The 142,917-nt window shown below is 46.8% G+C and overlaps 5 protein-coding genes, 1 long non-coding RNA gene and 1 pseudogene across 8 annotated transcripts in view; 5 read left to right on the forward strand and 2 right to left on the reverse strand.

Annotated features, from left to right (window-relative positions):
- The first annotated feature begins 29,179 nt into the window (after nt 1–29,179).
- klf17 (Kruppel like factor 17) lies at nt 29,180–31,361 on the forward strand. Its single transcript, XM_084707309.1, has 3 exons — nt 29,180–29,406; nt 29,601–30,636; nt 30,765–31,361. Exons 1-3 carry the CDS (start codon nt 29,320–29,322, stop codon nt 30,938–30,940), a joined length of 1,299 nt encoding a protein of 432 aa, XP_084563435.1. The 5' UTR covers nt 29,180–29,319; the 3' UTR covers nt 30,941–31,361.
- A 7,395-nt stretch (nt 31,362–38,756) lies between these two features.
- slc6a9 (solute carrier family 6 member 9) lies at nt 38,757–77,554 on the forward strand. 2 transcript variants are annotated; one of them, XM_084706835.1, is made up of 14 exons: nt 38,757–39,026; nt 39,934–40,196; nt 63,826–63,982; nt 65,151–65,282; nt 65,858–66,134; nt 68,721–68,853; nt 68,960–69,094; nt 69,407–69,510; nt 70,854–71,091; nt 71,452–71,586; nt 71,724–71,823; nt 71,953–72,053; nt 72,363–72,533; nt 72,686–77,554. In XM_084706835.1, the coding sequence occupies exons 2-14, from the start codon at nt 40,167–40,169 to the stop codon at nt 72,914–72,916; spliced, it is 1,944 nt and encodes a 647-aa protein (XP_084562961.1). In that variant the 5' UTR covers nt 38,757–39,026; nt 39,934–40,166; the 3' UTR covers nt 72,917–77,554. The 2 variants fall into 2 exon arrangements, with proteins under 2 accessions (XP_084562961.1, XP_084562960.1); XM_084706834.1 differs by lacking the exons at nt 38,757–39,026; nt 39,934–40,196 and adding an exon at nt 50,257–50,418.
- ccdc24 (coiled-coil domain containing 24) lies at nt 76,735–89,344 on the reverse strand. The gene is made up of 9 exons (XM_084707624.1): nt 89,305–89,344; nt 88,805–88,940; nt 87,670–87,836; nt 84,435–84,566; nt 83,851–83,952; nt 82,100–82,154; nt 79,779–79,842; nt 79,369–79,477; nt 76,735–79,031 (listed from the first exon to the last, which is right to left on the reverse strand). The coding sequence occupies exons 2-9, from the start codon at nt 88,934–88,936 to the stop codon at nt 78,200–78,202; spliced, it is 1,593 nt and encodes a 530-aa protein (XP_084563750.1). The 5' UTR covers nt 88,937–88,940; nt 89,305–89,344; the 3' UTR covers nt 76,735–78,199.
- A 589-nt stretch (nt 89,345–89,933) lies between these two features.
- LOC146271829 (von Willebrand factor C domain-containing protein 2-like) lies at nt 89,934–92,594 on the forward strand. The gene is made up of 3 exons (XM_084707844.1): nt 89,934–90,461; nt 90,802–90,931; nt 91,095–92,594. The coding sequence occupies exons 1-3, from the start codon at nt 90,120–90,122 to the stop codon at nt 91,280–91,282; spliced, it is 660 nt and encodes a 219-aa protein (XP_084563970.1). The 5' UTR covers nt 89,934–90,119; the 3' UTR covers nt 91,283–92,594.
- Nucleotides 92,595–96,127: 3,533 nt separating this feature from the next.
- Nucleotides 96,128–142,917, reverse strand: part of b4galt2 (UDP-Gal:betaGlcNAc beta 1,4- galactosyltransferase, polypeptide 2) — a 55,865-nt gene continuing 9,075 nt past the window's right edge. Inside the window, exons 3-7 of one of the 2 annotated variants that reach the window (XM_084707139.1) lie at nt 126,738–126,973; nt 112,004–112,191; nt 111,165–111,287; nt 105,293–105,397; nt 96,128–96,325 (exon numbers count right to left, since the gene is read on the reverse strand). In XM_084707139.1, coding sequence (XP_084563265.1) covers nt 96,175–96,325; nt 105,293–105,397; nt 111,165–111,287; nt 112,004–112,191; nt 126,738–126,973 — 803 coding nt within the window. In that variant the 3' untranslated portion in view covers nt 96,128–96,174. Of the gene's footprint in view, nt 96,326–101,864; nt 102,110–105,292; nt 105,398–111,164; nt 111,288–112,003; nt 112,192–126,737; nt 126,974–142,917 lie in introns of those variants that run through there. The other variant, XM_084707140.1, reaches the window with a different exon arrangement.
- Nucleotides 98,497–99,702, forward strand: LOC146271831 (uncharacterized; annotated as a pseudogene).
- Nucleotides 101,359–102,965, forward strand: LOC146271832 (uncharacterized). Its single transcript, XR_014767122.1, has 2 exons — nt 101,359–101,935; nt 102,422–102,965. It is a non-coding gene; the product is annotated as an uncharacterized LOC146271832 (long non-coding RNA).

Genomic DNA, 142,917 nt, shown 5'->3' on the forward strand with positions numbered 1-142,917 from the left:
CATCAAGACACAGAGATGCTCCCACAATTATTAGAGTCATTTCATCTTCCCCTCCACCTCCGCTCTGCATCTCTCGGCCCTTCAACACGCTGCCTTTCATCTCTGCCAAACCCCGAGGGGAACACTGGGCGTTTTGTGTGTCTGTGTGTGTGTGTGTGTGCGTGCGCGTGTGTGTGTGTGTGCACTAGTCGGCGAGGGAGAATGGGGACAGTGGGGAAAGGGTCGTCGAGGTTGCTCAAGGCAGCAACTCATCTAAGTAGTTAGACTGTCTGAACATCTGAGTGTGTGAAGATGTGTGTGTGTGTTTGTGTGTGCGTGTCTATGAGTGAGTGTACATGCATGTGTGTATGTGTGTGTGCTTGCCAGTGTGTGTGTGTGTTTGTGTGTGTGTGTCGGGGGACCTACAACAGGATCTACCTTCTCTACCTTGAAAGGAGGGGATGACAAATGGAGATATGGAGGAAGGAGGAGGTGGGAAGGTGGGCCCCAGTGGTAATGAATCTCACTTCTACTCATTCACTTCTTTGATGTTCCCAAGATCCTTGAGGAAATAATATGGCAACATTAACATGTGCGTTGCACAGCACTACAAACAGTAAATTCAACAGTGTTGAACAAGCCTGTTTATTTTCTGTCTAATGTCAACCTGGTAAAGCTAGTTTGAGACTGTTTGTGTAAAAGATTGCTCCACTCCACATGTGTCTACAGCTGACATGTTTGCCCCACACTAATCCTGCTAGGCCTTTTATTCCAGAACAGAGGGTGGAACCACAACCCAACAGCAGCTCTGGCTGGAGGAGGTTGTATGCTGGATTAGCTTCCTGTAATTGGATGATAATTCCACTAATTGAGACAACTGATATATGTGTTGAGCTTGTAGGAGCAACGCTGAGTGTGTTTAAGGGGAAGAGTCACACAAGACGGCTATTGTGTCTGTGTCTTCGTATACTTGAGTAAACGTAACCCTTGTGCTCGAACAACAGCAACACAATGGCTGGTCAATATGGTTTAAGAGGCAAAACCTCCACTGTGTTGTTTAACCGGAGAACAGAGCGCTGTGCAAGCTCAACGCTAGTGTCAGTTTATACTTGGTTCTTAGTAAACAAACATCCTGTTTTAGCTTAAGATTCATGTTAGTTATGTTGTGTGTGTGCGTGTGTGTGTGTGTGTTGGTGAATGTCAATAAGAGTATCAGCAAGTTAATATTGACACAGTCTCTTCAGAGGAGTTTGTCTCTCTCTCCGGACCTTTCTCATCCAACACCGGGCCATAACAGGAGGAACCAGGCGAAACCAGGAGGACTGGTGACACTCCCACCTGCACACAAGGACAACGTCTTAATTATGGAGAGTAGTAGAACTGCTGTAATAACATAACTTTTAAACTTCTGAAGTGAGTTACATGCAGGATTAGGTTTCAACCACCGGAGGTCAGTAGAAACAGATGACTGAGGGGAAGGCAAATGAAGTCAAAATAAAACTGTCTGTTTTTATGAAGTGAAAACATTTGTATCCAAGGTCCCACTTGTATGCACATAAGAAGATATTTTCCATGAGGAGCATTGAAATGCAAATGTTCTGATTACAGCGCAATGATGGACAATCTCTTTCACCAGCTGTCATTGCTTTCAACAACAAGAAATGTCAGGAGTTTGCTTGGCAAATATTTGTTGTTATCTTAAGTCCCGTATCATACAACGCTATGCTTTTCATGCCAACGGACTTCTTACTTCAAACTTTCCATAACAGGTAAATGCTAATCATGATCTTTATTGATGCATGGATATGATCATATTTACATAATCTATTACACACAATAGAGTTTGTACTAGATTTAACTGTTTTGACTTTAACCCACACGTGGCACTAACAATTTCTAATTTTAGAGCTGGAATCCTACACCCCCACCCCACCACCCAACTCAGCAGTGCCTTTGTGGGGGGGGGGGGGGAGTTGATGGAAGGGGGGGGTCGGTGTATCTGGACAATGGAGGATTTAGAGATTTCCTGTTTGCCAGTGTCATATGATTAGTCCTCGGGCCATACTGTTCCAGAAAGCTTCGTGTTCCTTTAGGAACACTGGAACCTATACTTCCCACAGGTTCATCATGTCACCTGCTGAATATGAGCCTGGAAGGTCTTTGTGCTGTGATTTATACAGCCAGGACGGTCTCCTGTGACCCTGCTTGACGTGTGCACTGTCTAACAGCCCATTTCATGTGTGTGTGTGTGGGTGTGTGGGTGTGTGTGTGTGTGTGCGTGTGGGTGTGTGTGTGCCCATTTGATACGGCTCTCCTGTCTTCTACTGGATCCTTGGAAAGTGCACATTGTCACGGAGGGACAATGGCTTTTGTTGCGTTTGACAATGGAGGAGTTTCAAACGTTTCCATTCAGGATTTTTGTGGAAGGAGATTTTAAAAGGTATTAATGTATTGAAGTCAGGCCAAAGCTTTAATAGACACATTGATTACCCATTATGGAGTGGCATTGACTCTACTCTGCCTCTTGTCTGCTTCTGAACAGTGAATGGAGCAACCAGGACATCGAAACTGCCATGAGTCATGAACTTCATCTAAGCTAGCATGGTTTCTGTCAAGCAGCCAGTTCTTAAGAAAGATCAGTGCACTGTGTGTTTAGCCTGCGTGGAGCTTGCAGGGGACATGTGTACTGTGTTGCGGATGCGAGGAGTCGAGGACACTTCCTCCCTGTCATGAAGGAGTGCTCTGCATGAGATGATCAGACATGGAGCCATGCGAACCGTGGTGACAGGCTGCAGTCACAGCCAGGGCACATCAGGAGTGGAGTCTGCCCACTTTCCAGTCCCAGCATGCCCACACTTAGCCATCGAGGAATGCCTGTTCGCTCACCTGCATGGGAAACTTTGCAAAGTGCGTTTGCGTGAGGCGCGTGCTGCGTAATTGCTGGAGCACGCGTGTGCACGCTCGAGCTATGGCCGTGTGGCTGCTTGCACATAATGTGTGTGTACACGTGTGTGTGTGTCAAAAGCAAAGGTCTTCAACCACTGCAGTGTCAACTCACTCAACCAGCAGGACAGGTCAGCTGTAGTGTGTCACGTGATCATGTCAATACCAGGGACAGTGAAGGAGAAGGAGGGCATTGGGGGAACGTTCTCTGATCAAACAACTCAGACATCTCCAGCCCCTGGCTCCTGATTGGTTGCCCTCAGAGCTACAACGCCAGCCTGAGACGCGAGGGGGGTTTCTCTTCTCTGTCAACCACCATCCCCCCACCCCATGGTCCTCCTCCACAATCCCCCCTTCAAGCCTGTCACAACCAGCAGGTATGATCACAACATTTCAGTCAGGCACATTCATGGCATGCTGAGGTTCGGGTTACATCCCACTATGCTGAGGCTCTGTTCCAGAGAAGGGGAGGCTTTGTAGAAGAGACCCCCGATAAGGACAGCCTTTCAGGGGGGTCGGCACCAGCCGTGGCCCCTTATAGACCAGGCCTGGAGAACAAGCTGAAGATCAAAGACCACCAGGCAGAGCAGCCTGGAGGACAGAGGGATACACAGGGACGGGAACATGACCTCTGTTGAAGAGTTGAGCCACTGTGGGGGCTTCAGTGATCTCTTGTCCAGAAGGTTAAATGCATGTAGAAGAAGTGTGTGTGTGTGTGTGCGTGTGCGTGTGTGTGTGACCATGTGGTGGCTTTATTGTCTCATGGCTCATATATTCATTGTTTGACTGGTACTGTCTCTCTGCGTGTGAATGATGTTCTGTGGAAGATCAACAATTTTCCACATTTCTGTGGAACTGTTGTGTAAATGTTGTGGAAGGCATGGCTTCCTGTGACATTGTGTGTGTGATCCACGTAGAAAACGTGGATGTGGTTGCCTGTGCAGTACACGTCGAACCTTGTGTGTGTGTGTGTGTGTGTTCCAGGTTGAACCAGTCAAGCAAGGTCTGCGATTCGGGAGCCTTGTTTCTTTTTGATGTGTGTTTGATAATAGTGTTCCTCTTTTTGATGTAGCCTGTGTGAACGGCAGGGAGAGCAAAGAGAGGGAACCCTAACAGACCATTAATCATTGTAGAATTGACACGTACAGTTTGATATCTTTGATGTAGGAGTAGTGCTTGCCAGAAGGCATAATACAGTGCTGAGCCTTTAGAGGATCATCACAACCACAACGGATGTGTGGTGTGAGAATACCGTGCTCAGGTGTGGAGGTTTCTCTCTCACGCACACACACGCATTTTCACACAAACATGCATGGACACAGAATATGCACACACAGGCATATCGAATAAATATTGAGTACACACACACACACGCACACACACATGCATGCTAGAAGCAAAGGTTAATACCCCGTCAAGATGCAAATATGTTTGACTGTGTAGCGTGCTGCTACCTGTCAGAGGAAAGAGGACCCAGCTGCGTGGTCTGGATCCAGACACTGGACCTCATCAGTCTCCTTCTCCAGCTCTCCTCCTCCCTCTCTCTCTCTCTCTCTCCTTCCTCTCCTCCATCCGTTTCTATCGCCACACGTGCATACTCTGTTCCTCTCCTTCCTTTTTTTTCTTTCCCCCCCTTCAGTCCTTTCTCCACACTGCCCCTCGGCATGTTCCAAAAGCCCTGGCTATCAAACAATCCCCACATGATCTGTTCATCTCTCTCAAACAGAAAACCCTGTCTGGTGACTGATCCTACCTTCTCAGCATGTTCTACAACCACCTAACTCCTGTTACATAACAAGCTTATGTACAGTAGGAAGACATGCACACTTGGTAGGTCATTGATAAGCCAGTTGAACATAACCTTTGAGAACCCCTTTCAGGAGTGTATGGTTGAAGGCAGGTCTGGCTAGCAGCACAGAAGTAGGTTCTGGGTGTCCTGATGTCATTAATCAGCTGTTGTTTCTTTTTGACATGGTTGTTGTGTGTAGATTCACTAACTTCCCTAAATAAATGCATCGCACGAGGTTTGAAACTTTAAAGATATACCCTTAATTTGGCCCCCCTACCAAGCCCACCTCCTTTTCTCTCTTTATCTTACACACAAACATACACAGACATACACACACACACACACACACACACACACACACACACACACACACACACACACAGGTGAACAGTTTGTGCTGTTGACTGACAGATGTGTAAAACCACTTGCCAGTGATTCGTGTTAAGCTCATGTAGACGGTAGACCTGCTGAGTGACTACCATGCACAGCCACACTCGCACGCACACAAACAGCTAATCCTGTCCTGACTTTTATTGACAACAAGTATTTCTTTGGTTATTGTTCTTCTTTATTAGATTGTGTCCGTTGGTGACAAACGCTATTGCAGTTTTCTTTGCTTGAGGACAGCAGGACCTTTTGCCGGAAACGCATACAGGCCTATTTCTCGCAAACCGCTCTGATTAACAACTTCCCACACAACACTGCACGTCCTTGGGTCCAGAGCAAAAACCTGTCGCATTTCAACGTCATACAATGCCCACATTGCGAAACAATTTACCATTGACACATACTCGCACTGGCAGACACACAACGATATAATTAAGATATTTTAGATTCACGTTTTATTCCAAGCTACCACTCGGGGGCAGTATATTGCAGTGTTTTTGACCTTTTATTGTAAACACTTCACTCATATTTTATGGTAGGAAGGTACGACTATGCACTTATTACGAAACAATTCTAACTAAGCAGTAAAGTGTGGACAAACAAAGGATTACGCAAACATCTCAATTGACTTTACTGATCATGGAATTGATGTTGTAATATTCCTACCTAGGAAATCCGAGGTACATCCTGTTCAACAGTGCCATTTGTGCAATAGCGATCTAAATGGAAAACAAGCACTGTGAATTGCGTCCCAACTCAGTTCTTTGAACTCTTGCAGGAGCGAAACCCTTGAATTTCCTTTTTTCATTTTGAAAGCAGCTCATTGCTGTGTCCCGAGGGGACTCGTGATACGTGCTGTAGCCCATGCCCAGGCCTGCTCGGGAGAAGAGCCATATACCTCTGTGCCCTCTGGCTCCCGAAGCCCCAAAGTTCTCCCGTCTCTCAACCTGTCTCTCTCGCTTACATTCACGCACATGCACATGTGCAACACAAAACGCAAACGCAGCCATGCACACATTTGAACTGATGCGTAGAGAACAGCACCACTTTTGCCGTTAGTTCTTCCGAGAACAAACTAAATGATTAGCTCCAACCTAGACAGTTCGGTGGTGATCGTTTACGTAAACAAACTTAAGACAAATCATATCTTGTTTTACCAGATGAGTCAAGTCAAAGGAGTAACAGGTGGCTGCTTGTTCTGTTGGTTCTATGGTGTGATCTGGTGACATTAACGGTTTTCCTTAAACATTAGCGTACCTGGTCCTCTTCTTCCCTCTCTGAATCTAAATAACTCTACATATAGTTACTAAAAATACATGTAGTCATCATGCTTAATGCCAGGGTCTGTATATTTATATATATTAAATGGAAAACATCAGTTTGAGAAGGCTTTTGATTTCCATGTGGTGACAAGCAAAGGTGACTCCACGCTATGGCCATCAATACAATGACAAAGGAAACCTTTAAAAGGGTACGCCTACATTTGGAACATTCGGTTGTTTTTTCAATTACTGGGGGGTGTAGAAGAAGGATGCAGGTGTTAGTTAGCCTACTGTTTCCCAGGAACTGTGGAGAATTTGTGCAATATACGTAGTTTGCAGTAGCTAATATTCTCCGAAGTGTGACTGCATCCATCTGTGTTAAACTAACCACATGTTCAAAATCTTGGGTTTCCCCTTTAAGAAGTTTCAAAAAACGACTTCTGGACAAATGCAAACCATATCAAATCTCTAATCTTTTCTAGATTGTTAAAATAAATATGATCATTTACATTTAATCTGTAATAGAGTTGTATCAGTGTCAGATCGCACCATCCATCGTTGTTTGAGCCAAAGTGGACTACATGGGAGACGACCAAGGAAACACCGTTGTCGAAAACAAATCATAAAAAAGCTTGACTGTAATATGCTAAACTACATGTTGACAAGCCACAAAGCTTCTGGGAGAATGTCCTATAGACAGATGAGACAACTGTTTTTGGAACAACTGGAGCAGTTTGCTCATGAGGAGTGGGCCAAAATACCTGCTGAGAGGTGCAGAGGTCTCATTGACAGTTACATGAATCGTCTGATTGCAGTGACTGCCTCAAAAGGTTGTGCAACAAAATATTAAGTTAGGGGTACCATCAGGGGGATCATTTGTCTAGGCCTGTTCCATGAGTTTATTTTTTAATTCCGTTGAAGCATGGTTGAAAAGCAATGTCCGACTTTCATTGGTTAACATTCATAGAATTTGTATTTATTACTTTTGTCAGATTAAAGTTTTCTGTGACCATTGAGTTTTTCTTTCATTGACCGGGGGGTACCAACAAATGTCCACATGTGTAACAGCGTGTCGAAGTTTAACAGAGGCTATGCTGATGTGGCGAGTTTACGAGCACAGGCCTTTTGAGCAGGCCTCTCCAGTGGCCTACTATTGTGAGTCACAGCAGCGGTGATACACTGACACAATCCACACCCCAGTCACCTTACCCTCTGCTGGGACTGATTGACATTTTATTGTGTGACTAAGTGCTGGGTGTCTTTCCCCTGCTGTTCACAGTCCAAGCGCAGTGTGTCAAGACGGAATGGAGTGGTGATTCAAGGGCCTGACAGAAGCAGCTTTACACAGCTGGCTAGGTGTGCTTGTTTGGAGTGTTGCATGATGCAGGTGGAGTATGAACACGATGGTGTTATCGTTCGCGCTGTTCACACAGAGCAGCGGCTGCATGCGAGCCGATTGTAGAAGTAGTCTACGACCAGGTAAGCTGCTTTCAGAGTGGAAATATGTGCGATTGGCTAAAACTGCAAACAACCACCTTCGACGTCTCCTTCTTTTGTTATGCTGACAACGTGACTTGCTGTCAATCTGTCACCGTGGAGCTAAGAGATGGACTGATAGCCGAGGTCCGCGTGGGTTCAGAGGAAGTGACATGCGGGTCTGACTCATTACAGCAAGGCGAAGAGAGTTTAGGTATAGGGGCGTGTGTGTGTGTGTGCGTGAGAGTGAGTGAGTGAGAGTGGACGTGTGTTAATCTGTATGGGTGGGGATCCTGGCTGGCTTTCACTTCAGAGTGAGTCATCGTTGTGATGATAAGGTTGGCCTCGGAGGTCCTAAGGTGTAGGTCTGGTAGATCCACTGTAGGTCTTCAACAAATCAAAAAGACTGCTTTGTTTGTCACACATTATCAGTGTCGTTATGAATTGACCTGGCTGCAAAGGTCGATCTGTTCTGTTGCATCATATTGAATGAAGTGCACTGGGTCAGCTGCTTCGACTACTCACTGCAGTTTATCTTGATGTGAGTGGGCTTGGTACAACATGCCGAAAGGCGACTGTTCAGAAGGTTGAAAACCTCTGTGCTCTGATTGGTTCTCCCTTTTGAATATGTTTTTTTCACAGAAGCTAAAATACAGACTAAAAGGTACTTGAGGTGGTGATTTATTGAAATGCACCTCGCGGCCCATAAAACAATGTTGGATTGAGAAAGCAGTGTTGGGCATCTCATTGTACAATGATTGACAGACTCTTAAAAGGTTCCACCCTAATTGTGTGCACAAACAGCCCATGAGTTTCTACTGCGTGAATGCTGTGCCCCCCCCCCCCCCACACACACACACACACACACACTCTCTCCACGGTGTCAGTGTCTCTCGGCCCTCTCTCTCCTCCTGGATACAGCAACAGTGGAACATGGGTTCTTTCATCAAGAAGATTTGTATTATTTGTGGTGAACTGATGATCCCTTTGGCCGGAGTGCTGAGTATGGGTTTATAATGGCTCACCCTGTATGTACTGCACACATCAAGAAACATGATCTCTCTGTCTCTCTCTTAGGCCCGCTAATATCAGTTTGCACAGTATAAACTAGCATGGTACCCTTGTTTAATTAGCTGTAGCATTGTTGTCCAGACAAGAGGTTTCATGTTTCATGATAGCCCTACTCTGTTGGTCTGGGTTAGGGTCCTCAGGCTAAAATCTCCACATTACACAGCAGTTCCAGGATGAGCAGAATTAAGTTGTTTGAGTAGCATGGATACTCTTCGTTACCACGCTTGAGGCATATCAGAAGGCTTGGAAGATTCAGGCCTAAGATGGGGAATTCTGCATGGAGTTGAATGATATAGGGACTGAATTGGTTCCAAAGTTTAGAGTTGAACCCAGCCCTGCTGGCCACACATGGCAGCAGTCTGGCCTTCCTAATGGACCCTCATAACCAGCTAATGGCCCCCAGCAGACAGCCGTTTCCTCCCCGGGCCGAAGGCTGGTCGCTGGGGGACCCGGTCCTCTTCCTCTGGCTACCGTGGGCCCTCCAGTCCCCGTCAGAACACCCCCGGGCCGTAACACTGGTACAACATTGGGGTTGTTAAGAGTCTAGCCTGGTCTAGACTGGCCTGGCATGGTCTGCCACCCAGGGCTTGTAGGCCAGACAGTGGGAAAGGGACCAGGGTTTTCCCCTTCTTCCACCTCCACGTCCTACAGGGATCAGAACGCTTGATCTCCATCAGAGTTGGGTAATGGACCCCAGACAAGGGGCTTCCCCCACTTTCCCACCTACCACATTCTGGTGAGGTGTCACGGCTGGGCACCTTTAGTTAGGTTTCATTGTCTCCACCCAGTTTAACACGTGAAATCAGTGTGTTCAAGCTGATGAATCTCCAAACAGCATGGCTGGAATCGCGGCGAGAGTTGCGTTTGCAGCTCTCGACAGTCTGTGCCATGCTGCGTGCAGTAGGTCTCAGAGGAGGGAAAAGGGAGAGGTTCTAGCTGACAAAGTTCAAGTGTGGAAACCGCGACGCCAGACACACATTTCCTCTCACAGTAGACCTATGGACCTCATCCGCTCTACAACAATAACTCATCAGGCCTTGTCCTTCTCTGTCTCCTCCCCTCTCGTAACCCCTCTCTCCCTCTCCACCTTCCTCTGCCCTGTCCTCCCCCCACCACCCCACCCCCGGCGACCCTCCCTCCTCACCCATCTCCTCCTCTTCCTCCTCGTCGCTGACCTCCTCCCAGCTCCCTCTCTCTCCCGGCCTCTCCCCTGCCCCCCTCTCCTTCTCGCTCATCCTGCTTGGAGTCCATAATCAGATGGAGTGCTGGCAAGATCACTGCCAAATTAACTACAGGCGCTGTTCATGACATCAAAGCACAACGTTTGTCTTGGTGCACGTTCAAGAACAAGTGCCCTAACGGTCAAAAAATATGGCTGGAGGCTCAAGGATATCAGAGGAATGTAGTATCCGCACACGCCGCACTCCTCCACCACAGTAAACAAAGGCCTCGTTACGCACATGCAGCTGTTTTGCACGACAAGGAAAGGAACGTTTGACAGGAAGGGGCCATGTCATCGATGCGAACCCTTCACCTCTCTGAGGTGGTCTGTCACAAGCCGTGGCCTGCGGCTACGTTCACTGACACCGAGGAGGATGGACAAGACAAAACGCAGAGAGCAGCCAGGGGTCACGGATCAGGTCGAGGCAGATACCTGAGGTGTGTGGAAGTGTGTAGGGGCCAGGCCTCACCTCCCCTCCTCTGGGTCAACGTTGTAATTACCTGTCAGGGCGTGAGGGACGTGCGTTGGGTGGCTCGGGAACTGAGGTAAGCAAGAATGCAGTGTGTCCCACCAGGAGGGCTGCTGGCCCAGATGCTGTGGGGGTGGTGGTGGTGGGGACAGGTGGGGGCTGTAGTGTAGGGTGGTGTAGGGTGTTCTGAGTTAGCTGTATAGCTATGTCGATGTAATTTGCTTAGCCATGCCATACATGCTATATATTACATACTATACCACGTGCATGTAACCGTTTGGAATACTGTACGTAAAGCACTTTCTGCTCTGCACAACAAATATCTGAGGATCCATACATTGGTAAAGGAGAAGAATAGTAAGGCTGGCCATGCTCTCCACAAGCTCCACATGTCACAACGTCTGTTGGTGGGTGACTCCTGCTCGTGACAGCCCGTGCACTGGAGCATTCCTCCATGCTAACTCTGACAGGGATCTACAACCAGACGCTTAAACACCAAGCTTCTTCTGCAGGCTTCATGTGTGAGAGCTTAAAGAACAGCCCCAGAAGAATGCTGCAGGACCAGTCTTTGGCTGCTTTAAGAGTTTCTCCCCCATCAGACCATCATGGGCCCCCAAGGCTTAGAGGCCTTCCTCAGACTACTAGACAGGTGATGTGCCCAAACCTGGCACAATCCTTATCTAGTCAGAAAGGGGGCCTCTTCACAGTCGCCTTCAGGGAACACACACACATACAAGATATACGTACGCCGTATATTCATATCTATAAATCAATGAATACCTAAGCTTCTCTACTTCATGAAATAGCAATTCAACAAAAAAAAAGATAATTGCCTTTTCCAAAAGTTAACAACAAAATGACACTCACATATGAATAAAGGGTTGTTAAGAGCCTGTATTCAAATACATCCCGTGCACAGGATTTAGCTTGACAAGTCGATGCAGGTCTTTGGAGACACCAGCATTTCGTTTACAGCCTATGTCTTATTCAAGCTTATGTAAGAACTGACACTGGTTTGGTCTGGTCTGGGTGATCGTTGCCTCCACAGTTGGCCTGTGCCTGAAACAACTTTCACTGGCGGACAGCTGTGAAAACACAGGAAGAGTCAAGACAGGAACATGATGCTGCTGCTCTCATCACCTGTAAGGCAACTGTACTGAGAATGAAGTCCAATACAGACTGCATACCATACCTTTGGAGTCTCCATGTCATTCCCTACTGTTTTTGCTGCCACATGACCAGGCTGTGTGTCACTTTCTGTAGTGGCAGGACTGCTGGGAACAGCCCTAACCCTGTTGAAGACTTCTTAACCTGTTGAAGACTTCTTTAAGTTGTCCTTTTCACCCTCGTCAAATATTTTTTTGACAGTCCCTCCTACCTCCAGCTTGCACGACATGGCCCCTGACAGCTGAAAGATGCACTGTTGTGTTGCTAAGCCTTAATGTTAAACGGGATTCATGTCAATGGTGCAAACATCTAAAACTTCCAGATACAAGCTGCATTCGTTCATGGCTACATGAGACAGCAGCCTCTCATGCTGAGGTGAACTGTGAAACTGAAAATGTCAGCACAAAAAAATTACGCAGCAGCTGTTCCAAGTATCTAGTTCACAGGTTTTGCTTATTTTGTCGCGATTGTGCAAGAAATGAAGGTTTATGTCTGACTAAGTTGCGATGAACCCGCCCTGACAGCCATATAGCTAGCGTGACAGTGAGTGAGTGAGTAAGTCATTCAAGTGTGGGAGGCTCCTGCTGGGTATGTTTGAGGTAGCTCATGCAAGCTGAGGCTGTTTGATATGGACCCCTGTGGTGCCCTCTTTAGCTTCTGGCTGGGCAGCCCAAAGGCTAGGGCAGGCCTGTGATTGTAGCCCCCCAGCGAGAGGGAATGAGGGGCCTGTCTTCCTCCAATTACACACTGGGCCCTGCCCCGTGAAACACAAGGCTTTACGGCTTCAATCCAATTGGATCCCCAGGCAAAAGAGGCCCGGGAGAAAGACAGCCAGCAGGTAGTAATGGTCTCTTAAATAGCAACAACATTCCTCAGTTGGCTAGCTAGCTGGCTCCAATCACCCCCCCCCCACCTACCACCCTGCCCCTTCACACACACACACACACACACACACACTCCCTCGGCCCTCCATCCTGGCCTGTTCCAGATCCAGACCCAGCAGCCCTGTGGAGCAGACACGTTTCTTTACACCCCAGCACGGCATCCTACACATCAAGGTGCGAAGAGACACCTGTCTCTGGAGCTCCACAAATATACACACCATCAATACATCAATCCTCAATTAGGCCTAAATAACGTGTTGTGATTTATTGCAGAGGCAAAAGGACGATAAAGAGTCTGAGTCGATACGAAAGTGTCACATTCATTATGCAATGTTAAAAATACAGTAATTATCTTGGTTGAAACTAAATGAATCTGAGCCACACAACACCCAAACAGCCACCGTTCTAAACAGTGTAGCTGGGCCTCACCATGGTGACTCAGCCTCCAGCCAGACTACATGCAGACAGCCTGCCACACCCAGGGAGCGGGCTGTTCAGGGCCACCTCAGGTCGCTCTGTGAGATCTCAGCTGGAGCTCCAACTGCACCTGAACATGTACAGACCCACAGGCCAGCATGGCAAGCTTGTTAGTCAGCGACGAGCAGCGCGTTCTCTTCTTCTCCATTTCCCACTCGTTTGCAGCGATCAGCCTGGTAAGAGTTGCAGCATTGAGATGACACTGCATTTCAGAATGGTCGGGTAAAAATGTGCTTGGTCCTGTCTTAACTGCTGAGTGGCCCTCTCCAGCTCCCACTGGCACAGCAGTGAGGGACCAGGGTGACCAACCACAGGGCCAGTATAACCCCTTATGCCATATCTGAAACAACGGGCTTGGCTTATCCCATGTTTGCAGTGGGGCAGGTACTGTGTTCCAGGCACCTGATACATATTCCACACGTGGCCACGCTTGCGTCAGACGCCGGTCCCCCAAGAGCAGAGTGCTGGAAGCAGCATTCACGGAAATGAGGCGTACTGCTGCTCCGAGGCCATAAAGCCTGTGTTGCTTTTGGCCCGCAACCTCTTTATTTGATCCTCTGGAACATCAGCAGTTATTTTCGTTCTTTAAACACTGGACTGTTGCATTTGAAGAGTAGTCATGGAAACACTTCCTCTTTGCCAGGAACCCAACAGGAACTCAAGCCGTAATTAACAAATTATCCTCTGAAGTCTTATCACAAGCATAAGCCATGTACCAGTGTGTAGCTGCCAAAGGGTTCTTTATAAAAGGACTACTGACAGTTATTTCAGATTCTCTTGGGGAATGTGTAGATTTGTATGTGGGGTTATGCTGTAATTATAAGAGTCAACTGAACGGTTCCACAGTTAAAGTTGACTAGTGAGACAACATCAGTTTGTTGCTGTACAATGGCAGAACTGATGGTATGCTGTGATAACATAATGGCTTTTCATCCTAATGCACAAATCAACAAAATCTGCAAAGGAATTTATCGACAAGAAGAAAAAAACAATTAAAACCCTTACAAACAGTTATCAAATGCACTTCCAGCAATATTCATTCCCCGAAAACCTTACTCTGTACGTGTCCAAAGACATGTTTTACAATAATAGCATGAAGTTTCCCTTTTTACTGCAAGTATAAAAGAACCCAGGTTGGGTTCAGAGCACCTGGAGAGAGACCCTTACCTGTGTCTCTGAGTGCGTGTGTGGGTGTGAGTACTGGGGCATCCAGGGCCTTCTGAGGGCAGTCTGCGGGGGGCCAGGGGAGAGACAAAAGGAGCCTGTGGAGAGGGGAGGGGGTCTACTCACAACCCCCAGCAGGGTAGCTCCCTCCCCAGTCTGGCTCTGGGCCCAAGGCCCATGTCTGCTCCACAGGGGCCACGTCCATTACACACCCTCACACGCATACGCACCTGTGGGCAGGTAGGACCGGGGCCACGCCAAAACACTGGGGCCTGTAATTTAATACTCAGACCCTAAATTACTAAGCTGCCAGTGCTGCTGGCCGTGGACTAAAGTGATCACTCAAGAATACATTCTCCTTGCATTCATTCGGTTCATTAACTGAATGGTATGTAATGTAAGACTACACACAGGATCCAACAGCATCCATAATAATGCAAGCAAATAATGCAATCTTCTTAAATCGTGCATGACGAAAGATGCGAAATGATGGAAATGAGCATGTGGATATCCTTCTTCAATGGCACTTTGGTTCGAGAGTTTAAAAGAGAGGAGCTGTCAACCACACATGGACATCAGGGTCCCAACCCCCCGGACGAGGCTCCGTCCTTGGGTCAGGAGGGTGGGAACAGGGCAGGTCTCGGCCAGCTCTGTGGGGGGTGAACCAGTCGGGGAGATGTGGAGCCCAGTGTGGGGCGGCCTCGCCCCTGAAGGAGGGCAGTTGGAGAGGGAGGTCACACCAAGACGCCAGGCTGTCATTCCTCCCTGCTCCCCCTACAACGCAACTCCCTCTGTGGGGCCCGAGAGCTGCCTGGGAGCTGCCCGACAAGATGCTCCTGTGAGGTGGGCGTTGGCTGGTAGCTCCACTGATTCATTGGAGAAAAATGTAAGTGGAATGATACATGTAGGCAGGGTTCAAGGAACGATAATGAGGATGCATTTCAGAGATCAGCAAAGCGGGCACGACAAGTAAAGAGAACAATCCTACTTATGACTAACGCACACACCCAAGCACAGTGAGGCCAGTGCACGCTGTCTCATTTAAACAGTGTGGCAGTTGGCTTTGATATAAATCTGTGTTCTTCACATGGTGGTTCTATGGGCTCCTGTTCATAATCCCATATTCAGAGAACTGCTTCAATCTCTCTTATCACACCCCTTGCACCTCAATACTCAAAGCCACAATATTCCAAACTACCCAAAATAAACTTTTTGTTTTGTATTGTGTCAGGTGAGCATGTGAGAGTGGAAACAGGCCTGTTTGTCACTAGTTCCTGATAACCCACAGCAGGGAATACGTGTCTAATCTGGTCCTCACTGAGCGCGTGCAGACTGACCCATGACCCCCTGGGCACCTCCACTTATGATGACAGTTCAGATGGATAAATGGAAAGGTGGGATGACTCCTTCCATGACCTCACTTCCTGTTTCCATCGGGTACTGTTGAAGTGGAGGGGAGGTTTATCTCTCTGAGCCATTTGCTTTCCACTGTGGTGCTCTCAAGAACAGACTGTACATAGGCATATCAAACACACACATACACATTCACACACACACACACACACACACACACACACACGCAAACACGTGCATTCTCAAAGCACACTGCAAATTAAACTGTGTTTTGGAACAAAAATATGATGTACTTTCATATTCAGTTGAGTGCAACCAACAACGGTGTCTGTGAATAACTACAACTTGAAGTTTAATCAATGTCCATTGTAATACAGTATAATTTTGGTTATATTTGCAACAGTAGGGTTCACTATAGCATGAGAGCATGCACTGAATGGAGCCCATTATCTTTGTCGATGGAGCAATCACTGATCATTAAACTTAATCATGACCGTCCAAGTGGTGTGTGTGTTTGTCTGTGTGTGTGTGTGCGCGTTTGTGCGTGTGTCTGCATCTGTTGCCCATCGAAACCTCAAGAGTTGCAGAAATTGCCAGCCAGAAGAGCAGATCCAGGCTTGTATTTGCACTTGGCGTGATACATCGGGGAATAAAGATCATTCATGTTCTGACATTTTCCTCTCCCATGTGCTCTTTAACAAATGCACTGAAAGGGCTTTCACAAGTGATGGGTTTTATCATTTGATGGGCTGGATTGTGAAGTGAGAATCTAAACCGAAATGGTCTCACACAAAGAGTTGAAAAACGAAAAACCTAAACACACACACAAACACACTGTCATCATTATTTTGCGAGATCAATTTAAGGCTGTTGTATGGTCCATCTCTCAGCTGATGGACACTGTTGATACATGACTGATGATGCTGCTGTCTAGGAATGTTTTCCAGGGGTTTTTTCGGTGCAAAATTATTTGCAATCACGCAAACTTTGGGACTTCCATCTGATAAGATGCCATTAGAGTGGAGCAACTTTGACTCACAGCGAGCCTGGGAAGCCACAGAATGTTCCTCTCCTCTGCCTTCAAAGCCAAACTCTGACTAGCTGTCCTGAGCTTTAGAATTACACCACTTCCGCACATGAACCCATCCACTAGAGTCCATCTGTTTGATCTTCTGTTGGAGCTCCCCAGGGAACGTGTGTTTCAATGACACTGAAGACGGACAGAGGGAGAGATAGAGAGAGAGAGAGAGAGAGAGAGAGAGAGAGAGAGAGAGAGAGAGAGAGAGAGAGAGAGAGAGAGAGAGAGAGAGAGAGAGAGAGAGAGAGAGAGAGAGAGAGAGAGAGAGCATAGGTGGAATGGAACAGACGGAATGAGAGGTAAGGAGAGAAAAAGAGAGAGGGAGAATGAGCGTCTGATGAGGCTTATATTACAGAGAACACAATGTGTGAAACAATGCTGGAGGAGAGTCTTCAGATCCCACTTACTCTGCTGAGGTGATGATGGTAGGTGACAGGTGAGAGAGAGAGAGAGAGAGAGAGAGAGAGAGAGAGAGAGAGAGAGAGAGAGAGAGAGAGAGAAAGAGAGAGAGAGAGAGGTCAAAGTTTAAAGGAGGTGTACAGATATGTTAAGTTAAAAGAAGACACCTTCAAGAAGTGGCATACAAATTGCTCCTGTCCTCTCGAGGCTCCAGGGCCCTCTGGTAGTGGAGAAGTCAGGGGTTAAAGCTGTCTGTCAAGGTTGGGTTATGGAAACCTCCTGCCAACAGTTTATGTAGTTACACATGCAAATTAGGTTTGCGCTGGTTTTGCCTTTGGACATCTACATATGATGATTTTATTGGTAAGCGATACAGAGAGACCAGCAGGCCTACACACAGTAGTGCAGATGCACAGTGCAAACACAGGGCCACACCAGTGTTATTTTAAGATGGTAAGTCCATAGACATGGTGCTTGAGTGATAGCTCTCATTTCAGAAACACAAGTTGATTCAAACTAATGGGCATAGCGTTCACGTAAGACTCATAACTGTTCACCTGTTCAGGAAGAGAGGGTCCTTTTGAACAAACAAATATATAATCCTAGCCTAAGAAGGATTTAGAAGGATATTGATATACCTTCTCTAGCTACATTGAAGCATATTCCACAAGGGGACAAAAAAACCCATCCTCAAGCTTGTGCTATTGTAACACAAGGTGGAGAAGAAAAATACTTTCTCACAGACCTGGATAGAAAACCAACCATACCTGGTTATCCAGTCCCAGTCCCCTCCAGCTACTCACGATCACCTCTCCTCCTTCCACCCGGCCCCAAGAACCACCCAAATCCGCTCAGATCCCGTTACAGTTGGACAGAGTTACAAAACGGGAAGGTGAAAGAAGAGGGTCTTCTGTTACAGGTTGCGTGTGTGTCCAATGTGTGTGTTTGCTTTTAATGATGGTCGGTCTGCTGGGGCGGCATGGTTTCAGTGTCCTGAAGCTGTGCCACAGAGAAGGTGTCAAGGTGTCTGGGGAGGCCCGGGGCGTCAGAGACAACGGCTTTCCCTGCTGCTGCCTGACCTGTGGGGACAGCACAAGGGGCGGGACTAACCTTTGGGAGATACTTCCTGGTATCCCTGTCCAAAAAGAAAAGAAGAGAGAGGGTGTGTGTGTGTCTGTGCGTGTGTGCACGTGCGTGTGCGCGCATGTGTGTGTGCGTATGCACACTTGTATGAGTGTTTGCTGAAGGATTGATCCCATATATTCAGATCCCACTCTGGCTATGTGCCATGGTAATGACAGTATCTTAGCACTCCATCAACAAACACATAAAAATGCTTACATCTTACTGGTGTATAATCTCACTGGCAAGCTTTTCAAAGCCATAACATTCTTGACATTACCAGCCTTGCAAACAGGACAGCCCTTGCTTGTATATCATTAATTCAGACAAGTTGTGCAGATGGCTGTACAACATTCCATTGATTACTTCTGATGAGATGACTGGTGATTCTATGCAAAGCAACGGATCGTGGAGGCGGTAGTGACACGTTATACAACACTTCCCCCAATTGTGGAATCAACTCCCCACCTCCATCAGAGACAATGACTGTCTCCCCACCTTCAAGAAAATGCTTAAGACGCACGTGTTCTGGGAGTACAGCGGTACTTAGGAATGATTTGCTGGACCTGATGTTAGTTTCCTCCAGGATCACAATGACTGTTATTGAGATACTTGTTGCTCTTTTTGGTTAGTTGTAACTGATTCAACTTATTGTACTCGCTGTAAATGATATTCTTGTTGCTTGTTTTTCTACAGGTACACTGGTCTTATGGTTCTTCCCATTGGCATTTATTTGGTTCTCACAATGTATGCTTCATGTTTTGGCTACCCGCAATGTTTTTGGGGCTATCTCGTTGTTATGATCAGTGACCTATGCACTTTTGTAAAGCTCTCTCTTGGAAGTTGCTTTGGATACAAGTGTCTGCTAAATGAATGAATGTAAATGTAGTAAAGATAAGTCATCAACAGAGAAGGAGAAATACATAAGAGATGCCTGACTGAGGATAAATTGCAGGTGTTTTATCTGAATTCACTTTTTAAATGTAACACATAAACTTGAGTGAAAAAGTGTAATTAACTTTGATACTTCAATTTGTATTTCTTTTGAAACATGAGTGCCTGTACTGGTGAGTGAAGTGTGTACTTTTGATATCTCTGAAGGAAGAAAAAGATCATCCTGAGCTGTTAAGGTTTGGGAATGTTTACACCTCAGTATGAAACTTGATGCAAAGCTATTTTAGGAAGATCAAATATGAAATTATTTACATTGTTTGTGAACAAAACCTGACAAGATGACTCAACCTGCATGCCAGTTCAGGGAGGATTTTTTTCTCTTGTTTGTTTGTGTCTGACATGTTTTTTCAACACCCAAGATTATCTTTAGCGCTGCTTGTTCAGCCCATTCTCCATGTCTGACTGTATAAATGGAGTTAGGTATGAATGAGGTCTGGGATGAAAAGGTCACCAAACAACCTCCAACACACCCGATCCTCATCTGCTCATCACCTCATCCACCTGAGACCAGGCCGTGGATGACCATAGAAATGCATTCCCATTCTGCTTGTCACTTTGTGTGTGTACCATCTACCCACTTCTCACATCCACCCTCTTCTCTTTCTACTGTCTGTACTCCTTGTGGTGATCTTCTGAGCTCCAGGAATCCCAGGACTCCATCACACCAGTCATCCTTCACATACTGACTGACTGTTTTATTAATTCCTTCATTCATTCACTCATTCATTCACTTACATTATTCCTTTGAGTCCAATTATCAAGTAATGTTCAGTTGTTGTCGGTAAAGTCTTTGAACATGAGGTTCCATTTTTTTACAACCCCTTCACTTATTCACAGCAACTCACAGCAACAAATCTCCACAGATCACAAGAGAGAACTTGACAGGAAGTTGTCCATATTTGGCAGAGGTCCCATGTTTGCCAGGCAGAAACACAACATTCTTATCCAAAGGCTGTGAACATTGACATGTTCACTTTATCTGGCCCCCAGACCTAGAAGCACTAATGGTATAATTGACTGTTGTTTTTTCTCTTCATGTGGTTGCGTGGTGATGGTATCTCAGGCGCCACTGCTGCCGGACCTGCGAGGAAACATGACGTTCCGAGTTCTGCCCTGCTTCATCGGGATCGGCCAATGTGTGTGTGGTCCGCTTGGGGAGCCCACATCATTGTTGGATGTTGTGGTTCCTCGCTTACGGAGTTCTATGGGGTCCCAGTTGTGCCGTAATGCTGTCAAATCTCATTTCAGGACCACTGGGGAACGTAGGGGAGAACATGGTGGTCTGGCAGCAGACGGTCTGGTGAAGGCCACAGCTCTCGGTCTAACTCTGCTTCCTCATCTAATAATGTCGGACCTTCAACAGGACGCAGGCTCCTCAGGTTTCTGATAGGTGGCAGATCAAAGTTGGCTGCTCTGGCGTGGAACCACAAACTATTTCCATCATAACAAACCACATCACAAGATAATGGTGGAGTTTGGTAGACAGACTGCAGATCTGGTTGGCTTAGCAGAATTGTAGGAGTCCATTACGAGTCCAGAATGTGGATATAGAACTAACATTAAAGGGATGGGTTCATGATCAAAAGCCTGTGGGCATTGGTTTTCGGCATCAAACCCACTCTTCAGGTTTGCTTTCCCAGGGTAGCATCATTCTCTGAGCACCTCTCTGACCACATGCTCCTCTGTTCATCTGGGTTGAAAAGGTTAAGCCAGGATTGATCTCCCCTGCCTGTTTAACAGACAGACAGGCAGGCAGGCAGGCAGGCAGGCAGGCAGGCAGGCAGGCAGGCAGGCAGGCAGGCAGGCAGGCAGGCAGGCAGGCAGGCAGGCAGGCAGGCAGGCAGGCAGGCAGGCAGGCAGGCAGGCAGGCAGGCAGGCAGGCAGGCAGGCAGGCAGGCAGGCAGGCAGGCACTCTCATCATGTTGGTTTGGCGTTTTTGTTTGAGGTGGTTGTTTGTTTGTTTCACAGGCAATTATGGGGTTTGTTCCGCTGATGATATTGAGAGGCAACACCAAATGCCTGAATCAACAAGTTGCATTACGTAATATGAATAAGCCACATGTCTGATGTTAACCGGTATGTTCCCTTTTCATGGAAGGCAATGTTCCCATCAATTATCCATAAAATTAGCCCTGATGTTTTAAAATCAATTATGTAGAATGTGTAGATGGGCAGCGTTGTGCACAGGTAGCACATTTTAATTGTAATTCCCGGACCACTGACCCTATAATAGACCACCACGAGTGAATGTTTCATATACTATCTCACAATCACTATATCTGACAACCTATAGCTATTTTATATTCCCTGCAAGTGGAAGTTCCAGTCATAACTGTCATAACTAAAAGCCTCTCTTCCCCTAACCCTGGAAATGAGTCTTCCTAGTAACACAAAGTAGGCCAACCAAACCACTAGTCTGGTGACAACAGCAGGACACCTAGCATCAGAGACGGTGAGTGGACTGTGAGCAGTCTCCCGTAATCGCTGCTTGACAGGCTGGTAGGGACGCAGGCAGGTGGAGATAGCGCCCAGCACCAACGGATGAGCCAGAGGGGTGCTGTTGATAAGAGGTCTGGACCCCTTCTCCCCCTTGCTCCATGGCCTGCAGCTGAGATGAGATAGTCGCACACTGTCAGATTCTCAGAAATGAGGACACGGCACCACGAAAGCCTTTGTCCTGTCACGAGACCTTCTGTACTGTAGCTGGTAATACAGTGAGGAAGGTTTGATCCAGGAGACGGCAGTTGAGAGTTGGCGAGTTTCATTTGTATGATTGGTTTGATCCTGGTAGTTGAGACGTTATCTTATTCAATGGCATTTTTCATATGCGGTTACTCTACTCAAACTACATTCCTGAGAAACCATCTTCCTGAAAATGTGAGATATTTCACCAAAACATTTTGGATGACTGATCTCCAGATGGCACAGCATGCATGCTCTGGCCGGCCTCTCTTCTGTCATCTCTGGCAACACGACGATACAGAGTGATCGTAGGACATGTTGGGCCTGTTTCATGGAGAGAGAGATAAGAGCAGAGATGAGCTCTATTCCTCTCGAGGGATGCTCCTACCAATCAGAGCCTCCATGACGTCACCCTGATGAAGACTCCTCAGCTCCCAGCTTCAGTGTTAACACCATCACACCTGGGAATGACACGGATTGGCCCGAAAGACAGTCAGAGTTGGCCATTTTTTTTCTTACTGAGAAGTTATTGGTGAGCAAACTAACCTAAAATTAAGAGACAACATTTTGTGACCGTAGCCCTAGGACATAGATTATGAGTATTAGGTTCCCAGCAGTAATTTCTGGTTATGCGTGCAGGTGGGTGTACTTTTGACGTGTGACAGGTTGCACTGAGCACTTCTGCTCTCACTAAAGCCTGGAGGCATGCCTCATAATCACTTAAAACCCCTATTCATCTTGTTGTCAGCTCGAGACAGAGGTTGCTGAATGAATGAATGTTATTGAGAGTGTGTGAAGAGGGAGACGGTAGGTAACGAGGTTGTGAAACAGCTTAATAAGCAAAATCCCAGGCAGAAATGCATAATAGCACCACACAGATCATGTGGGATTGAAGGTAAGGATGGTAGGAAGGTAATAATGTGAGGGACCAGATCATTCTTTGGTCTAAATGAATAACTGACAGTTATTCTCTCTCTCTCTCTCTCTCTCTCTCTCTCTCTCTCTCTCTCTCTCTCTCTCTCTCTCTCTCTCTCTCTCTCTCTCTCTCTCTCTCTCTCTCTCTCTCTCTCTCTCTCTGTCTCTCTCTCTCTCTCTCTCTCTCTCTCTCTCTCTCTCTCTCTCTCTCTCTCTCTCTCTCTCTCTCTCCACACTGAGTCAATGACACACACACACACACAAGCTGTTGAACAGATTTTAATATCAAAAGACAGCTGTGACTGTGCTGTTCCAGGTAGGTATTTCCCACAGGGGCATGATGTTACATCAGCTTAAAGAGATAAATCACAAGTGAAGGAGCTTCTCAGTAAGGTGAGTTGTGTAAGTAAAGATTTGTCAGCAGATAACGTAACAGAACAGATCTTTCTGGTCATTCTATGACAGCCACACACACAAGCATACACACACACACACATACACACACACACACTCACACACACAAACTCTTTCGGGGATGCTCCTCTCAGGGATAGAAAACACATAAAAACTAGTTTATCAAAAACAGGCTATTAACAATTCTGATGTTAAAAGCCCTCTCAGAAGTTGAATGGTCTCTCCCTGAGAGATTCACATAGATAATAGAAGCTAACAGAACATGACACTAATAAAGAAATAGACCAATCAGCTCTCTGAGAGTCCGGGGTCTGGACAAGGGTCTGGCTTTGTCCTGCGACACTCAGCATGACAATAGCAGGCTTCCTCATATCCCCGGATCGCTGGTTTCAGGGAGAACTGTTGAGAACTGAGAGTGTTCCTGACAAAAGCATCAGGAGTGGGTATACTTACACCTGGCTGGCCATCATTTAAATGTATGTGATTATAATTGGCAGAGGGAAGGTGTGTGTGTGTGTGTGCAGTACAAACTGGCCAAGCTGTGTGCATGGTCCGTCTCAATTTTCGTCTCAACACAGACCAAGGCCATGTTCAAGCAGCCTGCTTGTAAAAAATAAAGCTTTCACAGATCAAAAGAAGATAGACTTCACTGTCTCTGTCTTGGACGCATGTAGTATCTTCTTTTAAAATGCACATACACTAATGAAGTAACTGTACCTGTCTCTCCAGTTCAGAAGGAGCCTCTCTGAGGGTCTGTCCAGACCCCTGGTTACCATGACAACCAGAAGGATCACCTGCGTACCTGTTCCACCTGTTTGTCTCATACTGTAGGTGATCCACTATTGGAAAATGACAGTGAGAGCTCAAATTAGAACTGTTGCATTTCAGTGGATGCAACAAGAATAGAAATGATGCTTGATGACTTATGTCAGTTTAGCAACTGTATACAAAAGGCCTGCTCTGTAAACCTCCCAAAGTTCTTCTTCAAATAGAAAATAAACAAAAATAAATAAACGTATCATATGAATGGCTTCACGTTTCAGGTAAAGTGAATGCATGTGGGGCTGTGGGGGCTGTGGGGGCGCAGTCCTGGTCTCAGAGCCACAGACAACCCCACCCAGCCATCCACTCTTCTTCTCCAGTTGGGTCACCTTTCAAGGCCGAACTGTGCACTTTTTAGTAAACATGCTAAGAAAAAAATGTATATGCTAGAGCTCTGCATGACAATACCTGCGATTGGGTCCGTTGTTGTTTGTCTTTTCCACTGTGGAAACGATGCTCTGTGCAATGTGTTTTGTTACGTAACACACAAGCTGGTGGTTTTATGTTTGTTGCCCTCGGCTACAAACACACCTGTCACCACACAACACAACACACCTGAGATTCAAGCACACTCGAATATGGGATGGATGTAAAATGACGTGCCGTTTGTGAAATCGCTCATGTGTTAGCCTTTTGACACTGGTGACAAAAGATCTTTGGAGAACCACTGAAGGCGTGTGCGCCTCCCACTTCAGTCCTCAACTGATATGACTTCATTAGTTATGTCATCTGAACGGTTGAGAAAAATCACTGTAGACTATCAGACTGACTTGTGCAATGACTTCATTATTCATATCAAGCAAGCGGCTGTACACGTCCTTACAATGGCAGTGACTTACTGGTTAACTGCTCTTGAAAGGACAAAGACACACTCAAGTGTAAACAGACAATAACCTCAGTCACGTCGTAAGTCTCTTTGATTTCTTGAGTGTTTATCTAATTAGCCGTTATTTATCCAACCAGGTCATGTACAAAAACATTTAAATTAAGCATTCTTGTCATGCCTCCCTCCTCAATAGAGAATAATCCTTAATTTATATGTTTTCGCACATGACCTGGTTGGATAAATACACATCCATGTTAGAAGGTCATGCTGTTTGTATGACCTATGTTCTTTTTCAGGTGCAGGTCCCAGGTGTTATGCTGTAAGAGTGTGCTCCAGGTGGACTCTAAGGAGAGTTCAATGCCATTGTATCAGTCTTGTCTTTCAGTACATCTCAAAAAAAAAACGGAGTTTAGCCAAAGGACACAGGTTGTGGTTTTCAAAGCAGTGCTTTAACGTTAATTGAAGTGGATCGGATCATGTTTGGTAAACTGCAAAAAGATGTTGAAGATGAAAAAATGAACATGAGAACATACAGTTTAACATGCAGCTATTCAAACAGAAAGAGTAGTCATCCCACCACAAAAAGTGAATTTACATTCACTCACTTTTAATGGAAATCATTAAGAAAAAGGGGGGGGGGGGGGGGTAAACACATTAGATTGGAGATGAGGAAAACATGTTAGGTGACTGAACATTGAGAGGCCAAAAGAAAAGGCCTGGGCCATTTGAGCTAAATCTCCATAGGAGTTTTAGCAGGTGAAAACTTTCTTCAGGGCAAAGTTCTGCAGAGGAAACATCATATGAAAAGCTGGAAGACAGATATGAGAGCAAATAATTGCTTTTCCCAGGTATTTCCCCATTGTTGGGTTAGAGGATGGGTGAGGAGAGCTGAAATAGCTCCTCTTGAAGTGTCCTTTTGACCCCAGAGCTCTGCAGACACACTGAGAGACGGGTTTTGTGCCCTCAGACAAGGGTTACTCCAGAGTCTGCAAGGGCAATTACACCCAGGGACAAAGGGGCCAGGTGGGGGATGAGTGACTGAAAACAGGAGCCGAGGCTGGGGCAGGGGCCACCAGGAGCCAGGGGCAGAGAAGATCATCCAACCTTGCAAACTCTGTGGAAAGTAATAGATGGATTAGGACATCACCAGAGCACTCAGGAAAACAACCCCATTTAGGGTAGATGCACCTCTCTCTCTCTCTCTCTCTCTCTCTCACACACACACCATGCTGTCTCAGTCATGGAGTGAGGCAGTGCATTAAGCTCCCCAGTGATTCATCAAGACAATAGTAGACTGGCGCTAGGAACTGCTAAGCATCTGTGATCCTGATCTCATTACCTATGAGCTAATGAGTTCATTAGCACTGAATGCTACCCAGCCACTCACTCCCACTAGGGAGCTGGGCATAGGAACACACAGGGCAGCTACACCGCAGGGAGGAAACAATTAGGCTTACAGATGAAAACATAAATATATACAAATCCTGAATGTGATCTAACTATTGAGCTTCCACACAGTATTGTTTTGTCACCGGCCCATCGGCCACTCAGGAAGAGCTGACTGACTGATTAGAACCCTCAGACGGAACATGTTCGTGGTGTTCTTTTCCCGTGAGGACTCCAGGCCACAGTATACATTCCTACTTCCTCCCCCTGTCCTCCCGCCGACGCTCAGCTCCTTTGATGCAGGCGTCTAAGGTGCCGTCTCTCTGCTGTGTTGCTTTTTCATGTCATGCAAGGCAGCGTATTTATCCAAGATAGCACTGGGTTTCCCCCGCTCTGCTCCTGGGATGGGGGTTAATGGTTATTCTGGAGTCTCAAGATTAGACTGTAATTGATTCCTTTAAATGGCTAAGGGGGGAGGGGTATGTGGGGGGTAAATAGAGGTTTGATGAGAATTAATCCTGAGACTAAGTCTGGGCTATCGTACATTTAGTATGGACAGGAAATGAGAGAAGGGGAGCAGTTGTATAAATGAAAATGACTTAATACTATTTTCAAATGTTTTAACCCAAAAAGTGAAAGTTATTTTCTTGCCGATATTGTCATATTCCTATGTGAGACATATCTACATCACAACTCTGGTCACTATAATGCAGAGTATGACTGGAGTGTATACAGGACAGTAAAAAATCTGAATTAATTTACTGAAAAATAAGTCATCAATCTAGGGAAAGAGGTGGACACTCTACGAACTACGAAACTTGATACAAGATAGCGAGACACACAGTTAACAACAAATCTATGATGTGGTTGGTTTTTGGTTGGGTTTACTCAGATTGTTAATTTTGGCATCTCTTTGTTGACATTTATAGGCTCTTTACGCAACATAAGTGACATTTGTTCAAATTAAAGAAAGCAAATATGACCAGCACACATCATGAATGAACGATTTATATATATATATATATATATATATATATATATATATATATATATAAAAGGTTAGTCGAAAAACGAGTTCCTCAGAGTTTTCATGGATTAATTATGCATTTCCAAAAATGTTGGCCTATCAAGGAAAACGTAGAGTATGCCAAACTGTAATCTTCTTTAATTGTGTTTAGCAAACAAGAGGAGACTTCCTCTCTTTGAACACAGATAAACACAAAAGGAGAAACGTGACCCCACTGGCGAGTCTCTGTTTATCTCTGCTATGCGCACTACTTGGTTTAACATGTCTAGGGCTGATATTACGTTTGATTACAAGATAGGAAATAGCTTTCACCTCCGTGCATCCTTCCTCACCATCCTGTCTCAGTTACACATTTTCATTTGGGCTAGCCTTGGTTAGTTGCAAGCATGTGCACTATTTCAAATATAGCTTACACAATTTCTCAACAGATATGGAAACGTGAAAATGTAGGCCTAATTGTCGGGCCGCTAGTCCGTTTGGAAAGTGTCTGCGCACTGAGATGAGAAAGCGAAGGAAGTTTTTTTTTTCCTCAGGAAACTAACTCCATTTCCACTTGGCAACAGACAACCGGAATCTGATTTGCGTAGGGGGTTTAAAAATAACAGAGTATAAAGGCAGAGAACAGTTGTGAAGAGTCACTCCGGCAGACTCTGCCTATAGGATTAGAGAGCGCTGCCAAACTTGTGATAGGCGGTCAAAACGTTATGATTCAGATGACAGTGGGATCTCTAGGCAAGCTAGGCGATCAGTCAAAAATGTCTAAAGGCAACATGACCACTGCTGAAAGTAAATAGAAAAGAGATTTACAGTTTAAAATATGTTTTATTAACTATAGGCCTATAATAAATTTGGCTATAATTAGGCCAGAGAATATTTGGTTTATTTTTAAATAAAGCAGGCTGGACTAGAAAACCCGTATTTGCGGTTGTTCTAAGCAGCTTGTTAAGTCGTAGATTTGCCTAATGACATAAAGAATCGGTCTGTCTGCATAAAAACATTAACGAGTTTGTACCTGCTTTGTTTACATCGAGATTAAATAGGCTTGTTTCGGTAGTTCGCTGACAGAAATAGTGCGCATTCACACATGTATTGTTTAGATGTTAATTATTTTGAAGTGAACCTACAAATACCCAGACTGTTTATCTGTTTCTGTGCCTGCTTTAGAAGAGCTTGAAACTACTATCCAGTATCTTCAAGTGTTTTCTAAGCATAATGCAATTACCAGTGTGGGGCATTGGTGATAATTGTAATATTTGGATCATTTTATTTAATTTGATGTAGGCCTACAATTATTTTATACCTTACCTGCATTAGGCTACATTAGAGGTGGAGAGTCGCCCCCTATCTAGGCTTATATTAACAAGACCTACATGTCATATATTAACATGAACTCAATCACAGAAGAAAATACTTGAACGCAAACTTCTTTACCTAAAATAAGGATATGCCCTAATAATTGTGACAACAAAACATGAATATATTCTGTCTACATACAAAAATATATTTTTATTCTCATAAATGTTTTTGGTTTAAGTATTATAGGGGGTACAATGTGTTGTAATTGTTTTACAATTAATTGTAGCCTATGAGAAAACAATAACCATAATTGGCAATTATTCAAATGATAACATCATCGAACTAAAGTCTTCTTCAGTGTATAGAATTCAGTTTGTTGAAGGACAATATATGCACACACTGTTACACTTGTAATTTGTATCGTAATGCCTAAATTAATTATAGAAAGCCTACAATATACATGCATTGTTGATGAGACATAGAAACGCAATAGTTTCGCGACCTCATCCTATTGGTCGATCAGGTGCAGAAGGTAAGACACACCCCCAGCACAAAGCAGGACTGCTGGGGAGTTATAAGCAGACTTAAAGGTCACATTTGCAGTAGTGACTGTAGAGTTGATGCTGTACTGAGTAAACCATACGGTCTCATATATATGGCTCAAACTTTCAGCTTCACTTACCCATTATTTTAATTGAACAAGCGTCAAACTGCAGAAGTAGCCTAAGCTAACTTTTTTGTTTTGTAAGTTTGCGATGGCCCTCGTTGATGCCATACTGCCGTCGTTAACTTCGTTTACCGACCCTCGAACTATGGACGAGAAGCAGTCTGAAATCGTTCAGGTGAGTGTCATATCTAATTGTTATTAACTATGTAGGCTAGTAACGTGCATGCTGTGATATTTTTTTAAATATACATTTAGTTCCGATATAGCCCACTCCATTATTTCCTACCAGTGGTACTTTTTTTTTAAAGCTTGTAAAACACCATATGCATGCACATATGCGAGTCTAACGCTGTCTCATTTCACTTTTAGCTCTGGAAAGTCGATGATTTCGAAACCAGGGCAACAGGTCTGAAACCTCACATTGAAGTGGCGTTCAGCATTGTTGAATCACCTACTTTTCCTAGCAAAGACGAAGATGATCTTGCGAAATTCTTGGATCTAGAATTCATTCTGTCCAATACTACCGGAACCATGAACGAAGAAGGCAACAATTTATCTCACCAACCGTGTTCCTACTCTCTACCGGAGTCACCAGAGAGCTGCAGCACTGTGGGTGACAGCGACGGTCTACACACACCCAGTTACGGTGATGGTAACTTCAGCACCAGCCCTGGACATAGCCTTGTAGCTGAACTGCTCACTCCTGAGCTAAACTTCCAGGGTGAGCCACTGCCAGAATATTGTGCCAAGCCTGTGACTGACAGACACGAGTACACCGAACTGTGCGCCCTAAACACAACCACTCCTGCCCACTTCCCTGTGGCCAGCTCTCACTCAATGGGATTTAAAATTAAGAAAGAGGCCGCTGAGCAGTCGTGCATGATGGCGGGGGACTACATGGGACAAATGTATGACCATAAACACACGCACTGTGCTATGCATGGCGCCTTCACGCATCCACAGTCAGCAGCCGTCCAGGGGTTCGAACCTCATGGCATGCAGCAGAATGTGTCTCCAGACGGGGTGATAAACAAAGACAGCCACCTGGGTGACATGAACACACATCAACATCCACCCCAAATGGCACATCCTCATCAGTATATGAACACGACTTATCCAGCCCCACCACAATACACGCATCACCAGAGTGTGCCACATTTTCATGGACAGTACGGCCTGTATCGAGAGCCACTGCGGTCACACCATCCCACTATGCATGGAATGTTACTCACTCCGCCGTCATCGCCACTTTTGGAGTTTTATGCGCCGGAAGATAGCAAGCCAAAAAGGGGTCGCCGGTCCTGGGCCAGAAAACGAACTGCGACCCATAGCTGTGAGTTTCCTGGATGTGGGAAAACCTACACTAAGAGCTCTCATCTGAAGGCCCATATGAGAACTCATACAGGTAATTTGGAGTCATGTCAGTCTGATATGGTTGATGTTATTTTAGCCCTGCATGCGCTTCAATTTGGACACGCTTGGATTAAAATGATCTGCGCACAAATCTAAATGTTTATTTTTTCTTGTCTACAGGTGAAAAACCATACCATTGCAACTGGGAGGGCTGTGGATGGAAGTTTGCAAGGTCCGACGAGCTGACTCGTCACTACAGGAAGCACACCGGCCACAGGCCATTCCAGTGCCACCTGTGTGAACGAGCCTTTTCCCGCTCTGACCACCTCGCGCTGCACATGAAGAGGCATATGTGAATTATTACAGACACTTGGATCTGGACCTCGTTATTGTCATATGCTGTGGGGTTTCAAAAGACACTTTTTTTGTAAATTATTGTACATGTTGTAATTTCTAAATTATGGTAGTTCAGTTTAGGCTATTTTAGAGAATGAGCATTAGCTCTGCCCTCCATATAAATTATTAAATGTTGGTGCCTGCTTTGGTTACATGCATTCTCAAACAAACTAACACTGAATGTGGGCAGGACCCTGTTTTTTGTGGGGGGGCGTTTACAAAAAATGTCTAAAACTTTTTGTAGGCCTAGGCTAATGGTATTTATGTAGGCCTACTATTATTAGTATATTATTTCATGTGTTGTTAAAGTTCAGAACTTGAGACATTAAGTGTATTTTTTTTTATAGAATTGTAAAATAAAATTATTACAAGTTACAAAAACGTGCCTTTGAGACTTTAAATGGTGTTGGAGGGAAGTAGCGGGACTCTTTAATTGAAACTGAATCAATTCCTATTGCCAGAGGTTCAGGCACAAATTTGAAGATGAAGATTTTGTAGGCTACCAAGAGTATCAACATAATAAATCTTCAAGCCGGGAATTTTAAATGAAGCAGCAGAAAATAAAGTCCATATATTACCACTCAACATCGATGTTTGTTTAAATGTAAAACTAGTGTACATAGCTCTGTTTAAAGTGTTTAAATAAAAAAACGGGAATTTAAATGAAATTGTGTGAATCAAACGTATCCCTTCTCAGTTGAAAAATCATTAAATTAGCCTCTTGAAACAATAAAGATGCCAGATACCTACCGGTGGAGAAAATACAAGTAGTCTAGTCTATAGAGAACGCTGCTTTCCAATATTGTGATGTATGTTAAACAATGAATGACACCACAATTAAGATTAAATAGGCTAAATAATAAACAGTTCACATATTTCAAAGATTTTACTAAAACCTACCTGAACAAATAGGCTATTAAAAAATACATTACTACATTTTAAGTGTTTATTGTCTCTCCGATTTACATTGCCTAGAGCTGGCATGAATAGATAGGGCCCCCTATCCTATGATACGTTGCGTGTCAAATCTCACACGATCTCAGGTTTACGACGGAGGATTGAACGTCTGTGAGTAGGCCACTTTAAAACTAGGTAAATGGCGCCATCTATTGTGAAAATAAATACATGTATTAGTATTTTTTTTTTACATGTAGTTGTCGGACCTTACCACACGACGGCGGTGGTAGCATATGTACCAAACTAACTGGTCTAGGCATCGGACATAAATCCTATTATTTGCCAAATTATGCATTACCTAAGCTTTCTAGAGCCCCTTCTGTCCCTTAATGATGCATGGTTCAGTAGGCTTTGCAATTAAACGTATATGTAAAATAAAACAACAGGCTTATAGTTTCCAAACGTGGCCAACTAACGTTTAAAGTAACTGTGAACTTGGGTCTCAAATGGATCCCGCTGATCATTCTTCAGTGTAGGCGTAGGCTAATTCACATTTTCGATGCTTTCATATGTTCAAAATAAAATGTAAACTTTGTCTCTGGTTGCGTTTTGCCCATCACCCTCCCTCCTTCCCCAAACCCAACCCCTCTTCCCCTGCACCTTGTGCACAATCCGCAGTGCTGTATCCATAAGGCTGCATATTGTCAACCCTACCGCCTGTCTGTAAAAAAGGTAAAAGCTCACTGAACAAAGGCATTTCATCCGGTTATCTTACCGTCTCTTGATCATTCCATCTCTACATACTTATGTAGTCTATAATATATCACACCTGTCTGCACATGCTTTGTTTATGTGATCACCATCTTTCAGTCATTACAATCGTAGGCTACTTAATTTAGTAATTAGTCTAACCTGTTGTGTCAAACATGTAAACAAATCATTCCATTACACGTTACCTTTGAGCATTCTGTGTTAGATATTTTGTTACTATTCGTGCATGATTCGACTACACAGACAATGGAAACGTTGCACGTGGAAACTCGATTTAGAAAGGCATGTATTGTGGACATAAACTACAATGTAACCCATTTGAAGCTTACTAATAATACATATGTGCTATGAGATACGATACTTTTATAACATTAGCTCATCAAATTCATTTAGGCTACTGTTCGGTTACTTCACAACACGCTAAAAGACAATGGGCGAAAGCATGATCAAATGTGTAGGGCAATGTTTCCAATTTCAAACAGGTTATCGGTGATCATCAAAATAGCCGCGGACAAGACAGAAGACTTTATAGACCACACGTTAAAGTCAAGAAGCTGTAGGCCTACTGCGTAGCAGATGGAAGTAAGTTGCATATACCACCGCATCTCATCACCTTTCATACAAAGATTCCACAAGAAGGGGAGGAGTCAGAGATGGAAATTCGTGTATTTTACTAGAAAGGCGGGGTTTACTTTGAAGGAGGCGGTGCCGTATTCAACTGAGCCGAGGAGGAGGAAGCCTGTGGCTGCTGAAAGTGATGCAACTTCTAAAATGTAACATAGCCATGAACTTAACCCGATGAACGAAGTTATTCAGAAGTCAAGACCTTGCCATGGTAAGCGATAGACAAGTCATAAAAATAATCAAGGGCATAAATTGTCATTTTTCTTTAGCCTATGGCTTTGTCCACTTGAGACATTAAATATTATAAATATCAAATTAGGTTATAATAACAATGCCATCGTTTTGTTTTGTTGTCAAGCATGTTAAAGCTGTGTGCTAATAGCGTTTTGGCAATATGCCTGGAATTTCACGTATTTACCTATAGTAAGGCTACATGGCCCTATAAAGGTTTTTAGTGTCTCAACGCCGAATTCACTGTCTTTATCATTTACAACCTCATCGACTAATATAAACCAACAACTAAAAGTAGCCTTTATTTTTAAGTATCGTAACACATGTAGTTTATTTTCTTCAAGTTGGCCCTGTAATGAGCAGTTGGCTAGTTCCTCGTAGCGAAACGAAAGGTTACATTATCACATACCAATTTTCTTAAAGACAAATACGTGGCACTGTCAGTGGCTGTGTTGGGCTCGAGACAGACCTTTTAATTATCTCAAGAGATTAGTTAATTAATACCAGATTAAGTTGACAGCATTGAATATGTCTAAACTTCAGTTACATAACTATTTTAACATAGAAACAAGAAGCTTAACTAATTAACATTAACACATTTGATGGGGATAAAATGTGAAGCTCACACAGGTGAAAACGTCCTTCCCTTTAATGCCAGGGTAGTAGTCGTAGTACTAGAAGTCTGAGCTACATCACAACCACTCAAATGCTCTACTAAAAGCTAGATATTTGGGCCATGTCAATAGTAGCTTTACATGCATGAATGCAATCCAGACCCCCCCCCCCCCCTCCTTCCCCATATATATACACACACGGAGATGGGCCTCACACACACCCAATCCTTGAGCCAGCTCCTTCCCCCACCTCTGAGTTGTGAACACACCTTTTAACCAGAAAAATCACTCCTATGTGATCATTTTTGTATATGATTTGTTTATCCTTGTCTAATTAATTTTCTTGAATTGTTCTTGGGCATTTGTTCCTAGTCTTGGCTGCTGTGTTGTGGCTCAACCCCCAGAGGTCAATGTTGTCATTGTGATTTTTGGGGGCCAATGTGATTTGTCTTACATTCCTCCTAACTGAGGAAAGAGAGGCGCTTGTCTGTTGAATGATCTTCCCTGCTCATTGTCAACACACCTTTTGCACCACGACGGTGGGTCACAACTATTTGTGTTCAGACTAGCTGAAGTATGATTATGTTTGCTGATGTGTATGGTAAGGATGGATTCTAAAACCATCTTGAATCGATATGGGACAACATGTAGACATCAGTAGTCTTCTCTGCATCACAGACTATATGCCGGTGAGAAACTTGCCGACACAATCACTTCCAATGTAACTTTGTAGACACTGTAACTCTAGACACTTGTAGCTGGAGAGCCGTTTTGTTGTGGTCTGAGGTCATTAGATCGTTTCCTCTAACAAAAAGTGTGTCTAAATGAAAGCCATAAATCTGAGAGTGAGTGACTGGATCCCAGATGCTTTGCAGGGTGCTGTTGAGAAGTTGAGTTTGTGGTTACGCTGTACAGCTGAATCAAGGCTAACCTAATCTGTCTCACAGCTTGAAGCAACTAAACCTAACAGCTCACTGTGGCATAGCTATGATTTGTGATGGTCAGGAAGGAAAGTGAAGGAAAGTGAACCCTGCTTTATGTATGTATTAGTTATCTAGTTCTGGGATCTAAATTGTCTAGCCTGGCTGCCAGCCCAATTTAGGCCCACCCACAAAACATTTGGTTGGGAAGTTGGGTCTGGGGTTGCTAGTTTTGGGGGAAAGTATGTCCGAACAGTAGCTGTTCGGACCAATCAAATTGTCAGGGCGGGCTTTATACGATGATGGACAGATAATCAACAGTAACGTAATCAACCACGTCTCCAAAGAGCGCTTGGGTTGAATTCGTTTTCAACAAACAACATATTACATTGCTCTGATTGGTTGTAAGTCTATCCAATTGAGCGAAGAGGCATTTTTTTCCGGGTTCGGTTGAAACAAGCCCCATCCTCACAGCCCAACGGAGCGGTTTCAGACTCATATGCTGACTAGAATTATGAGCATGACAACGTCAGGCTATAAAGGGTCAGTGTGAGCTGCCAAACTAGGACAGACTTTGAACGGGGTCTTCGGTCATTCCCACTGTACTCGGTTTTCAGGACCCAGGCCTCTGACTGGGTTCAGTCTTTCAGGACCCAGGCCTCCAATTTCCACCTCTGGAAACAGCCTCAACCACTAAGGGAGAGCCATAGATGCCACCTTTTCTTCAAACCAACCAGGACCCTGGTCCGGATCCTGCTGTTGAAGCAGATCACCAGTTCCAGCTCTGAAGTCTGCCTGACCAAACAAAGAAAATAAACAGAGTTCCATGTGTGACATCTAACATCTCATGCAGAGTAAGGATACTCTGAAATTCCATCTTTAAGCCTTCCACAAGTTGGAATGGACTTCTGACTTCACCTGGCCTGATCAGTCAGTGTTGCCCAATTGGAACAAGACCCTTACCAATGGTGCAACTATTCACACAATCCTCGCTGTTACTTTTGACTCATATTTCAGATTTTGTCCTTTTATTTACTCCTTTCTATAGACAAATATTATTTTAGCTTCAGCATAAGATTCCTGTTTCTCTTCCTTTAAAATCAGTTGATTTGTTGACATATCCAGATTAGGCTAGTACATGATTTGAATAATCTCCTACCTTTTGGTCAGTGTAATCAATGTTGTTGTATTACAATCCACTTTAGTAATTATGCAACAGTAATCAAAGGGTACATTTCTTGGTAATATTATCACACAACCCATCACTACACAACAGGCATCATAGGCTCAGTTTACCAAAAGGTGGAGTGGGAGAGAAAACAGCACAGACAACACACTGTACTGTTGTATTACACTGGGCTGTGTACAGTGACCTAGCGTTGAAGTCTTTTTAGGAAGGAACTCATTTTGAGTCCCCCGAAAATAATTGCCCCCAAGGATTGTTATTTTACTCTTATCATTGTCGTTCTTCCTGGCAGTAAAGGGGCTCTCTGATTAGACAATCGGTAGAATTCCATTCCAGCCTGGCCCTCTCTATGGCGGGTATTGATTGGGATTAGGCTTTATTATGGCAATATCAGCCTGCTGTCTTCTGGTTGAGTGAACATCTGGAATGTTTTCCTTTCGGGAAGCCGGTTGTCTGTCCTTTACAAAAATATTTTGAAGCGAGCAAAGCAACGGTCACCTGTCGAGTTATATTACGTTGATTTACTGAATACACGGGTTCAGTTATGCCTCACAGTTCCACATAAACAAGTAATACTCTCTAGCTTCACTTTCATTTTTTGACTTTCAGCAATACGAAAGGAGATGGAAAGAAAGAGAGGTGATCTTCTGCTGTCGCCTGCCTGTACAATCTTCTACAATGTTATTTAGAAGTGAATGTATTCAAGCGGAGCTCCTCCTCATCTAGCTCGTTTGACGAGGTCCAAATCAAGATGCAGGTTGTTCCATCGGTGCCAGACCCTTGTCAAATACTATTTGAAAATACTACCCGATAATTGGTGTGCCTCTTTTGATTTTGAGCCTATTGTACAGTTCCACCTGGGCTGTCCAATCCTGCGCCTGAAAATCGACCCTCCTGTAGGTTTCAGTCTCATCCCAGTTGTAACTAACATGATTTAGCTGGTCAACCAGGTCATATTAGGATCAGTGTACAGGGTTGGGCAGCCCTGAGTTGAACCAGTGAAAAGTCATGTCTCCTGAACTCAGGGCAGGTTGGTGGTGGTGGAGGTTGTGGTTGTGGTGTAGGCTAAGTCTGCACCTGCTACTCACATCAGTGGTTCTCAGTCAATACAGTGACTGGGCCTCACCGGGCCAAGGCTCCCCTTCACTAATCCAGTTAGAAGATTATCAGTGTCAGTGGCTTCACTCTGGTGTGTGTGTGTGTGTGTGTGTGTGTGAGGGGGGGGGTAGTGTTCTTTCAAATGAACACTATTATAACCAGTCCAAATGACTGATATTCACAGCTAAACCACTAGAACGCAAGTTGAAAAGCTCTTTGTTCATTTAAACAGTACAATAACTCATAATCACAGAAAAATAAATTGTTCTAGGAACTGAACGCTCTCCAAGACAAAGTAGGCCTGCCCAACCCAGGTTCTGGATGAATAGGTTGGTGGTTATTGGGCAATAAGTGCATGGGTAAGCTACATCACTGTCTGTTGTTGCCGGGCAAGTCCAGCTCAACCCTGTTCCTGGTCTTGTTGTCATGTGTGAGGAGACACTGTCAAGGGAATTAAGGCCTATTTTGTTCTACAGGGTAATGAGTCAGTTCCCTTATGCTTGATACCTTACAGCAGTCATGAGTTAGGACTTTGTGTTGATGTACAGTCACACTCACCTGCTTTAGTCACTCATGTTGTGTAGTGGTGAAACCCAAGCTTTGTGTCTTGGCTAGTTGGCTACTGCCACTTTCCTCTGGGTGTATCTATGTATAGTAGGAGTCTAGTTGAGGGTCCAACCAGTAATAGGGCTCAGTGTGTTCCAGAGCTATCTGTTTATCTGTAGTGGGTGGAGGTGTAGTATCACAGTGCAACAGAAGGTTCTGTGTAAACACTCCACACACTTGGGAGATTAACAGAACCCTTTTAAACTTTACTTACAACCTTATTTATTGTTACCAACTTGGGGGGGATGGGAACCCTATTCAAATGCAAGAGTCAATATATTTTTCAGGTATAAATACAATCAGTTTTGTAACTTACTGCTTATATGCGATGTTTAGTAGTGAAACATGTAAAAAAAAGAAAACATATATATTATATATCCAAATATATAATATTCCACTTACGAACCTCTCTTCTCATTGTTACAGCAATTACTTAAATGTTGAAAGACGTCATAGCTGAAATTGAATATAACTGTAGTTTTGGATGATTTGACCATGAGAATGTTAATATTGACATAAGAAAGCATTGAAAATGAATGTCCACTGTCAACCATGTCCCAGAGTTGCTAGCTGTCACTAGCCGACTGCTGTGAAGTTTTATTTTCCCAGGCGTGTGAGCGCACATGTACAATACAAGTGTCAGTGGACCAATGGGTAACTTTTCAGTGACAGACATTGATCAAGGGCAGGTCAAACATGTTAGACGCACCACAACCATCTGAACACACTGGGGTGGTGGAGGTGGAGGTGGTGGAGGTGGGAAGGTAAGGTTACGCAAGTATAAACAGGTCCCCACGCCCCCTCACACTCTGTCTCTCTCTCTGCTTGAGAGCCAGAGTTAGACCTGCTGTAGTTTTCCACCAACAAACTCCTTTTCTCTCTTCTCAGAGACTGGCCAATGGTAGTGAAGCAGCTGTGATCAAGACTGTACATGCAGGAGTGGGGCAGGGAGGACAGAGCTTACAGAGGACATTGACTCCTACTGGTTCCATCCTAGCTTACCATATGTAACCTAACCACTATAGTTCTCATCTAAACCCAAGTTTTAACAGTTTGTTTTAAGTCTGAGAGGTTATTGGTTATTGGTTCTTCCGTTGTGGTAAGTCTTCTTTTATAATCGTTGTATAATGTTGGATTATGTGTCAGTGGGTTGCATTAGGTTGGCTGGGGCATGGTGTGTGTGTGTGTGTGTGTGTGTCAATATTTTGGTAACTATATTTGGCCAACTTCTTTTTGCAACAGGCTTTTAATCGTGAGCTTATTGAGATGCAATGCTGTCAGCAGAGTAGACAACAGTAGGATGCTTGAGTTACCATGGCCACGTTAACTGTCTGTCTTTAAGAAATGTTCTGCCTATTAGGTGAAACAGTGGGTCACCTTTTAAAATACAGACTCTCATAAATAAGATGACAAATAAGATGTTTTGTTGTTGAAAAAGACACTGACTGGAGTGCACAACTTAAGTCTAACTTTAAAAAGCAATATGTCTACCGAGTTTTGTGTGTGTGAGACAGAGAGAGTATGCATGAATGTCAGAAGTAAGAAGTGTAAGGCATGCATGTCAATGGCAATCAACCTAAAGTGAAATTAAGTTGACTTTGTCTGTGTTTTTGTAAAGACTGTATATCAAGAAATCCTATCCTCAGCTGCTTTATCAGATCTGATCAGACACTGTGTTACTATGGGAATTCCCTGCAACAACCACAAAGGGCAGCCATAGGAACAAGTTGAACAGCAAAGCAAACATTTTTGTGTCATGAGTTGTATTTTTGCAATAAGTTACAACAGTTTGTTGTAACAACAGCACATTATGCATTGTTTCCAAATGTAGTAAGACAGGTCAAACAACATAAAAGTTTCTGAAAGTGTTTAGCTCATGTTCTACAAAGATTTTGTTTTTCATTGATCAAAACCTTTGGTGTTTTGAACATTTTGAAAGAAGCTAACAAGTGTTGCCCCTCCCTCCCCCCCCCCCCCCCCCCCCCCGTCACATGTCTCCCTCACAGCATAGAAAAGTGCCGGGATTAGAGAAGAATTAACACAAAGCAGCAACGCCACTCCAGCCTCCATCCGAGCCAGGCGTTGGAGAGGGAGAGAAGAGAGAGAGACTCACAGAGACGAAGACACACGCAAGGCGCTCAACACACACAAACACACAGGAGAAGAGTCCCTTGAAGAGAGAGAGAGAGCTACGGAGATACACACTCACAGAAGAAGTCTTCGCTAGACAGAGCTGACTATGGAGGAGAAGCAGTTTGCTGGGATCCTGGTAAGTCCCAGTTTGTTAGCTGTGGTGTTCCTATGCAGCCCCCTCTCCCTCCTGACTCCCAAAGCAGCTCTCCTCACACAGAAGACGCGCCACAAGTCTGCTAAGCGTGTTTCGATTGTCGTGTTTAGTTTTAAAAGTAGGGTGTGGTGCTATAGCCACCCTAGAAAGTCAGCACATTTGACCAGAGGTGTCCTGTTGGCCTCAGCCCCATGGCCAGTTCACCAGTCAAGACCTGAGGAGCGTTCCTACAGGAAGAGCCCAATATGGAAGGGATTGGAGATTTAATTTACTACACCTCAAACTGCCATTGGTTGTTGTTTAAAGATTTCGGAATAATGTCACCACTGAACCTTTGACATTGTGTAGTACTTCTTTGAGTAGTTCCGAGAAACATTTCTGATTTCCTCCTGGATTGACGAGTCAGATTTTTAGAAATAGTAAGTATAGCTGGATATTGCAAAAGTTAAGACTTGTCTTTTAGCTATCAGGCCTTTTACGGAGTTGACATGCTGATGTCACAGAAGTCATCATTCAGGTGGTGTGTCACTAGGTCACATTGTGATTCTATGCACCATGAAGTATCTCTGCACATGTTCACTCATTTTGAGTCTTTTAATTTCTGATATCTGCCATATCTTTGTTATGTTGTTCTCCCATTGGGTTCATTTAAACTGATAATAACACATTACACTGTAACCCTCTCTCTCTCTTGCTGCTTGCTGTCTCGTTCCTGATGAATTTAAATGCTATTCGGCTCTTTATCATGTCAGCGGGTGTCAATCAAACCACTTGTCAGTGACAGTTTTTTTCTTTTTCTGTGGAGTTTTGGCGAAAGGGTGTGTACTTTCATTTGGACTCGGTGAAGGACTAGCAGCCCCTTAAGCGTGCCTTGGTGAGCAAGTGTTGCCAGGTCGGGATAAGCTGCCTGAGTCTGTCTGTTGGACCTGCTTTGCTCTGCAATGCTCTGTTGGCTGGTTTCTTCTACTGTGGACTCCAGGTTTCAATGTAGTCGTTCAGGGCATGTGCTGACAAATGTGTGTTGTGTGCAGAGTGATAAGGTGGATACAGGGAGCAAAGAAAGGCTGTGTTGCAAGGAGAAAGTGACTTGATAAATGGTTAACACAAAGGTGACATCAATCAGTCAAACCGTGTTTGCCTAATACATTGTTGTACTAGATGTAATAGCATTCAGTTCTTTCAAACCATGTGCACCATTCAGCACTACCGACACGACCAATCGTGTTCAAATGACGTGGCCCGATCACATTTTTGAACCAGGTTCAGGGCCAAGGCCAGGGGGGCCGAGAAACAAACAGTTTGTTATCGTAGCTGGAAAACAAGCATTGAGAGGTTTAAGGTTAACCTTGGGAGTCCAGTGGAGAAGACTGAAGAAGAGAACAACAAACCCACTCTGCCTCCCCTTCTGTGATTGGTCGATTTGCGTCCGGGTTCTGATCCCTGGCCCTGTTGTGTTGGGCAGACAGACGGCCGTGTCAGTCATGATGGAGGGAGAGAAAGACGGGAAGAGAGGCAAGGATGAGAAAGGGGGAAGGTGACGAAGAATGGGGAGAATAAGGAGCGGGTGAAGGAGAAACCGAGTGAAGGAGGATGGAAGAGGAGAGACGGGGTGAAGGAGGGAGGGGGGTGAGAGACAGAGAAGAAGGGCTGGCAGGGAGTGAGGGAGAAGGGGGTGATTGTCCCATCACCAACTGTCACACTTTCATTAACATCCCTCTCTCCTGCAGACACATGCAGCCCAGTCCTTCTGTCCACTCTCTTTCTTACGTGATCGATTGCATGACACCTCTACCTGGTTTTCAGTTGAATTACTCATATAAAGGACATTAGTCTGCCTGAGTTACTGCTTGGCCAGGTGTCTACAGTTATTCCCACTGCTATACAGCGGTAGCCATCTGTTCAAGCTGTAAATCAGGTTTTGATTTGGCTCCAAATCTCATCCATCTAAAGTCAACACTGACCCATCGGAACTTTTCTAAGAGGTTAAATCTCCTGCATCTTTGTTCAGTGTTCTGTCTTCTAGACGGAGATTCACTGAATGGACGAGCAGATTGGCTTCTGGCATACGATCTTAGAAAGCTGCAAAAGCCCCTCGCTTTCTCTCTGTCTCTAATTTATCTGTATTTAATGTCTCTCTTTCTCTCCTTCCTTCTCTCCATTGTGTCTGAGCGGAGGATAGGATGCGAAGAGTTGTGTTTGCAGAAGAGGAATAAAGTGGGAGGTGTAGCTGTCTCTTTTCAGGGCATTATTTCATGGCTGGCTGGTTATTTGGCTGGCTGGTTATTTGGCTGGCTGTTTGCTAGCTGTCTGAGGGACGACATTAGAATTGTGAAGCATAGCCACCATTTACCTATGGTACACAAGATACCCGAACACAACTTTACTGACATCATCTAGTTATGCTAATGCAACAGGAGGTTTCAGAGTATGTCCTGCTCTTTGGCCTGTGAGCACCCAATTTTGGCTCAAACTTTGCGTGACTGTCCATGTGCGTGTCTAAACACTTCCTGGGGCAAACAAACTGAGAATCAGACACTTCAGTCTCGCAAACCAAACAGTGGTCTTCTATTCCATTCTGCTGTTTCGTTCTGTTCTCAATAATGAGGCAAACTCCCAGCAAGGTAGATTTATGCCTGGCCTGACAGAAACTAAAGGACAAGTGTAGAACTACTATAACCAAGAAGTTGCTGGTTCGAATCCCAGATTCATGCCTGACCTGTCGGAGACCAAAGAGTTTCGGGGCATGCTGTGAAAGTGCCCTGATCTTGTTACTTCTCTCTTGTTTAGTGATGTGTGTGTGTGTGTGTGTCTGCGCTCACCCACACGTGTGTGTGTGTGTGTGTGTGTTGCCATTTCCCATGGGCCCTTCCCCTAATGTGTGCTGCTCTCTGTGAAGTGGAAAATAAAGGGAAACAAATGGAGGCTCCCAGGGCCTGGCAAAGGGCTCCCCCAGGACAGGAGCCCTAGCTGCACACGCTCCCCCCCCGCAGGCCTGCTGCCTAGAGCCTCTGGGCTGACACATTTGCTCCGGAGCTGTGCAAACTGTCAAAGAGGTTATTTTCAAAGTGTCTATTGTTTTGTGCTGGACAGTGCCGCATATCTGGAGCTCGCCGTTGACTTTTTCTGTCGAGGGGGCCCGAGGGGTCGAGACGACCATTTGGCGTTTCTTGAGGCTGCGTAGGTGCGCTTGTGAAATTCTCTGGCGGAGGTATGTGTGCAAGGTGGGACGCTCCACCTTCTTTTCAGTTTGCGCCTCGTTCCATTGTCTGTCTCTCTGTCTGTCTGTCTCTCTGTCTGTCTCTCTGTCTGTCTCTCTCTCTGTCTGTCTCTCTGTCTCTCTCTCTGTCTCTCTCTCTGTCTCTCTCTCTGTCTCTCTCTCTCTTTCTCTCTCTCTCTCGCTCTCTCGCTCTCTCGCTCTCTCTCCGTTTCTCCCTCTTTCCTTATATAAGGGCCATATTGAGCTGCCAGTCAGTCAGCTGCATTAGCTGCAGTGTTCACATCTTTTCTAACTGTGCAGCCGTGCAGCCCTGGCCTCAGGCTCAGGCCATGGGAACAGATGTGGACGAGGGGAGAACAGAGGGAATGGGTGACGGTGAGGAAGTCAGACATGATTTCTGTTCATGTTTGAGCCTCTGTGCTGCCTGGATGACTGGATGGCTGTACAGTGGAGTGCATGAGGAGAGCGCATCGGGGGCCCAAGCAGAAGCAGCCACTGTGGCGAACGCACAATAGAAGGACAAGGGCCACCAAATGCCAAACACGTCCACTGCTGCGCTCCCTTTAAAAGGCTCCCCGACCAAAAAAAAAAAAAAGGGGCCCATTGAGTTTCGGCCTTTAGATTTCATTTGAAGAAACCACTCAGGCTGAAAATGTAGTTTTTCTGTTTTCCCCCCTTACTTCCTCCATCCCTTTTTCCATTTAATAGCCACCTCAGCCCACCCACTGCCCTCCTCCTCCACCCACTGCCCTCCTCCTCCACCCACTGCCCTCCTCCTCCACCCACTGCCCCCATTCCAAAAGGATAAACAAGAAATCCCATTTCTCCTCCTCTTCAGGTTTGTCAAATTATGGACAGCAGTTTTGCATAGCAGGAGACAAAGGGGGGGGCTCTTAAATCATCCCATTACTTTTATTGTTATGAATCTTTTTCAACGGTTCCAGTGGGACGCGTCTTCAAAGGCTTTTCCACCCCATATTTCGGTGATTTGTTGCGCTTGAACTCAACCTGCTCTGCCTGTGTGCTGAGTGGTGGATATAGGCATGGGACACGGGGGGGTCTGGAGTTCTCAGGCCCCCCCCCCCCCCATGGCAGGAACCCCCGTCGGCTGCAGTGTTTAGGGGTGACCTCAGTGTTGCAGAAGCAGGCAAGGACAAGAGTAGCCCAGAGGACACGAATATAGCCTTCCAGCTCCGATGACAATAACAAAAGTGCAAAACAAAACACACGACTAAACACACAACACTATGAAATAAAGTGAGAGTCACAAATGGATTTGAAAAGGTCAGTTCATTACGGGTTTGTTTGTAATGTACACCATACATTGCTTTAGGAAAGTTAGTGGTTATGCTCATTAGATATGTGAAGTGACCTGGTGAAGTTGTCACATGTAGTATGTGTGTGTTTTCTGCGTCCTGCGACACAATCACATGCTTGGAGAACAGGTCAGAAAGAATCAGTTTGGTGTATGCATGATGAAACACTCACCTTTTTTTCTAGAAGCCAGCCCACTACACTAAATTGGAAACAAACATATGAATTACTAGTAGTAATGGCCTTCACCCTTGACCCACCTCTTCTTAAGTGAATTGGTACTTGAAGTCACTTTGTGTGTGTGTGAACACAGAATCGCATTCAGTTCAAACTCATTCTTCTTCCTCGTAAGAGGTGGTTCTGTTTATTGTGACATACAGCTGAACTTTACCCTAGATGTCATTCCATTGATAAAGATTGTTGTGATTTTCATTTTTCAACCGATTATGAAGATTTATTTTCAGATGTAGTAATCAAACTGAGCACTACCAGTAATATCTGCAAACACAGAGAATATTATCATACTTATATTTGTATTATTATTGTTGTGTGTGTGTGCGTGTGTGTGTGGCCAGTGAGGGCCGTAGATGAAGTCTGCGCTGACTGCATCAGCACACATGTACATTTGTTTACAATACGCATGCCTGGCCCCTCCTAGTTTTGAGGCTGACAGTCACTGCTGTCTGTCGCTCTAATCTGTTCATTGTACAATCCACGTGAGGAGAGCTAAAGTCACATGCACCTCACTTTCATCCCCAGCAATGGTCCCATATGTTTGTCAAAATGTGTATGTTGTGTGCTTTTTCCGGCCCGATTTGTTCCCAAGCTTCCACTGAGCCCCCAGTCTCCCCGAGGGGGAACCGAGCTACACGCTATTTATAAAGAATTAACAGCTGGGTCCCTTCCAGCGAAATTACTGAGGGGTTGGGGGAGGGTGGGGGCAGGAGAGGAGAAGAGAGAAGGGAGGGGGAGAGGGCGAGAGAGAGAGAGAGAAATGTTCATGGAAACTTCAGGTTAACCCAAGCGTTGGAGAACGCTGCTCCTGTCTCCCAGAAGCCCGTCCAGGCCGTGTCAATCCCGAGTCCGCCATTGGACGAGAAAGAAAGGAGGGATCAGGAAGTTGTTGTCCCCCCCGACCCCCCCGTCTCCGCTGAAATGTGTCCTTCTTTGTTCGGACCGGACAAAAAGCTACCGGTGACGCTAAACCAGGGGCTCGTTTTCTGACTTCCCCTCGGTGGTGTCGTCCGTCCTGCTGCATAGCCATAACCACCCTCTCCAGAGCCCACGTCCGAACAGGAGGAGGACCCTGAGATTCTCATCCCTGTTTCAGATAACTAATCACAGGCGATGAGATATTAAGCTAATTGGGATAAAGGACAGATATCTAGATGGGTTTGGATTTAATAAGACCAAACTTCATTGTTATCATCCCGAAGAGAGGGAGATGGAGAAAGAGCGACAGAGAGAGTGACAGAGACACCACGAGGGCATGAGACCAAGGCAGACCGACACTCAGAGAAAGTGGAGCTTTACTGTGTTCTGCATAATGGCTGTTCTTTTCTCATGAATAATATGTGACCTCATCATTTCACAGATTATAAAATGCATAATCAAATAAATGCATTTCATTTTCCCTGATGAACAATCGAAACAAGAGGAATCAAACCCACTGTATTGTTCTATTAGCTGTGGTGTGATTGATTCTCTCTCTTATACAATACCATATCTTCAATCCACACGAGATGCCTACCCCAGATCGTCTCTTATCTTCTGACAAACTAGGCCAATTAAAAGGACATCCTCAGAACCTAAGTCGTTCCACTCCACTGGATCTGACTTGGATCACCTAGTTCCAGTAGATCACTAACTGTCCTGTAGCTAGGATTTCTGTCTCTGTCTGACTGTCTTATGATCGTATGAGTGTTTGTCAAGTCCATGTTGGTAGCAATTGGTCTCAGGCTTTTTAATTGTTTAATAACTGTTAAAAAATGCCGTCCTAGTGTAGGATATTTCTTCCATCAAGCGTTAACAACCTTTTGTGTGACACTAACAAGGTTCCACAGCTTGCTTGGGACTGTGCCTAATCCCTCATTGTTATTATTTTTCACGTATTTTTTTCAACCGGTATTTTATTTTATTGTGTTGATGCTACATGCTACACTGAGGATGCTAACCTCGCCAAATATTCTTTTAAGCGTCTTTATTTGGTCTTTGACAACATGCTACAGGACGGAAGAATACCCCCACCTCTTTTCTCAATCCAGAGGGAGTGTAGCCACACAAACATTTTCCTCCCCTCTCTCACACCCCGACTCTTGTTGTCCATGTACCTCACTCTCCCCTTCCCCCCCCTCCTCCCTCTCCCCCTTGGCCTCCTCTTGCTCTCTATAGCAACTGGCTGTTGTCCCCCTGCTCCCTGGCTGCCTCATTGATGGGCAGTGCACAGCCTCACGACCCTTTGTAAATTCTTGCATGCCTCGGAAGTTGTCCGCTCCCAATGGCCTGCCCCCCCTACCCCCTCTGCCCTCTCCTCCAGACAGAGGAGTGGATGTCAGCGTTGGGCAGCAGTAGAGCGGTAGAAGAGGGCCAGGCGTATCTAGTCTCTTCTATCTGGGGTTACCTTTCAGCAGGGGAGCCAGAGGGTAGCCATCTTGCTCTACTTTCCTTTTTTACACATTTCTATTTCCACTTGGAGTTGCATTTGTTTTGGTATATAAATAAAGTTTGATTGATTGATATTTAGTCCTCTCTGTTGCCAGTTTTGAACGCTGCCTCTAAAAGAGTCCTGGTCATGTGTATACTTCTCATGAGTGGGGTGGATGGACAGGGCATGCCTGGTGCTAGCAGGGGGCCCAGGGGAAAGGGGTGTGGGGGGTCAGGTTGGGTTAATCTGTTGACCTTACCTCATGGAGTCTGGCTGGACAGCAGCTCAGATCCTAAAACAACTCATGTGAAAGACATTTCCAAAGTGCAGGACTCAGAAAACACTTCAAAGACTATTTATAACAATATACCTATTAATAACAGTATTGCTATTGCTACTACTATTACTAACAATATTGCTATTACTACTACTATTACTAACAGTATGGCAGGACTACAGCTCTGTTCACATTATTCGTTTTTGTGAATTGTCTTTCCTTACTCACACTAGCTCCTCTCTGCTTTCTCCCTGTTTCTCTCTCTTCCTCCCTCTCTTTCCCTTGGAAGTCTGGGGATATGCTGGCTGTAGGCTCACCTCTCTCAGAGTAGCACAAGGCTTATCTTCCTGTGTGGAGGCATTGCCGTCAAAACCCACTGTGTGTTTATGTTGTTGTTTGTGTGGTGTTTGAATAATCCTAGTTCACACCACAGCTGTTGAGAAATTGTAAAAAAAAACAAAAAAAAACAAAGAAAGAAAAGAGAAACTGATTTTAGCTGTTCTGGGCAATTCCACAGGCTCGGCATCTGTGATCTCTAATTGGAGCTAAACACCAGACATAACTAGCCAATTAGCAAAACAAGTTTCCCTACAACAGTCAACAACTACTTGTATGGATGAGGGGGATCTGCTGCAGCTGCTTCCAAGTCGATTTATCTCTTTTCATCTTTATAGGACCCCCTTCCCATCTCTCTCTTTCTCTCCTATTCAACTATTGATAAGTGTCAGGCAGTGCTGAGATGCTCATTATTGGTGACCTATTCTGTGGTTTGTGTGTGTGTGTGTGTGTGTGTGTGTGTTTAGGCTGTGTAGTGCAGGGCTAATAGGGCTTAGTGAAGGATCCCTGTTGAGATGATAATGACCTGCAATGTCAAACTGTATACACACATACACACACACACACACACACACACACACACACACACACACACACACACACACACACACACACACACACACACATACATACATACATACATACAGGCTCTCGTGGATGCCTGGACTCACCTGTGCCTGGACACACACACATGCCAGACCAAAGGAACTCTTAAAGAGCTGTCTGCATGTTTGCGATGTATTTTGCTAGTCACGCACACGCGCACACACACACACAGACAGACAGACAGACAGACCGCTGAGAATAAAAAAGGAAAGTCTGAAATGTGGAAATAATCAAATCTCTCTTCCTCTCGTGAAATTCCAAAATAATGTTTTTCATCATGTGCCAACTGTGCCTTGGTTATCCTTAACATGCAAGCTCAGAACTGCTGCTATGAACTCAAATGAGCCTATTCCCACAGTGGGACAATGCTTAAACATTGCATATGGAAGTCATGCTCTTGAGCAGATGGACCAATCAATACGTGCTGTCCACGTCTCTCCATCCAATCCCATCGTCTCATGGAGTGGCTCCAGCCAACCGTCTGCCTCCATTGTCCTCAGCTATCAAACACTCATTAGGCATCCCGCCAGCTGTCTGTCAACTTCTGACACCACTGACAGCCATACTCTGTCGAGGACTTGGCCCACGAATGGGGTCTTAAATCGCCTCCTTTTGTGACGAGGCATTTTGTTTATCTCTCTCCTTGTCTCACTTTCTCTCTTTCTCCCTCTTCCCAGCCCTTAATGCAATGTCCTTCTCTTTTATATCACCCCTCAAATGTCGTCTTTGTGGTGAGTTGTTGGCCATACATTGTGTGAAGGCGGCCTCCATAAGTGAGTTGTCCGTTGGACCTTGTGAAGGAAGACAAAAAAAAAACGGAGAGAGGAAAGAGTATGAATTAAAAGGGCGGAACTCTGCAAACATGTTGTCGACAGCAAGTGGGGTATCTGCCCCCCGGCTGTGCCCTGCGTCTTCACACACACACACACAGGAAGGGAACTGGCAGTGTCAGGGGTATGAGGATTTGAGAGTCAAGTGTCTGTGAATGGGAGTTGTTGGTGGTCCTGGGGGCTGCAGCTGCCTGGAAAACAAATGGAAGAAATAGGAGAGACAGCAAGACGAGTGAGTCCAGTCTGAAGCCGCCGCTCGCCTCCTCACTCCTCCTCCCTTTCATCTCTGGAGGAAGCTTGGCAGCAGCCCCTGGGCTTGACTCCGGCCTGGCCAGGCAAGTCCCCGGCCAGCACAACCACAGTTCCACCCCCTCCCCCCACCTCCCCGCTCCATACCCCCCCCCACACCCCCCCTCGTCACTCTGTATGCAGCCAAGGTGCTGGAGTGACAACAGACCATTCATTGTGGAGGTGGAGGCAAAGGCTGTGGATCTCTCCTGTCCTATTTGGGAGAGAGGGGTGAGAATGGGGCGGGGGGGAGAGGAGGAGGTGGAGAGAATGGGCAGAGGGGAGGTGGGAGACGAGGGGGGGGTGTATTTTCCTGAAATGGGGAAGTCGAAGAGAAAATGGACACGGAGAGAGGGCGGGTGAGCAAAAAGTGAGTGTGAGAGGGAAAAAGAGAGGGAGGGCTCGTGAGGGAGGGAGGGAAGAGAGAGAGAGAGAGAGAGAGAGAGGAGGCGCGACCATGCCGAATGACTGAGGGAGGCGGAGAGGAAGCAGAACTCCATCAGATGAAATGAGGTGAAAATAATTCGGGCATTAATCAAGCCAGGGCAAAAGGAGGGTGTTCTTTTTTTTCCCTCTTTCTGCGGAACGAAAGGAAAGGTGTGAATGAAGAACTCAGGAGTGGAAATCAGAGAACCACTGTTCACCATCACATCATGTCAGAGTCCAACACCACTGCAGCCACCACAGACCAGGTCAGTTCTTTTCACCCGTTTTTTTAAATAATCTTATCTGGATTCTGGAGCGCAGATGGGAGACCGGATTAAGCTACAGTAGATGGCTACAGTTTCACGTTTCCTTGGCGTGTAAGCGAGAATGTTTCCAATTGTAAACTAAGTATCTAAAAGAAAAGGGGAAAAAAAAGACGGTTCAAGTCATATTTTTTCCTTTGTGTTTCCAAAGATTAGATTCACTTTTAGCGAGAGGGTGAGTTTATCCAACTATCAAAGCGGCGATTGTGCAGAGCTGCCCGGACGACGGTACTAGGTCCTGAAAGAATTGAATTAATCAAGACACGCTATTGTTTCTGCCGCCTTATTTTTCGGTGATCATTCAGAGGGGTCTGTGACGACTCAATAGGCCCGGCAGCACCACGTGAGGAGGGGGATACAGCTCTTTAAAAACCACCCCACGTGTGGCTGCTCTGAAAAGTTTTTATAACTAATTGCAGTGGGAAGTTCTCTCTGAGTTGGCCGAGGGGGGGGGGGGGGGTGTGTGGGACGGCGTTTCCAAGGAAGAGGGCCGGGTAACCGCGTGTGAAAGAAGTGACAGAGTAAAAAAGAGAAGTGTCCAGAAAAGGGGGGGTTGGCTCATATTTATGTTTTCTTGCTTTCCTTCAGCCCTTTCTTATCGACCAACCGACCTGTCACTTAAACAATTGCCCCCGAAGATTTGTTTAAGATAGAATATATAGATACATCCGCTCTGGAGCGGGGTTCCTTACCGGCTGGTGGGTGAGGAGAGCCAAGTTCTGTTCTGGGCTTCCGCTGCACTCAGTCAGGGCTGAGCTGGCTCCTATAGGGCAGGCTGCATTGAGACACGGGCAATACAACTGCCACACACACTTAGAAAGACACAGTACATTTATGTGAAGAGGTAAATGGGGGTGATTGCGGTAGGTAAAACACAGGAATTAAGCTAAATAAACTAGTTTTAGAGCGAATTGTGAGGTTCCTCAGATAAGTGTGAGTTTGTATGTGTTGCATACTTGTATAGAGTCATACCTTCATGTATGTGTGTTGAAGAGGGTGTGTGCGTCAGATTTCATTGAAAGACACAAATCAATGTCATTTCCCTTTTACTCTGCAGCATTTTTTATTCGTTGTCTTACAGCTGTTTGCACTAGGTTTAAACTCTTCCTGATCCACCTCGTATGGTGAAGATAACTTTATGGATATAACTTTTCCATCAATGTCGTTTTTAGTTTTCAGATCTTTTGAATTTCCATTTCAGCTTTCAGCATTTTTCACTCTCTTAGGCTCAGGCAGTCCTCTTAATGAGGATGGCTGGACACTGAAGTCAGGGGGCATGTTTGAGGGCTGACTTTGTTTGTTCTCTGTTCAGATGAAAGAAGTGCTCAGCGCAAAAACCTTGGAAACCTTTTGAAAAATGACAAACTTGTAGAAAATTGTGTAATTTGGAGGTCAGTTTGATGTTGCGGTAGAGCCGTGTCACCAAACTCAAGACAAAATGGAAATCTGCATTGGAATCGTTTCATCTCAATGTAGATAATCATTTTTCTATGTTCAGATTCAGCTCCAGTAAAATGATGTGTTTTATACTATATAGTGCGACCTGGTTAAATAAGCAGGCATGACATATGGGGTATGAAGGTTGGACATGGGTGAGCTGGTTGTGTAGATCTGACAGTGTTTGGTGCTCCTCTAGGACCAGGTGCTCCTGACGTGACAGACTTTACTGACAGCAGACTGGACCTGGGGCAGAGCTTAGGCTTCATCAACACTGCACTGCCTCTCTCCCTGCCTGCCTGTGTCCCTGCCTGCCTGTCTCCCTGCCTGCCTCTCTCCCTGCCTGCCTCTCTCCCTGCCTGCCTGTCTCCCTGCCTGCCTGTCTCCCTGCCTGCCTCTCTCCCTGCCTGCCTCTCTCCCTGCCTGCCTCTCTCCCTGCCTGCCTCTCTCCCTGCCTACCTCTCTCCCTGCCTACCTCTCTCCCTGCCTGCCTGTCTCCCTGCCTGCCTGTCTCCTTGCCTGCCCACCCGTCTCTCTGTCTGCCTCTCTCTCTCCCTACCTGCCTGCCTCTCTCCCTTCCTGCCTGTCTCCCTGCCTGCCTGCCTGTCTCTCTGTCTGCCTGTCGCCTCAGCACTATCGATCCTAATGTAGATATATTTAAGCGCCATAAATTTCCTAGTGCCAAAAACACATTATTTATATCATCCAATTGACCACAGCCTACATGATACACATGTAAAGTAAGTATAGGTGTTAGGAGTTTACTTGTGATGTGTGTGTGGGGGGGGGGGGTCAGCATCGGATTCCTACAATCCTGGCAGTCGTCAGACTGACCCGGGCGCTGGGCAGCACAATAGGCTGAGCTCACATCTCATTGCGCTGCATGCTTGACTAGTCATCGGACTAATAGGAAGTTGGGCAGGATGTGGTTATTAGCACGGTGGAGGTAGCGCTGACTTCCCCTGACATGCCTTCACAAGGAGGAAGAAGCGTCCGATCTTCAGGGGCGAAAATGAGGACGGGTCGTTCGAATGCCTTCTTTTGAATAATGACTTAAATATTGGTAATGAGAACAGACGTGTTGTTAGAACTTTGACTCTGATTGAACGATTGACCCAGATGATGTGCGTGTGTGTACATAACCAGATCAGCTGGATTGCGACAAATTCTACCAGAAAGCTAATGAGGGTTGTTGAGTTGAAAAGCAGGAATGCTTTCTGTTCTCATCAATGCTTTCAATGGAACTAAAGCAGTCTCTATGACTGGTAATGTTTTTAGGGTTGTCTACAATGTCATTAGACTCCAGCATATTAAATGGCTATTCTCAGTGTGCGGATGCAGCTACAATGCTAACTCTGCAATAGTTTCAGTAAAGTAATTAAGGCTTGTAAAATGTACTATTTTGGAAAAAACGGTTTCATGATTGCAATCAAATCAAGGGCAAATCTGCGTGTTCAGATTTTCATAGAGCGTAGGGCTTTATACGACACAAACTTCATCAAATGAACCTCCTGAACCACTGACTTTATGATTACCTTGAATTTAAAAAAAAGAATCTCTTCCCTCTCCTCCATCCGGGGGACAGGTGTTAGCTAGTTTATGGAGCGGAAGGGTGCAGTGGGTATGTTTACAGGATGCAGCAAGGGCAGCAGAAGAGAGAGAGAGAGACAGAGAGAGAGAGAGAGAGAGAGAGAGAGAGAGAGAGAGAGAGAGAGAGAGAGAGAGAGAGAGAGAGAGAGAGAGAGAGGGGAATGAGGGAGAGGGACATATGTGAGCATGGCTGTGGGCTCCACTGACTCCCCACATGGTGCTGGAGGCTCCTCTCTCCCCTCCCTGACCTCACTGAGCAGCTCCCGGACCCACAGCTGGCAGCCACACCATCCCACTGAACGCACCACAGCCCCGGCTGGCTGGCTGGCTGCTTACTGGCTGGAAGGATGGCTGAGCTGAAGGGCTCGCTAGCAAGGCTGCTTCTTTGACGAGCTTATCGTTACGGAAGGGGGTCGTGAGAGAGCTTTGGGGGCTGGCTGGCTGGCTGGCTGGGAGGAAGGCTGGCTGGCTGGGAGGATGGGAGGCTGGCTGTGCTGGAGGGCTGTCTGACTTGGAGGCTAGGAGGCAGTCTGTTCCTGAGGGCTGGCTGGCTGGCTGGCTGGGCATGTGTCCCAGGGCCAATGTGTCCTATCCAGCTCAGTGTGGAACCCTCATGCTGGACCAGAACTCGGGGGTCTGGTCATCCATTGGTCAGGTCAGTGGTCAGATCAGGTGGCAGCCCCATCACACAGATGGTATACTGCTGAGCCGCTCATTAAGACTGCAACCCAACTACAACTACAGCTTGTTGGGATGTTGTTGTGGTATACCATCTGAGGTGGTCAAGTAACTATGCATGTACCTCTCAAGTATGTTGCCAATTCCTGGCTCTATCCACTGTAAGGCTTTTCAGAAAAGTGTAGCGTTGGTCCTTAATTATCTGCTGCCTGTACTAAAGGCACCATTTGAATGCTCGTTGCATAAAGACGTCTGTTAATGTAAGAGTTGGAGCGCCTCGTAAGTGCAAAAGGACAATTGCTTGAATTCTTTCTAAATGTAACAATTCCATGGATTGGTTGATGGCCGTCCTGCGAAAGCGACCACAGGCTGTCATTTAGAATCTGTCTCCGAGGCCACCATTATGACACCGTCAGAGAGCCTGGGACCCAGCCCAGCCACAGATCCTATTTAATGACAGAATACAACATCGTCAAGTTACCTCTCTGTCTTGCATGCTCCTATTTCTGTCTCCAGAGGAGGTGGGGGACCCCCCCACCGGGGTGGGGGGTGTGGTGTGTGTGTGTGTGGGGGGGGGGGTTTCTGTGTGAGGTGTTGGCCCCATTGGAGAGGTGACCTGAGGCTGGCCCTGTGTCAGCTGAAGATGACTTATACAGGGATGCATGTCAAAGGTGGAGCCTCTAAAAATGCCCTGGCTGACGACAGCTGCAGCAGGCTGGGCGGACGTCCCCGGAGCATCAGGGTGGATGTGAGATCTGAGAGAGGTGGGTGAAAGGTTGACTGCACGGGGGTGTGAGCGAGGTGAGGGAGAGGGTACCCTGGTCGTAGTGCAGCCTGGCAGGGTCTGGGTGGAAGGCCTGGCCCCTGGCCCACCCACTCACAGCTTCAGAAGTGCCGAGCCCTCAGCCACACCACGAGCCCTCAGCCACACCACGAGCCCTCAGCCACACCACGAGCCCTCAGCCACACCACGAGCCCTCAGCCACACCACGAGCCCTCAGCCACACCACGAGCCCTCAGCCACACCACGAGCCCTCAGCCACACCACGATCCCTCAGCCACACCACGAGCCCTCTGCTCCACGAGCCCACAGCCACACCATGTACACCGTCAGTCTTGCTCATTCTCAACGTGCTCACTTGTATGCAAATACCTCGCGTTGCCACTCCTACTGGCCCAGATGCCATGTGAGACAGGGATCCAATGCAGCAGCCAGCAGCTGTTGTTGACCGTGGTCTCCCCCATCAGACTGACTGGTTGGCACGACTCTGGCTCGTGTCTTGTTTTGGGACAGTCGTAAGAAGGTCCTCTTACGCAAGACTCCAAATCGCTGTACGGCCATTCATGGTAAATGCCCATTAAAATGAATGGTTCTCATTGGCTAACCCTGGAAACCACGTAAACTTTATGTCCAAATGGAAACCAGATGTCCCTGTTCATTACGGGTTCATGTAGCAGAGGTTTTAATCGAAAGCGACGCACCGGGGGATTTTGAACCTGCAACCCCTGCAGATCTACAGTCAAATAATCTACTGTAACATACAGTGTAGTGCGCACGTGTGTGTGTGTGTGTGTGTGTGTGTGTGTAAAAGTAGGAGTTCAGTGTAAATGCAGTCATTTGAGGGAAGGGATGCTAGCTCATGCAGTAGTGGGTGGGTGAGCATAAGGCCAGTTACAAGAAGTGACCCATTCTGCCAACTAGGATCACGTTTCACTGCAGCCCCACAATGGGTAACACACAGCGTGTACAGTACCGACACGGATCCTGCAGGGTCAGGAAGAGGGATCCAGAACGTGCTGCTTTGGATGAAAGCTTACGTTCACCTGTGTGTGTGTGTGTGTGTGTGTGTGTTTTTTCCCCCCAGTGTAAAAGAGACATCGAGGACGAGTGTGTGTGTGTGTGTGTGTGTGTGTGTGTGTGTGCGTTCATGTGTACACCGACAGTGTGTGGCTGGGGGAGTGTGGTGCAGGTGAACAGCTTGCGTTGGCCAATAGTTCCGCGGGCGAGTCTCCCGCATCGCTACATGTCCATGCCCCATGAAGCGCTCATTGAATGATCTAGTTAAGCGGAGCGCAGGGCTGAGGCCAGGCCTGCCTTTCTGCACAGATCAGCGTTGACAAGTCGGGCTGCGTCTCGCCCAGTCTGCTCGCACCCGGGCCAGTCCCCGTCTCCGTGGAGAAAGTTGTCTGTGGTTCTGGGTTTGAATCCCCCCCACCCACACCCAAGAGATCAGCCAGACGAGACCTTTGTGGAACAGAAGGCGAGGTTGTTGCGTTGGGTCAGGTTTTGGTATGGCAAGAATCCGCAGCAAAAAAACTAACTACTAACTCAAACGTAGGCTACAGTAATGATGTGACATGTTCAGCACATTGCACGACCCATAGTCTTTACACAAAGAAGCATAATTGGGGAGAGATCTCCATCTGAAAGGCTGGATCCTGATTGGGTAGAACGTTCTTGATGAAGTCCTTCAGGAGGATCCCCGGAGTATCTTCACGGACAGCCAGCGCAGTGTGGTCCAATCCATGACTGTGTAGAGCGTTAGGTTTCCAACTGCGAGACCACTCCTCTCATGCCCTTCGACCCCACCCCCACCCTTAAGGTTGAGCTCTGCCTGACTGCCACTCCCTTCAGGAGCTTCTAAAGTAGCTCTCCAGTATCGATAGCCTCTTAACAGATGCCAGTGAATAGGAGCTAAAGGCTGTAAGGTACACCAAGGATTGGGTCTAGATATCTGACATTGTGGAAGGGTGAGAGAGGTGTGATAAATATCTACCATGGACAACTCACTGGTAAGGAGAAGCCATGTTGGTGTGGTGTATGTAGGGATTGTGTATGTTTGGCATGATGGTGAATCTGTTCGACTTGGGTGTTTTGAAGTATGCGGGGTGTAAATAAGTGTTTGTTTGTTTTGAATGTGTTGTGTACAGTGTTGGGTGTAACCCGTTACTAAGTAATGAGTTATTGTAATTAAATTACTTATCCACTGAAAAAGTAAAGTAAGGGATTACTGTTCATTTTGAGGTAATTTAATAAGTTATTTGTAATGTACTTGCGTTACATACTGTAAATTAGTCAAACAGTTCTGTATGAATCAATATTGAATTAAAATCTAAATGTATTGTTTTAGGATAAAAGTGAACGCTGCCTCGTTAGCTGTAGTGCAGTTGCACGGGTGACGTGAGTTTTTGTTGCATAAGCGCGGGCTTTTGCGGTGTGAAGTGGAAGATTGCGGACTTGGCTGAAGCAAGTAGTAGCTGTTTTACCGAATGGAAATATCATACAAAAATATTTTATAAACAATATTGATGAAGTCATTAGTAATTAATTACTTTTTTGAAGTAACTTACCCAACACTGGTTGTGTATTAGTGTTCATTTTAAAATCCAAGGTCAGTATTTGGGTAGAAATAAATGGTTTGGTCTCCATTTTACATTTTGAAGTGTAGAAGTAAAACAATTGTTAAGTTTTTACTAACTAACGGAATATCAACTAACCAACTAATATTTTACTAAGTAACGGATAATGACTGGCTTGTTGGCTGAGTGTCTGGGTGACTACTGACTGGGTGAGGTGACCCAAAGAAGACTCCTGCTCCTGGGGGGGGCAGCACTGTGTGACTGGCCCCAGCAGTGGCCCCTCCAGTCCCTTCATCTCCCCCTGCCTCATCTCTCCTCTCTTGACAACTCACCATTTGGCTGAATCAATCAGCCATGGAGCATTCAGGTATTCAGGTCTGGACCAATCAGGTCCCCAGGAATGTTTGTGCTAGCAGGGTGAGAAGCCACGGTCCCAGCGACTTCAGTCAAATTACTTTCACCTCACAGGGTCCTTATAGAGAAGCCTTCTCTGCAGGGGCTTCTTGGGATCCAGGGATTTCTTTCAGAGCGGTTGAGCAGAACTGTAGTGAACACACACAAGGTGACGGGGAAGGGACACTACGTGTGCCACTTACGCAATTTTCTGTGCTTAGTTTTGTCTCGGACAACAAAAGAAGCCAGTGTTATTTTACTGGTGTGAAGCGATCTCCCTTCACGTGTTTACATCTGATTTGGAGTTGGCTAACAGGCGTCACTTGGTGTCAGTTTGGAAATGACGTGACAATAGAAGTCGTTGAATTCAGTGCTTTCCGTGTTTGCCTTTCAATAGACAATGAGTGTCTGCAATTTAAATCTCAAAAACGGAATTCAACTGCGCAACAATACCGACTCCTGAGTCCTGAATATAATGTCAATCTCAAAATGAGCGTTGGTGACACTCGTTACAACCTCCCATCATTGTCCTCTGACTGTGATGCCTGAGCATTTACAAAAAACAACAGACCCTAAAAGGAAGTGAATATCTCCTTTTACTATAACATCTCTGGTTATGAAATGCCAGGATATAAATCTTCTGATTTCACACTTAAATATCTATTCTATCTTTTTAATTCATTGACATTTAAAATAGTCTCCTCTTCTTGACGTGTCTGTGAGTGTGGGCCTCTGCAGAAAAATGTCAGTTGTGTCATTGATCCAAACTGTTATCCTGAACCAGAGCCTTTGAAAGAGGCCTATTTGAAGTTGCTCCCATCTCTCGAACCTGATTGGACAGCATAGACTAGACCTCCCCCACCCCAGCTTCAGAGGAAGAGGTTATATATAAGAGGTCATATACATACTTTTTGTCAGCCCAAAATGAAGCAGTCTGAGTGCTGTATGTTCTAACCCTCTTGTGTCTTCTGCAACCCAATATTTAATGATAGTGCAAATGCCTTCATACAAATTTCTTCTAGTAATATAATATTTATATGTCTCCATTGTTTGCCAACAAAGCACTGTTACCCCTACAACATTCCCAAGCCCGAGGATAGTCCTTCCTACTACACTGTAAACCCAGTTTATTCTGAATTCTCGTAACTTTTGTGGAAACTAAATCAAGCTGTTTATGTAATCTAAGAAATGTATTTGAAAAAGAAGAAAAAACTATTTTCAGTTAATCGTCTAGTAGTCTCTTTTTTACACAAGAGATTCAATTACTTAAACAGTTTGATGTTGCCTAATCAGTTTACACAAGCATTTTGAGTAAACCCCCTTATCAGGGTTTACAGTGTTGGGTCCAATCTACCTTCCTCTAACAGTTCACAATTCAGCCTTATTCCTGTCGTGTTTATTTTGATGTTGGGGTGGATGGTGGCTCTGTGAAAGTATGGGGAAAGATGACCTTTCACTTGTCTCTGTTTGGACAGATGTTCTTCCTAGAGGAGATGACAAACATTTCCCTCATCCCTCCATCTCTTGTTGCCACAGCATCACTTATTTGTCATTGTTGAGCAATAGCACAACACTAGATGTGATTACAAGGGGAAGGTTTGTCCCAGTACAGTTCTGCTGTTTGCTGCTCTGTATGTTGCCAGCTTTTTTTTTGCAATACTCGTGTATCCCATTACTATTGTATTCATTAGCTGTTGATACTCACTCTACTGCTTGAAGATATAGACTTTTTAACTAACAGTCGTCATACTAATTTCTGGAAGTCAAACGTGTCTGTTTTGCCAACTTGGCAACATGACTCACGTTATCACAGTGCATACTCAGTTCAGTTCGATTTACCGTGACTCATCCAGGTGGAGACCTGGATGAGTAAATTAGGTACTGGTGCACATTTGCAGAAGTCTGTGTGAAATCCCACGTCAAATACCACGTCAATCAAAGCAGCACTGTACATTGTTTGTCTACGGCCATTTTGAATGGTTTCATTTTTCTTTGTTTTCCCTCACTGAGCTCTTTTTTGTGCAAACGAACAGCCTCACGTTCTCACAACCATCTCTTCAGCCCTGAGCACGCCTGTTTGTGACAAACCACACTTCTCCCAAACTTCTGACCGTGCAATGAGGAATATTAGAGGGAAGCAAAGTAAACATCTCCATTTTTGGGTGTGGGGGGGGTGCCGGAGCATGTTATGTCAGTTGAAGCACAGGGTCTAATGGCTTGCGAAGGTTGCATGTGTAGCAAGGGGGCAGAAGCATTGGGTGAGCAGGCAGGAAGGCTAGCGGGCATTAGCTAAATGCCAGGCACCTGGAGGGGGATCAGACTGACTCCTGGTGAGATGACCGTAGAGTAGAGCAGAACAGAATACAATACAATACAATAGATTAGAACAGAATGGAGGAGAGAAGGGAGAGGAGGGAGGACAGGGAGAGGAGGGAGGAAAGAGAGGAGGGTGGAGAGGAGGGTGGAGAGAGGGAAAGGAAGGAGGAGAGAGGGAGGAGAGGGAGAGGAGGGTGGAGAGGGAGAGGAGGGTGGAGAGGGAGAGAAGGGAGGAGAGGAGGGTGGGGATGGAGGAGAGGAAGGAGAGGAGGGTGGAGAGAGAAGGTGGAGAGGGAGAGGAGGGTGGGGATGGAGGAGAGGAAGGAGAGGAGGGTGGAGAGAGAGGGTGGAGAGGGAGAGGAGGAGGGAGAGGAGGTTAGGGAGAGAGGAGAGGAGAGGAGAGGAGAGGGAGAGGAGGGAGGGAGGGGAAGAGAGGAGGGCGTTGAGTTGCGACCCGTGAGGCTGTGTCTGACAGTCGGGGCAGGCCGCTCCAACGTTACCTACGTGTGGGTGAGGTCCTCGCGTGTATGTGTGTGTGATCTCCAGGGCAAGGAGCAGGCTTACACTCCAGTGGAGAGGGTTTCACACCCTGACAGGGTGGCAGCTGTCAGGGGGCCATGCTTTGTGAAGTGTGTGCCACTGTCCATCAAACTCCCTGTTGTGGGGAGAGAAAGGGAGGGAAAAGAGAGAGGGAGGGAAGAGAAGGCAGGGTACTGGACTGACTGGGGTCTGGCATTGTGAGGTCTAGAGAACACATGAGTGGTTTCGAATGTTCACCGTTTGCCAGCTGACAGAAAGCTAGCTAGTTTGTCTTTTGTCACCCACGCAACCACAAACTCTTGTGAATAGTTAGTAAATAGTGAGTGAGGGAGAAACCTTTAGACATTTGTCTGAACTTTGTACCCAGTGCTTTTGTGAAAACATGCAATATTTGCAAATGTCCAGTAAGAGTGCATATGCACATAACTGTGTTATGATGGGGCCAGTGGCCCACATTGAGAGGGAACCACATACTGTAAAGAACCATGCTACCTCAGAGGTTGTTGGCCCTGGTCTTAAATCCAGACCGAGGGAGATTGTGGTCGAGGTCAGAGAGGGGTAAGACAGACAAGGTAGAGAGACTAGAGAAAAAGGCAGGAGAGACGTAGGCTAGAGAGATAAGAGGCAGGGTAGAGGAAGGGTTAGTGCTTGGGCCTTGTACTGTAGAGTTAGTGATGTGTGTGGACTTACGTAAACTGCAGATGGGCCCAGCTGGGTGTGCAATGAGGCTGTGTGTGTGTGTGTGTGTGAGCGTGCTTGTGCGTGTGTGACTGCACAGGATCCATGGAGCAGATACCGTGGGTCTAAACACCTGGGCAACGAGATGGACAGACGCACAGACAGACAGGCGGTCAGAAAGACGAGAGAAGGTCAAACGCGCACATATGGCAAACTCTGACCCTGTCGTGTTGCTAGCTACTTATCACAGGTGGGGAAAGCTGGAGATGTGCAACGGTAGACCTATGGGTGTGTGTGTGTGTGAACAAACACACATTCTCATTCTGCTTCAAGCCCTGTCTGTATAGCTGCTCTTACACAACAAGCAGGTAGGAGTTTCTCTCACACACATACACACACACACACAAATACAAACCCCAGAACACAGGTGCTGGCGTCTCCTCCATCCAAAGATAACTGAAGTTAGCCCATTGTAGAATAGGCTCCAGCATGCCGCCAGCTGTGAGGCAGCTGAAACAGTGCAGTTCCTCACACATAAAAGCTTTGTTTGGTGATCTCGTACAGTGTCCCATCTGCAGTCCAACACAGAGGGTTGGAAATCTCCCTGGAAAAGGTTAACTTTGTTTTGAGTTGTAGCATTTGTCGCAGCCAGATGCAAGGAACCACCACAGGGCAATCGTCTAAGATCTGTGTTTTTTTGTTTTTTTTTATATATTTTTATATATATAAAAAAAGAAAAAATCTCTCTCTTTTTTTGTCCTGCCGAACGAGCCGTCTGGCCGTCTGTGTGGGACTGTGTCCGCTCCGGGCTGCGTGTGTCTGCTCAGCCTCGCACGGCCCTCTCACCGCACGCTGCCCCTCAGCCTCGCACGGCCCTCTCACCGCACGCTGCCCCACATACCCAGGCTCCTGCCGGTCAACCCCAAACCTGTAGTCGAAACAAGTGCACCACGGCCTACACACGTCCTGAGGTTGCTTCAGGACGCGGGTACACACCACTGCCGGAGCATTCCGCCCCACATGGAAAGGTTGCTTCTTTTTTTCCATGACATGTTGGAGCTGAGGTGGGAGCGTGCTGGCAGCGTGATCGATACGCTCCCTCATGAACACCTGAGCTCTGCAGCTTCTCTGGTGCTACGCCGTGATGCGACCACAGGAGGATGTGGAGGAGCGTGTACTCGGTAGGAGTAGAGGAGGAGAGAGGAAAGGACAGAGAGAGGGGTGGAGAGGGGTGGAGAGGGAGTCTGGGGGGGTGGAGCGGGGGAGCGGAGCATGGCGTCCCCGTGGACTCCAGGGGTTGTGGAGGAGGTCAGGATGGAGAAGACCATCTGATGGAGACAGATGGAGGGAGGAGACTTGAAATGCAGAACGACAAGACCAAATGTTGATTTGGTGCCAAACGCCACGGTTATCTCGGCTCGCATCACTTCCGCTCCAGCACGCAAAGCAGAGCTGCGCAGCACATACAGTTGTACACTCGCTCTTTCTTTGTCTCTCGCACACACACACACACACACACACAGCTCCTACAGCGAGGAGCCACCATATTACGTCGTGCATACAAGGCATAAAGTCTAAAGGCAGCCAGACCTGGTATTCAAACCAGGGGATTTGACCAGTTAACCCCTTCAAAAACCCTCCTTCACGTGTTGCACTAGAAGAAGGAGCTGGAGGGAGGAGATTCTACTGTGACCACATCAACAAGCTAATCAATCTGCATCACAGATGGGAACAAAATCTTGTCTTGAGAGTTGCCAACGCATGGACATAAACTAGCAGCAGTGCTTTGCTGGACTGTTGTGGATGCAGGGTTACGTGTGTGTGTGTGTGTGTGTGTTGACAGAGAAAGCTTCTCTAGATCACAGCTAAACCTGTCAGGCCACAGCGATGGCTGTCAGGACACTGTGGTACCACCCAAACACGGCAGGGGTTTGAAATCACAGACCCTGCATAACAAACAAGGAGTAAAACCACAAGGAATTAAATTCCAAATCAAATGGCATCTTTCTCAGAGAACAACATGGAGGCCAAAGTCATTTAAGATAGGGTCATAATGGAAACATACTGGAACTTTCTCTCTGTCAGTCTGAGAGCAAGCAGTGGCCTTAGGCTAGACAATCTGGACTGACGAGAAGACTAATGCTGGGTCTCACCGGTCATATGTGAATGCTCACTGTCATTTTTATTTGTCAGTCAGTGGACTGTTCCATCTGTTATCAGCATTGTTCTGTATGTTTCAGCTGAACTTCCTCTGGACAGGCTCCAGCTAGCGCTCCGGTTCTGCCGAGAACTCCCTCCAAGACCCTCTCCGCTTCCCCCGTTTGGTGGCCCTTCTAACGTTCTGCCTCTGTGTTCTAGAATGGAGCAGTCCCGGGAGAGCCTGTGAAGAAGGATGAGAACTCCAGGCGGGGGAACTGGGGGAACCAGATCGAGTTTGTGCTCACCAGCGTGGGCTATGCTGTGGGCCTGGGCAACGTGTGGAGGTTCCCCTACCTCTGCTACAGGAACGGAGGAGGTGGGCGGGCTTCTCTCTGCGCACACACACACACACACACACACCATCACACACACTAGCCCTCCGAGCTGAACACTCACTGATTTAGTTCAAATCTGCTATCTGAGCCATGGAGAACAATCGAGTGATATTGGGTCATATTTCCACGTTCCCGTAAATGGTTGCGTAAGCCCTTTCTGACTTCCTCTTCTCGCTCTGTGTTTGATGCTTGTGTTGGAAATTGGAGCTGTTTGTTACCCAGAGTGGAGCCGTGTCCACTAAAGCAAATTCAATGACAGTCCAGGTTCCACTACTGTACTGTGTGTTCATCGATGTGAGTTTGGTCCAGTTCCAGCCTGAGTCTGTTGTGTTTATCCCTCTGGCTCGGTTCCAGAGCTGTTCTTGGCTGGGCTACAACTCCATTCACATGGAGTCTCTCCCAACATGCAGTGTGTGTGTGTGTGTGTGTGTGTGTGTGTGTTACGTCTGTTTTGCCACCTCAAGGCCATAGAAGGGCATGGTGTGTTTAGGCTGTGTATTATCTCACTGTGAAGCTGGATCTCTGGAGTGGACTGCTGTTGCTCAAGACCCAGACACATTAAGAGCAACTTGGTCTTATCAGAAGTCTGACACACTCACACACACACATACTCACACACTCATTTGTGTACACACACTCGCGCGCACACAAACACACACTTACTCACTTGCCTACTTACAAACTTGTGCACAAACAAAACACACAACGCACACACACACACACACACTTTTTGTCGGTGGTCCCAGTGGGCTGTTTGTGGCCGTGGGTTCAGCTGATCACGGAGGATTCATGCCTGGCTGCTTCCCTGCTGCCTCTGCAGCACTCACTGATGCTGCCTCGCCTGCCTCGCCTGGCCTCTAGCAGGGCACATGGTAGCTGCAGATGGGTCACACACACATACACACACATTCAAATGTATACTCGCACACAAACACACGGATACACACATACATACTGCATTTATTCTATAAATATATATATATATATATATATAATATATGTTAGCTCAATTGTATGAAACTAAGTTGTTTGTCTGAAATAAACCAATCAACTAACTAAATATATATATTTAGGACTCAGTGATGGCTTGTCTTATGTGACCTGGGTGTGTGACGTGTGTGTGTGTGTGTGTGTGCGGTCCTCTGCCAGGTGCCTTCATGTTCCCCTACTTCATCATGCTGGTGTTCTGTGGCATCCCCCTCTTCTTCCTGGAGCTTTCCTTCGGACAGTTCGCCAGCCTGGGGTGCCTGGGCGTCTGGAGGATCAGTCCTGTGTTCAAAGGTCAGAGGTCGTTCTTCATTCTAGAAGTGTTTGTCTGTGTGTGTTTACTTGAGAGAGAGAGAGACAGAGAGAGAGAGACAGCGAGAGAGAGAGAGAGACACAGAGAGAGACACAGAGAGAGACACAGAGAGAGAGAGAGAGACAGACAGAGAGAGACAGAGAGAGACAGAGAGAGACAGAGAGAGACAGAGAGAGACAGAGAGAGACTGAGAGAGACTGAGAGAGACTGAGAGAGACAGAGAGAGACAGAGAGAGACAGAGAGAGACAGAGAGAGACAGAGAGAGACAGAGAGAGACAGAGATGGTGAAGAAACAGCAACAGGAGGGATGAGGAAAGGTAAAAAAACAAAGAAGAAAAAGTGACACTTAAAAGACTGAGAAAATAAACCTGTAGAATGTTGAGCGTGAGAAAGGAGCTAAAGGTGAGTGTGTTCAAAGTGTGTGTGTGCGAAGAGGATCTGCATTCAGCGGCGCGGTGCTAGAAGCAGGACACACAAGGCCCTCAGCTGTCTCCCCCTGGCCGTCTCCCTGTGTTTGACCAGCGCCCGGCGTTGACCGCTCCTCTGTGTGTCCAGGTGTGGGCTACGGGATGATGGTGGTCTCCACCTACATCGGAATCTACTACAACGTGGTCATCTGCATCTCCTTCTACTACTTCTTCATGTCCATGACCAACCTGCTGCCCTGGACGTACTGCAACAACCCCTGGAACACGCCCGCCTGCAGCAGCGTGGTGGGCAGCACCTCGCGCCTCAACGCCACCTTCGCCAACGCCACCAGCAGCCTGGCGGCCGGCGTGGCAGAGGTGGTGAACCGCACCAAGAGGACGAGCCCCAGCGAGGAGTACTGGAAGTAAGAGAGAGGGAGAGGGGGAGGGAGGGGGGAGAGGGACGGGGAGAGAGGGGGAGAGGAGGGGGAGAGGAGGGGGAGAGGGACGGGGAAAGAGGGACGGGGAAAGAGGGGGAGAGGAGGGGGAGAGGGGGGGAGAGAGGGGGAGAGGAGGGGGGAGGGGAGAGGAGGGGGGAGAGGGAGAGGAGGGGGGGAGGGAGGAAGGGGGAGAGGGAGGGAGGGAGGGGGGAGGGAGGGGGGGGAGTGGGAGAGAGGGGGGAGAGAGGGGGGGAGAGGGAGAGAGAGATGGGGGGAGGGAGAGAGGGGGGAGAGAGGGGGAGAGGGAGGGAGAGAGGGGGGAGAGGGAGAAAGAGGGGGGAGGGAGGGAGAGGGAGAGAGAGGGTGGGAGGGGGGGGGGGGAGAGAGGGGGGAGAGGGAGAGGAGAGGGAGAGAGAGGGGGAGGGAGGGCAGATTGAACGAGGGTGGTGAGAGAGTGAGGATGTATTTGAGGTATTGAAACAAAAAATGACAGTAACAACTAAGAATAACCTAAACCTCTCGAAATGCACATTCACGAATTCAGCAACACACCAGCAATTGAATAATAATATCCTTTTATTGAAGCAGGGCTGGTACCAGAACCAAGCCTGATGCAGTTTGGTGGAGGCTGGTAGCAGAGCCAAGCCTGATTCAGGTTACTGGAGGCTGGTAGCAGAGCCAGGCCTGGTGCGGATGGAGGAGGCTGGTAGCAGAGCCAGGCCTGGTGTGGATGGAGGAGGCTGGTAGCAGAGCCAGGCCTGGTGCGGATGGAGGAGGCTGGTAGCAGAGCCAGGCCTGGTGTGGATGGAGGAGGCTGGTAGCAGAGCCAGGCCTGGTGTGGATGGAGGAGGCTGGTAGCAGAGCCAGGCCTGGTGTGGATGGAGGAGGCTGGTAGCAGAGCCAGGCCTGGTGCGGATGGAGGAGGCTGGTAGCAGAGCCAGGCCTGGTGCGGATGGAGGAGGCTGGTAGCAGAGCCAGGCCTGGGGTCCTAAGGGAAGGGGGAGAGTGATTACTGGGATGCACAGGAATGAATGCATATTTACCAGGCATTAAACTCTGGGTGTGGCGGAGAGTCCCAGTGGGTCACGTCCGAGCAGCAGCTCGAGCAGATCCCCCGGGAAACCTGGAGAGACGACAGGGAGAAGCAGGGAAGACAGGGAAGGGTGACAATAACATGCTAGCACAGGAACGGAAGAGACTTTATACAGAACTCTTCATTGAAAATGGGGAGTTTGGTCGCATTCCTCCGTGCTTTATCTGGGCTGATGATGCGTATGAGTTGATAGGAGTGAAGGAGGAGTCTTAGTGCGCCATCTTCCTCCCGAACTTCAGGTAATCTCACTTCATTAAAGTGAACTGACTCGATCCTCCTCACAGCTGTTGCCAGTGCCATCAAGCAAGTTCAGTTGTGTTTCATTCAAAAGAAAGGAGGTTTCGAGGCAATTCAAAAATGCCTTCCGTGTATGCTTGTTAGACTGTTAAATACCTGTATGGCTTAAAAGTTGTTAGTCAAAGGGCATGTTTGTTTAGTTAATCCTGGATAACTATTAATCAACCCTCACTCGTTTGAGACAGGCTTGGCTGTACACGCAATAACTACATACCAGCACAGTGGAATTTACACAGAGATTACACAACAGATTGTCTAGTAAACTAGGTACTACAGGCCATACTTGTGTCATACATGTACATCGACCCAAATTTAAATTCTGTTTGTGTAAGAACGAGTTTGGTTGTGTTCTAGTGGTTATATTGGCCTGCGCATAGTGACCAGTCAAAGGGAGCATTGTCGGTGTGTGTCCCATGTAGATGAGTGCGAGTGTCACTGACTGTCTAAAGGCTGCATGTTTAGTCAGGGCGCTGTGTTGTGGTTGGACCAGGGAGAAAGCCTGGCTTGTTCCGCACCGGGCTGCTGCAGACCTGGTCCATTGTGCGTAGCTAGCTGCTGTCAGCCATCACACGCTGGAGGCTTGAAATATGCTCCTGGTGAGAGAGTGTAGCGTGGGTCGCTACAATCCCGCTTCTGTACGGAGCCTCCATGAATGGATGCATGTAGAACACACACCAGCAGAGTCCACACAGTGTTGTGTGTGTGTGTGTGTGTGTGTCTGGACTGATCTCTCTTGTCTTTGTCTCTCTCACCCCCCCCCCCTCCCTCCCTCCCCTCTCTGGCTGTGTCCGTCTCTGCCCCCCCCCCCCTCCCTCCCCTCTCTGGCTGTGTCCGTCTCTGCCTCCCCCCCTCCCTCCCCTCTCTGGCTGTGTCCGTCTCTGTCTCCCCCCCCTCCCTCCCCTCTCTGGCTGTGTCCGTCTCTGTCTCCCCTCCCTCCTTCCCCTCTCTGGCTGTGTCCGTCTCTGTCTCCCCTCCCTCCCTCCCCTCTCTGGCTGTGTCTGTCTCCCCTCCCTCCCCTCTCTGGCTGTGTCCGTCTCTGTCTCCCCTCCCTCCCCTCTCTGGCTGTGTCCGTCTCTGTCTCCCCTCCCTCCCTCCCCTCTCTGGCTGTGTCCGTCTCTGTCTCCCCTCCCTCCCCTCTCTGGCTGTGTCCGTCTCTGCCTCCCCTCCCCCTTCTCTCTCAGACACTATGTGCTGAACATCTCAGATGATATAGGGAACTTTGGGGAGGTGCGTCTGCCTATCCTGGGCTGTCTAGCCATATCCTGGGTGGTGGTCTTCCTCTGCCTCATCCGGGGGGTCAAGTCCTCTGGCAAGGTAAGACTGACACCCCCACCCCCCACCACACACACACACCTGTCTGGCGTGGTGCAGCAGCAGTCAGAGTTGAGCCTGTGTGTGTGTGTGTGTGTGTGGTGTCCAGGTGGTGTACTTCACGGCCACCTTCCCATACGTTGTGCTGACCATCCTCTTCATCCGGGGCATCACCCTGGAGGGGGCAGTCAGTGGCATCAAATACTACCTGACCCCCCAGTGGCAGAAGATCCTGGACGCCAAGGTGGGCTGGCTTAGGGTTGGAGGTCGAGAGGTGTTCTAGATCAGCTGTTGTTATACCTGTTTAGCCATAACTTAATGATGCCTGTATGTCTTTGTGGTGTATCTGTCTCTGTCTGCCTGTCTGTCTGTCTGTGTGTCTGTCTGCCTGTCTGTCTGTGTGACTGTCTGTCTGTCTGCGTGTCTGTCTGCGTGTCTGTCTGCGTGTCTGTCTGCGTGTCTGCCTGCCTGTCTGTGTGTCTGCATGTCTGCCTGTCTGCCTGTCTGTCTGTCTGTCTGTCTGTCTGTCTGTCTGTCTGTCTGTGTGTGTGTCCAGGTGTGGGGAGATGCAGCCTCTCAGATCTTCTACTCTCTGGGCTGTGCCTGGGGGGGCCTCATCACCATGGCCTCCTACAACAAGTTCCATAACAACTGCTTCAGGTTGGTACCATGCCAGAGCTCATCCCCCTGTGTGCCATCCCGCTAGCACCTTCCGTCTAGTCTCCCTCCCTTAGCTTGCATCTCCCATAGACCTAGTCTCCATCACTGAACGCATATCTCCTATAACCTAGTCTATATCCCCAAGTTCATGTCTCCTATAACCTAGTCTATATCCCCAAGTTCATGTCTCCTATAACCTAGTCTATATCCCCAAGTTCATGTCTCCTATAACCTAGTCTATATCCCCAAGTTCATGTCTCCTATAACCTAGTCTATATCCCCAAGTTCATGTCTCCTATAACCTAGTCTATATCCCCAAGTTCATGTCTCCTATAACCTAGTCTATATCCCCAAGTTCATGTCTCCTATAACCTAGTCTATATCCCCAAGTTCATGTCTCCTATAACCTAGTCTATATCCCCAAGTTCATGTCTCCTATAACCTAGTCTATATCCCCAAGTTCATGTCTCCTATAAGCTAGTCTCCAGCCTCTGGCCCTTTACTTCATGTTCTTTACTTCATGCTCAACAACTGTTAGTTGGTCTCTGACAGCTCCCCCCTCTTTCCCTTCCTGCTCTGCTTCCTCTACTTGGGCCTAATCCACCATCGTTATTGCACCGGACTGACATTGGGATTTAACTCAATTCTTTTACCCATCATTCCAAAATAATGAGGTGACAAGGGGCCTTAAAATAAAGTGGTATGTGGCGTGCTGTGTCGAGGCAGCAGCTAGCGAGCGCTGGTGTGGCATTTTTATGGTCCCCTGTTCATCTGGACTTTCTTTCCCTCCAAATAGCCTGCTGCTGGACGGTGTGTGTGTGTGTGTGTGTGTAGGTCTTCGTGCTAGGTTGGGGTGAATCAGGTACCCTTGTGAACTGGATCATGCCACAGTGTCAGCAGTGATTAAAAAGGCATATTCAGAACTCAGGGAGAGACGAGATTGGGGAGAATTCACTGTGTGTGTGTGTGTGTGTGTTTGAAAGTGTGCACCGTGTGGGCATAGAGCTTGGCAGAAGCTAAGAGACGAGAGATGCGGTCTGAACCAGGCTTCCATATAGAACACCTTGAAGCTCTCCTCCACCAACAGTCTGGTTCTATTGTTGTCTCTCTGCTCCACAGCACCACCCTGTGGCAGGTCGGGGGACACGACAGACGCAGATCTAAATCCCTGATTGAAATCACAGATTGAATCTTTCGCTCGAAGGAAGCAGATCCCACATAGGCACACCTTTAAAACCCTCCTCGTATTGTTACACCGTGGCCTCCTAACAACCCTCCTCCCTTCCTTTCCCCCTCCCCCTCCTCCTCCTCCACCGCCTCTCCTCCGGTTGCCGCGGCAACAGAGACAGCATCATCATCAGCATCACCAACTGTGCGACCAGCGTGTACGCCGGCTTCGTCATCTTCTCCATCCTGGGTTTCATGGCGCACCACCTCAACGTCAACGTGTCCGAGGTGGCCGACCACGGGCCCGGCCTGGCCTTTGTGGCCTACCCAGAAGCCCTCACTCTGCTGCCCATCTCGCCCCTGTGGTCTCTGCTCTTCTTCTTCATGCTCATCCTGCTGGGCCTGGGGACCCAGGTGGGGACCGCCTCCGTCTGTCTGTCTGTCTCTCTGTCTGTCTCTCTGTTTGTCTGTCTGTCTGTCTCTCTGTTTGTCTGTCTGTCTGTTCGTCTGTCTGTTCGTCTGTCTGTTCGTCTGTCTCTCTGTTTGTCTGTCAGTCTGTCTGTCTTTGTGTCTGTCTGTTTGTCTGTATGTCTGTTTCTGTCTGTCTGGTGCTGTGGCCTTTACAGAGTAGACTTGCATTTGATCTTGTGTGCGTTTACTAGTATTATACAAACATGCCTCTAGCAAAAATATGCAGGGTAACTGAGATTGTCGAGTGTTTTAGGTGTTCTATGTGTGAGTTTGAGTCTTCACCCTTCGTGTGTGTGTGTGTAGTTCTGTCTGCTGGAGACGCTGGTGACAGCCGTTGTGGATGAGATTGGGACAGACTGGATCATCAGGAACAAGACAGTGGTCACCCTGGGGGTGGCTGTCCTAGGCTTCCTGCTGGGAGTGCCTCTTACCACACGGGTAAGACACACACACACACACACACAATAACACAAACACTCACACACACACATACATTCATGAACACCCCCACCCTTATCTAAGGTTGGAAGGAGACTTGCTGACGTGTGTCTTGTGTTGTGTTGTGGTGTGTGCAGGCAGGGATTTACTGGTTGCTGCTGATGGATAACTATGCTGCTAGTTTCTCTCTGGTCATCATCTCCTGCATCATGTGCATCTGCGTCATGTATGTTTATGGTGAGTACAGAAAGCAGCCTGCCTCGTCGAGCCACATAGCACAAATATCTCCCGTCATGCAGCTCTGTGACCAGGGCTGCTCTGCCCCCTACTGGACTGGTCCCCTAATTGTTTCCCGGTCCCGTTCAGGCCACAAACAGTACTTCAAAGATGTGGAGATGATGCTGGGATTCCCTCCTCCGCTCTTCTTCAAAGTCTGCTGGAGATTTGTCTCTCCTCTCATCATATCTGTAAGTGGAAACACTGTGAAGGAGGTGTGTGTGTGGGGGAGTCTGTGTGTGAGGGAGTGGGTGTGTGCCTGAAAGTTGAACCTGCAATCCTGTCGTGTGCTGGTCCTCACTGATCTGTGTGGCCAGACTTTTGCTGTTGTCTAATCTTTCTTTCTCTCTCCCCCCCCCCCCCTCTCTCTCTCTCTCTCTCTCTCTCTCTCTCTCTCTCTCTCACTGTCTCTCTCTGTCTCTCTCTGTCTCTCTCTGACTCTCTCTGACTCTCTCTCTCTCTCTCTCTCTCTCTGTCTCTCACTCTCTCTCTCTCCCCAGTTCATCCTGATCTTCACAGTGATCCAGTACAAGCCCATCACCTATAACGACTACGTGTACCCCAGCTGGTCTCTGGTCATCGGCTTCTTCATGGCCATGTCCTCGGTCATCTGCATACCCGTCTATGCCCTGTACAAGATTGCACGCTCCGACGGGGCAACCTTCATGGAGGTAAACCAAAGGCCCCGCCCTTCTGAGGAGCCCAGCCTGGTGATTGGTTGACTGTACTGCCGCTTGGCCTGACAAACCAGCGTTTTGTGTCTCATTGACCTTTCTCATGTTGTACTCCTCCTTCTCTCTCCCTCCTCTCCCCCCTTGCCCAGCGGTTGAAGAACGCGTGCAAGCCCGACCCCAAGTGGGGCCCTGCCCTCATGGAGCACCGGACGGGCCGCTACGCCCCGGCCGGCTGCGACGCCGTGGAGGTCCGCCCCCTGAAGGAGGAGCTGAAGGAGGAGGAGAAGAGCGAGGAGAAGGAGAGGGAGAAGGACGAGGCCGGCCTCACCATCCAGGGCAGCAACGGCTCCACACACAGTAACCCCACCCCCTCTGCATAGAGGCCCCGCTCCCTCTGCATAGAGGCCCCGCCCCCTCCGCCGGGGTCGTCCACGCACCCCTCTGACCCTCTCTCGCCCCCCTCACCTTTCCACCCCCCCCCCCCCACCCTTTTCCCACAATGCACTGTGGGGGACAGTCCGTTCGCTGGAGACCTTTACATATTGTAAGGGCTTATTATTTCTTTTCTAACCTCTTACTAGCGAAGCAAAATTGGTTTGGTCATCTTCCAAAATATTTTTATTTTGTTTCCCATAGTTTAATAATTGTGATTTTTTTTCTTTGACTTTTCTGTTGTAAAGGTTTTTGTTTTCTTCTTCGAATGCAGGCTTTGAGATTCTGTTGAATACACACTGTGTGTACGTATGGGACACAGTAACACCACAGTGGGGTGCACAGCTTCCCTTTGTCCTCGAGCAGGACCCACTAGGTCAGCTGCTTCCTTAGAGACAAGGCAGGCAAAGCTGGAGACCAAACTCTCTCTGGTCCAGTGGAGACACATCCTGATGACATCATCATCATGTGACGAGCTAACGTCTACCCTGCATCCCAAAGCGCATGCTTTGTACTTTTAGTCGGTAATGCATCTTCCCTTGCAATGTACGTATTGTTGCATGCAGTAGGCATACAATTGGGACAAACTATTTAGTCATAAGATTGAGCCTGGAACTTTGACCCTCTTGTTCAGACATCCATTACATTACATAGCTCAAAATTGTTATATTGTTGTTATTTTCAACGTCAGTTTATAGCCTGTCAGTTATCTCCAGTGTATCAGCCATAACAAGGCCACGTAGTGTAAGCAAACTAACTATACCCTTCTGTCAAGAGCAAGAGAGGTTTGTCTCCAGCTTTCTGCCCAGCTACCCTGACTGATGCATGACCCAACACCTCACCCATTCTCAGGGTCCCAAACATGTCACAGTTACATCCACTTCTGAAGCAAACCTTCCTTTTAAATACGGTGGGTTTTAGCATGAGATAAAGAACTAAAATCGCCTAATATGCCCTTTTTTTTTTTTTTTTTCTCACAATTCCAACAAACACAACACGGCTGGGTGCATCTGTGTACATAAAGTGCCATCTCTCTCAAGTCTTCCAGGCATTTCCATGTTGAATGCATCCTGAGACCTGGCAGAGTGTTGTGAAGGGAGATGCAGCCTGTCGACCAACTCAGTCACTGCTAAACCCTGGTGAGCATGTCCCACCATGGTCTCTAAACCCTGGGTTTTTGATCAGATTGTCTCACTGTGGTCTCTCTGTAGCCCACCAGTTGGATTTGCCCCATAAGGCATGTTACCAAAAACATGTTCAACGTGCATGAACTTGAATATCTGGGAGCCATACCTGGGGAGTGTGTCTTATGTCGTTTTCATTTTTGTTAGTATTTTTTTTTCTTCAAACAGAGGGATCTGCATGTCTCTGTGCAGCGTAAACTACATGTATTTGCAGGCGCTTTCAAAGCCAGGTTGCGTGATTGGATGTCGAAACAGGAAGGAAAGAGGCCAATCAGGCCCTTGTGAATGAGTTTGCCTCGTGAAGAAGAAAAAAAGAAAACACATTTTAAAAAACTGTCATCTTTACTGAATTATGTCATTTTTATGTAGTATAGTTCTTAATAGCATTGTCTTATTTTATCTCTCTTTATTGTAAAGTAACATAGTAAATAATTATATGGAAAACATGTTTATTTTGTAAAGAGACTACAGTATCTTAAGAGAAAATAACCTTAATGTTTACCATTCCTCATCCTCGACTTGATTTTTGTTGGTGATTGTTATTATTGTGCGGTGGGTAAGGGGGGTTATATTTCAGTCATTGTGACAGGTTGCATAGAAGGCGGAGCTTCAAAACAGGAACTGTGTTCTAATATCAGACTGAAAACGGCAGTTTCCAGACAGTTCCTTCTCTCCTCATAGTTTGAATGCATCCAACTCCTATCTCTTCCTGTGCATATGTTGATGCTGGCTTGACTCTGTTTGTTCCATTTTCACGTACCAGGTTGAACTGAAATCAAGGAATTGAATTGTGTCCTGTTGTTTCATACAGTGCATGATTTTCAGTTGGTACTGAGTTCAAGTTGAGCCCAACAGTGGTGATAAAGGGTCAACACCTGTCACATTGACCTACTAATGGAGAAGGGTAGTTTTACAGCGCGGCTGCTACGGTGCTCGAGCACTACTGAAGCTTCTAATATTATTTTACGTATTATTTTACGTTTAACATGTTTATGTTCCTCAACACCAGACTGCATCAACCCAGATTCCCCTTACCCCCCCCCCCTTTCTTTTCTCTGTGTTAAGGTGTCCTGGCTGTTATCTATCAGACAGTTGTCCAAAACACAAAAAAACAACCTTGGGGTCCAATAGGAGAGTATATCTGACACTCAGGAGAGTAGCCTAGATTGTGGTCCAATTATTTTGTGATAAAGACTAAAATAAGACAAATGAAACTTTAACTTAGTCACTGCCCAGAGTGTTACTTCGGGTGAAGTGTCATGACGACGACAATAATTATAAGCACAAGAGTACAGCAGTCCACATTTGACAAGGTCGTAGTCCTGGATGTGTGTTGATCAGGTATTGACTCCTGTGGAGGCTTGTGGCCGACCTCTGAACTAGGTCGGCGAAGCTCCCTGATACATTTGGGTCGATGACTGACCTTGAGCACAATGTTAAGATGCGTCACTCTGCACGTTGTGTAGGCTGTAATTGGACAGTGTAAAGGAATCACAACCATTTCTTTACAACTACAGGCGTAAAGAGACATCTTAACCATTCATGAGATATCTTATTTATTAACATGATGAACTGACAGTATTTTATGGTGATATCATACCGGTGTGTTGCCACAGTTGCTCTCTCGCTGCATGAGCCAGTACAGGGTGGAAGTTTCCTGGTGCAAGCCCAGAGAACATTCTGCCAGGGATAGGGGAACGTGTTAGGACTTGGCTTCCTGCCGGGACAGTCTGTACAGTAACTTTCCCCTGTTCCTATTGAATGTTATGACTGCTATTTGTCATTACAATACTTAGTTAAGGTAAAACCTCCATAGTATTGCAACCCAGCTATCCTCAATATTTCTCCCTGTTTAGATACTTGTACAGTCATGTAAAAAAGAATCCTCTTTGGACTGGTGTGTGTATGTGTGTGTGTTTTATTTTTGTTTGTTTTTTGAAGGGGGGGATTTTTGTTCTTTGTAGACTAAGTAGGCAGTGTTTCAGTGTACTGTGTATTTCCTGTGTAGTGAGTATTTTACTGATGAGCCTGTAGGTCGTTCAGGGTAGTGTCAGTATTGATGTCATGTCATTCTAATCAGACAGTAACTGTCCATGTCGTAAATCTAACATACACATTCTACCAATTTAAGATCTTTTTTTTTTTTTTTTTACTAAAAACAATACATATAATATTGTCTGATTTTAAATAATATTTTATTCATGTTCAGTGACACTACCTTTGTCTTTGAAGTTCTACAAAAGCCAGCTGATATCAAAAGTATTGCCAAACAAAAGCTTTGGGTTGAAACTGCAAAGGAATGCTTTTTACAGTGAGTGTTAGAGAAGGTGCCTGCAGCTTCATTCCTATTGGGGAACATTGCATTCATACCTCTTTACCAACAAACAGTCCTGTGCCAACAGTGTTTGACCTACAACGTAATGCTGCATTCTCTGTGCAGCGGGATCACTGTACACTATGCTGTGGTACAGTTTGTTACATTGTCACTTTACAGTGCGCTATGTGGTGATACTTTACTAAGTAAACTGGCTGGCCTTGTCAATTTCACTAAGGTTGTTTTACATACATTAGTTTATTTGGAGAAAAAAAAAACATTATTTTCAAAGTTTAGCCAAGTTGGGGACTAGAAGGTGGGTTTTACCAAGTGAAGAGCAATGGGAAAAGAGCACAATGCAACACACAACTGTTCAATCTCAGTTGTTGTTTCCTACGTAGTCTTCATCAGTGTTCCAGCGCTGAGTGTGACCATTTGGTAAGATCCTCTCCTTCACTATCCAGGTAACAGTACATGTGTTGCAACAAGGGGTCACTGGAGGAATATGAATATTTACATGCCATTGCTTAAAAACTCATATTTTCCTTCACCTCATATTGATATTGCTGTAGTGAGTCTATGGATGTAGGTGAAGTGTGCTAAATGTGACCTGGAAACTAATAGTACACCTCTACTGTATTAAAACTGTGATTCCGCTTTTCCGTGACTAGTCACAATCATGGAAAAGACCTCTTGAATTTCTTTTTCAACATAAGTCATGTTTTCTCACGTTGTTTCAGCACTTTAAATATGTCATGTGTGTTCATAAGCAACAGAAAATAATACAACTTCCATTTTGAAACAAGTAATAACGAAGTATGATGCCTGTTGGTGCTTTGGTGCACTGCTGTTGGGTCCAGGGTTCCTCAGAGGGCATGTTGTTGGGCCAATGTAAATTATATCACGAAGGAAAGTATAAGCACAAATGAAATAAAAACTCCTATTCTGGTACTCTTATCATATCTATCTATCTAACCATGTCTTGAAATGTTAGGGCCAAAATCCATTGAATTGTCTTAGTCATGTCAGCTGTATATCGTAAACTGTTCAATTACAAAATGGTAAATAAAATCTATTTTAAAGATCAATTGAGTGTGCTTCCTGTGTCGTGGCGTAGGATGATGAACCTTGATGGGTCTGTATCCAGTCTGTTAAGACTGTTTGAAAATAAATACACCTTTATGACTACGGTTGTTTCACAAAAGGAGAAACATTGGCCAGGGTAAATACATCTAAGATGACATTTTCAGAAAGTGCATTCATCTTTCTTTTTACACAATTCACAATCTTTTACACAATTCACAATCATTTATCAATCTTAATCAGATCAAGTTGTTGTATTTCCTTGTCTGGCCTGGATTAATACTACTGAAACACAGAGTCCCTTACCGTGAGTGTCCACTACAGCAGAGCGGGCGGCGCGTCGGCTTCCAATTCATTTTCAATGAAACCGGGAGCCCCACGGTAGTGGACACGCACAGTTAGTGAGGGCATGTCCCTGAATCTAGTTTCTTGTGTGCGTGCGTCCCTGAATCTGGTTCATTGCGTGTGTCCCTGAATCTGCTTTCCTGTGTGTGTGAGTGTCCTGTGTGTGTGCATGTGTGTTGTTGTGTGTGTGTATGTGTATGTGTGTCCCTGTGTGTGGTTCCCTGAGTGTGTCCCTGTGTCTCTCTCTGTCTGTGCGTGTGTGTGTGTGTGTGTGTGTCTGAGTCTCTGTCCCTGCGTGTGTAAGTTCATGTGGGGCTGACCAGACTGTCACCCTGAGGCACACACAGGCGTCTGGCCACACTCTGCCCCCTGCTGGGGGGTCTCTGAACAGCAGGGGGAGAGGGGAGGAAGGGACCACACTCGGTCACCAAATCCCCAGAAGGGAGGAGGGGAGGGAGGCAGCTGCCAGGGCTGCCGGCTGCTCCTCTGCTGCGGGGCTGGGCGGTGGCACTGGCCTGTCTGAGAGTCTGGAGGTAGTCTGGAGGACACAGCGCACGAGGCCTTCTCACCGTTGGAGAGAAGACCGTCTCGCTGTCTTGTTTGGGGCTCCTGTGCAAAAGGCTAGACTCTCCGCCCGACAAGGGTGCTGTGGCTGGGATACGCCTAGTGGTTCTATGGTGCTCAGAAAGCTGAAGGGAACTTGATTGGCCTGTCGTTTCTCTCCCCTTGCTGGCGAGCCTGTGGAGGCTTGCTGGTAGCAGAGGGCTCAGGTCCGGCGTGGTTGGAGAGCTGCAGGGACGGCCGGTGATGGGTGAGGAGACAACCTCCCCTGGACGGACAGCAGCGCTGTGGTGGATGGGCGTCCTGTGAGGTGAACGTGTGGACTCGGGGGCGAGGTTGGTCTGGTGGTCGAAGGGTTGAAGAGGGCTTACATTCCTGGTGGAGGGTGACGGGGAGGAAGACGACGAGGTAGACGGGGTCCGTGTTCTTCTCATGGGAGGAGGTTCCGTTCTGGGAGGGGCTAGCGGAGGGTGGGGTCTGATGTGGGGGGGAGTGTTGGGTCCAGAGGTCACTGTGGAGGTCAGAGTTGACTGTGTCTTCCGGTCACCTGCATAGAGTCCTTTCTTCCCTGTCAACCTGAGCAAACACAAATGATTTAGTCGTTTGATAACTGTGAGGGTGAACTACATCTGCCAACAATGTCACCGCACATAAGTAGACGGGATATTTGCGTTATTTTTAGATTTTGAGGTGAACTTTCCTTTTGAAGATTTGATTAAATGGAACATCAGTGGAGGAGAGGAGATGATAGGATGGGAGCCAGGAGAGATGAGGAGTAGAGTTGAGTGGTAAAAAGAGAGGACAGAGGAGAGCAGAGAGAGGAGAAGGTGAGAGATCAGAGCAGAGGAGAGCAGAGAGAGGAGAAGGTGAGAGATCAGAGCAGAGGAGAGCAGAGAGAGGAGAGGGGTCTGACCTGTGGCTTTGTGGCGGGCCTTGGGCCGGGCCGGGGTCCTGTGGGGAGGGGGGGAGGAGACAGGGATGCTCCAGGTCCATCTGAAGGACTCTGCGCTCCTCTCGGAGCTCTACAGAACCACACGGGGAGAAAATCAGCTAACCAAGCTCTAATGGGCGACACTCGTTTCACCTGACGAGTGTCTCAAACATCCACCGACACAAGCCTCCTCTCAGTGCTTGACACAAACATTGACACAAGCATTGAAGAAGACTACCATCATGCGACATTGTACCACTAGATGGGGGTGAGGTTCAATCTATGGAAAGATCTCCATATCTGCAGTCCATCATCACAGTTTGCCCGCAGACCTCTCATGCACACTGAGGACTCGCCCAGCCTCCCCTCGACACGTGTACTGATTGTCCCACCTGTCACCGTGGGTTCTGGCGTCCCAGCCGTGACTTGGGTTCTGTGCTCCTGTTCCACTCTCTCCTAGAACACGGACCACACAGACACCGAAACACAACACAGGGTTAGCAGGGACGAAGAGAGGAGAGGGTGTGAGGAGAGGAGGGAAGAGGATAGCAGATGAGAGGAGGAAAGCTTCATGGAGCGGCCTCCCATGCAGTATTTATAGAGAGCAGCGTACGAGCCTCCACTCACTAAAGTGATCCAACAGGAGTGTTCCATCAGGATCTGGCCCCGCTCGCACGTGTCCATCTGGACCAGAGGGAGAACCCACAGCCTCTCTCATCTGGCCTGCAGCCCAATCTGTCCTCACTTAACATCCCATAATACTACTGCTGAGGGAAGCTTGTTACCGAGCCCACAGACTTTTCTTTAGCATGCCTGGTAGATTCATCACACTATTCATACAGTCGCTGTGTGTGTGCGTCGTTGAACCCGGCACTTCAATCAGACAGTCAATATGCCGGCCCACAGACCGTACGTTTATATGGTCTCTGTGGGATTCGAACCCACAACCCTGAAGTGCTTTGCTGCCAGGTACCTAGTTGTGACTGATGTGTCATATAATCATAAAGAGTAGCATAGCGGCGCTGAGAGGCCCAGCCAGAACTGCCCACGCAGCTCTAAGGGGGAGGGGGGAGAGAAAGGGGGGTGCTCACTAAAACAAACACAGGGGTCTGTTACCAAGGAGGCAAGCTGGGAGAGAGAGAGAGAGAGAGAGAGAGAGAGAGAACAATTGAAAGCGAGAGAAGGACATTGAGGGTGAAAGAGAGGTGTAGAAGGAGATAGACAGGGAGGGAAAGAGAAATGCAGAGAGACAACGTAAGAGAGAGAATGATAGAGATTGGGTGGGAGAGAGGTGAAGAGAGAGAGAGAGAGAGAGAGAGAGAGAGAGAGAGAGACAGAGAGAGAGAGAGAGAGAGAGAGAGAGAGAGAGAGAGACAGAGAGAGAGAGAGAGAAGCTGGCAGGGCCACAGGGTAGAGGGATTTGAGCCTTCAGAGAGGAAATGGTCGTCATCAGGGAGAACAGAAAAGGAGTGCCTGTTCCACTCGGAATAAAAGTCCTACTTGTTCCCTCTCTGCCGTGGTCTGAACTCTCAACGCCGTCTGGCGTGTTGATTCTCTCCGCTATGTGCAGCCCTAAACAGACACAGGCCTCTATTTGGAGAGACCTGCCAAACAGCCAATGAGATGCTGGGGTAATTTAGTCATTACGTCCAATTGGCTGTCTCCCTGCCAGACTGTTGAGATCGCATCCAGATTTTAACAAGGTTTTTTAGGAAGGTGGGCCATTACTTTCCTGCTTGTTCTGGTCTTGGTCCTGATCCAAGTATGGACCAGCCTTACCAACTCTCCAGTTCAGGAAGTGGGATGTCATTACCTGTGTTAGGACCAATTACAGCTTGACTCCTGATAGGCGGAGTGTGAATGACATCACAGATGTTTCTGTAACCTGTATGCTACAGTAAACCTCAAGCCCTGGACTACAACAACAGTGTGTTTGTGTGTGGACAAGAGCTATGCTGCTACGACAGTAGAGAACGTTAATACACATACTGTATCGATGTGTCCTCTGTGTCCTCTGTGTGTGTGTGTGTGTGTGTGTGTGTGTGTGTGTGTGTGTGTGTGTGTGTGTGTGTGTGTTTGCGTGTGTGTCACAAACACACAGATGACTTTCACATCTGGTGTAGGGAATGTCCTACATATGGTCTTTAGTCAGCTGTCTTGTGCCAGACAAGAAGGACAGAGAACCAGCCAGCCACGTGCATATCTGTGTGTATCTGTGTATGTGTGTGTGTGTGTGTGTACAGTAGGAACTTGGACTGATTGAAGGAAGATCAATCTTGCTGAGGAGTGTGAGGTGCTTGGCTGTAGCAGCGGAAAACCTGAAGCCAGCAGAGCGTGAGTTTAGACAGAAGCCTGGCTGCATTGGCCTGTCTGTGTGAGAGACACACACATCTCCACACATCCCCACACACACACACACATCTCCACATCTCCACACACATCTCCACACACACATCTGGAGAGGCTCCTAGTCTACCAGGGGATTCCTGGTGCTGGCTCGGCAAACCAGGCAGGGGAGGAGGAGAGGAGAAAGTGGAGAAAGGGAGGAGAGGAGAAAGGGAGGGGAGGAGGGGAGGAGAAAGGGAGGGGAGGAGGGGAGGAGAAAGGGAGGGGAGGAGAAAGGGAGGGGAGGAGAAAGGGAGGGGAGGAGAAAGGGAGGGGAGGAGAAAGGGAGGGGAGGAGAAAGGGAGGGGAGCATCCAGCCCATCCTCACCTGCAGCGTGTGGACACGGGTCTTGAGCAGCTCCCACTCCCGCGTCAGAACGGACCTGGAGAGGAGCGGGGAGGGAGCACACGTTACAGGGTGCACACTGCTAACGTGATAGGTCATGGCCAGAGACAGCCACGGGCATAGACCTGAAGAACTACGTCTGGACTCCAGCGAGGCAAGAGCATGCTGAATCAAACTGGCCAGCTGCCAGGCAGCTTACAAACAGACTTGCTGCTCGGGTGAAGAAATCTGAGACGTACTTAGTTGTGAATGCTGCTGGGGTAAAGTGTTCCCGCTCTGCAAAATAGTACCCTCTGTCCTCAAAACTGCATTTCATATCATGTAGATAGATAGACTATCTGTACGACACCTTGTTATGGATAGGTTGTTATAAAGCCACGAGGTTAGACCTGTGTGATTCATGAGCCTCATTTCTAATCTGACCATCCATTCAGTCCAGGTGTTTTTTCATAGTCCCAAATTCACTAGTCCTGAAGAACACTGGATGAAGCATATCAAGGTACCTTCTCCAAGGTGTGTTGGGGTGTGCTGGAGATGGACTGTCTTGTTTGTGGTCAAGAAATGGTCTTAACAAAATATATTCCCAACTGGTGGTCCAGTAATCTGCTTCTTTGGGGTCCCATATTCCCCACCTGAAAAGTGATCTAATGGAAAGCCTGCTAGAGGTCAGACTGTTCTAGAAGGCCCCCCACCCTGTTACCTAATAAAACCAGGCAGCATCACTAGTCTCTGGGGGGGGGGGGGGGGGGGGGGGCTCCTCCACATGTGTCTACTGAGCAAACCAAGCTGTTACTGTGTCATGCTGTGTACAACAGAAGGGTATCATCCTTACCCTCAAACAGAATACAAGGAGTATATGTATATGTGTGTGTGTGTGTGTGTGTGTGTGCGTGTGTGTGTGTGTGTGCATGCCAGACTCCACTTAGGGACTGCAGTTTTCTTACAGTATCAAGGGACCAGTGGCCTATTTTCTGTAACTCTGAGCTTACGTAACTATTGTAGACTTAATTCACTTCTTTTTCAGAGCAAAGGAATCTTCTGCATGCTGAGGTCTGGTATTCATTTTCTTACAATGGAGGCTTTTGTTGAAAGTAGGGATGGAGAGCGGAGGCTAGCTCCACCCTCCCCCGCTAACCCTCCTCCATCCTTCGACACCCCTCCCCCCCCCCCCCCCCACCTACCCTCTACCCTCGAAGGCTTCACAGTTACTTTGCGTACATGTGATAGCAGTCAGATCGTACTGCACTCATAGTTTGCTCTGCCTGACTGTCTGTCTGCCTGTCTATCTGTCTCTTTCAAGTTGGAATTGAGACAATGAGTGAACTGCTGCCAGCACAGAGTTGCAAGGAGTCTTGAATCCTATTTGAATTGCTAGAATAAGATAAAGACCACTGGAGTTTGCAAAGTCAACAAGTCCTTGTATACCCAGGGTCTTTGTGGATGACGTCATGTCTGTACAGGGAAGAAAACATGTCTGGTATTTCCAGATAGACAAACAGCTCTCCACTGCCCGCCGGTCAGCACGACAGATGTCCGATACTATCTCTACTGCAGGAATGTGTCTGAGACAAGGATGTGTGTTTGTTTGTGTGTGTGTTTGTTTGTTTGTGTGTGTGTGTGTGTGTGCGTGCGCTGGAAGAAGAAGTGTTTAGAACCAAGGGGCTGCATCCACAACATTCTTCATTTCAGGCCTGCTTGATAATGGCTGGAAGCTACACGGCTAGATGACTTACTGAAGATGGGCCACCACCTGGTCTATACTGGAGACGTTCAGCTGGCTCCTCATGCCCTCAATCTCCTCCTGACTGGAGGAACTGAGAAAGCTGGAGCTGGACCTGAGGAGTAGAGTAGAGTAGAGTACAGTTGGAAAGGGTAAAGTAGAGTAGAGTAGAGTAGAGTAGGATAGGATAAATCAGAGTAGAGTTGGAAAGGGTAAAGTAGAGTATAGTAGAGTTGGATAGGATAAATCAGAGTAGAGTTGGAAAGGGTAAAGTAGAGTATAGTAGAGTAGAGTTGGATAGGATAAATCAGAGTAGAGTTGGAAAGGGTAAAGTAGAGTATAGTAGAGTAGAGTTGGATAGGGTAAATCAGAGTAGAGTACAGTTGGAGAGGGTAAAGTAGAGTAGAGTATAGTAAAGTAGAGTTGGATAGGGTAAAGTAGAGTAAAGTTGGGTAGGTTAAAGTAGAGTAGAGTTGGATAGGTTAAAGTAGAGTAGAGTAGAGTTGGGTAGGGTAAGGTAGAGTAGCTATATTGAATCATACACCTTTCTGTCCTTGATTTGAACTAGTGTGTTCTGTGTTTGTCTCTCTCTCTCACCTCTCTCCATTCTGGCTGAGGTGGGGCGCTGACCTGCTGGGGGGGCCCACGCCATCACTACGGTTACTAGGGGTAGCCAGAGCGTAATTCACCACAGCCGGTTTGTACCGTGACATGACCGCGTCTCCATCCCTGCACAGAAATAGATCCACACAAATAAACGGTCAGTGGCGGTCCAGGAGAGAGGGAGGACAGGGTGAGCAAAGGAACAAAAGAGAGAGAGAGGGAGAGAGACATAGAGAAATAGAGACAGAGAGAGAGACGGAGTTCAGAGGAGATCTGAGATTTGATTGGTTATTTCACGGCTGTATTGCCGGTGTTGGGCGAGGAACAGGATGTTGATGCCCCACCCCTAAACCTCCCCTTCCATCCATCTCTCCAGACTGAACCGATTAGAGACAGGCTTTGATCAAGCCTTTCGTGGTTGTCCAAACTGCCCAGTCTGGGGACTGGTGAGGTAGAAAGGAACTAGGAAGAAATACTGTAATAAGAACAGACCCTGTATCAGACCCCCTGTTAGCGTCACCTTCCTCATTATGAGCAACAATGCCCACCGGATGGTTCCTTCTACTACAGGACTCCAACACAAGCCTTCACACAACCCCAGGAACTGACAAGCCCATGAGCTGCAGCAGGTGTCCGGTACCTGCCCTGCAGTGAAGTCACTGTCTCAGGATATGGGAGACTGATCCCGCGTGTGCTTTCCTTCACGTCCACACCGCAGTGTAGTGGGAAAGTGTGTATTGCTGCGCATGTGCGAAATCAGCCGTCATAGTGAAGTTTGAGTTGTGCATCGTAGGGGTGGGGGAAAAAAATGTATTCACGTATGAATCGCGATTCAGTCTTCTAGCGATTTACATTGATTCACAAATCAAATATATATTGTTTTTGTTAAATTATTAATTATTTTATTATTTTTATTTTATTCATGTAAGCATATATTAAATCAAAATGTGATTTTTAAAATCATGAATTGGTTTTTAATCGAATCGTGACCCAAATAATCAATTCAAATTGAATCTCGAGGTACCAAACGATTCCCACCCCGAGTGCATTGCATGTGTGAGTGTGAGTGATTTTGTGTGTGTGTGTGTGTGTGTGTGTAAGGCCAGGAACAGAGGCTGTATTGTGAGTGCCAGTGCAGATCAGTAAGCAGCTTAGAGGTGCTCTCGCCCAGAGGAGGAGTCTTAATCTACACTCTAACAAAGATGGCACAGAGGCCCAGCCGCAACATCAACACACGCACACGCACAATCACCCGCACTACACCCACACAAAGACCATTCAAATTTCCGGCCCGAAAGATTGATAAACTACGGATGTTGAAATCCATTACACTCACACACGCACACACACACGAACACTGTGCCATTAAAAACGTTTCCCAGCCCGCCTCCCTTTCCAATTGTTATGCTAGTTCCGTCTAAAGATTTAGGGCCTCCTTGGGCCTGCTTTCAGAAAACACCCTTCCCTGTCCATTTATTCAGGGAAGGGTCTTTTCCTCAGAGGCCTTTGAGAACAGCCCGTCTCTTTAAGAGGACAGGTGCAGCCTCCAGAGAGGACGCTGACCACTAATCACTGAGACAATGACCCTGAGCTGGGACAGACCACACAACCAGCCAACGAGCCCACACTACACCCATCCGTCAAGACTGAAAACACTCCCTATTACGTCTCCCCGTGGAATTGCCTCAACACTTTCCTGCCTTTTGGTGTGTGTGTGTGTGTGTGTGGGGGGGGGGGGGAGGGGGCATGAAGGAGGAGGAAAAGAAACAGGAAAGCCCTTAGACCTGGAGTGATATTAAAGGAAAATGATCCGGCTTTGCACTCCAAGCTGATCAGCTGATTTACACCAGAGAAGTATTTAATAGGAAGGTCAAAGAACCAGGGATACACAAAGAAATGTGAGGTGGGGGGTGGGGGGCAGCAGTGCTACTGTGTGGAGACAGAGTAAACATGGTACTGATACTTTGAGAAGCTACCAGAACCTCACCAGCCAACAAACTGGACCCACTCCAGTTGGTTAAGGGTAATATAATATCACAACAGATAACCATGTTGTATGTCTTATAATGTTCTACAATTTGTTTGCAAAAATTATTAAATTATATGAAAAAACTATTTCAATGGAATACATTTTTTACTTTGAAATTAAAAAAATGCTTTTCTTATGGCTCTATTTCTTTTGTCCAGTAATGTTACAAATAATGTTGCAGATTTAAATATAGCTGTAAGGACATTTGTAAAAAAAAAAAAAAAAGACATTGAGTTTGTCTGATGCCAATAAATACATTAGAACAGGTGTGGCACATCACTGTGATTAGTGTGCTTCCTATTTCCTCCGCAACAATACAATGGTCAAATTAAAGGAACACAATAGTGAGAGGGCAACATTCCTGAAAGACTCCTATGAGTTGCTGAGGGATGAACCTCTGGCTGTCACCTGTAAATCACCGGCCCTTTAAAACAGACACAACGGAATCTTCCGGATGCAGGCGTTTTTATTTGTTAGTGGTAGCTGCCGATGGTGTGTGTATTTGTGTGTTATGGAAATAAGGGCTCTGGATCCAGCAACAAGTGTTAGTCCTTTATCGCTCAGAGGTCAGTGAGAAATATATTTCAAGGTAACAGGCTGTTGCTAAAGTCAACACGTTGTGTTTGCAGATTTGATCTACTCAGCAAAGCCCAAAATGTTGGTAGCCAAGCTAAAGGTATCTAGGTGACCTTTAGCACATTTGTAAAAGAACACCATTCTATAAGATCCTGTCAGGGACATCACTGCTTCCCTCGCTGCCTTTGTTCTCCTTCTCCCAAGCTCATTAGTAACCGACAAAGAAACTATCAGTGTTTATAGTGCTCAGACGACAACTCACACAAATACTGACAAACTAGGGTCACAACGTCCAACCCCTGACCCCCCGCCTCACCAACCCCCCGCCTAAACGAGGGTGGGACAGGGCTGAACAGGGTTGGAGGGGGTCGGACCACATGGCCCTCTGTAGGGACCTCAGCTTAGGACAGCAGAAGTAGACAATGAGAGAGCAGTAAAAGGCCCAGGGAGATCTCAGAGGAGTGATCCAAAGAGTGCGTTTAGGTTGGATCGGGACGAAAAGCAGTTTCATTATAATTTTGTTCACTGAATGTGTGTGTGTGTGTGTTTGTACGCGAGTGAGTGTGTGTGTACATGTGTACATGTGTGTGTGTGTGTGTGTGTGTGTGTTCCAGGTGTCCTCACCGTCCCTCCTTGGCAGCCCTCTCTCTGACAGAGAGCAGCAGCAGCTGGACCTGGGCCCTGAGAAGCTCTCTGACGGCAGGGGGGTCCGCCAGGGCGGGGCAGGGGGTCTGGGCCCTGCTGGGGCCCCCCTGCTTGACCTCTCTCCAGATGTGCTGCCACACTTCCACCTGGGAGACAGTGGGAGACAGGACTAGGTCCACTCCATTACTCATTCCAGTTGTTTGGCATTTTACTCAGCCATTCTCACAAATGTCCTTAGTCCCTCACTTAATTACTCACTTTCTCAGTCATGGTCATTCCCTCACTCTCTATAAATACACTACCCCAGTGTGTGCAGTATTGGCAGTTCCCCTCTAACAACTTTGCACCCATTTCTATTAAAACAACACCTTCAGCCACAAATAAGACAGCAGAGCACAGCAAATGTGTGATAAAAAAACAGTGCCAAAACAAAGGATACAAAAGGAAAGAGACAGGGAGAGAGAATCGGGTGAAGGGAGGGGACAGCAAATCCACAGAACCACAGAATTGGTAACGTGTGAAGTCTGGTCCTGATTAACGCTCTCTACACCTGGCGCCTGCCATGGGACTCCTCTCTCCTTCACTCCCTCTCTCTCCACACACAGGCCCACTTCAAAGGTTCATGGGAATCCACATGAGTGTTAACCCTACGTGGTGAGCTGGTCTGACTGTTTGCACTCGCACATGTCTTTTGGGATAGAAGTCCACTCTCATTCCTGACCAAACCGTTATAGAGGTTCTGCTCTCTTTCTTTCTCTCTCTCTCTCTCTCTCTCTCGTTCTCTTTCCATCTTGTACAAGCACACCCACCGTACTGACCAGTTGCACATCTCATATTTAGTCCCTCTATGCATCTATGTTATAGCCTGGCTGGCATGGTAACAAACTGTTCATTTGTTTGTTAATCTCTTGTGTAGCCAATCAGGCACAGGAGGAAGATATTTAATGGTTGTTCACAGGCTTAAGCCTTTACCAACTGTTGCTACAGTGTAGCAGTAATTACTGCTACACTGTAGCAACAGTTGGTAAAGAAAATCAGTTGTTACACGTCTATAAAACAATAACACATTATGGTTTCTATGGCCTATGTTTCTTCTTTTGTTTAGAATGATCACCTCTGCAAGCGTCTCAATGTACATGTCAATCAACGCATCTCCGAGGAAACCGCGGATCTCGGGAAGCTCTGACGCGGGGACGTGTTCCACGATAAGATTCCACAGCGACTGTGGAGCTTCGTCTGTTTCCATGAAGCTGATAATGTTGAGTTAAAATGACAGAAGATACAAAAGTCACTGAGATGATGACTAGTCTGTTTATAAACCATTTTGTGTTGGTGTTTGCAGTTCCGTTTTTTGAATCCACATTAGTCAAAGTAGTCGTACTTCTACAGATAAACTCTACAGTAAACAGGTGTTGAGGTTGGACTAGTATAGTCCAACCTCAACCTAGATTACACCACAGGTTTTACGATAGGCACTCGTTTGTTGTACTTGTTACACATAAACAAACATTTCATACAAATGTTCATGTAATGTTATTAAAGTGAGCAATGACAAATTTGGTGTGGGAAACTACCGGTCTTTGCAACACAGAAAGAAAGTAGCGAAAAGTGTACCTTGTTTCCTCCTGGCTGTATCCATGTAAACATGCTGGTCTCCAAGGCGGAGCGTCGCCCATATCGCGAGATTAGATTATCCTCTCCTAATAAAATGTGATTAGTCCTTACTCGGTGAAATCTTACTATTTTCTATTATAGTCTAGTCCTCCGATTGGGGATATTTTGTATATTTTGATATATTGGGCTGTAGAGTCCTTATACCCTGTCATCAATCTGAGAGCTATCGTTGCAACGTATCTTAATGTATCCAATCGTATTAAGACCATATTCTTATTTTGTTAACATTTCACGTGACATAGATTTTGTTGTTCGATTTTTCTAAAAACATGTTCGATATTTCAGGAAACTAATGACATATAGGTTACTTTAAATAAAACTAGGCTATATACATAGCAAGTAGCCTACAAGGGCTTATATTTTTTTTTCATTTCCAAAAAGAAGGGGGAAGACTGAACACATTTTGTTATAGAAAAATCTGATTTCGTCTCACTATAGAGCCTTGAAAAATGTTCACATTGCAGCACATAAAATGAAGGGACGGATTTCAATTTCCACTGGGAGTCACGTGCAGGTTGAAACATAACCCCTGTGGAGACGTAATAAAGTTTCCTCGCTTTGTACAATTTTGCCTCTGAGCTGCGGGTTTGGGCGCACCATTCTCTCCAAAGTTTAAGGAGCGATTCTTTTATTTTTTAACTTAAAATAATGTAACTATGTAAAAGTCTGCAGCATTCTGACAAATGGGAATCATTAGGGATCCTTATCGTCTAGGAAAATAGCTACGCAAATCACAGTTTTGGACATCTTTGACAATGGCTTCATTTGCGCGCTTCTCGATGAGTATCATACGTCCCTTATTAGCGCTTCTGCTGTGCGCTCGGTCCGGTCTAGCTTTCTCTGTGGCGGGGCACGAGAACACCTGTGAGGCCAACGGTAGCGTGTACTACGTGGGGGAATGGTATTTTCTAGACTCGGACCACTGCACGCAGTGTGAGTGTACTCCAGAGGGATCGGCCTGCGCTCGGACGGAGTGCACATCTCTGCCCGCCGCATGCATCCATGTTAGTCACTATCCCACTGACTGCTGCCCAAGGTGCGAGAAGATAGGTTGCGAGTACCGGGGAGAGGTGTACGACCTGGGGCAAAACTTTCAGGTAGGCGACAACCCGTAAGATAAGCCTTAAGTAAGATATCTAGCAGTGACAGTTTTGAATCCAGTACACTTTAACTATTGTTTAGGTCAGTGTTAATTAGTCAAAGGAACATCTAAGAATATGTGATCGCACAACATTTCTGATACATTGAAGAACATTTGGACACAGCTGGATGTGTGAAGTCATTGTGGAACATGGATATGTACCACCACCTTGTGGTCTGAGCTTGAAGTGGCAAAACCTTTGTTGCAGCTCTGAGAATTTGAGCAATGTACTGTACACCTCTGACAGCCAATTGTGTTTGTGTTTTCACGTGTGTGTGTGGCTGGATGAACATCAGCCCTCAGAGTGTGAGCAGTGCTCCTGTGAGATGGATGGCATTGCCCGCTGCCTGGTGGCAGACTGTGCCCCCCCTCCCTGTGTGAACCCCGTCTACGCACCTGGAACATGCTGCCCAGAGTGCAGGGAGGGTGAGTCCCTCTAACACTGCACAGCGCTCCTTTACACCTAGTTGTTGATCCTCATCATAGTTTTACAAACAACGTTCAACATGATGGCCGATATTCAGACTCAGTATTGAGCACTAACTCATAGAGTATCTGCTTGTGTTCTGCTTGTTGTGTGGTTGTGCAGGTCCAAACTGCTACGTGGACTCCTCCAGGAGCAAGGTGATCCCGGCTGGTGAGCCCGTCTGGGTCGACTCGTGCACTAAGTGCCGTTGCCATGACGGCCAGGATGCTGGCTACTGGGAGGGCAACCGATTGGCCACCTGCGCCCGCATCCGGAACTGTGTCCCCGTGGAGACCGGACAGACCAACTGACCCAGGGGTGGGATCAGTTCCAAACCCGCCCGCTTTCCAGGAAACTTTGGACCAGTCCTCTTCTAAATGAACCTGACTGACTAGCCTCACCTACTTGTGGACGACCTGAGGGGATTTAACAGGTTGATAAAGTGTAGGGCTAATACAGAAATATCAGTATCTTATGTCGCCATCCTGTTGGTACAGCAGGGTGAACATGCTGCTGTGTCACCTATACCTGCTCAATCCACACAGATCTCCACAAGTACATAGAATTGTTGTGGGTAGCCAGTAGTGAATATGAGTAGATTTGGGACTGGGTATAATTCTGCCCCCTGGAGGCCAACTGCAGAACCAGGAAAGAAAAAGAGGCACTGATTCTTGGTGAACAATCTGACACTTTACCTAATTCACCTGTTCTTGGCTCTAGTGTGTGCTAGTAGTGTAGGAATACTAAACAAGGCTAAGTAGCCTTTATCTAGCAATACAAACATATGTAGTCTAGATTAGGAGGACCATCTTAAAAAATTGTTTTGGGATCTTACTGTGTTAGGGTAAAATGTGTATCTCCATTCAGATAATAACAACCACCACTCATGACTGTAATACTAAATGTATGGATAGAGTGAGAGTAAAAGTAGTTTAGTTAGACAATGTGTTTTATGTTGTGTTGTGGTTAGGTTCCTGACTATGACACATTGTATGTCAGTAGCTGTACACATGTATACATGCACTACACATAAACACAGGAAAAAAAATCTGCTCTTAAAATGGAAATGAAAAAGTGCTACATACAGTTTAATACAAGTCAAATACAGCACCCCAAAATGTAAGCATGAATGGTAAGTCATGCTTTCACCATTCCAGTTCAGAAGGGAACACTGCATTAAAACCAAAAATAAAATCTGTTTGTTTGCAATCGTTTCATCCCAGATAAAGCCCAGATAAAGTATAGAGAATATGTGTGTGCGTGTAATGTGCAGTCAGTGTATGAATCCATGCAGGCATGGATAAACTGTACAAGTACGCAACAGCCCAAGACTCGTCTTCTCAGGACAGGTGCCACCTCTGAAGTTGATATCCTAGACAAGGATTAAGATTAGGTCCAAAATTAGTAGTTATTTTAAATTGAGACCAATATTCAGTTGGAAGCACATTTCAATAACAATGGGTGGGGACAGGGGAAAAGGAATGCCTTTCTTCCGGTTTCTTCTTTTTTTTTAATTTTTTTTTATAGTATCATGTTTATTTTCACATATCTTACTAAATGGCCTGAAAACAATAACTCTTTATGTACAGCAAATCATTAATTAAAGCCTTTTCTGACCCTTAACATTATGGACTGAAATGTGGGATGTGAGTTTGTGTGTTCTCTGAAGTAAAATGTTTTCAGTAGGAGTAAGGTTGTTTTTGTTTCCATGGGGATGAACTAGCTTTGTTGTTGACAAGTTAGGGACTGCTTTTCCCTTAACAATTTATTATCTAGCATATGTTATAGTGTGGATTTGGGTCAGATGCTTGTATGCGTCTAAGACAACGAGAATGACTCATTTTGTCTTACACCACAGGAGTTTCTAATACATTCCTAGAAGATCGAACCAATTCACAAAAATAACACATCACAACCTACATCCTCTTTTACCAGGATATTTATTGATTGTATAGAAAAAGTAGGTTTGATATGACATTATGCATTCTATATAAGATATAACATTTTCAACATTCAATGTACAAAAAAACCTAGATACAGTAAATACAGTAAATCTTGAAAAATGCACAAAGCCTTGAAGGCTTAATGCTGTCAGTAGAATGTGGAGTAGACCTCTGATACCCTTGTTTTACAGAACACTTTTCCCATGATCCTCTGTTGCCTATACTTCACTTCCTTCCTCCTCGAGCGTGCTGTAACGATGAGGGAGGAGGGCTTTTAGATAAACCTGGTTTCAAATCGAGATTCAATTCCTGACGAGGACGATGGTTAAATGATAAAATGCTTCCTTTTGGGCCAGGGGAAAACTTGTGTTATTAAAATGAGAGGACCTACTGCACCACATTTAATTTGTTCAGAACACAAGGCAACACCAACTATCTGATTGCAGGCCGGTGGGGAGTGGAGGAATAACAGTAGGTTTATACACGCCTTGTTAGTTATACTGCATTGTAGTGAGTACTCATGGTCGGATATGTTCCTATACTTGTGCTATATTTGACATTTTCACCAAAGGAGGATGCCTTGTCTTGGTTAATATGTACAACAGCAAACCTGTACTATTACATAACACCTATGATATGACACTGATACGGAAGAACACTCCTGCACTAACTGAGCTTAGTCCCCAGTTGTCACCAGTAGTTTATATAGTAATAGTAATGCACTCAGAAATAAAGGCAGCAAAATGATATGCTTGTGAGATCCAGATATAGATCTATAAATAGATCAGACAGAGAGAAAATAGAGTGGATAGCGTCAAAAACACACAGAGAGAGAGAGAGGGAGAGAGACAGAGACAGAGACAGAGAGAGAGAGAGACAGAGACAGAGAGAGAGAGAGAGAGAGAGAGAGAGAGAGAGAGAGAGAGAGAGAGAGAGAGAGAGAGAGAGGGAGAGAGAGAGAGAGAGAGAGAGGGAGAGAGAGAGAGAGAGAGGGAGAGAGAGAGAAAGAGAGAGAAAGAGAGAAAGAGAGAGAAAGAGAGAAAAAGAGAGAAAAAGAGAGAAAGAGAGAGAGAGAGAGAGAAAGAGAGAAAAAGAGAGACATAGAGGTAAAGATAATTGAAAATGGAAAACATGTTGAGAGAGGGGGAGCGTCCATAAGGAAATAAAAACTGGTATTCACACTGGGCACACGATGGTGAGAAGGAGAGAGAGGGATGGCAGGGGTTAAAGAGAAAGGCAGAGATGGGGGTTGTTGAGAAAAGGGGAAAGACCCTTCAGGGAGAGAAGGCTGAGAGTTAATGAGAGGGGCTTTCTCTACAGCCTCACCGTGCTTAAGCCTGGTCAAGAGATGCTGTCTGATAGTACAAAAGAGAGATCACCAACGTCACTTCACACTACAATACAAAAAACTTCTATTCCCAGAATGCAGCATTCCTATTTTGCCTCTCAATACAAATTCTGAAGGCATCAGTTTGGTGTTTAGGCAGTAGAAAACAAATGAAAAAGGAGAGATGTGAGAAGCTTAATTAAGACATTAAAAGGCTTTTGCAGGCCAGTAGGGGAAGTTGTGAGATGCATTACACACAGTAGGGTCCAAAAGTCTGTGACCAAAAAGATGCCTTTTACCCAAATTGTCAAGCCAATAAAATTTGTAATTACAATATTTGTGTTACATTCAAAACAAATGCAAAATCTATGTATCTTGACTAGCGGGTTCAGAGGTTTGGGTCCAGCTGTTTATTTCTTGATTAGACCAGGTTAATACACCCAAGACAACTAGCCCATCACCTGGTCAGTCACAGGGCAATGCTCATGTATGTTGGGCTCTGCCTTATGCAGATGTTTAATCTATTTGCCCTTGAGGACGGACATCACAACTTTCCCCATGGATCATCAATGCCCGATCATTGTCTTGTGAACGATGTAGATGGTAAAGAAAAGACAAGAGCATTGAACAAAAGATTTGAGTATCGTTGGAGGAAAATGATCATGGATTATTTGAGAAATAGGGCGCCATTGTCATCCAGCTGAGCTCACACGCTTCCTTCTACAGTTGGTTCAGATCAGAACAGAGTCCACACTCTACAGAGTTCACCGCTTCTTTTTTCCTTTGTGAGCAAAAATGAACTTTTATTAGATCCTTCTTTAAAACCACCATCAGGTCCAGAAATTACTGATTTGTTCGCCTCTGGACTCCAGAACGTTAGCTCCGGAATCAGCGGATATCCTGGTCCAGTTGCTTGTAGACCCAGCCCATATGCTACGTTCACCTCGCTTCCCCTTTCCAGGTCTATAGTCTATAGTTTCTGGAATGATCTTGTCCTGTCCTGCACCAACACTGGACACTATATCCAGGACTACATCTCTCCCTTCCTCAGATAGTCACGAATCCTTTGCTACACAAAAAAGTCACCAAAAAAGACCACTAGAGATACCAGTACACATTGTCTCTCTTCATTCTAGGACTGTTAGTCACCAAGGAGATCAGGGATAGTAGAGAAAAACATTCAATTCAAGATATTTGATCCGATTGACAGAGATTCATATAGAAGTCTTGAAAATCACCCAGTTTCATAGGATCCAAAGTCACACCTTCCTTGTTTGTGATTCACCAACATGTAAGTCATCTGATTTAACTCCTGAATATGCACTGTGTTTGTGTGTGTACGGTAGGACCATTTCCCAGCCTACTACACCTGGTCGTCTTTACTGCTGTGTGTAGCTGTGTGTATGCACCCGTGTGCATTTCCAGAGTCGAGTCTGAGTGAATCTGCTTTGATATATCTTTCTTACCTATTCCTGAGCTAACCCCCGTCTCCACCCTACTCCCAGGAACTGGGTTCCCCAGATCTAGGCCTGCCTTTGGTTAGAATACCAGTCTCAAGGCCTGTTTCTGGTCACAGTTTTAAGGCCTGCCATTGGTTGAGGTTGCAAGATCGAGGCTAGCATTTACAGCTTGGACGTTTTGTGGGCAGTGCACCATAGAAGGAGGTGTTACCCTCTACTGCTGGGCACTGAGTTACAAAACCTGGGGTTGGGGGAAGGACGGCAAGTGTAGGTCTGGGTGTTCCACAGATCGCCCTCTCCTTTGGATCCATAGAGAAAGATACAGAGCGAGAGACATAAAGAAAGAGAGGGAAAGTGAGTGAAATAGAGAGAGGGGGGGGCTCTGTGCGCATCTGTGTCATCACGTCCGTGTCCACTCGCGCCTCTCTCCCTCATCCCTCCCTCCCTCCCTCCGTCCGTCCTCTCCTCCGCTCCTATCCCCTGAAGGGTCGAGGTGGGGGCTTTCCAATCTCCACTGAGATGTTGGTGTACAGGGGGTACTTCTTCACCTGGACCAGGTGGTACGACAGCGAGCTGATGCCGTCCCGCCTCATCGTGTTTTTGGTGTTCTGGATCTTGTTGAACCTGGGAGAGAAAGGGAGAGAGAGAGAGAGAGAGAGAGAGAGAGAGAGGGGGGGAGAAAGAGAGGGAGGAGAAAGAGAGGGAGAGAAAGCGAGGGAGGGAGAGAGAGATTGCATATTACATTTCTAAATCACCGTTAGCACTTGCTACCTCTGTGTCGCCCTGCAGGTGGCGATCTGAGCCCGGTGAAAGTCACAGCGGAGCAACAAACACCATCTTCCAAGGACTCTCCCATTGTCTCACGGCGGCACTATGCTGCCTCTGCCTTTTACATTCAAATATGACCCGTTCTTAGCTCTGAAGCAGGAAACCAGACAGCACACAGAGAGGAGAAGGAGGTCTGTGATGCACATCCAATCTCCAGAGGGCAGCGGAGGGGTGGAGGAGTCTCTGTGTGCCTGGCCCTAACCTGAACAGCACTCTCCCATGTAAGGCTAGGCTAGCCAAGTCATCTCGTGTGACAGAGAGAGACAGACAGCGAAAAAGAGCAATGAAGCATTTAATACATATGAATAAGAGATGTGTTTAGAGCTAGGTCGAAAGAACAGTTCAAGACAGAGAGACGGAACGCACAGAGAGTGAGACGGACAGAGAGGGAAAAAGAGGGGGAACAGAGGGTGGCAGAGAGATGGATAGAGGAGGGGGTAGAGATAGAGATAAGGAGAGAGAGAGATGGAGAGAGAGAGAGAAGCGAGGGTTAAAGAGATTTATCTATAAATCTACCAGGAGGAGAGGATTAGTGCCTCTGTGGTCAGAATGTGCTGCAGTACTATATACTTAATCACTGTGACCCAGAGAGGGAACTCAGGATACATATGACGTGGGACACCAGCCAACATTCTTCACCCAGGGAGATTCATATAGGAAATCCTATTTATGATCTTGGAAATCTGGAAAGTACTTATTGTTTTTATTGTTGTCTTCTTCCCTAAACCAATTGAATCTAGTCCCAGTCCCAGACCTAGTTATACACGGGCATGGATGAACTGCAGATTCAGTAAAACGTCTACTTTCCAGCATAACATGGACTTCAAACTCTGATCTGTTTGCGTTATTGACTCCCTGAGGCAATCCAGCAGTGAGGAGATGATTTACAAATGCAGAAATAAGGTCGCTAGCCACTCTGTGGAGAAACCAGAGCCTCCTAACCCCTATTTCCTACGCATGAGGCAGTACGGTGAGCCAGGGCGTGCTAATATGCTAAGAGTGGGGGAGAGGTGAGGAGCGTGCGGATTCAGGCACAGATGAGAGAGGGTTTCCAGAGAGGGGATCTGCCTCATACCTCTGGTTAGCCAAACACAACTGGGGGGACAGGCACAGTCCCACAGATGAGGTCAGCATTCGTCCACAACTAGAGGACAAACACTCCTATCCAGGGTTATTTATCATTTATGCTGTTCTCTCTCTCCCTCCCTCTTTCAGACAGACAGGCAGAGAAGGATAGAAAGGCAGGCAGGCAGCTTGAAAGCATGTTGGTTGGCCGATATAGTGTTTGAAGTTATGAGAACAGGCCAAATGCAAAACACCCCAAACATGACACTTATGGTTACATTAGTGAGGAAATGCCAGCAATGCAGACAAACAGAAAACAAACCAAAACCACAGCCATTTCTAGGGATTGGTCAGGAAATGGCTTCAGAAAATCTGAACATTAAAACTTCAATCACCAGAGTTACTAGGCTAAGTGTAACGTATTTGTTGCGATAATCCTCTTTCACTTTCACCTATCAATGACGAGATTATCCACTGTCGCAAGTGCAAGCCAACCAATGTTTTATGTTTGTATTTCCCAGAAGAAGCTAACTTTCTGCTTAAACAGTTGTTGTGATCGCGGTTACTTCATCTCAGTTCAACTCTATTCAAACACGGAAGGAATAAATGTAATCACAAATGATTTCCCATTGCAATACTATGTTTAATTAAGTGACCAATAATATTTTACGAATAGACATGTTGTGCTACTCTACTGTACGACAACACAGCAGAGTTGCACAACAGCACTTGCCAGACTTTTCACCTCAGAAATCTGGTCAAAGACCAGTTATTGACCTTGTTGACCAGACTACCATCCATTTGATTCCAGGAACTACTGGCAACTCATTAACGACGGCATGTTTGCATTGTGTGGTTATTGACATTGACTGGTTGGTCATCTTCATAACCCAAATCCTCTCACTGACAGAAAGAGCAGCTGTTTCTCAGAAACAAACGGATAAACTGTCACTCTTCTTCTTCTCTGCCTCCAGGGATCTTTTCTTCATCTGAGACCTCACCATGGGAAACACGTTCATGGCATTTATTAAAGGCGTTAATAATCGGCCCTGTGCAGACAATGCATCCCAGCACCTCCGTTGCTAGGGACATCTGTCCCTTCCCAGACTACAACCCGCACCCAATGTTCCTCAACAGTCTGAGCATCAACTCCTCCCAGCACCTGAGTGACCACTACGCTGTCGTCCAGGGCTCCCTGACCCCCCGCAGTTGGACTCCTTCACCCAGGCCCTGCGCACCACCGTTGGCCCCCAGGGGATTGTCAACATGGGAGGGATGGGGGTGGTGGCCCTCTCCCTGGCCGTGCTCTTCAGCAGCCTGGCCAGGCGGGTGAGGGGCCAGTTTGAGCCAGAGACGGGCCCCCTCCAGGGCTGGTTCGTCGAGGAGGAAGGAGGCAGCTACCCACCGCAGGTCTTGCTGATCAGCGACTACCCAAGGCTGGTCCCTCACATCGCCAACAACCCAGCCAGGATGAGGGAGGAGACAGAGAGTGCTTTTAAGAAGCTACACATCTTACAGAGAGAGAGTGAGAAACAGAGGACGCAGGGTGTGATAAGAGATGTCAGGGCTGCCAACTTTGTTCTATCATTCTTGATTGAACAATATCTATTAGGCTCTCTCCTCGTATTCAATATAACTAACAACGCTAATGACTTTATCCAATCTATAGATCCAACTTATGATGAATACCCCAAATATCCTGAACTGACACTTAAGAATTTGCTATTTTCTTTCAATTGTAGTCCCGAAGTTGCAGAAAAAGTTTTTCTAGAAGAGATGGAAAAATCTGAAGAAACTAGAGAGGCTTTTAGACAGTGTGAATCAAAGCCTGAGTATAAAGGCAACCAGATACGATATATTGCTCATCTGGCTGTGTTAAACTTTTACTATTCATCAGTTATGAACACATATTTTAAGCCATTCTTTGCAGACAGATTACAGATTGAGAGACTGAAAGAGAGCTTTGACCTCAAGGCTAAAGCCCTGGGCAAATGGACTCTCTGAGTTGGCTAACAAGGACAGTTGTTGATATGAAATCATGAAATCACTTTGAAATGACTGGACTCTGATTAAAGTGTAATTATAATAATAAAACTATGATAATGAGACAGGATTTGAGCCATTCCCATTTGTTAATCTTCCTGATAACATCTTGTGTACTTGTTTTTATGCGCATTTTGTGGATGAAAAGATGACAGAATGTTATTTTGAGTCTGTTTCAGCAGGTCTACACATCAGTAACAGTGGCCACCAGCGCATCAACACTTTATGAAAGCAAATCAAAGTGCGATGAAAGTAAGATCATCTGTCTGTTCATCGCTACAGCTTCAGAGTTGGAGCCAGTCACATCTATATAGTCGTCTGTGGAACTCATAACTCCTAGTGACAAACATCGTCAACACAAGCTCACCCTGAGATGTCCCCTGTCTGCAGAGTGAAGTATATACAGGAAGAGCATCCACTAGGCCTTCAGGAGGTCAGGAGTTTACGCAACTTTCTCAATTTTCTATCTCTGAAGGTACTTTGGGTGTTCAGTGCGTGAATCACTCCAGGAGGACATCCTCAGAGAATTCTAATGGGAGGAACCTGAATCCTCCACACAGAAGAAGGGTGCTCTGCCTGGCTGATAGGGTCTCCCATTCTCCTCCCTTCTCAGGACATTTATGAATAATGCAACGCTCCCTAAATAAACACTGTACCTGTCTGTCAAGGTAGCAGGAGCACAGAAAAAGAGAGGGAGAGAGAGAGAGCAGGAGAAAGAAGGAGAGAGCGGAAGAGAGAGGGAGAGAGCAGGAGAGAGTGAGAGCGGGAGAGAGAGAGCAGGAGAGAGAGCAGGAGAGAGAGGGAGAGAGAGAAAGCAGGAGATGGAGAGCAGGAGAGGGAGAGAGGGAGAGCGGGAGAGAGAGGGAGAGAGCAGGAGAGAGAGGGAGAGAGAGCAGGAGAGAAAGGGAGAGAGAGCAGGAGAGAGAGGGAGAGAGAAAGCGAGAGAGAGAGAGGGAGAGAGAGCGGGACAGAGATAGCAGGAGAGAGAGAGCAGGAGAGACAGAGCGGGAGAGAGAGAGCGGGAGAGAGAGCAAGAGAGAGAGAAAGATAACTGGAGATAGAGCAGGAGAGAGAGGGAGAGAGAGAGTGGGAGAGAGAGCAAGAGAGAGAGAGGGAGAGAGAGATGAAAAGAGAAAGGCAGGGGTGGTTTGGTTTTGGCTTCATCCATTTCATGAGTTCATCTACTCCATTACAGTTTATACAGTATAATGGATTGTTGAATGCATGTGTTTCTCTAGCTGGCTGTTGCCAATTCAGTCACACCAGATCAGTCCTTTCCCAAGGACGTTTGGGAGGAAGGATGGAAGTTCCCAGTGTTCACACAGGGCCTGGGTGTATGGATCTCCTATCTCTCCCAGATGCAGACAGGTCTTCCAGCCTGGTCAGACACAATGATGATACCTTTTCATAAGGCTATAATGAGGTTATGTTGTTCAGTCGGCCCCAGCCTCTCTGTGTGTATGGATCTCAATAGGTGTCACCCCCCTCACCTCGAGAGCTGCTGACATCACACACACACACACACACACACGCTTCCTTCCATACAGGCTGGGAATTTAACAGCATACTGAACTTACGACCAATGCATGGCCCAGCAATGGAGCTGGCATGTAAGAAGTCTTAAAAAAAATCTATTCGGATAGGAGGATTTACATGTCTGCGTTGAGCATGTTCGTGTGCAGTGTATCCAGGGTTCTTAAGTCTCATGCATGCGCTGATATCCCGCCGTTGGAGTTTTGCACCAGTGAAGGTGGTCTCGCACAGGCGTAGTTTACTTCAGAGCCATAGAAAAAGAAAATGGGTTAGGATTAGGGAGAGGGTTAGGGATGGACTCTGCGGAAGCATCCACGCCTCCGCATCGTCCATTATCAGGTGATATTGTACACCTCGGGCATTATCCCTTACATATAGCGTCAATCAGACGGCACAATAAGAACATTACATATTTGAGTAAGAGACAATTAGCCTAAGAAGACAGCTCTTCCAGTGACTGACCCAGAATGGGTCATGCTGACATTTAGGACATGCGCTAACATAAGATAGTGACATATTGCTCACGGAGACCAGACTTTGAACGACTAGGACAACTAGGGAGGCCTTGTGGGACCGAGGGCAAACTGGCATACACTGTTTAGAGAGATAACAGAAGTAACACACACATGCCAGGGTTCAATGTCCGAATGAGAGGAGTTACAATTCAATCACAAACGAGCCAGGTCTGGTACGGAGAGGAGTACGCCAGAAACTGGGCATCTCATTTGACTACCTCTGGCTGGGACAACAAGAGCTCCACCAGAGGTACCTCCTCTTAGTGTCCTCTCCTTTTCTCCTCTCCTCTCTCTTCTGCTGACATATATCTTCTCTTCTTATGTCTCCTCGTCGTTTTTCCTCCTACGTTTCCTCTCTCCTCTTCTCCCTCCGCTTCTCTCTCCCTCATTTCTCTCCTCCCTTCTCTTCTCCATTTCCCTCTCTCTACAGGAAGATTAGAGGGACTTGTAACATTGAGCCACACATATCACTGACTGCAGATGTTCTTAACCTACAATATTATTGACCTTAACTGCATTCGTATAGTAGAGGACTGAAATACAAGACCATTGATTTTGAGTGAAGTTAATTTAATGTCAATAGTTCATTCGTCTCTCTTCCATTACTACCTCTAACCCCTATTAAACCCACAGACCAGGATTGCAACCTGTTAATCCCTTCCCTTACCAAAGTGTGTCATTTTAAAACTATGCAGTTTGTATTTAATTGTATTACATTTATTCATTTGCTCTTCAGGTGGTCTCGGAAAACCTGTATTTTCAACATACACACTATGTTGGGGTTAGCTCAGGACACAGGCCATGCGGAGGTCAGATCAGGACAAGAGCCTCTGTAAGCAGCCTCTGGTATGACACCAGGCTGTACCCGACGTCCACGTGCACGAGGAACTAGCTGAATCATTTTCCTGTGCAACACATTCTCGTAAACATTTTCTGTGATAAGCCAACTTTAGTGCTCAATGAAATGCTTTGTCACAACAAGAGTTCTTGGAGTTTTGTACGGTACAGAGTCAGGTCTTTGACATAGAAACTGCCCATCCGGAGTAAACTGACCCTTGGGACTCATTAACGAGGCCAAACAAACATTCTTCCCATCTGTTTTCTGGGATTAACCAAGACTGATTGCCAATGTGTAACCAAAAATATATCTGTATGACGTGTAACTCTCTGTATAAATATCGGCTGGAATCATGTTTTAGTTAGACAACCTTGGCTGAGACGGTGTCGCGCATGTTTTTCCTTGTTTGATGCAATAAAGAGCCTTTGCATTTTGAACTGAACCCAACCTCTCCTGAGCCTTATTCTTACGAAGCAACCTGGGAAGTCCTAAAACCAGCCTTCCACACTCTCTCTCTTCCAGGACCAAGGATAGTCTTCACAGACCGTGTGTTCTCCTGCTCCCAGTGTCCTCTCTCCTTCACTGCCCAGATCTACCTCCACAAGCACATCAAGAGGTGCCACCACGACCTGTATGTCTCTCTGCTGAGGAATGAAGGGATCAGGCCAGAGATTCTGTCCTCCTCGACCACGCCCCAGCACCACTTCCTCCCTCCCCCCGGTCCCCACCCAGGGAAGCATAGACACGGAAAAGGCCAGACATCATCTCTGTGACCAGTGTGGGAAGAGCTTCAGTCAGTCAGGACACTTAAAGACACACCAGCGTCTTCACTCAGGAGAGAAGCTGTACCAATGTGACCAGTGTGGGAAGAACTTCAGTCGGTCAGGAAGCTTAAAGATACACTTTTGTTCGGGGAACACTTGAGATCCTGAACTCTAGATCTCACTTAATAATCCAACTTATATGAACATAGGAAATGTTGGTAATTGTATTAATTATTTAAAGTATAATTGTACATGAGATATTTGATTTTTAATGAAAATGTATTTTGTATACAAAAGTAAACATAAAAGACAGGCTATGTGCGATTGTTTCATTGTTTATTATTTAATTGTATAATAATAATAATTGATTCTGTATGACTTAATATATATTTTACTTATAAACATAACATAGCATGTTATTTAAGTATATATAAAATAAATACAAATATTGAATGCTACTGTTAGATGTTTGCCTGATCTATACTGTTAACATCATGTTATTGTACCTCAAGCCTTATTTCCATATTGACGTTGTGTGTTTATGTGACCTCAGGATGAAATAAGTGAGGATCAGAAGCACCAGAACAATCTTCATGCATTAATTCAAAACTGTTCATGAGGTTATGAGAACAATCCAACCTTAACACATATTAAAGATGTCTCTCCGCCACTTCCCAGAAATGCTGTTATATTGAATATTGTAATATTCTAAAGTGTCGTCAGTCGGCGTAATACAGTCGTGTTTGGTTTGCTCCAGCTGGAGTTTGATAGACAGGGCTTTCACAAAATACAGCAAGGAGGAAGACCTATGTCTTAGCACACTAAATGTCCATGTGTATCGTTCAGCACTCACCTGCAGTCATATCTACAACTGCACATGTGGATATTGACTAGTCGAAGTATTCGACTAACTAATAGACATGTCTTGTTCCTGTGGGATCTCTTATGATATTGCTGATGGAAGATGCTGTTGGGGATGTGTGCATGCTAAGTGGATTAGCATCTGTATCAGTTTTACTGGTTGAGTCAAACACACGGCTGTTCTGACACGCCCTCTCCTGGACGATCCCTGATGTTCCCTCGCTGCCGACGCCAAATGAGTTTACGCTGAGTCTAACCAAGCGAACGAGCCGCGCGCAGCCTTGGGATTGTCTCCAGCACTTAGCACACTAAGCGTGCTGTGAGGGCACTCGTGAGTTTTCCTCAGCAACCACGGCACACCCCGAGTATAGATCTGAGAACGCGGCCTGAGTACTCCCTGCGGCCCTGCAAAGTGTGCTCTTTCCCAGGGATCCGATGTACTCGTAAAATCCCTGAGTGTACTTCTGAGTGCTGTGCACTCCAGAAGTCCTCGTAGCGCACGTTCTGTAGGACGTATCGGATTTGTGGAGGGAACCGTTGGCGCCCTAGACTACCTCCCGCTACAGTACCTCGCTCTCCACTGCCATCTTGTTCATGAGAGCCCCAAACTGGGCTGTGATCAATAAGCATCTCTCTCGCGGAACACTCCTTCAGCCGATCTGGGTGATTACAGAACGTGGCCCCAGCTTCTCTGTGTCCTTGGTTACCATCACATTCTACGGCCACACAAAGGCACTGACAAGCACACACTCAGAATCCCGCTCTCGCAAACCCCCTCACACCCTTTGTGAGTCGCTCTGTCTGCGTGTACAGTAGTTGGAGCTCCATGCTAGCCATCGATTGGCCCTCTTTCACAGAGCGTGATTGGTGGACTACCCGTGTGTTAAAGATTACTCGCTGCTTCGAATGAACCATGGAAATCCATAGCAAACAGTTTATCATAAGGAGGGAGCCTCGTGAGTCTGAGAGGCTGAAGCCGGTGCAGCTGAAGTCAGGCCAGCTAGACAAACACAATGATCTGGCTAGACCACTATACCATCACACACAGACTCCAGTGCCTGAGCTAACAGGCTAAAACCTTTCCTGTTAATGACCCGCGATTGGTTCCGCCATGCTATTGGTAACCGGTGAGAAGGTACCGTACCTCTGTGGGTTGGGTTCGTTGTGCTTGTCTCTCTCGTGCTTGATCATCCGGTAGCGTCCAATTCGAACGTCTGGCCTGGCCACCTTCATCCCGTTCAGGGTGATCCTGTAAAAGAGAACGAGCGCCTTAGAACACTGAGGAACGGGGTAGCCTTGCACCTTGAACCTATACCACTGATGGTGAATATACAACCAGGTAAGCAAACCTAGAACAGTGTTTTATAGGGCATGTAAGCATTGCTGGTGGTAGCCATTTGCATTAGTTCCAATCCAATTAAGTGAATCCACTAGCCTCTCAACAACAGCCTAGGAAAGGATCGGTGTCAATCCAACCACCAGCTGGATAAAACAGGTCTGTGGGACAGGACGCTATAGCAGACACCTGGAAATGAGTCTGGAACCATCTGTAGTAAGCTCCCACTCAGCGTGTGGGGACACGCTAAGCCCTCTGTCTGCAGAGGGGATGAAACATCAAAGATGTTCATTTCCCCAGTCAATTGGTTAGTGTGTGTGTGTGTGTGTACCTTTTTCATAAATGCGTGGGCTCGCGTGTGTGTGTGTGGAGGTTGCATTGTGGGCTTTCAGAGTGTGTCTCTCAGCTCCTGAGATGGGATGAGCAGCTCTGGTGGATTCTCTGTTATTCTTCTCTTATCGGAGCAGCCAAGCTTGACATGACCGTCTACTCAAGATTGGGCTGGGCTCAACACACACTCCTGCCTTCAGAACCCAACTCCCGCAAACAGGCCCCCAGGGGCACGACCAGCGCACACGGGAAAAACACGAAAACAAACATGGAAGGGAAGCAAGCACGCGTTGAGCCGCACTTGACAGAAAGGCAATGTCACCGTGTCCGAAGGTGCTCTGAGGTATCCTGAGAGCCGCGCCTGGTGGAAGTGTCTGGGAGAGCCATGCCTGGTGGAAGTGTCTGGGAGAGCCATGCCTGGTGTGTGTGATGCCCTCTTGCAGCTGTTTGATAACCCCTTCAGTTCCCTGATCCCCTGGGCGTGGGCGGGGACCCCTGCGATTGGTCGTGGGAGTGTCACGACGCTGCCTTCGCCAATGGCGCTGCAGCTGTCGTTCGAGACCGCCTACTTTTTTCAGCGAGTAGCAGGCTTACTAGGGATAGACATAATTATGTGTGTTTGTGTGAACTAGTGTTTATGAGAGGTAAACCGTGTCTGTGTGTGTGTGTTTAATGCAAATGCATGTGGGCTTAGACACAGTTTTCTGTGTGTTTCTCACCTCGTATAACCCCACAGAAAAGAAGCCTTCCAGTTTAATACAGGACAGATTTGTAAATCCACATCTCATTGCGTTCCCTTGACCCAGATGCCCTCTGTGATCTGAAGAGACAGCTAGCAGTACTACAGACTATTAACATCTCAGGAAGCCTGACGGAAGACAAGAACTATCAAACTACATATCTGAAAGAAAGCTGTGATAAATGTAAAAAACTAGAATAGAAAAGGTTTGTGTGTGACCTTGGCAGAACAAAACCAAACCACAGAGACTTAGTTTTCATCCATTGATTCAGCTCCAGCAGATAAGGCTCCTTCTCTATACAGAATACAAGAAAGGAATGTCCCGTCCTTGATTTGAATCGTCCTTGGAAGTGAAAAATACTATCCATTCAGGATCTGAGAAAGAAAGACAACAATAACCTATTTTGTTTTGTGTTCGTTGGGGTTATTTTCACTGCTGTTCCGCTCGAAGGACAAATAAAAACAGCAACCATGTAAACATTTGCTAAACCGATCTTTCAGTACTGACCCTGTCTTTAGATTTTACGCCAATATCTATTTTGGACAAATCTATATTCTAATACAAATTCATCACATATCCAATGGAGGAGCAGGAGCACTGAAAAAAGTGTGTTGAGGTGAGTGTAACCCAGCAGGGAGGGCAGGAGTGAGGACCGTGGGAGCAGCCTACTGTGTCACCCCCCGTCTGTCTCTCCATGGAGGGCACCTCCCGTCATCCATCTGCCTACTGGCCGGGCGACTGCTGAATCTCCAGGGCTCCTAATTGGATTAATCAGGAGTCTATCACTCTCTCTCTCTTCTACCGTCTCTCTCTCTCTTCTTCCTTCTCACCCTCTCTCTCTCTCTCTCTCTCTCTCTCTCTCTCTCTCTCTCTCTCTCTCTCTCTTCTTCCTTCTCACCCGATCTCTCTCTCTGTCACTCTCTGTCACTCTCTGTCACTCTCTGTCACTCTCTGTCTCTCTCTGTCTCTCTCTGTCTCTCTCTGTCTCTCTCTGCCAACCGAGCTAATTGCATTAGTCTGTGGGAGTCGAGGGGAACAAGGATCTGTGAAGCCGCCTCATTTCCCTCTGCCAGCACGGGAATGAGAGGAGGGAAAGGTAGCTAAGAGTAAGAGGGAGGGAGAGAAAGATAAACCGAGAGAGAGAGAGGGAAGGAGAGGTGAAAGAGAGCGAGAGGGGAAAGAGAGAGAGAGAAAGTTGGGGAGAAAGAAAGACAGAAAGTGAGAGATAGAGAAAGCAGTGCTTTGCTGGCATCCTGCTGGATTAAGCTGCATCATGTGCTGTGCTGGTGGTGCTGACGGTGTACATCTCACTGCCCACTCCCTCTCCTCCTCCACCTCTTCTTTTCTCTCTCCCGCCTTCCTGTAATTACTTACAGCCCATCGAGACTGACCCAACACAGCTCCTGACACCCACATGCTCATCCACACACACACACACACACATCCATACATACGCACACCCACACGCACACACACCGACACACATCCATACATGCACACCCACACGCACACCCACACGCACACACACACCCACACACACCGACACACATCCATACATGCACACCCACACCCACACGCACACACACACGCACACACACCGACACACATCCATACATGCACACCCACACGCACACACCCACACCCACACACACCGACACACATCCATACATGCACACCCACACATCCACCCACACAAATATCCGCGCACCCAAGCACACCCACTCTCTTTGTTCCTCATGTCTTTATTAAACCCAGCAGCGGGAGTTTGGATGTAAATGCAGAGTCAGTGTCTAGACAGACACACTGGGCCTGGGGAGGAGAGGGTTGGTATAGAAACTCACAGCCAAAATGAGAGTTCAGTTCAGATACCTTCCTCTCGGTGTCCCAATGATCTGCCTGGCACAGTGGAATCGATGTGCTGGTCGTAAGCACTGTTGACACTCCAGGCAGACTTCAACCAAAAATCCAGCTCCAGCTTAGTGGATAAGCTTTAGCTCGGAGAGCTAATGCATTCATCCCAGCATACGGTTGCTTCCAACCCAACCTGTTACAACTAACAAGTTGCAGAGCTCAGAATCAGCTCAGGTTCTTTCTGTGTGTGAATGATCGTTCCTTGCATGGCTGGTCCTGCACTCACAGATGGTGTGTTTCTGAGGATGGATGCTTGTATACCAGGGCTGGTCAACGTTGGGAAAGTAAACTACCACCGTGAGTCCTCCTCTCCAGACTGAGATGATTCCCTCAGAAGGTTAGGGCAGAATGCCAGGAGTCCAACACAACCTGAATGCGTGAATGAACTCACCAGAATGTTTCACTGAATGGATTCTAGCAAATTTCCAACTCCTGGGCTGCAAATCTGCAGATGAGATGGAATATGGGTAGGAGGGGGGAGGGGTCTGTAAAGGCTGGCCGAGGGTGAACTGGAAAGTACACACACCCAAATCCTGTACACACATCACACTCACAAATCCCCAGCCACACAAATCCAAGTCGGTTCCTCGGAGATGTTCCAATGTCGGGGCGGGGGTGGGGATACTGCAGACCTCATGAGCCATGGGCCATCTTCTCTCTCTGGCCAGCCTCTCTCTCTGGCCAGCCTCTCTCTCTGGCCAGCCTCTCTCTCTGGCCAGCCTCTCTCTCTGGCCAGCCTCTCTCTCTGGCCAGCCTCTCTCTCTGGCCAGCCTCTCTCTCTGGCCAGCCTCTCTCTCTGGCCAGCCTCTCTGTCTCTCTGCCCCCTCCGGCTCCTTCTCAGCCCATCTCATCTCAGTCCCCAGAACTCTTCTCTGCTTTCTGTCACACTCTCATGCTTTTCCGGTCTCGTTGTATGTGTCTCTCTCACTCTCTTGCTGTCTGTCTTTCTGACACACACACACACACACACACACACACACACACACACACACACACACACACAGTGTTGCCCGTTAGTGATGTGCCATGGTGGAGGCTCTCCCAGGCTGGCTGGGTGTCCTGGTGTCCTGGTGTCCTGGAGGCATGGCTGGCTTCTGCACTGAGCTGGAACGTGTCCCCCTGGAGGGTGGGGGTTGTGGTGCCGCTATTCTCTCTGACACGCTGGATGCTATATAGGGGTAGCAACACACCCGGGGGAACATCCCGCCCCCAGAGGCAACAGTGAGGGAGCAGTGAGCGAAAGGAGAGAGAGCGAGGGACAGAGATTGGAAGGGCAGAGAGATGAAAGGGACGCAGGGACAGATTGTGTGTGCCCGCGTGTGTGTGTGTGTGTGTGTGTGAGAGAGAGTGTGTGTGAGAAAGAGAAAGGGGGTGGAATGGGTACCAGGCTTACGGCCCTTTATCACTCTATCACTTTCTCCATTTTTCTCCCACTACAGTTGACAGGACTCTGATGGAGGGGGTGGGGGTGGGGGGGCAGGCTAGCTCGTTGCACCCAGCTGCAACCCCCCCCCCCCCCCCTCCCTGCACAGCGTAGCGTGCTAGCTGCAGCGCTGCCGGCCAAGCCTTGCCACAACACCCACTGTGCATTTCAAGGACATTTCAAATTGCTTCGTAACAGGCTCTAAAAACAAGCCAGGCTTGAAAGGACTCCTGGAACACTATGAAACACAACCTTCATGCTCTTTTTTTTTCGTTTCTTTATACCATTGTGTATTTACCAGGCGTTTCTGCTAACTCGCTACAGCACTTGCTTGAGTCTGTCACGCTCACCCACAACAGAATGCAACATGACGGCTGGTGTGAGGCTGCTATAATAACAGTCTGGCTGGCCAGCCTTACCTGTACAGCCAGTAAAGCTAAAATAGCTTAGTTGGGAGCAGGAGCACAGAAACAGGCTCGCTTTAATGGGTCCAGCGTATTGCTGCTCTTGTACTGAAGCTATAAAAGGAAGTGTTGTGTCTCATTGTGATTTCTCTTCTCATGTCTTTCTGATGTACAACGCAGGTACACAGTCGCACACTGTCCCAGCATGCACATACATACGCGTATGCAGGCACAAACACACACACACACACACACACACAAGCACACCCTGACAGCCTCTATCTGTGACATGGTTCTATAAACAGCGAAACACTATCCCAGCAGCGGGGGCAATTCCAAAAATGATATTTTTCTATTGCTTTACGGCGCTATCACTTTGAGATGGAGAGAGGGGCCGCGCAGATAGAGCGCTGGAAGTCACAGATCACCTCAACCAACGGGGGAGATGATAGGCCGTGTTCCAGACCTATTTATCATCCTGAAGAGAAAAACGAAGCGTCTGAAGAAATGAGAAAGTGCCGCTCTTTGTCCTCTGCTTGACACAGACATGCGTTCGGAATCAGGAATGTCGGGGGGGGGGGGGGGGGGCACAAAGGAAAGGCAAGCAGAGCGACAAATACCTTTCTGCTCTGTCTGACGTTTTAGACAGATACAAGGTCACAGACTTTGGAGGGTTTAATTCCGGTGAATATGCTGGTATGCCTTCTGCCTCATCCCCTGATCATTGTCAGTTTGCTGGTGTGGGGCTCTACGTCTTGTGATTGTGAGTGTAGTTTCTAGCGATTCTACTGTAGTTCCTGGTGATTGTGAGTGTCGTTTTTAGGTGGCTGCTGGGTACTGTAGTCCTGTGGTATCCACCCCAAGGTGTGTACCTGTTGTAGATGTCGTCGTCCTCTCCTCCCCAGCCCCAGTACTCGTTGGGGAAGCCGTTAATCTTCAGGAACTGTTTTCTGCTCAGCCCCGACACCCCTCCAAAATAACCTGCGTAGGGAAGCCTGGAGGAGAGAGACAGAGAGTGAGACCAAGAAAGTGAGAAAGCAATGGAAAGCATGAGAGAGAGAGAGATGGAGAACGAGAGAAGAGAGAGGGAGAGACAGACAGAGAAAACAGGGTCTCGGTCACACCCACTGCTTCATGGATCCCCAGCTCTCGGCATCCGCTGGACCCTGAGAGCTAGGCACAGGCTCCCACCCCGGCACCATCTCACACCCAACACCTTGTCAGGCTGGCAGCTCTCCCCTGCCGTAGAGCTCTGCCCTCTGCTACAGACAAGAGTGTCGATATACAGAGAGGGAGAGGGAGCCCACCCAGGGGAAGAGAGAGAGAGAGAGAGACAGAAAAGAAGTGGGAAGAGCTAAAAAGTGGTATAAGATGGAGTATTATGACAAGCGCCCAAGGCCAGTCAATGTGTGTGTGTGTGTGTGTGTGCGCATGTGACGTCAAAGACCGACTTCACAAAGTTAGAGGGGGGCAGACAATCACTAATGAGACCATCTGCCACAACAGAAGTCTGCACATAAACATTACAGGGGACAGACAATCTGCAATATGTGTGTGTGTGTGTGTCCCTGTAGGGGTGTGTGTGTGTGTGTCCCTGTAGGGGTGTGTGTGTCCCTGTAGGGGTGTGTGTGTGTGTGTCCCTGTAGGGGTGTGTGTGTGTGTGTGTGTCCCTGTAGGGGTGTGTGCGTGTGTGTCCCTCTGCTGGTCCTACCTGAAGCCGAACTTGTCCATGGCGATGGCAAAGTGGCGCGGCTGGTCGTAGCAGTGGTAGAGGTTGCGGTCGTCCATGGGGACGAGGTCCACGTCGCTGAAGATGAAGCAGTCGTACTCGCCGTCCCTCAGGGCCTCGGTGTAGCCCACGTTCAGCAGCTTGGCTCGGTTAAACGTGTCCTCGCCCAGCTGCAATGCACCATGGGAGGGAGAAGAGCGGGGAGTCAGGGATACTTCAACACGCGCCTCGTAATGCAGTGGAAGCTGCGCCGAGAGTCGCGTCATGTCACGTAACGGCACTGGCTATGCCAGACACCTGGCCTCGCTGGAGTGGAACACTTAGCTCGTCTTGCGCTCTCTTGTGAGTGGTGAAGCGAGCAGGGACAGAGGGGGTGTACAGCCCCTGTAAGGGATGCAGCCAGAAGACAGGCCCTCATACTGTACTGTACTGCATCATTGCAACACAGTCACTCCTGTTCTGACTGAGATCCACAGTGTTGTAGTGAAATCTTCCAAATGAAGCCTCCGTATTCTGGAGTGACGCAGAGATGTCAGTGTAATCCCTCGTAATCCCAAATTACACCATTTTTCACCCAATAATCCAACAGGTGCATAATCTATTGTCGTAAATCCGCCGTCTTTCTAAACACAAACTCTCGTTAGGTACATTTGGAGAACATTTGGTTTTGTTTGTTTGGGTGAATGCTTATGATGACTCCACAGACATTGAACATGAAATCCAAATCAACCAGTCACCTGTCCTTCCTAAGAATCAAACTCTAAAATTAGGTACATGTTCTATCATCATGATTTGATGTCACTTCGAGATTTACACCACAGAACATTGCATTTTGAGGGCATAGTTCAGGTCATTCTGTCTAGTTGATCAAATGATGAGCTGTCAAATGATTCCATTCTAGGCCAATGGCTTTAAGGCTGTGTCCATACTGGAGACTGTGGCTTAAAAGAGATTTGCAACACAACTAAACATCTGAAAGCAATATGAATTTCTCAAGGAAATATGACATTAAAGTAGAAACAGTAGGAGCAGCTAAAATGGACTCCAGATGCTTCTTCACAGGAGAGAAAGATAACATTTGTTCTCTTCTCTCAAGTCATCCTACAGCTCATTTTAATCCTCAAAGGCTTGCACAAAAAGAACATTAAAAGCTTCAATAAGTGCTTTTATCGGACAGCTGAGCCAGATAAGGTAATACATCTTAAAAAATATATAATATATTTTGCTCCGGAGCTACTGAGCTCATAAAGCCCAATTGGTTTCATTTGTAAAGCTGTATTGTGAGTTCTTCTCTGAAGCAGCTGTGATGACAGACTGCTGATGCAGTACATATTGTATAAGCACATAGCTCTGGGGCACAATGTGCCATAACACCATCTGATTGTAGCTGCACCCAAGGTCCACACCAGGAGCCATGGGTGGAGCGCGACCTCTCTCAGCCGACTGCCACACCGCCATGCAGACCGGAGAGAGCTCATGGGAATTGCTCTTTTGAAAATGTGTTTTAAACATGCCTCCATTGACGATCCAGCAAACACTTCCAAACTTCCAAGGACAGTAGAGGACTCACTTTCTTGATCGTTACACTTTGTGAGCCTGTCCCTCTCACCTGTGTGTGTGTGTGTGTGTGTCTTCTTACTGTAATCCAAGCAGTGCCAGTCTCTCTCCTCATGGCTGGGAAAGATAATTAACCTGGTCATCTCTCTATCTGATCATCTCTTACTGATAAGAACTCCTTACTGACTCCCCTTGAGCCACACACACACATGCACACTCACACACGGACACACACACACACACACACACAACCTTGGAATGTTGCCAGGGCGACAGATCTCATTCAGAGAGTGCGTTCAGTGTTGTCAGGTGGTGTGTGTGTGTGTGTGTGTGTGTGTATGTATGTGTTAGATGATTTTCTGTCGGAGGATGGGCCAAGGAACGCACCACAATGAAAAACAGTTGACTTCGTTTATTAGCTATTGAGCTCGGATCACACCATCAGTATTAGTGAGAAACATGTCTCTCAGGTAGACGTTATATATATGAGCTGGACCGTACAAATATAGTAACCACCAAAACATGTCCTTAAACGGTACACATTCCACAACTTAATGCACAAGGAGAACAACACACAGGTGGTTCGTTCATCACTCATCGTTTGTACTATTTTCTGCATGTTGCTCTTTCTAAAGGTGAAAGTAGCACATTCTCCTATCTATATGTGTATTGTTGACCTGCTGCGTGACCTCTTGACCACAGCAAGAGACTCAAGCTTCTCTGTACCCAGACAATCTGCATATCAGTATGTATGTGTGTATGTATATATATATATATATATATATATATATATATATATATATGTATATATATATATATATATATGTATATGTGTGTGTGTATGTGTGTGTGTGTGTGAATAAGAGAGAGTTGTGTGACTGTGAAGTAGGTTGTGTAGGAGTGTGTGTGTCAGCAGTATGCAAGTCTCAATGGTGCGTGTGTGTGTGTGCATCAGTAGTGTGTGTCTCTTTATCAGTCCCCAGCAGACAGACCCTATCACCTGTGTCTGCTATCAAGGAAGGATGAGGGAGGCCACAAGAGAGAGCTGCACAAGATTGAGGGGCATCACCTCCCTGACTCAATATACGGTGTGTGTGTGTGTGTCTGTCTGTGTGTGTGTGTGTGTGTAAGAAAGAGATAGGGACAGGGAGAGGGAAAGGGAGAAAGAGAGAATAAGAAAGAGAGTGAGAGAGACAGACACAGATGGAAAGAATGTGTGTGTGTGTGTGTGTGCGTGAGTGAGTGAAAGAGAGAGAGAGAGAGAGAGAGAGAGAGAGAGAGAGAGAGAGAGAGAGAGAGAGAGAGAGAGAGAGAGAGAGAGAGAGAGAGAGACATCTACTCATTACTACTTGGGATGTAAAAGAGCTCATCAAAGCCTGTGTTCATGTTAGCTCCGTTATAAGCATCGGCAGGAGATCGTCAGCTGTCTACCGTGTGTGTGTGTGTGTGTGTGTGTGTGTGTGTGTGAGGGTGTGTGTGTGTTCTGGCATTAGGCCAAGCTAACTCGTTTAATAAATGAGACAGGCCTGTCTAAGAGAGGTCTACAGAGAAGCCTCTCTTTGTTTCATCAATAGAGAGGACAGAAACAAAACAGTAGATCAAATATTGAGTGAGACATAAGACAGGCAAGCTGTTGTCTTATGAGTCCACTGACGCACGAGTACAAACACGTGTCCCCACGCACACACTCCCCCCCCCCCCCACACACACACACACACAATATACTGTACTGTGCCACTTTCTACAAACAGGTCAAGTAGATACAGTTCAACAATGGTAGCATCTAGCCTGCAGCACCCCACATTAAATAATACAAGGTCTTATGCAACATTCAAAGCTCCAAAAAAGGGAAAAGATATAGTGAAAGCACACTTGCTATTCCATACGCTAGAAATACTAAGAGAGAGGCTATAGGCTCCTGCAGGCAGGCTAGCCGTGAGCATTGCGTAGGACAAGACAGGGACAAACCACAGTACGATTAGTGCTGGTGCGACCTGTGAGTGGAGGTCACAGCTTCCCCAGAGTGGGTAGATGGCAGGTGTCACTCACTGTGTCTAAGTCCCCACACACACACACACACACACACACACAGGCAGGCAGGTAGTGTGGTGTAGACAGACAGACTGTCTGATGGACTAACCGTGGCTGTCGTGTATTAAATGCCACCCGGAAAATGAGAGAGGGAGACAGAGAGAGAGAAAGAGAGGGAGACAGAGACAGAGCGAGTGACAGAAAGAGAAAAATTGTGAGACAGAAGAAGAGAGGGAGAGAGAGATGTGGGAGACACCTGGAGCAGTGCACCAGCTGACTGAACCCTGTTTGGACACGCCACACGCCAAACAGACAGAGCAGCAAACAAAACCAAACCATGAAGACACAGGACGTGACACGGGCAGACAGACAGACGGGTAAAACAGACTGACAGCCAGCACATTGAGGGATATGATACTGTAGGGAGACAAAGGGTGGTCTGGGGGTAGGTACTTCTCAACCCACCAGCATCCTACCAACCCCCCAACCCCATTTCCCTCCACACACACCCATCCCCCTCAACACACACACACACACACACACACACACACACACACACACACTCCTCTAACCCCCGAGAGCCCTTTGCCCCCCCTTCCGCTACACCGGGATGAGTCACGCACGGTGTTGATGGAAATCACTTTCTATTAAGAGCAGTGTGGAGCAGCAGCTGGCTGTACTGTAATGATGACGGAGGCTTCTCCCATTCCCCTGTCACTGTGAGTTATGTCCCTGTCCACCACCACTGCTTCTGCCACAGCCTGCTCAACCCAAAGCCTCCTCTAATGGGGTAGAGAGGGTGTGTTTGTGTGTGTGAGAGAGAGAGAGAGAGAGAGAGAGAGAGAGAGAGAGAGAGAGAGAGAGAGAGAGTGGGTGAATGTTAAGGGTGACAGGAAGGCACCACAAGCATGGACCTGGATAATGAGATTGGAATGTTGTGTTACTGTATGGCTTTAGGTGCATACAAAATGCATGTTTTCAGTCCAATTACACTCCAATTAGAGCCTCGCTCGCACAAGGCACAAGTGTCACACGAGGCAGTGCTTCTCCGACAAGGACATAGGCTACTCACCGACAACGAGCATGTTGCTGTAAGTACGGTCAATACAGGGGCTATCCCCTGCAAAGAGACAGCGCATCTACCATATAAATGGAGATGATTCACCGAATCATCGTAGGCTGGTCAAGCAGTCCATCTTGGGATTTCCAAGCCTCAAGCTATCAGCTCGCTACAATACCAAAGCGGTTGGGATTTGAATATCTATCAAAAACTAATTAAAATACCTGCCGTCGTAGCAGCGATTAGCATCTTCCATAGGACCTGTAGGATCTCATGACATCCCCATGATTAATACACCCCAGACTACAGCTGGAGATCACCTGGTGCAGAGCCCTGATAAGGCGTTTAGTGGGCGAGCCTACATAAATCATGGATTCTTCTAAGAGCGAGGCGTAGCGTTGCTAACATAGCGATAGCGCTTTTGATCTACGAGGGGATTTTAGGCTGCTGTTTATTCATGGCTGTGCAGGGTCGCAGTCCACAACTGTGAATGAGAAGGAGAGAAGTTCACTACAAGTAAAAAAAATAATAATAATAATACGATTTTAAAAAGTTGCCTCAGTTGTCCCAGAGGGAGTATTACAGGCTGTGGCCCAGACACCAGGAAGTAGGAGCGTGTGAGCTGAGGATGTTATTGTTGAGCCCCTAGTCCAGCCTCGGCATGAAGTATCCTTTTGAGTTAACTTCAGAGAGGAAAGCTGGGAGTGGTGAGACACTGGGGACCGTAGATCTTCAATGTGGCCAGTCAGCTTACTGTCACAGCTTTAACAGCGGTGGTTGCTGCCTGGCTGCTTGTCTGTCTCTCCGCCTGCCTGTCAGTCGGCCCACTGGCCCTCTGAAGCAGTCTCAGCCACATGACTGAGTTCAGTGGAATGGTTCCTTGTGTCCAACACCCTGACTCTGAAAACAAATAGACAGAGGCTGCGTTTCACACCAACACTAGGGAGGAGTGTGTGTATGTGTGTGTGTTTTGAGGGAGAAGTTGAGAAAATGGGTTTGTTTGTGCGTGCATTAAAGCTCCAACCTCGTAAACAGAGCGGGGTTCCCTAATCTGAGATTCACAGAGGCACAGCCACTGCGTGATACTTCCTACACAGCCAGAGAGACGATCACAGTATGCCTCTCCTCTCTGGTTCAGGTCAACCACACAGCATTGGTTTTCCTCACTTGGAATGTAGGTTGCACCAGGAGGTGGGTTACAGTACAAAGCTCGTATTACCTGAGGTGGAGTGGTTGATAGTAAACCACGGGAGAGTAGAGAAGTGAGAATCAAATGTATCCACTGAAGCGAAAATCCGCTCAGTCAGAAGAGGATGGGTTTGTTTTGAAGACATGACAATATGCAGCAACATCTCTCTGTTGTCATGTTTTTCACTTGAAGGAAACACTTCCGATGCACGGTTTTTCTCTGGTGAACAGTCCACATTCCCAGTTCTACCCTGCTCTACTTTCTCCCCGGAACAAGCACCTTATCCTGTCCCAGTTTAACATGGTTATATAATGTTTTTTTATTTTTTTTTATTCTTACTTAAGGAATTTTCAGTTGAGTATTTTCATTTAAATCCAACTGCCAGTTATCAGAGGCTAAAGCTTTCTGAAAGGCCTGCCCATTTGCCGTTCTCCAAAGGCTCCTCAATGATAAGACCAAGAGGACGAGGCAGGTGCTCTCCGAGATAGAAGCTTAAACGTGGTGAAGATTGTTAGACATGGCGAGCCCCTCCCCCCCCCCATCTCAATTACCCTTCATACTTGCTTGTGGCCTTAATCTGCCACAAATTAACATACAATCCATAAAGCCTCCCTGTTGTAGTAGAGTAGAAGCACCACTCCCAGTAGCTTCCCAGGAACATTTCTGATTGAAGGTTCGGTTTGCCTCTTTTTAACACTACACCAAACAACTAAAAGACAACTGAACTTCCTGTGTGATGACTGGAATCCCATTCCTTGCATTTTGTACCGTTCCCGAGGATACAGAGTTGGTTCTTGGTTGTGCCCTCCATGGACTCAAATCCAATCAGTCGTTCTGGCACATCTACTGTAACCATGGGCTATTTCTTATTTCATAAAGAACTGGCAAGACCACTGATGTACAGCACACCACCAGCTTCTGACTAGCACCATCCCTCTCTTTCCAAACATCTTTAAATATTGAAGGCCTGAACAGGGTCCTGAGGATGCCTTGGCCTGTATGGAAGATTCTTGGCAGATATTTTGTCCACTTGATTTATGAACTCTCATCACTTGAGCACTGGCCAACCTTTCTCAGAGTGCTGGCAGCAGAATGATCAGAGAAAATCCTCTGAAAATTATTCTACTTGAGGGAGCCTTCATATTTAATCTTACTGAGCAGGCTCAGACTATAATTAAATCTCCACAGAAGCCTCACCTATGGATTGCACCTATTTGCAGGTCATGCATTAAAGTGAGAGATAAAGAGAGATAAACAGAGAGAGAGAGAGAGAGAGAGAAAGAGAGAGAGAGAGAGAGAGAGAGAGAGAGAGAGAGAGAGAGAGAGAGAGAGAGAGAGAGGGGAAGTGAGAAAGAAGAACGCTATTCATTTATGCGTTGTGGAAAACCCACTGTGACCTTTAACCTCCCCATCTTCGAGTGACCTAGGATGGCCACTCCTAGCTCTCTGGTCTATCGTGACTGTCCTTGCACCTGACAGTATACTAAATAAATGGTGGACCATATTTCAGAGTTGGCAACATAACGCCCATTCACAAGTGTCAAGAGAAGCTGGAGCCGAGGCATGTAACACGTGTGAATGTATGCCGACTGCCCGGGGGCTTCTCCCAGGATTGATAACAGGAGTAAACAGAGCTATGAACTGTAATAAACGGAGCAGTTGAACTGGTATATAAAGCTGTCTTCCTATCTTTACTGCCTTTCCGTAAATCTGCTCCACCATCCGACTGTAGGCTTCCAAGTCTGGGCCAGTACCTTCCTCCTCTCCACTCACTGTTTAGACAACAGCCACAAATACGGTGGCCTTTTGATTCAAATGAATCAAAGGAAATGGAATGAGGCGGTAAATTAAAAAATGTCCCTTATATTTTTTAGTGTTCACCTATTGGCTGTAGTAATGGGATTATGTTTGTGTGTGTGTGCGTACACGCATGTGTGTGTGTGTGTGTACTATATCCTTGTGTGTATAATCCTTGGTGTCACGTTCGGACAGGGTTACAGTGGGCTCAGAACCCAAACTTAATTACAGAGACAATCCAATTAGATTGTGTAGAAACAGTGAATTACAACATTGTTTCAACAGACATAAAGTGGATTAGAAATGTTTACCTCTGTCCCCCCCAGGTCCAAAGATGTACAGTATGACTGGAGACAATATATCACAAAGATAACAAGGTTTACTTATAGACTAAGGATTAATAAAGACATACTCTACTTTGCTTGGAAATGTTAATTTTTTTTATGGCATGCAAAGGAATATGTGAGACAAATTTCAAAATGTTCAAATCTAAAACTACCCCGTTTGAGACCCAAACAAGCTCTATATTTTCCCTGACCCCAGCTAGTCTTAGAAAGCACCCCCCTTCCTTAATCCTAGGCATTCAATCCAGATATTGAAAGGATTACAAATAAAGAATTTCTAAAAATACCCTGTTGGACATCAAATCATTAACGTACTGTGGCTGCCAAGCCCGGAACGATGGAAATAGGAAGTAGGAGAGATAACAGATAAATGCATTTGTTCTCTCCCTTTTGCAGTACCATCTCTGGGTTTCCACACAGCTGATCCAATCTGATGGATGAAGTTTGACCTAGCGACCTCAACAGAAATCACAACCTGAAAAAGTACAGGATCAACTAAGACCATCTGTCTGGAGTTATTCTATTTTTGTCCAGCCCCTGATAATATAGCCTATCCGCACCACAGTCCATTCCCATTCCAGTATGGTCTAGCCCAGCCTAGGTCCAACCCCAGCCCTGCCCAGCCTAGGTCCAACCCCAGCCCTGCCCAGCCTAGGTCCAACCCCAGCCCTGCCTAGCCTAGGTCCAACCCCAGCCCTGCCCAGCCTAGGTCCAACCCCAGCCCTGCCTAGCCTAGGTCCAACCCCAGCCCTGCCCAGCCTAGGTCCAACCCCAGCCCTGCCCAGCCTAGGTCCAACCCCAGCCCTGCCTAGCCTAGGTCCAACCCCAGCCCTGCCCAGCCTAGGTCCAACCCCAGCCCTGCCTAGCCTAGGTCCAACCCCAGCCCTGCCCAGCCTAGGTCCAACCCCAGCCCTGCCCAGCCTAGGTCCAACCCCAGCCCTGCCTAGCCTAGGTCCAACCCCAGCCCTGCCCAGCCTAGGTCCAACCCCAGCCCTGCCTAGCATAGCCCAAGACAGCACACCCAGAGAGTCTTTAGCGATGACTAAGGTAAAGATAGGAGAAAGTCAGAACCCCCCTTCTCTCCCCCTCCTCTCCTGCTGGGACATGATGGATTAGCAAGGCTGGCTGTGTCGAGCCAAGGCCAAGAATCCCCCTCCCTCCCTCCCTCCATCCCTCCATCCATCCCTCTGTCTGTCTGCCCCGGCCGACCCTGACTGGTGAGGGGAGGAGAAAGGAGAGAAGGGCCGAGGAGAGGAGGAGCAGAAGGGAGCAGGGTCTGTCTCGCGGGGAGGTTTCTTCTGTGAATGACAGCCCATTACATGGTCAGGGTTGAGTGCTGTGTGCCGCGTCGGAATCCAGAAGCTCGGATACTGCTGACTGTGTGGGTCATCTAAGCCAAAGCCTGAGGGGGGGGGGAGTGGGGGGATGGGGGCGAGCTGCAGGGTGGGGTCAACTCAATGAGGGTACACGTGGTGCTGACCATCAGCCCCTCCGCTCTGCTCGGTTACACTCCACTTGGTTATAATTGTCGATTCCCGATTCCGTCGGGTTATCTGCAGGATGCGCGTTCTACCGGCGCAGAGCCCCCCCCACCCCCCCCCCTCCATGTAGCGGAGGAGCCATTTGGGCCTCACCAGACCCCCCTCTCTGCCACACTGCCAAGGCTGACTGCACCAGGTCCGGGAGGGGGAGATTGGCAGATTGGCAGTGATGCAGGGTGTGCGGAGGATGGTACCCGGCAGAGGGTGCTCCGTGACAACGGTGGGTGCGGGTCCTCCGCTCACACGGCCACATGCACAAGGTGACTCATGCACCGGGGCTCCTACCACAAGCGCACGCGCTCGCACAGGCTGGAGAGAGCACGCGTCTGCACGTCCTGTTTGGGTTTCTCTCCGTCTCTTTCTTTATCTCTCTCTTTCCCATCTCTTAGTCTCTCTCTCTCTCTTCCTCCCATCTCTCAGTCTCTCTCTGACTCCCATCTCTCAGTCTATCTCTATCTCTCTCATCTCTCAGTCTATCGATCTATATCTCTCTCATCTCTCAGTCTATCTATCTCTATCTCTTTCTCTGTCTCCCCTCTCTCAGTCTCTCTCTCTCTCTCTTTGTGGCCAATTCATCTTCGTCTCTTTGTGATGTGAGCCCAGCTCGACCACATGAAGAGGGCAGGCAGGAGAGAGTGGACATGGAGGAAACAGAAGTTGAAACTGAAGAACATCTCAAACACGCGTCTTTGCCAAGCATCTTTTCTTGGCTCGGGCGCTACATCCTAAGAGCTTAGGAGGCTTCGGATCAACACCGACATAGAGAAAGAGAGAGAGAGAGAGTGAGGGTGTGAGGGAAACAAAGAGAGAGAGACACAGACCGTGAGAAGAGGGAGCGGAGAGAGGTGCACAGACAGAGTCCTTGAGAGAGAACTGTATCTGATATTTTTTGCCTCCGTTCGATATTATGAATTATTTCTTTCTAAGAACTGACGAGGTGTATTGACAGCAGGGCTTTTTCTCACAGGTTCAACGTGGAGTTTGATGCTCTCCTCTCCCCCACACACCCAGGTTTGGGCTCCTCTAACCTGGCCCAGGCAGGCAGCACGCAGCCAGGCACAACAGCTTGTGGACTCTTGTGGATTATCTGGGGTTGAAGGTCACACTCCAGAGTAAGGTAAAGATAGACAGATAACTGACTGACCTTTCACAGAACTTATCAAGGTTTCAAGGTCTTGGGGGAGGGGGGAAGTTGGCAACTGTCTGAAAGAGAATTTATTTCATTTATTTATTTTCACGGGTACAGCTGAGATTTGGACGGCGAACCTTGCAGTTGCTAGCTCCAGGCTCTTTGTAATTGAGCTACATGAGGCTTCTGGGACAGCAGACCGGCAAGGTGTTTGTGCTTCAGTCAGCTGACTGCACCTGACTGGAGGAGATTGTGAGTGCATGAGCATCCTTCAGCCTCAGTCCTGCTACTGACATACACCCCCCGACACCTCGCTACACACCCTGCCTGATGCAGCTCACTGTCCTGGAGAGGATACACACACACACACACACACACATAAAGAAGATTAGGCACTACTGAGGTGAAAGCTAATAAGGAAAAGAAATAAAATACCCGTGTGCACACAAATACTCATGCAGTGTATAAAACTACAAAGGCAGTCCAAAAATGCAATGTTTAATCCTGGAATTACACTCTGCTGTTATCAGTATTACAGCTCGTCATGTAGTCCCAGTAGAATGCTTTATTTATGATATGTTGAATCCATGAAGGCTGGACGAAGAGCTTCATCCCAGGACTTGTTATCATAGAGAGAACGTAACCGTGTTAGTTTTATTCGAGAGAGGCAGCCTTGGCTTACACAGAACCATATCTACCCACTTGTTCTCTTTCACTGACACCAGCTTTCATTCGCCTCTCTGTGTCTCTCTCTCTCTGTCTGTGTGTCTCTCTGTGTCTCTCTCTCTCTGTCTGTGTGTCTCTCTGTGTCTCTCTCTCTGTCTGTGTGTCTCTCTGTGTCTCTCTCTCTCTCTGTCTGTGTGTCTCTCTGTGTCTCTCTCTCTCTGTCTGTGTGTCTCTCTGTGTCTCTCTCTCTCTGTCTGTGTGTCTCTCTGTGTGTCTCTCTCTGTCTGTCTGTCTGTCTCTCTGTGTCTCTCTCTCTCTCTGTCTGTGTGTCTCTCTCTCTCTCTCTCTCTCTCTCTCTCTCTCTCTCTCTCTCTCTCTCTCTCTCTCTCTCTCTCTCTCTCTCTCTCTGTGTCTCTCTCTCTCTCTCTCTCTCTCTCTCTCTCTCTCTCTCTCTCTCTCTCTCTCTCTGTGTCTCTCTCTCTCTCTCTCTCATTCTCTCTCTCTGTCTCTCTCTCTCTCTCTCTCTCTCTCTGTGTGTCTTTCTCTCTGTCTCTCTCATGCTCATTCTTTCACTGACTTGAGCTCCATCTGTCTCCACTTTCTCTATCTTTGTGTTTTCTGTCAGTAGCAAGCACTTATCCCTTTACTGGTACAACAGCTGCCGAGGGACAAACAGAGCAGCCAAATAACATTAGCATGGGAGATAGGGGGAGGAGAGGGTTAATGAATCACCTCAGCCTGTGGGTGACACCTCTAGCCAGGTTGGACATGAATGTGTCAGTGCTGTGACACAGGGTCTGCATGTGCAGGCAGAGAAAGGCAGAGCCAGGCAGGCTCCCAGGAGGCACACAACACAGGTGGCACAGCTTGAGAAGCAGAGTATTCTGCCCCAGAGCTCAGAAGGAACCGTACTCTGTGGTAAATCCATAAAACATTGTTCAGAATGCCAGATGAAAAACATTTTAATGTTTAAGAATGGCACCTTGTGTGTCCTTAAAGAGATTACAGAGAATTCCATTCGCTTTTGGGCTGTAAGACATGAAAAGGCTGTTTTGAATCAGAAGTGAGGAGGAGAGGAGAGGAGTTTGTTTCTGATGCCCCCCATTAAAATTTCATTACAAACACACACTAGCGCAATCTCAGCACCACTCAGCACCAGGGACATAAATGGGTGCACGGTACTGTCTGGAACGAGAGGAAAAAACCCCAGAGAGCGAGACAGAGAGAAGCCGCTAGCAGCTACGAGAAGCACTAGGAGAGGCTGAGTCTCACAAAGAGGACGGGAGCGAACGGAGAGGAGCGAGGGCGAGAGAAAAGAGTTGTATCGCGTCAGATCAATATCCTATTCCTCGGTCAATTGCACAGCGACTTCTCCCTTTTTTCTCTCGTCTTCAGCTCGCGCCGGTGGACTGTGTATCATTATGTCACACTGGGGCCTTGGGGAGGGACGGGACAAGACAGGACGGAAAGAGAGTGTCCAGGTCGATGTAGTCCCCTTCAACATATTCACACGGATCAGCAATTGACGTCAGCTGTAGATAACCAAACTGCCTTAAAGGACACTTCCTTCCAGCTGAGCAGGATAGCATGCGTAATGCATTGCCACTGGAAGATTTAAAGTCCATCACGGAGTGGAGAACAAGGGCTAAAACACTCATCATAAGAAAATGAGCCGAGAGATTGTGTGTGTGTGTGTGTATGCATGTAAGAGAGCTGGCCAAATGGCAGAGAGTAGCAGAGTGGGCAGCACGTGTGTGTGAAGGAGACCTCCAAAGGCACTCTGAAGTGCTGTTTGCAACTCCCTAACCCCTGGCTGCTTCCAGCCCCACGCTGACCCAGACTGACCTTCAACAGCCTGCACACAAACACGAGAGAAAAAACCCGGTAATCCTCTCTGATCCTCCACTTTCCCTGAGAGAAACTGGAGACAGCAGGAGCAGAGGAGATGAGGAAGAGAGGACTGCAAAGGCAGGGGGCAAGGGCCATAGGCAGGGGCCCGAGGCAGGGGCAGAGGCCAGAAAACATCTCTCTAATACTGTCTGTAGTTCCCTCCCTCCCTCTCGTACAGAGTGGAGCCAGCATCCAGGCTGGCCTCCAGTGAACATGGTGAGCAGCATGGCAGACAGGCAAACATTGGCCAGTGTTCCTGACAGCCTGGGAAACTGAGAGGAAAGGAGGAAACACAAATGGGGAGTAGCTTGAGGTTTAATCGAGGAATCCAGTACACAGGGAGTAGAGTAGAGAACACAAGAGGTAGAATCACAGAGCATTCCCAGGCGTAGCTACAGCTCAGCGGCCCAGCGCTCGGCTGCACAGGAATAGCTCGCAGGTTCAACTCCCCTCCTGCACGCCGCTTTGGTTGAAAGCATCCGCTGATTAATTTGACGCCGACCGACTGGTCAACCGACAGGCTGGTTTGTGGCAGGAGGGACACTCGTCGGTGAGCGAGTCCTGATGGTGAAGGAGTGTTTCCACTGCTGTTCCGACTCCCGAGAACAGAGGAGCCATCGCCTGCTAGCATGAATAAACCAGCAAGATCATGGCACCTCACACAGCTCCCTTAGCTCCGTGTTAAAAGGCTCCGACTTCCAATCATTTAACACTTGGGTGAACATGATGGATAAAGTGTTCCCCCTTGTACTCCCACCAAGCAGTGAAAGGGAAAGAGATAGAAAGGGAGAGGTAGGTGGAGAGAGGGAGACACGATAGAGAGAGGGAGAGAGAGAGAGAGGGGGAGAAAGGTAGAGAGGGAGAGAGAGAGAGAGAGAGAGAGAGAGAGAGAGAGAGAGAGAGGGAGAGAGAGATGGAGTGACTGAGAAGGAGGAGAGAGAGAAACCGAGTTGAGTGTTGATGGAACTGAATCAAAAGCCCATCATCCCATCTCCCTCATTCTCTCCACATCTCTCTCTCTGAGCCTGCCTCCACCCTGCCCCTCCACCACCACCACCTCCCCACTCCCAGTACATAGTGTGTAATGGGTCCCAGTGTGCCTACTAAGAAAGTTCTTACTGTGGGGAGCTATAATGAAGCCAAGCAATATAACTTGGGTATAGGGAGCAGGTTTACTTGGAAACTACAATTCCCAGGGTGCAGCTGCCAAGTGTACAGTCTGAACACAGTTATTCCTGGCCCTGGGAGTTGTATGCCTTGCTGCAGGTATTTTTCTCAATAGTATTCATTGAAAGCCCTTTGAGGGTTGTGCAAGCTTTAGCCTATATTCTAATCACAGCAGGGGAAATAGCCCCAGCTTATCGACATGGGAGACAAAAAAAAACTGCAGCTCCTTTTCCTCTTTGATCCACCCCTCCATACAACCACTAATCTCATCCATTCATCCACATCCTCCCAACATAAGTCCCTCCCTCCCTCTCCAGTCAGTGGTTAAGCTCCCTCCACACATACCTGGTTGATGATGTAGATGCCATAGTGGATCTTCTGCCGTCGCAGAATGGGGTGCAGGTAGTGGAGCCAGTACTTGAGGTGGTTGTCCCTGTGCCTGAAGGGGATGATGATGGCCACCTTCCACCTGGGACGGCAGTCCGGGGGCGTGTAGCGGCCCCCCTCGGTCACGTTGGGGTTCTCCCGCTGCACGCGCTCCATGGTCATCTGGGAGCCAAACTCGATCAGCAGGCGACCCACTACGGGAGGGGGCGTTAGAGAGACAGAGAAAGAGAGACAGAGAGAGAAAGAGAGAAAGAGAGAGAGAGAGAGAGGGGGGGGAGAGGGGGGGGAGAGAAGGGGGAGAGTTACGTTTCTGTTTACCTTCATTAACATAGCCGGGCTACAGAGGTAAACAAATGTTTATTGTAACAGAGCCTTTGATGTGATCCGCACTGGTTAGACGGTTCACAGCTGAACCACGGAACCAACAAACAACACAAGCACTTTGTCATGTTTGGTACATGACAAAGTACCAAACAAGATGATAGAAAGTAATGTGGATAGGGACCATCCAAAGACGCTCCACGACCCAAAACCCCTTCACACATTCCACACCAAAACTCTCGATCACTAAAGCCATCTGACTCCAAATGCAGCTAGCTAACAGACTTGCCAACCAGGTGGTCAGCAGGTCAGCCATCCATGCGTGCGTCTTTTTTTTATACCACTAGAGGGAGTGCTGACAACTCGGCTACTCCACAAGATTAAGTAATCCAATCATACAGTGATTGAGGTACTTGTTCAGCAGGAGCGCAATCGATGTTGCATTGGTTATGAACACGATCAATACCTATTGGATTATGTGTTCACACACTCTCTATAAGTAATGTGACTCATGGGCATAGAAAAACAACATGTTCGTCATATCCTCCTCATAGCCTTTCCCCTTCCATTCCCTCTGGCGTGACCAAACACACAGAAACACACTTGGCCCAGTGTGTTATAGCCACCACCTACTGTACATAGCTGAAAAACATGCATCCCATCCTGTTCCATTACATAAGTCATGCAATTAAGTCAAATGAATAATGCCCTCTAACCCTACTGAGAGATCCAAACTCTTAACGATGGTATAACTTAGGAGAACACTGGAGACGCGGTTGTGTGTGCGTGTGGTGTGTGTGTGTATGTGTGTGTGGGGTGTCTTAGTTTGAACGGAGAGATAATTACAGGATGTAGCGAGTTGAGGAAGTGGTTCGGATCATGGTTGTAAATGATCTTCCCCGCATTGTATACACTATCTAGGACATCTCCTCATCTCTCATTAATATGGATTTAAAGTAGGAGAGAGGAAGATGATAAACTTCACATAGTTATTGAGGGTCTCAGAGGGTGTGTGCTACACACACACACACTCACAGCCTGACACACACACACACACATTAATATAAAGACAAACCAAAGCTGGTATCAGAACAGGGGTGGAGCCGTAGCTGGTAATTGAGGAGCACTGACAGAATACTGTTTATTCAGGCCTACTGAATTTGCATAGGCTTAGGTGTTATTTAAAATATGCATGAGTGTCCACACACACACCGCATGCAAAAAGACACAAGCATACACACACACACACACACACACACAGCCTGTCGGTGTTGAAAGGCAGGACGGTGGCTGAGAGGCCGGACGTGGTCAGTAACAGCTTCCAGTCAGGCTCCATGGTAGGTAAGGAGAGAGCGTTTGTATCTAGATTCCTCTACCTTTCCGAAACTCTTTCTACTATTCCTGTTTCCCTCCAATACTGTCCAGAACACTGGAAGGCTTTCAGATGTCCGCATCTCTCTCTCTCTCTTTTCTCTCTCTCTCTCTTTCTCTCTCTCCCTCCCTCCCTCCCTCCCTCCCTCCCTCCCTCCCTCCCTCCCTCCCTCCCTCCCTCCCTCCCTCCCTCCCTCCCTCCCTCCCTCCCTCCCTCCCTCCCTCCCTCTCCCTCTCCCTCTCCCTCCCTCCCTCCCTCCCTCCCTCCCTCTCCCTCTCCCTCTCCCTCTCCCTCTCCCTCTCCCTCTCCCTCTCCCTCTCCCTCTCCCTCTCCCTCTCCCTCTCCCTCTCCCTCCTAAATCCTTCTTTCTCCTTCTCTGTGTGTGTCTCTGTTCTCCACAGTGGCCCTCTTTGTGTTTCCATACGCACAGCCATTAATTGCCCATTGTCCAGAGTGGAGGGGAAGGAAAGAGCTTGTTTCCACTTCTTCATGAGATGCAGCAGTCAGACACCTGATGGCAGGAGCATTTCTTGTGTTTCCCTCCTCCTCCACAACACACGCTTTTATATTCCTGTCTGTGTCTTTGAAGTACTGAGGTGACACAGCCTAGGCAGATTGGACCTGGTGACCTTTAATTAACACTTTGAGAGAGGGGGAGGAGAAAATGAGAGAGGGATGGGGGGAATAAAGGATAGAGGAATGGCAGGGGGGGAGAAAATGATAGAGGGATGGAGGGAGGGTGGGTGGGACTGGGAGCTTGTTCATCTCCTAATGTTTCTTTTCATATTTTATACATCTTGAGCTTTGAGCTGTCAGGACCTGCCTGGTCGTCGATCTACCAACGCTGGACCAGGTCGTCTACCGGAACCCAGTCTCCATGACGGTCCCATCCAACATCTATAAAGCCGAACAATAGATTTTGGTGTTTCAAAACCCATTGACATTGTATGACTATGTTTAGCTTGTGTTCTGCTCCTCTCTCTTACCAACCGTCTCTGGAGGAGGGGATCCCTCTCTGAATTGCTCCTCCCAAGGTTTCTTCCATTTTTTCTCCCGCTGGGGGTTTTTCGGGAGTTTTTCCTTGTCTTCCTTGAGGGTTCAGGTTGGTCGAGGGGCAGTTCTATGGGCGTATGTGAAACCCTCTGTGACATGCTTGCGTGTAAAAAGGGCTATACAAATACATTTGATTTGATTTGATACATGTTCACGGAGTTTCATTCTTCTGCACTTTATTCATAGTTAGACAGGTAGACAGACAGACAGGCATGGAGACAGCCAGCCAGCCAGGCCAGGCAGACAGACAGACAGGCAGGTAGACAGCCAGCCAGACTCAGATTCCAGCAGGGACAAACTGGGAGATAATAACATCAACATAGACATCAGAGGAGAGAGGGCAGTATGAAAACACAGAACTGGGGGAAGCCCTGCCCTTGGCATTGCTTTCCAGCACTGGACATAAAACAGATTTTCTCTTCACTGATTGTGTTATGAGCAGCAGCACAGCAATGTGGGGGTGTTCTCTACTGTACCAGCTCTCCAGTGCTACTGCAAATGGTGCCAAATGCCAACCATCCCCATTTCCTCTCTTCCTACCTTCCACCTCTCCTTACATGTTCCACCTCCTCTTCCCCAGCCACTTTTCTGCTCTCCACCTTTAAAATTGACATCATCCATCCATTCATTTTGCTCTCATCCTATGTTAATGTTTTCATCCCTCTCTTTACTCTTCCTCTCTTCTTCTCTCCTCTGTTGCAGGGTTGTGTTGATCCGTTAGCTCAGAGACACAGTATTACATAACAGCCCCTCCCCGGTAACTCCCTGTGAGGGACAGACACCACCCCAGCAGGGCCAATAACTGGCCCCTTCACCCACAGCAGCAAGCTTGGCCTTAGCTCAGCAGGCTTACACAGTCCCGATACACAAGAGACCCAGGTTCAAACTCATGGGACAATAACAGAAAATATTCATCCCTGCTGAGCAGGCAGAGAGAGAGAGATTGTGTGTGTGTGTGTGTGTGTGTGTAAATGAGGGGGTATATGAGCCTGAATGTGTGTGTATGTGCACACGTGCACGCATATCTGGGGAAAGCATGATGATCTGCAGAGAAAGAGATTAGTAGTATCTGGAAATCCAACTTAAGCTGATCGAGACTCAAGCTCAATCCAGTCATCTGTGCTCCAGTGAGGCTTGGAGGGTGTTGTAGGTCCAGGGTCAAGGCCAGGGTTAAGGCCAGGGTCAGACAGGGACAGGGCTGGAAAGAGAGAGGGACAAGGCCAAAGACAGGGACAAAGCCATGGCTCAGGCCAGGGCCAGGGACTGTGCATGTGTGTGTGTGTGTTTGTGTTCATGTGTATGTCCACTCCCGCTGTGTGTGCTGCTGTGTGTGTGTGACTACTGCTATGTGGTGCATTATGAGACAGCATGGCTGTAGAGAGGGGAGAAGAGGATAGAGGGATCAGGGGGAGGAGAGAAAATGTTGCGTGAAGCAGATGGAGGACAAAGGTAACACAATACTGCACTGCACCTGAGAGAGAGAGAGAGAGAGAGAGAGAGAGAGAGAGAGAGAGAGAGAGAGAGAGAGAGAGAGAGAGAGAGAAAGAGAGAGAGACAGAGAGAGACAGAGAGAGAGAGAGAGAGAGAGAGAGAGAGACAGAGAGAGAGAGAGAGGGGACTGAGGGGATGAAGAGCTGAGAGAATGAGGGGAGGACAGAGAGAGAATGGGAGGGAGGTTGTGATGAATGTGTTGTTTTGGCTGGCGAGACCGTGTGGACAGCTGAACTGTGACCCGGTGTGACACGGTGGCGCTGGCATAGTCGTGGCCTCAGGGGCCGACTATCCGCTACATAATCTGGCACTAACCTCAGGGCAGAGCCTGCAGCCCCGCGCCGCCGGCGACAGGACGGTCAGGGTGCAGACGGCAACTTGCCTTGAGGCTGTTCTAATATCCTTCAGCCTCTGGGTGTCTGTGTCCCTGGTCCACAATTACCCTGCTCAAGTCCTAACCAGATGAACTGTGCTACAAGCTAAACCAGACTGACTACAGACCAGTGACTCTAGATGGGTCTAGTCTGCAATGTCTGTCCCTGAGGAAGAGCTATACCAGGACACCACACGGTAGCACACATGGTGTCCGGGACGCCATGCTAGCTGGATGACATGCTGGATTGCTGGGTGAAAAAACAAACAAACAAACAAAAAAACGAAATAATAAAAAAATATTGTTGTATTAGCAGAGAACTATCTACCGCAATTTTCTGCAGGGCCATGACCAGGACTCAAACTCCATAAACTCCAAACTCAGTAAACTAAGTTCAACAGTACTTTCCTCTGTCTCTTTTTTCTTCCATGGAACTCGTAAACTCATTTCCTTCAAGCTCCCATTAGGCAGCCATGTATAACTCAGAGCTGCGCATAACAGAATTCAGACTATTCAGACATGTATCCCCTTTGGAACGGACGCATTTCAAAAGGCGTAGAGTTTGGAAACAAACTCGCAGGGTAGAGTAGCTGAACAGTGTTCTTGTAAGTGATCCAGAGGGTCTGCGCAGAGCAGTCAGGCTGAGGTGCGGGTTGTGGGGGGGGGGGGGTGACTCATGAGAACCGATCGAACTCCTGGTGGATCTCCTTCCCTCTGGCTGAGAGCCCAGCTAACAGGCAGAGGACAAGAGGCACCGTGTCAGGAATGAGGACAGCACAGGGCGGTGGAGAGGAGGAAAGAGGAGAGAAGACTTTGTAGCGGGGTGTGCACGTTTAAGATTAGCCATACTTCATTTATAATAAAGTATCTAGTTCTTGGGGGCACCACCTCTGATTTGTTAAAGGGACAGAGGAAACCTTATTTAATAATATTGAATAATAGCCTTCGTAATAAATCAGTCTAATCTTAAGTAGTGAATACTATGAAAGTAGAGCAGATCAGATAACAGGAGGGATACGCCAATATTATACACAATGATTTATTTTAAGCAAATGTAATTGGGATAAACAAATACCAGATAAGTTATGGGTTGGTTTGGCTAAAACAGTACAGTAGGTCCTATACTGTTATGGAAGCGGGATACACAATGGGAGAGCACGTGGAGAGAGGGAAGGGGAAGAGAGAGAGAGACAGAGACAGAGACAGAGAGAGACAGAGAGAGACAGAGAGAGAGAGAGAGAGAGAGAGAGAGAGAGAGAGAGAGAGAGAGAGAGAGAGAGAGACAGAGACAGAGACAGAGACAGAGACAGAGACAGAGACAGAGACAGAGACAGAGACAGAGACAGAGAGATAGGCCTCCAGAGACAACTGGACAGTCTATGCGATGGTAGGATAATCCTAACGAGAGCTAGGTTAAATCATTTGCAAACTAAAATCAAACGTAACAAATTCAACCCCAATATGCCAATGTTCACAAGTAAGAAATATAGCAAATCGCAGTTACTTTGGTCGGCTTGAAGAATTGTAGAGTCAATAGTTTTGTTATCGTCCAACAAAAATAGAACAATGGAATCTTTCGTCAAAGTTCCGGGCGCTCAGTGTATTTGCAGGTTGGGAGGAATAGTTTAGAAATGACGCGTTGACTTCCGTTTAATTCCTACGAACAAGCAGGGAGTGATTGTTCATCTTGGGTTTTTATAATCCAAGAAATGCGGGGTATCCATTTTTGAGGGTGAACTTTCATTGGTCAGTTTACCTGATAAGATAGGTGTGAAGTGGTCGATAGATGGAAGTCAATATCGCAAATGTCCATGGAATGCTTAACTTCAAAATAACAATAAAACGTTCAGAAATTGTTTTGTTAGTATGGTACAATCATTTTGATATCAAGATTGACTGACTTATCTCCCCCCCCCCCCCCCCCTTGGGGAGGGGAACACCAGGTATGGCATCAGCCCCTTTGAGGCTTATCCAGAAGATAGTGGCATTGTATGAGACGTCATATAATGCTATCAGTCGCTCTGGTGATCAGTACTGTGTCTTACTGAGTGGATCAGAAATGGTTGTGTTGGTGGTTTGACTCTCTGCTACAATGTGGAAGGGAGACCTGGAGAGGAGGAGAGGTTGGGAGATAAAGAAAAGTGGAGAGTAAAGAAGACACCAGCTCAGCAGTAGAGGTTGTCACCATAGCTACTGCTAGTACTGGTTGCTATCAGATATTTAAAAATGGCACTCCGCTAGCACATCCAATAGGTGGATACCCAAACAGAAAAAGAGTATTAAATCAAATTTCAATGTCAGGAAAAATATATTAATATATATGTTTTATATCAATCGTTTTCTAAACAATTGAAAGAGTGCACAGATGTTGTATATTCACGTACTCATTTTCCACTTTAATTTAAGCGTGATTGTACTCAAGCATACTTAAGCAATAATATTTTTTTATTCAATTTTCCATTAGGGCTAATTAGCCTATCTGCTTCAGATCAGAAGAGTAGTTTATATCTATTTGATTAGTACACAGGCAGTCCTATTCACATGGTTGTGTTAAATAAGGTAACGAGCTATCATTAGGCCTTGGAACAAGATCATGTCTCTGAGCATCTACCGAAAGCGTCACAATATATCTCCTATGCCAGGAGAGATGAGCCTGATGTTTATGAATGCATCCGGAAAGAACCACTGACTCAGCTCTTGGTTGATAGGCATCAAGCTAATGTCATTTACTCAAATTTAAAGGGAGGAGGAGGAGCAGCACTACAAAAGGTCCTAAGGCCTATGTCTGATATGGGTTTGCTGTTTGCGCACACACACACACACACACACACACACACATACATACTAATACTGTTTGTACTGCTCCTATTCCTGGGGTTTCAGTCCAGGCTATAAAGATGTGTATCTGCAATAATGAGAACTGAAAAGATCTCACACACGCACACACCTACGCTTGCACACAAGCATAAACCAACAAGGGGAAGCTTTCTTTTACTACTAACTCTACAGCCCCAAATACAGGGCTCGATATTAACGGCATCCCGTTGTTAGTTTCAAGCCCTGCCCAAATATCAATGGCCGAATTAGCAGGAGAGGGATTTAGCATTGCTCAATGGTCTTGACAGTACACTGATTCTCTTATGTTCCACGAAACTCAAATGTGTATGAGAATAGTGACAAAAAACAACGTCCGGAGGGAGGCCTCTCGGCCAGGTGCATTCTGGGAAAGTGAACCTCGGACGTTAGATCTGATTGGCTGTGATTCCTCTTTAATGGAGTTTTTGCATTTGTGCTGGCTGAAACCAGGGGCAACCGGACTCCATCAGCTCCATAGGCAGAGTGGCAGGTTGGATTACCAAACAGGCCGGGGCCCAGCCTCTCAAAGAGACAGCTGAAAGAGAGACGGAGAGAGGATAGAAGGCTTCTTTTGTTTCAATCCGCCAGCTGCCCTCTCTCTCCAGTCCAGTCAACATGCTCTTTCATGTGGAGCTACGGAAAGAGGGAGAGGAGTTGAGAGGAGAGAGCGGGAGAGAGAGAAAGAGTGAAGGAGGGAGAGATAGAAAGAGAGGAACAGAGAAACAGGAAAAAGGAGGGGAGGGGAGCTCCTCTCCAGCTCTCTAGGTAACCAGATCTAGCTCTTGATCCGCCAGCTCCACTGAGACAAAACAGCAACTAATTCATCCTTGTTTAGCTGGCTGTCAAACTGCTTCTCCACCATCAAAGACTCCTTTAACCGTTTGAGGTTGAATCGCTGAAAATGGTCTGACATCACAAATGAGAGGTCCCAGGTAGACCACCGTGTCTGTGTTTGATAGAAGTGACCGGCAGGAAAAAAATGAAGTACCACAAGATGAAGATAGATAGACTAGATGGATGGGAAGACAAGTGAATGGATGGACAAATAGAGGACAGAAATACAGCACAGGGACTGATCAATGAACAAATGGATGGATGATTTACATAACTTATGGGAAGTATTGAAAGAATGTTTCCCTGTGGTATCCAAGGGGAAATAGACTACACTATTGCAAGGGCATTAGTTTGATGTTCTTCCTCCCTCCTATACAGTTAGGTCTATAAGTCAATGTGCAAGAGAGAGAATACGAGTACTGAACAGAGCTGTAAGTAAAAGTACATTTGAAATGTGTCCATGTTCTGAGGCAGAGAGTTGCCCAAGTCCAGATTCCCAGTCACGGTTAACTTGCACCACGTTATCGGATTCCACCAGCTATCAGCAGGGAGGACAATTAGCCGTAGCGTACACAACACAGAATCAGCATGCTCTTCCCAGATACAATGCAACCAGCTAGGCTCTGTCCTATTGGCAGTGTAAAACCCAATGCCTCGATGTCTAATTGGGGCAGAGGACAGAAGGTTTGGGTCTTTCTTTGGACCAGGTCCATACCATCCAGCCAAACGGGCAGGCCTGTGGCCGTGGCCGAGCAGGCAGGCAGGCAGGCGGGGAAGCAGTCAGCCTGCCTTCCTTACAGACCCCTGCCAGCTGGATGGATAAGTGAGCAGAAGGTCTGTACCAGAAAATAGCTTGACTCCAGGCCCCAGAACCAGACCTTTGGGTCCTGTTCCGTCCAGCTATACGGGAGATGGATCCAAGAAGCCTGCGCTGGCATACAGAAGAGAGTGGGGTTTTTGCTGAGTCGTGCTAAAAACAAGGCAGGTGATGTCCACTGTCGGTTGGATCGTAGGTTGGAGTTCAATCGTCACGCCACACCTTACCTCGCACCTTACCTCACCTCCTGCGCCCTCATTATTGAGTCACACAAACCCTCCACTCAAGGATGTCCTTCGATCTCTTTCACTGACACAAAGGACCCCATTCCCCCCCCCAAAAAAAATCCAGCAGCCCAAACCACCTTACAGTACGCATGGTAAGATCGTACCACCTACTGACGGAGCAAGTATGTTAATGTTCACTAAAGTAAAGGCCTAGTCGCTGAGGGAATTGTGTGAGTGAGATCGATTCAGAAGCTTCTGCTACTGGGGTACTGTACTAAGCAGTGACCTACATACAGATACCATAGTAATACATCAACTGCCTTACTGAAGGCTGCACACAAGCAGGGGAACTGAGCTCACTTCTAACGGTCCATTAATACTCTGTTTCCCGCACACGTTAGCCAGTCGGAAATATTTCGCTTCTGCAGCAGAGAAAAGGTTGCTAGCAATTACTCCCGCGTTCCTGACACATTGGGTTGTTCAGCATTACACTTGTCCAACCCTCTCAAGACTTGCTTCATCATCATCACATTGGTCCAGACAGCTGGTTGATTTATGACTGTGGTGGATGGTGGATGTCTTTCACTAGACAGAATCAAGGGAATCAAGAATCAAGCAGACTGGCTTTAAAGCTAGTCAGCTGGGTCTGAAATGAACAAGTCCTGACAACAAACCTGTACATCTACTGCTAGATTAGGCAAGTCTAGTTAGCTTTAGAGCTCTTTCTTACTGAACCTAGGCTAGCTACATCAAATGTCTACAAATGTGTTCTAATGTTAAAACATTCAATTAACACACCATCAACAAAATACAAAGTTTTACAAATACATCTATTTTCATCAACATTTCTAATCGAACACCAAATGAGCAGAGAATAAATGGTATATAGTATTGTATAGTATCGTATAGTATAGTATAATATAATATAGTATATACCAGTAATAGTATAGTATAGTATAGTATAGTATAGTATAGTATAGTATAGTATAGTATAGTATAGTATAGTATAGTATAGTATAGTATAGTATAGTATAGTATAGTATAGTATAGTATAGTATAGTATAGTATAGTATAGTATAGTAGTATGTGTAACTGAACAACTGCTGTACTGTGAAAAAGCATCTTTGAGGCTGATCAAGTGTTGCATGTTTTTAAGCAATTAAGTCCTATCTAATTAATGTTCTATGGATTGCATCCCAGAATTCTGTTCCAGTTTACGTAAAAACAACATTTAAACCTCAACCCCCATCTGTCAAACTTATTAAGGACTAATTTCAGATTTAAAAGTGTGTCAGATGTCAAAAGCAACTGTCAAGCAACTGTCAGTGTTTATCTGTTGCTAACATTGCTGGTTTACAATGGATTAACACAGCTCAAAGTCACAGTTGGGCAGTTGGGGTGAATCTACATTTTCATCTGTGTAGTTGTTTGGCTAGCTAGCTAGCTAGCTAGCAACAGCTGCCATGTTTACCTTAGCTTAGTTCATTCACAGTTCATACCTAGACACTGCTGTCAGGGCAAGATGGCTGACAGGGAGGCCAATAAATGCTGACAGATTTTAGACAGGTGGAGTGTTCTAGTTGTTCAGTAGAACAAAGCTAAATATAGACAAGAGTAGGGAAGGCCCACTAAATGACTGGCCGTGCCAGAGTCCTTGGAGTAACTCTTAAAGCTTGATATTTACAAGCAAACAGTCACAGAACTCAACTGAAATATTAAACCTCACTGTCATCTTTTGCCCAGCCGATCAAATTAACACCATCTGGCCAGACTGAGGTCAAAGCTCATGGAAAATAAACACAACCTCTGTATTTCAGTGTGAAACAAGGGCCACACACCTTTCAACTATAGTTCCAACAAAGAGGCCGATGTCAGTAGTAAAGGGTGGGTTAGAATGTAATTGGGACTGTGACATCTGAGGCAGTCAGAAGGTGAAGGGGTCACTGCCTCAGGTGTGACCCGCTGATGACTGAAGTTGTTCAATTAAAGACTTCTGGTTTAAACCTTAAGGACATCTAGTGCGTAAGTGGAAGGCTCTGTAAATTGAATGAATTCTATCTCCCAGTAGTGATTGTCAGCTGCACTCAGCCGCTGACAGTTCAGTAATTGAGAGTGCCCTTCTGAGGGCTTCAAATCGTTTTTTTTTTTAGGTTTGCTGTCAACATTGGAACTATATCCAATACATTTGGCTGTCCATGCATTACGGAATATCATGGATACCCTATGCTGGACAGAGCATTTTCATTGTTTATTGCCTAATCTTTGGATACTGTTGCCTACTGTAGCGTTACCATAGCTACAGGACACAGTATGTCCACTCATGCATATCCCTATTGCTCCATATGACCTCCTCTAAATGCTGCTATGCCGTTTCTTATAGGGTGCCTAGTCTCATTTACGGGCATGCAGTCTGTCAGATAGTGAATGTAGTTGGTAGGAACACACTGTTTTACCCTCACCACGCAAACGCCGTCTGCAGTCTGCCTCTCCCTCAACAGAGCCTTCATTCCCCTCCTCCTCGCCCTACATCTCTTCCCTCCTACTCACCCTCCTCCTCCTCCTCCTCCTCTTCATCCATCCTCCTCCTTCTGCCCATTACTCAACCCCCACCCACGCTTTTCTAGATTCCTTCTGTTCCATCTCCCCCTCTCCTCCTAACACCTTCCCTCCTCTCCCCCCTCCCCCCTCCAATGTTACTCTATTGCCGTGCTATCGGCCGGAGGGGGCGTAATGATGACGATGACTCTTCCTGTGGAAGCCGTCCAGCGTGGGTTCCTGTGATCCAAACACAATCTGTCAGGGGGAGGGGACGAGGGGAGGATGGGGGGCAATAGTGTGGTAATGGGGCATTCACAGTGGCACACTGCAGGGGCCTGAAAACCTTCGGCCCAAGTCCTCATCCATCAGAGAGACTACACCAGTAATCCATTTAACTAATCCCTTATTAAATCTCTCAATGCAGTAATCCTTCTGATATGATGTCCGATGGCATTTATCAGCAAACACTTCCATAGTTCCAAGCTCTCTCTCTCTCTTTCTCACATGCATAATTAAATTGAAATTGGATGGAAAATCATTGTAATGCCAAGGGATAACTGTTAACTATTGATGTTTGGTGGGATTGTGGGTGAAGACAGCCAACCATATATTATGGATAAGCATAGCATGACTAATGCTGAAATAAATGTATGGCAAAGGCTTCTACAGTTTACAGTTTTCTTTGTGTCGATTCTTGACAATCTTGGGTTTATGATAGACCAGCGTGGCAGTAATTACAATATTATTTATAAGACTGTTAGATGGCAAATCTCATATATCATCGATCTTCAGACAAATATTTTTTGTGCAAATTAAATGCAAATGTGTACTTAAGCAAAGAAGAATTATACATTTCCATTGCAAAAAATATCCCCCAAAACATGACTGACAATCATAAATGATGTGTGTTTCTGCTAGCCACATCCACTATCTCTTACTGACAAAAATTGACAAGAGGCACCGGGTGTTTTAATGTGATATGACAGGATTGGTCTGATGGTTTGTTTTGACTTCTGGAAGCTTTCTCCCTCCTACGACAACCTTGGTAGTTCGTCTGATCGTTAAAACCTGCTTAATCAGACAGCTGTCAGTTTAAGGGTGTAAATGAGACGTTTCCAGAGTGTTGTCACATGTCAAAAAATATCCTCTGGCAATTTTCTAGCGAGGGGACACCATATAGCAGAGCAATTTCATGACTGACAGACTATTGTTGCTCCAAATAATGTGTACTTACCAGTAGGAAAAACAATCTCTCAAAATGTAACTCTGTGGTCTGTCCAATCGTTTGACAGTCGAGCACAAAGCAACTAGGGTTTCATATACAATAATATATATCTTATAAACAAGAACAATATATAGGCTAGATGTTACCCTATCTAGGCCGAGAGGAAATTAACACTGAGTGAAAGAATTGTGTTGTTTTCTTTTAGTCTCAATCAAACTGGTCATGGTTAAGATTGACAAAGTGAATGCCTACATTTGAAGGTTGATCGTTTGATTTTAGACAGGTGGAGTGTTCTGGTTATTCTGCTTGTTTCTGCCAGTGGACCATTACCATCATGTGTAGCGATACACTAAGATCCTAGGAGTTTCTATACACCACCAACCCACTAAGGGTCAGTAATTGAATTTGCAGGTCTATGAGATTGGAAGCATTCAATCTCTATAAATGTTCCTCACACACACACACAACAAATCCCTATACAGCCAAGCCTATTATTGATGGCAGCTGTCAATTTATTCTAAGGTATTCTGTCTTAGTTCAAACAGTAGGCAGAGGGAAATAGGGCTGAGGATGAGTATATGAATTGTTAACCATGCCTTGCTCACTGCTTGAGCCAATCCACCACAGGCTCGTCTCTCTCCTGGCACTGCTTGCAGTGAGAGAGAGAGATACAGAGATAGAGAGAGAGAGAGCGATACAGCGAGAGAGGTAGATACAGAGAGAGAGAGAAAGAGAGAGAGAGACGGAGACTTCTGCCTCCTTACAGATGACAATATCAAGGCAGTGTTTTGTCGTTTATCATTTGGAGAGCGAGCTGTTCATCTCATTAGAAGCATCCATGTCTTAATGCCCCTCTGGCTGTGAGACGAGAAGGAGAACAAAGAGGCAATTTTCTATCCTCTCTATGACACACACACACACACACACACACACACACACACCCCCAAAACACACACAACCCATCATTTTATTGATTGCATTTCCCCCTAGCCTTGGCCAGATGTCGACCTGATGTGACAATTGTAATATTGCTGCCCCATTAAATATCGGGGAAGAATACATCTGCGATTGTGCCGAGGATCTGGGGAGCAGGGTTAAGGGTTTGTCCCGGCAACACGGGCCCTGTGAGTGATCCAGTCAGGCGCAGGAAGCCTCTGTCTGTATTAAAACGCTGTTAAGGCTCCCATTACGGAGCCCGGAGCTTTCCGCTGTCGTGCTCAGGGTCACGGTGGTTTTCTCAACGGGATAATTGCAACCCTTAGTCAATATAAAGGCAGACAGTTGTGTTATTGAAGCCACCGCAAAATGTGATGGTAATAAACTGATTCTGTTCAGTGACCATTTATCTTGACTGCTGTAATGTCAGGGGAGGGACGCACCTATCCCTGCTGATTTACCTTGCTCATCTCGGCTGACACAGCCCTGCCTTGCTTTGAGATCCCCTAACCAAACCAAACTAAACATATTGTGGTTGGTAAACACTTGTATCTCACAAAAAGCCACGATGCAGTCAAATGTGATTGCCAGTAGATAGAATAGAAAGTAGGCCTATATACTGAGTAGAGTTGCGATTTCCCTCTGTGCAATAGAACACCCTGGTCCAAGGTTTTTGTCGTGGGGATGACATGGCCAGTAGTAGTTAAAGACAGCGAGACATTGAAAGACAGAAAGCTGGATAAGAGAGTGGGAGCAGACGTGGAGGATGGATAAGTAAAGAGAATGTTCTCCTGCAACTTGAAGGAACTCCAGACTTACAGCTCCCAGTCACTTAGCGAGCGACCACACAGCCTCAGTCACTGATGGGGTCAAGACTAGCCAACATGGTAAGAATTCTGGGTGAATATTCAGCACAACTGCAGTCTATGGTGTATACAATATTCCAGACTCGCCTAATCACTTAAATCTCAAATTTGCATAAATTAATGCATGATAATCTAAATCGTTTTGGACTTGAAACCAATTCATTAGATTGAATAATTAAGAATGAAATGCTTATTCGGTAGGCTAATGATGATAAGTACTAATAGGTTATGACAAAAAGCTCAATCAACTGATTGCCCTGCACACAGTAATATGAAAAGCTGAGAGCAGATTGTGAGACAGCAACCTTCCAGACTGCACTGCAAAACCAGTCTTACACTATCCACTTCCTCAGCAATCCTCACCAATGACACACGTCTCCCCTGATGGGTCGAGCTGCCAGTCACCTCACAATGGGGGGGGGGAGGGGTGCTGTGATTGTCTATTTCCTCCACCCAGACATGTTGAAAAAAAAAATGGGCACAAATAAAGAGGCATAAATAAGAACTTCATTAACAGTTAGTAGCCGACAGCAGTAATCTCGGGTTCCACTTTCTGGCTGTCAACACACAGGTGTGAGGTAGGAGACCATTACACTTTTTACCCAATAAGTCCTAGCATACAATGCCATGTTTGTGAGTGACAGACAACAACCCCTTGAGCTAAGGCAGGGGATAATTTATTAGGATACCCTGTGGTGAAAAACTAAGATATGCTGACTTGTTTTCTCTTCACAGGAAAGTGAGACTTGCTGTGGGGATTTCTTAATTTGTTTTGTTAAGAAGTAGACACTGGAGGTGCACTGACAGCTTTCCAGCCAACATTAATTCCAAGCACACACGCCAACACACGTACGCACAAAAAAACGATACACATCCGCGCGTAATACACACGAGTGCACACACACACACACACTCACACACCTCAATCCTTGACAAGGAAAGCCGTAGAGGATGCACACAAGCAGCACCTGTCAGCTGGTCTGGAGGATGGGGGCTGAAGGCCAGGGGCTGAGGGCTGGGGGCTGGACTGTGTCCCAGGCCAAAGCCAATCCCTGTGGCCCTCCTCGCCTTCATCCCTCCATCCACACCCTCTATCCGCACCTGTGACTATAAACACACACACACACACAGACATGCTCAGTATCATTCTCTTAAGTTCATCATCACCCGAGGCACCTACTTTATCACTGGAGTGAGAGAGACGGAGGTAGAGAAACGAAAGAGAGGGG

Source organism: Hypomesus nipponensis, chromosome 10 (assembly GCF_054491055.1).
Source record: "Hypomesus nipponensis isolate SF chromosome 10, ASM5449105v1, whole genome shotgun sequence".
NCBI classification, from domain to species: Eukaryota; Metazoa; Chordata; class Actinopteri; order Osmeriformes; family Osmeridae; genus Hypomesus; species Hypomesus nipponensis.

Excerpts from the sequence above, each read along its gene's own strand:
- klf17 (XM_084707309.1), top strand. The coding sequence starts at position 29,320 with ATGGCCCTCGTTGATGCCATACTGCCGTCGTTAACTTCGTTTACCGAC. Across the intron at positions 29,407-29,600 it reads AGCAGTCTGAAATCGTTCAG|CTCTGGAAAGTCGATGATTT; the intron begins GTGAGTGTCATA and ends TTTCACTTTTAG. Across the intron at positions 30,637-30,764 it reads CCATATGAGAACTCATACAG|GTGAAAAACCATACCATTGC; the intron begins GTAATTTGGAGT and ends TCTTGTCTACAG.
- slc6a9 (XM_084706834.1), top strand. The coding sequence starts at position 50,380 with ATGTCAGAGTCCAACACCACTGCAGCCACCACAGACCAG. Across the intron at positions 66,135-68,720 it reads CCCAGCGAGGAGTACTGGAA|ACACTATGTGCTGAACATCT; the intron begins GTAAGAGAGAGG and ends CTTCTCTCTCAG. Across the intron at positions 71,587-71,723 it reads GAGTGCCTCTTACCACACGG|GCAGGGATTTACTGGTTGCT; the intron begins GTAAGACACACA and ends TGGTGTGTGCAG.
- ccdc24 (XM_084707624.1), bottom strand. The coding sequence starts at position 88,936 with ATGGAAACAGACGAAGCTCCACAGTCGCTGTGGAATCTTATCGTGGAA. Across the intron at positions 84,567-87,669 it reads AGGGCTGCCAAGGAGGGACG|GGATGGAGACGCGGTCATGT; the intron begins GTGAGGACACCT and ends ATTTCTGTGCAG. Across the intron at positions 82,155-83,850 it reads CAGGTGGTGGCCCATCTTCA|GTCCGTTCTGACGCGGGAGT; the intron begins GTAAGTCATCTA and ends GCTCCTCTCCAG.
- LOC146271829 (XM_084707844.1), top strand. The coding sequence starts at position 90,120 with ATGGCTTCATTTGCGCGCTTCTCGATGAGTATCATACGTCCCTTATTA. Across the intron at positions 90,462-90,801 it reads ACCTGGGGCAAAACTTTCAG|CCCTCAGAGTGTGAGCAGTG; the intron begins GTAGGCGACAAC and ends GATGAACATCAG. Across the intron at positions 90,932-91,094 it reads CTGCCCAGAGTGCAGGGAGG|GTCCAAACTGCTACGTGGAC; the intron begins GTGAGTCCCTCT and ends GTGGTTGTGCAG.